We start from the raw sequence: 144,179 nt of genomic DNA on the forward strand, positions 1-144,179 counted from the left end.
AAGACTATCTCCCATGCCTCCTCTAGATCATCCAGATGGTCATTTGTGAACTTTAAACAGGCCTGGGGTGAGCAAGGGGACCTTGAATGGTCTGCAGAATTTTAATCCATGACAATGTAGTGTGTTACTAATGGTAATGTTTGAGACTGTGGTCCCAGCTCTCTTCAAATCATTGACCAGGTCCTCCACTGTAGTTCTGGGCTGATTTCTGACCTTTCTCAGATACATCCTAACCTCACTAGGTGAGATATTGCATGGAGCCCCAGACCGAAAAAGATTGACAATCGTCTTGTGTTTGTTCCATTTTCTAACTGTGCCAACAGTTGTTGCCTTCTAACCAAGCTGCTTGCCTATTGTCCTGTAGCCCATCCCAGCCTTGTGCAGGTCTACAATGTTGTCCCTGGTGTTCTTAGACAGCTCATTGGTCTTGGCTATGGTGGAGAGGTTGAAATGTGATTGATTGAGTGTGTGGACAGGTGTCTTGTTTTCACGTAACAAGTTCAAACAGATGCAATTATTACAAGTAATGAGTGCAAAGTAGGTGGGCTTCTTAAAGAAAAACTAGCAGGACTGTGAAACCCAAAAATCTTGCTGGTTAGTAGGTGATCAAATACTTATTTAAAGCAATAAAATGCAATTTAATTATTTAAAAATCATAAAATGTGATTTTTTGGTTATTGTTTTTAGATTCTGTCTCTCACAGTTGAAGAGACAGAAGTCAGCTGTCAACTTTATTATGGCTGGTTATAAAGAATAGGTGGTCCCCACGTGGTGTTTTAAAATTATTTAAATAAATAATAAAAAGAAGCTTGGGGTCCCTCCATTATTGATAACTGGCTAAGCTAAAGCAGACAGATGGGGGCTGATATACTCAGGCCGGGAATTGGCCATAGATTTTGGCACCCCAGCAGAAAAGCAAGGCAGCCCGCAGCCACCCCGGAAAAGTCACATTTTTTAGATGTGCCAATTTTGTCACATTACCCAGATCTTCCCAGTATCCCTGGTGCAATTACAAGTTGGCTAATGGTTTTGAGGCTTGTGTCAGGTGTTTTATGGCTGCTGACATAATGCCCCCAGGTTAATAATGGAGAGGTACCCAGACCAAACTTTTTTTTTAGATGTTAGGCCAAAACCGCTGGACTCGAACATCCATGTTCATCCATGCCCATCACTACTGCTTACCCAAAAGAGAAATTACTGTTGATTTGCGCATTAAGCACTGACAACAACCAGAGGCTAGCATCTCTGATGACATTATTGGAGGTGGAGTGGCCACATTGACAGGAGGTGCCACCCACATGAGATCACCTAAGTGGATCTGGGTTACAAGACCCATCAGCCACCAAGAGGAGATGCAGTCAGCAATACCAATCAATGATGTGTCAACACTTACTGTATGCATACCAGAAAGCACTGCATTAAGCCAAATCTATTCATAGCAGTTCTGCGAACCCCATAGATCTAACTGAGTATGAACTCTAGCACATTTCCAAAGGGAATTACAGTATATGCAGTAACTTGCGAAAGTATTAACCTCTTTGGATTTTTACCTATTTTGTTACATTACAACCTGTGTTTAAAAAGTTTTGTGATTGGATTTTTGTGAGATGCATCAGCAAAAAATACTCAAAGTTGATGAAGGGAGAAAAATATAGGAAGTTCACCTGTGCGCAAAGTGTCACATGTTCTGTCAGTAAATAAACACCTTTTCTGAAAGGCCACAGAGGCAGCACTATTAACCCTAGAACGCATGCCCATAGAAATCTACACATTCACGCACCTGGGGCCTTTTAGGCCTGTTTACAATTATCATGGAATAACTCAAATAAAATACTTTTCAAAGTTTATTGCAAAGTAAGGATGCATTCCCACTAGCGCAGGGGTCCGCCAGGATGGGATTCCGTAATGGATCTGACCTCCTGGTGACCCCAGCTAAGGCTGGCGGATGCATACCTGGGGCCTCGCAGGCCTGCCAGGTTACTTGTTTTCTATTTTCTGTAAAAGTACTTTAGTTAGAATTTTGAAACTCTAGGTATTCCTCAGGTATATAGTTGTTAGTAATTTCCAGTTGTTCATATATTTTTATGTTATAGGCATTTCTGTATAACAACCTTTTTTTGGGACTACCCCATATTCACGCACCTGGGGCATTTTAGGCCTGTGTGCAAATAACACGTAATAACTCAAATAAAAATACTTTTAAAAATGTATTTTACAATTGCAAGGTAAGGATGCATTCCAACTAGCGCTGGGGTCTGCCAGGAGGGGATCCGTAATGGATCTGACCTCCTGGTGACCCCAGCTAATGCTGGCGGAATCTGTTGTGAATTCTGTTGTCAAGCTCCCTCCTGTGGTCATGAATGGTACTTCGGCTGGTTCTGTCCATGGGCTTCCTCTGGTGGTTGTGAGTGGGGCTGTGGCTTCTGAGTTTCCTTCCACAGGTGACGAGGTTAATTCGTTAGCTGGCTGCTCTATTTAACTCCATTTAGATCATTGCTCCATGCCACCTGTCAATGTTCCAGTATTGGTTTAGTTCGCTCCTGGATCGTTCTTGTGACCTGTCTTCCCAGCAGAAGCTAAGTTCCTGCTTGTTTTTCTTTTGTTTGCTATTTTTCTGTCCAGCTTGCTATTTTGATTTTTGTCTTGCTTGCTGGAAGCTCTGGGACGCAGAGGGAGCGCCTCCGCACTGTGGTCTTTTTGTAGTTTTTGTGCTGACCGCAAAGTTACCTTTCCTATCCTCTGTCTGTTCAGTAAGTCGGGCCTCACTTTGCTAAATCTATTTCATCTCTGTGTTTGTAATTTTCATCTTTACTCACAGTCATTATATGTGGGGGGCTGCCTTTTCCTTTGGGGAATTTCTCTGAGGCAAGGTAGGCTTTATTTTTCTATCTTTAGGGCTAGCTAGTTCCTTAGGCTGTGACGAGTTGCATAAGGAGCGTTAGGAGCAATCCACGGCTATTTCTAGTGTGTGTGATAGGATTAGGGATTGTGGTCAGCAGAGTTCCCACGTCTCAGAGCTCGTCCTGTATTATTAGTAACTATCAGGTCATTCCGTGTGCTCTTAACCACCAGGTCCATTATTGTCCTAACCACCAGGTCATAACAGTACAGTTGGCCAAAAGTATTAATGCATCTCAATAGAGGGATAAGAGAAGTTCTGAGACCATTTTTTTTTCTTTGCAGTGTGTTTTGTCTCTTTTCCCCTTTACCTCTGGGTGGTTCAGGATACAGGTGTAGATATGGACATTCGAGGTCTCTCCTCTTGTATGGATAATCTCACTGCAAGGGTACAAAACATTCAAGATTTTGTGGTTCAGAATCCAATGTTTGAGCCTAGGATTCCAATTCCTGATTTGTTTTTTGGGGATAGATCTAAGTTTCTGAATTTCAAAAATAATTGTAAATTGTTTCTTGCTTTGAAACCTCGCTCCTCAGGTGACCCTGTTCAACAAGTGAAAATCATTATTTCTTTGTTACGTGGCGACCCTCAAGACTGGGCATTTTCCCTTGTGCCAGGAGATCCGGCATTGCGTGATGTTGATGCGTTTTTTCTGGCGCTTGGATTGCTTTATGATGAACCAAATTCAGTGGATCAGGCAGAGAAAATCTTGCTGGCTCTGTGTCAGGGTCAGGATGAGGTAGAGATATATTGTCAGAAGTTTAGGAAGTGGTCTGTACTCACTCAGTGGAATGAATGTGCCCTGGCAGCAATTTTCAGAAAGGGTCTCTCTGAAGCCCTTAAGGATGTCATGGTGGGATTTCCCATGCCTGCTGGTCTGAATGAGTCTATGTCTTTGGCCATTCAGATCGATCGACGCTTGCGTGAGCGTAAAGCTGTGCACCATTTGGCGATATTATCTGAACATAGACCTGAGCCTATGCAATGTGATAGGACTTTGACCAGAGCTGAACGGCAAGAACACAGACGTCGGAATGGGCTGTGTTTTTACTGTGGTGATTCCACTCATGCTATCTCCGATTGTCCTAAGCGCACTAAGCGTTTCGCTAGGTCTGCCACCATTGGTACGGTACAGTCGAAATTTCTTTCGTCCGTTACTCTTATTTGCTCTTTGTCATCCTATTCTGTTATGGCATTTGTGGATTCAGGCGCTGCCCTGAATTTGATGGACTTGGAGTTTGCTAGGCGCTGTGGTTTTTTCTTGGAGCCCTTGCAGTATCCTATTCCATTGAGAGGAATTGATGCTACGCCTTTGGCCAAGAATAAGCCTCAGTACTGGACCCAATTGACCATGTGCTTGGCTCCTGCACATCAGGAGGATATTCGCTTTTTGGTGTTGCATAATCTGCATGATGTGGTCGTTTTGGGGTTGCCATGGCTACAGGTCCATAATCCAGTATTGGATTGGAAATCTATGTCTGTGTCCAGCTGGGGTTGTCAGGGGGTACATGGTGATGTTCCATTTTTGTCTATTTTGTCATCCACCCCTTCTGAAGTCCCGGAGTTTTTGTCGGATTACCGGGATGTATTTGATGAGCCCAAATCCGGTGCCATACCTCCTCATAGGGATTGCGATTGTGCTATCAATTTGATTCCTGGTAGTAAGTTTCCTAAGGGCCGACTGTTCAATTTATCTGTGCCAGAACACGCCGCTATGCGGAAGTATATAAAGGAATCCTTGGAGAAGGGTAATATTCGCCCGTCGTCGTCACCATTGGGAGCAGGGTTCTTTTTTGTGGCCAAGAAGGATGGTTCTTTGAGACCTTGTATTGATTACCGCCTTCTTAATAAGATCACAGTCAAATTTCAGTACCCTTTGCCGCTGCTGTCTGATTTATTTGCTTGGATTAAGGGGGCTAGTTGGTTCACCAAGATAGATCTTCGTGGTGCGTATAATCTTGTGCGTATTAAACAGGGCAATGAATGGAAAACAGCATTTAATACGCCCGAGGGCCATTTTGAGTACCTGGTTATGCCATTCGGGCTTTCCAATGCTCCATCAGTATTTCAGTCCTTTATGCATGACATCTTCCGAGAGTACCTGGATAAATTCCTGATTGCATATTTGGATGATATTTTGGTCTTCTCGGATGATTGGGAGTCTCACGTGAAGCAGGTCAGATTGGTGTTCCAGGTCCTTCGTGCAAATTCTTTGTTTGTGAAGGGGTCAAAGTGTCTCTTTTGAGTTCAGAAGGTTTCATTTTTGGGTTTCATTTTTTCCCCTTCTACTATCGAGATGGACCCTGTTAAAGTCCAGGCCATTTATGACTGGACTCAGCCGACATCTGTGAAGAGTCTGCAAAAGTTCCTGGGCTTTGCTAATTTTTATCGTCGCTTCATCAGTATTTTTCTAGTGTTGCTAAACTGTTGACTGATTTGACCAAGAAGGGTGCTGATGTGGTCAATTGGTCTTCTGCTGCTGTGGAAGCTTTTCAGGAGTTGAAGCGTCGTTTTTCTTCTGCCCCTGTGTTGTGTCAGCCAGATGTTTCGCTCCCGTTTCAGGTTGAGGTTGATGCTTCTGAGATTGGAGCAGGGGCTGTTTTGTCACAAAGAAGTTCTGATGGCTCGGTGATGAAACCATGTGCCTTCTTTTCTAGAAAATTTTCGCCTGCTGAGCGCAATTATGATGTTGGCAGTCGAGAGTTGTTGGCCATGAAGTGGGCATTCGAGGAGTGGCGTCATTGGCTTGAAGGAGCCAAGCATCGCGTGGTGGTCTTGACATATCACAAGAATTTGACTTATCTCGAGTCTGCCAAACGGTTGAATCCTAGACAGGCTCGTTGGTCGCTATTTTTCTCCCGTTTTGATTTTGTGGTTTCGTACCTTCCGGGCTCTAAGAATGTGAAGGCTGATGCCCTGTCAAGGAGTTTTGTGCCCGACTTTCCGGGTGTTCCTGAGCCGGCGGGTATTCTCAAAGAGGGGGTAATTTTGTCTGCCATCTCCCCTGATTTGCGGCGGGTGCTGCAAAAATTTCAGGCTGATAGACCTGACCGTTGCCCAGCGGAGAAACTGTTTGTCCCTGATAAATAGACTAGTAGAGTTACCTCTGAGGTTCATTGTTCGGTGTTGGCTGGTCATCCTGGAATCTTTGGTACCAGAGATTTGGTGGCTAGATCCTTTTGGTGGCCGTCTTTGTCGCGGGATGTGCATTCTTTTGTGCAGTCCTGTGAGACTTGTGCTCGCGCTAAGCCCTGCTGTTCTCGTGCCAGTGGGTTGCTTTTGCCCTTGCCGGTCCCGAAGAGGCCCTGGACGCATATTTCTATGGATTTTATTTCAGATCTCCCTGTCTCTCAAAAGATGTCGGTCATTTGGGTGGTTTGTGATCGCTTCTCTAAGATGGTCCATTTGGTACCCTTGTCTAAATTGCCTTCCTCCTCTGATTTGGTGCCATTGTTTTTCCAGCATGTGGTTCGTTTGCATGGCATTCCGGAGAACATCGTTTCGGACAGAGGTTCCCAGTTTGTTTCGAGGTTTTGGCGATCCTTTTGTGCTAGGATGGGCATTGATTTGTCTTTTTCCTCGGCTTTCCATCCCCAGACAAATGGCCAAACCGAACGAACTAATCAGACTTTGGAAACATATCTGAGATGCTTTGTTTCTGCTGATCAGGATGATTGGGTGTCCTTTTTGCCTTTGGCTGAGTTCGCCCTTAATAATCGGGCCAGCTCGGCTACTTTGGTTTCGCCGTTTTTCTGCAATTCTGGTTTCCATCCTCGTTTCTCTTCAGGGCAGATTGAGTCTTCGGACTGTCCTGGTGTAGATACTGTGGTGGATAGGTTGCAGCAGATTTGGACTCATGTGGTGGACAATTTGACATTGTCCCAGGAGAAGGCTCAACGTTTCGCTAACCGCCGGTGCTCTGTGGGACCCCGACTTCGTGTTGGGGATTTGGTTTGGTTGTCGTCTCATTATGTTCCTATGAAGGTTTTCTCTCCTAAGTTTAAGCCTCGTTTCATTGGACCCTTCCAGCTTCTTTTGCCATCCATAATGTATTCCATAGGTCGTTGTTGCAGAGATATGTGGCGCCTGTGGTTCCATCCGTTGATCCTCCTGCCCCGGTGTTGGTTGAGGGGGAGTTGGAGTATGTGGTGGAGAAGATTTTGGATTCTCGTATTTCGAGACGGAAACTCCAGTACCTGGTCAAGTGGAAGGGTTATGGTCAGGAAGATAATTCCTGGGTCTTTGCCTCTGATGTTCATGCTGCCGATCTGGCTCGTGCCTTTCATTTGGCTCGTCCTGGTCGGCCTGGGGGCTCTGGTGAGGGGTCGGTGACCCCTCCTCAAGGGGGGGGGGTACTGTTGTGAATTCTGTTGTCAAGCTCCCTCCTGTGGTCATGAATGGTACTTCGGCTGGTTCTGTCCATGGGCTTCCTCTGGTGGTTGTGAGTGGGGCTGCTGCTTCTGAGTTTCCTTCCACAGGTGACAAGGTTAATTCGTTAGCTGGCTGCTCTATTTAACTCCATTTAGATCATTGCTCCATGCCACCTGTCAATGTTCCAGTGTTGGTTTAGTTCGCTCCTGGATCGTTCTTGTGACCTGTCTTCCCAGCAGAAGCTAAGTTCCTGCTTGTTTTTCTTTTGTTTGCTATTTTTCTGTCCAGCTTGCTATTTTGATTTTTGTCTTGCTTGCTGGAAGCTCTGGGACGCAGAGGGAGCGCCTCCGTACCGTGAGTCGGTGCGGAGGGTCTTTTTGCGCCCTCTGCGTGGTCTTTTTGTAGTGTTTGTGCTGACCGCAAAGTTACCTTTCCTATCCTCTGTCTGTTCAGTAAGTCGGGCCTCACTTTGCTAAATCTATTTCATCTCTGTGTTTGTAATTTTCATCTTTACTCACAGTCATTATATGTGGGGGGCTGCCTTTTCCTTTGGGGAATTTCTCTGAGGCAAGGTAGGCTTTATTTTTCTATCTTTAGGGCTAGCTAGTTCCTTAGGCTGTGACGAGTTGCATAGGGAGCGTTAGGAGCAATCCACGGCTATTTCTAGTGTGTGTGATAGGATTAGGGATTGCAGTCAGCAGAGTCCCCACGTCTCAGAGCTCGTCCTGTATTATTAGTAACTATCAGGTCATTCCGTGTGCTCTTAACCACCAGGTCCATTATTGTCCTAACCACCAGGTCATAACAGGAATCCCGCCATTCTGGCAGCCTTAGCTGGAGTTACCAGGAGGTCAGATCCATTATGGATCCCCTTCTGGCGAACCCCAGCGCTACTGGGAACACAGCCTAAGATGTGTATATTTCAAAACATAATTATGTGCATAAAACAACAAAAAAATAATTAAATGGGCACGCCAAATATAGGCATTCTATATGCAATTTTGTTATGAAAACATTTTTTGGTTGTAGCAAACTTGGTGCAGGAATATTTATTTGTAACTTTACATATTCCCCCAACAATTGTCGCATATTATTTTTTCGGCTGAATTTTTCTTGCATACATTTTGTCCGCAAGTAGAACAGAAACGCTTCGATTTTCTTTCCTTCTTTGCTGGACAAATATAGCAGCGCTTTCTTTTTTTTTCTCTTTGCTCTGGATGTTCCAGAAAGCGTATTCCACATCGGATCATTGCCTCCGTAAATTGCCTTGATAAGCGTATCATGCTGCTTCTCTCCATCATAGTAGGCATCAAAAGTTCATAACAAAGTTCTGTCAAAAATAGACGTCTCTTGTCTTTCCTGTTGGCATGGAATTCTGGATTAGTTTGACAATAAACAATGTAGCTATTGAGGGCTGACACATCAAGGATATTGGAAAAAAGGGCAACAGGCCAACGTTTAGTCTGCCTTTTGCACGAATACTCTCCAATCATTTCGTCCATCTTGTTGACACCTTTTTTTGTCTTATTATAATGCAGTATGATCTCAGGTTTTTTTTTCTGTCATTGGTGTCAATACTTCCATCATGATGCATTGTACTCAGTAATATCACGGATTTTTCTTTCTTGGCTTTATAAAACACCATTGTTGCTTGATTGCAGAAACCGAATACACTCTCGTAGTTTGTTCGCTGTGCATTGTGCTTCATGATTGGAGGAATTTCGCGGCGGTTTGGCCTCATAGTACCAACAAGTGTAAGTTGCTTTTGAAGCAAAAAGTTGGCCATTTCAAAATTGGTAAAGTAATTATGCATTGTAATATTTTTTCCTGAATTGAAAATTGGTAGAGCAAGTGTTTTTACTATGTCGGAACATAGGTCTTTCTGGACTGGAGCATCAGCTTGCTGAATCGCACATCCAGATAATTTTTATGCCTTACTTAGCTGGCTTACTGGGCATATACTGAATGAATTTGCAACGTCCCCTAAAGGCAAGAAGTTGCTCGTCCACTGTCACATTATCAATGGAATGGTAAAGCTTTGTACAGTTCTTGATAAAAAGATTCCAGATATAGCTAAAAGGGGCTAATTTATCGGTTGCCAACCTCACAGGGCGAGTTCTCTTTTCATCAAAACGAAGGCATCTCCGAATACCCTCAAATCTATTGATGGACATAGTAGCTTTGTAGTGTGGATCTACAAATGGGTTCTGAAATAACTCTCTGATTGGAACGTCGTATGATTTTGTCGACCCTGCCAGAAGAGTAAGGCCAATATAAGCATATAGTTCCTCTTTAGTTATATTTTTCCATGTTTTTTTTTCTTCCTGACGCGATACGTTTTCCTTCTACGTTAGTACACAAAACTATCTCATCTGCAATATCATCCGAAACAAATTTACAGAAAACATCTCTTTTGGACATGAATTGAGGAATTCCGACAGCTCCTTGAGCAACTCTAACAATGTTATGTGATGGGGTACGTGCAGGAGCCGCAGCAGTACTGTTTCAAAAAATATTTGTTTTAGATGTTCTATTTGAACGTTCTGCTGGATCAACTACTTCTTCATCATCTGAAGAATCGCTGGATGATGAAGTTGATACATTAGCTGGTGACATGTACTCTTCATCAGACAAAGACATTTCACTTTTTCACTTTCTTCATCACTAGAGTTGAGCGACCTTGACCTTTTTAGAGTCGAGCCGGGTTTCGCGAAACCCGACTATCTCAAAAGTCGGGTCGAGTGAAATCGGCCGATTATGACGTAAAGTCGGGATCGACCGAAACACGAAACCCAATGCAAGTCAATGGGGCAGCATAGTCGGCAGTGAGTGGGGGGCAGGAAAACACCTAGAGTGCCCATTTTAATGTCAAAACCATCCATTCTTCTTAATGAAGCTTGTCAAGCGTAATTTACCTTATAATAATTGGAAGGCATTTGAAATTGGGGTTCATTTGGCTAAAGTTGTGGTGGGTAGGGCTGGTTCAAGTAATTAGTGGGCCCAGGAAATCTGGACCACGTCACGGCAGTGGAGCAGGGAGAGGTAAGTATTTCAACTTTGCAAGTGCTGTGAACCTGAGCAAGCAGGGGGGGCCCACTCGTTGGCATTGGCACTGGCACAGGGCTCCTCAAAGTACAGCGGGGGCGCCTCCCACCGGCAGCAACACTTTTGCGTACCATGAGAGGCCCTGTGCCAGTGACGTCGCCAACTAGTATTCCTCCCCCCACCTGATGAAGGAACCTGCACTTTCATCTGCACCTTCCTGTTTGTCCCCGTGTAAGGTGGTATGGTATGCGGGAAGGGGGACCTGACTTTCAGCAGGGTCACAATCTTGCAGTGTAGCGTGCACGGGAAATGTTGCGTTATGGGTCAATGTACCAGCAGACTCATCTATCACTGGCTGGGCAATGGGCAGGATGAGGAGGAAACAGATATAGGCCCAAAGAATAAAGTGGGCTAAATGCAGTTCAAAATTGGTAACACAGGACTAATCAGGGGGCATTGCAGTGGAGGACAACTGGAATGAGAGGCTGACACAGAGAGTAGGCCCAAATCAGTAAGTAGTCGAAATGCAGTTCAAAATTGGCAACAGTAGTAAACAGGCGGCACAGCTTTGTTCAGTGGAGGAGAACAGCAAGGAGTGGCAGACACCGATAGTAGGCCCCAACCCAACTAGTAGGCCAAATGCAGTCTAACATTAACAACTACTTAACGAGCGCCTGAAAACGGAATTTCAGGACAGGAAACCAGGAGAACAGCAAGGAGCGGCAGACACCGATAGTAGGCCCCAAACCAACTAGTACGCCAAATGCAGTTGTTCCGTTTAACCACAATTTAATGAGAGCCTGAAGATAGAAGTTCAGGAAAGGCAACCTGGAGAACACCTTGGAGTGGAACACACCATCTCTCTACACCCCATACCCAATTTGTAGGTCTAATGCAGCGTAGTTTCCAACAACTACTAAACGAGAGCATGATGATCGAAGCATTGGCGAGGAAACCTGGGGAACACCTTGGAGTGGAACACGCCATCTCTCTACACCCCATACCCAATTTGTAGGCCTAATGCAGCATAGTTTCCAACAACTACTAAACGAGAGCATGATGATCGAAGCATTGGCGAGGAAACCTGGGGAACACCTTGGAGTGGAACACACCATCTCTCTACAGTGGAACACACCATCTCTCTACACCCCATACCCAATTTGTAGGCCTAATGCAGCGTAGTTTCCAACAAATACTAAACGAGAGCCGGAAGATCGAAGCTCAGGAAAGGCAACCTGGAGAACACCTTGGAGTGGAACACACCATCTCTCTACACCCCATACCCAATTTGTAGGCCCAATGCAGCGTAGTTTCCCACAACTACTAAACGAGAGCCGGAAGATCGAAGCAATGGAGAGGAAACCTGGGGAACACCTTGGAGTGTAACACACCATCTCTCTACACCCCATACCCAATTTGTAGGCCTAATGCAGCGTAGTTTCCAACAACTACTAAACGAGAGCATGAAGATCGAAGCAATGGAGAGGAAACCTGGGGAACACCTTGGAGTGGAACACACCATCTCTCTACACCCCATACCCAATTTGTAGGCCTAATGCAGCGTAGTTTCCAACAACTACTAAACGAGAGCATGATGATCGAAGCATTGGCGAGGAAACCTGGGGAACACCTTGGAGTGGAACACACCATCTCTCTACAGTGGAACACACCACCTCTCTACACCCCATACCCAATTTGTAGGCCTAATGCAGCGTAGTTTCCAACAACTACTAAACGAGAGCCGGAAGATCGAAGCAATGGAGAGGAAACCTGGGGAACACCTTGGAGTGTAACACACCATCTCTCTACACCCCATACCCAATTTGTAGGCCTAATGCAGCGTAGTTTCCAACAACTACTAAACGAGAGCCGGAAGATCGAAGCAATGGAGAGGAAACCTGGGGAACACCTTGGAGTGTAACACACCATCTCTCTACACCCCATACCCAATTTGTAGGCCTAATGCAGCGTAGTTTCCAACAACTACTAAACGAGAGCATGAAGATCGAAGCAATGGAGAGGAAACCTGGGGAACACCTTGGAGTGGAACACACCATCTCTCTACACCCCATACCCAATTTGTAGGCCTAATGCAGCGTAGTTTCCAACATCTACTAAACGAGAGCATGATGATCGAAGCATTGGCGAGGAAACCTGGGGAACACTTTGGAGTGGAACACACCATCTCTCTACAGTGGAACACACCATCTCTCTACACCCCATACCCAATTTGTAGGCCTAATGCAGCGTAGTTTCCAACAACTACTAAACGAGAGCCGGAAGATCGAAGCTCAGGAAAGGCAACCTGGGGAAGACCTTGGAGTGTAACGCACCATCTCTCTACACCCCATACCCAATTTGTAGGCCCAATGCAGCGTAGTTTCCAACAACTACTAAACGAGAGCCGGAAGATCGAAGCTCAGGAAAGGCAACCTGGGGAACACCTTGGAGTGTAACAAACCCTCTCTCTACACCACGGAAGGGCTGATTCTTAGGAAGGAAGGCTGTCGGAAAGAAGCAGGGCGCGTCCGAGGGTGATTATATTCTTATTAGGTATATACTCACCCTCGGACGCGCCCTGCTTCTTTATTTGTAATGAATGTTTATTTGCAATGTGGTTTTGACTTACTCTATTTTTTTGGTAAATAATGATTTTATTATTTTCATTGTTTTGCATCTTCTTGGCAATAATATAAAGAAGACGCGACAGGACAACACTCGGTGGATGCCATATCTGTGTTTAAAATTGAAAAAACCTTTCAGTTAACTACTTGCAGGAGAAAGTTATTGTAGCTGGTGGCCATTTTTAGTACTGTACCAGATTTTTGTTGTATGTGTTTGTTTTTAATGTTAAAATGTCTGCATTTGATATCTCTCCAGTATTTTCTTTTTTATAAGCAAAATACTTATTTTTATATTTTCTGATGTTGGTTCCAGGGGTACACGGGCAGCAGTGGTGTGGTCAGTGGAGGCCTAGTGGAAGGAGTGACCACAGACAGGCATCGAAGGCTTAAAATAATAACACATGGCTGTAGGCAATTTTAAATTGGTTCCAGGGGTACACGGGCAGCAGTGGTGTGGTCAGTGGAGGCCTAGTGGAAGGAGTGACCGCAGACAGGCATCAAAGGCCTAAAATAATAACACATGGCTGTAGGCAATTTTAAATTGGTTCCAGGGGTACACGGGCAGCAGTGGTGTGGTCAGTGGAGGCCTAGTGGAAGGAGTGACCGCAGACAGGCATCGAAGGCCTAAAATAATAACACATGGCTGTAGGCAATTTTAAATTGGTTCCAGGGGTACACGGGCAGCAGTGGTGTAGTCAGTGGAGGCCTAGTGGAAGGAGTGACCGCAGACAGGCATCGAAGGCCTAAAATAATAACACATGGCTGTAGGCAATTTTAAATTGGTTCCAGGGGTACACGGGCAGCAGTGGTGTGGTCAGTGGAGGCCTAGTGGAAGGAATGACCGCAGACAGGCATCGAAGGTCTAAAATAATAACACATGGCTGTAGGCAATTTTAAATTGGTTCCAGGGGTACACGGGCAGCAGTGGTGTGGTCAGTGGAGGCCTAGTGGAAGGAGTGACCGCAGACAGGCATCGAAGGCCTAAAATAATAACACATGGCTGTAGGCAATTTTAAATTGGTTCCAGGGGTACACGGGCAGCAGTGGTGTGGTCAGTGGAGGCCTAGTGGAAGGAGTGACCGCAGACAGGCATCGAAGGCCTAAAATAATAACACATGGCTGTAGGCAATTTTAAATTGGTTCCAGGGGTACACGGGCAGCAGTGGTGTGGTCAGTGGAGGCCTAGTGGAAGGAGTGACCGCAGACAGGCATCGAAGGCCTAAAATAATAACACATTGCTGTAGGCAATTTTAAATTGGTTCCAGGGGTACACGGGCAGCAGTGGTGTGGTCAGTGGAGGCCTAGTGGAAGGAGTGACCGCAGACAGGCATCGAAGGCCTAAAATAATAACACATGGCTGTAGGCAATTTTAAATTGGTTCCAGGGGTACACGGGCAGCAGTGGTGTGGTCAGTGGAGGCCTAGTGGAAGGAGGGACCGCAGACAGGCTTCGAAGCCCTAACAAAATAAATTGGGCTGGCTGTAGGCAATTTTAAATTGGTTCCAGGTGTACACGGGCAGCAGTGGTGTGGTCAGTGGAGGCCTAGTGGAAGGAGTGACCACAGACAGGCATCGAAGGCCTAACATAACAAAAATGTCAATACAATGGTATTGTCAGTGGCAGGCATTGAAGGATGTCAGCGCATAGACTAAACATTGGTGGAGCTGTGAGATAATTTTGCAAGTGGTAGAGCACTGTTTGAGCTGGGGGGGGGGAACTGTCTTGTGGCCGGCGGTACAGGCCCAGGGCCCCTCATATTACAACGGTGTGTCTGACGTTGGGTGCGCACCACCACCGCCAGAGACACTTTATTGTACTAGGAGGGACCGAGTGGCAGTGCCGTCGACCAAAAGTGGGCTCACCCACCTCTTCAGACAAACTGCACTCTCACGAGTGCTGTCGCCAAGTGTCGATACCACGGCCCCGTGTGGGGAGTTTGGCCATTTAGTGAGGTGTAAACATGTCGTATGCTGGACAATCAGGTGCAGAAAATTACGAGATTGGAAAAGGCATTCAGAATAGTCCACAGGCAAGACCTTTTCATAGGAAAGCTAGGTGTCAGCCGGGCAAGGTGGGGCAAAAGATTTCGAAATCCAGTTGTGGTTCATTTTAATGAAGGTTAGATCATCTACATTTTGGGTAGCCAGACGAGTCCTTTTTTCTGTTAGTATTGAACCTGCAGCACTGAATACTCTTTCTGATAGGACACTAGCTGCCGGGCAAGCAAGCTCCTGCAATGCATATTCTGCCAATTCTGGCCAGGTGTCTAATTTTGATGCCCAGTAATCAAATGGGAATGACGGTTGAGGGAGAACATCGATAAGGGATGAAAAATAGTTTGTAACCATACTGGACAAATGTTGTCTCCTGTCACTTTGAATTGATGCTGCAGTACCTGTCCTGTCTGCGGTCATAGCAAAATCACTCCACAACCTGGTCAGAAAACCCCTCTGGCCAATGCCACTTCTCATTTCTGCCCCTCTAACTCCTCTGGTCTGCTGGCCCCTGCAGCTCGTGTGAGAACGATCACGGGCGCTGTGTGCAGGGAATGCCAGAAGCAAACGGTCAACAAGAGTTGATTGTTTGGTTGCTAATATTAGTTCCAAGTTCTCATGTGGCATTATATTTTGCAATTTGCCTTTATAACGAGGATCAAGGAGGCAGGCCAACCAGTAATCGTCATCATTCATCATTTTAGTTATGCGTGTGTCCCTTTTGAGGATACGTAAGGCATAATCCGCCATGTGGGCCAAAGTTCCAGTTCTCAAATCTGCGGTTGTGCTTGGTTGAGGGGCAGTTTCAGGCAAATCCACGTCACTTGTGTCCCTCAAAAAACCAGAACCCGGCCTTGCCGCGCCACCAATTTCCAGTGGCCCCGGAAAAACTTCCTCATTAAAAATATAATCATCCCCATCATCCTCCTCGTCCTCTTCCTCCTCTTCGCCCGCTACCTCGTCCTGTACACTGCCCTGGCCAGACAATGGCTGACTGTCATCAAGGCTTTCCTCTTCCTCAGCTGCAGACGCCTGATCCTTTATGTGCGTCAAACTTTGCATCAGCAGACGCATTAGGGGGATGCTCATGCTTATTATGGCGTTGTCTGCACTAACCAGCCGTGTGCATTCCTCAAAACACTGAAGGACTTGACACATGTCTTGAATCTTCGACCACTGCACACCTGACAACTCCATGTCTGCCATCCTACTGCCTGCCCGTGTATGTGTATCCTCCCACAAAAACATAACAGCCCGCCTCTGTTCACACAGTCTCTGAAGCATGTGCAGTGTTGAGTTCCACCTTGTTGCAACGTCTATGATTAGGCGATGCTGGGGAAGGTTCAAAGAACGCTGATAGGTCTGCATACAGCTGGAGTGTACGGGCGAACGGCGGATATGTGAGCAAAGTCCACGCACTTTGAGGAGCAGGTCGGATAACCCCGGATAACTTTTCAGGAAGCACTGCACCACCAGGTTTAAGGTGTGAGCCAGGCAAGGAATGTGTTTCAGTTGGGAAAGGGAGATGGCAGCCATGAAATTCCTTCCGTTATCACTCACTACCTTGCCTGCCTCAAGATCTACAGTGCCCAGCCACGACTGCGTTTCTTTCTGCAAGAACTCGGACAGAACTTCCGCGGTGTGTCTGTTGTCGCCCAAACACTTCATAGCCAATACAGCCTGCTGACGTTTGCCAGTAGCTGCCCCATAATGGGAGACCTGGTGTGCAACAGTGGCAGCTGCGGATGGAGTGGTTGTGCGACTGCGGTCTGTGGACGAGCTCTCGCTTCTGCAGGAGGACGAAGAGGAGGAGGAGGGGGTGCAAACGGCTACAGCCAATTGTTTCCTAGACCGTGGGCTAGGCAGAACTGTCCCAAACTTGCTGTCCCCTGTGGACCCTGCATCCACCACATTTACCCAGTGTGCCGTGATGGACACGTAACGTCCCTGGCCATGCCTACTGGTCCATGCATCTGTTGTCAGGTGCACCTTTGTGCTCACAGATTGCCTGAGTGCATGGACGATGCGCTCTTTAACATGCTGGTGGAGGGCTGGGATGGCTTTTCTGGAAAAAAAGTGTCGACTGGGTAGCTCGTAGCGTGGTACAGCGTAGTCCATCAGGGCTTTGAAAGCTTCGCTTTCAACTAACCGGTAGGGCATCATCTCTAACGAGATTAGTCTAGCTATGTGTGCGTTCAAACCCTGTGTACGCGGATGCGAGGCTAAGTACTTCCTTTTTCTAACCATAGTCTCATGTAGGGTGAGCTGGACTGGAGAGCTGGAGATCGTGGAACTAGCGGGGGTGCCGGTGGACATGGCAGACTGAGAGACGGTGGGAGATGGTATTGTTGCCGCCGGTGCCCTAGATGCAGTGTTTCCTACTACGAAACTGGTGATTCCCTGACCCTGACTGCTTTGGCCTGGCAAAGAAACCTGCACAGATACTGCAGGTGGTGCGGAAAATGGTGGCCCTACACTGCCGGAAGGGATGTTGCGTTGCTGACTAGCTTCATTGGCCGAGGGTGCTACAACCTTAAGGGACGTTTGGTAGTTAGTCCAGGCTTGCAAATGCATGGTGGTTAAATGTCTATGCATGCAACTTGTATTGAGACTTTTCAGATTCTGTCCTCTGCTTAAGGTAGTTGAACATTTTTGACAGATGACTTTGCGCTGATCAATTGGATGTTGTTTAAAAAAATGCCAGACTGCACTCTTTCTAGCATTGGATACCTTTTCAGGCATTGCAGACTGAGCTTTAACCGGATGGCCACGCTGTCCTCCAACAGGTTTTGGCTTTGCCACGCGTTTTGGGCAAGATACGGGCCCGGCAGATGGAACCTGTTGCGATGTTGATGCCTGCTGCGGCCCCTCCTCCTCCGCTTCAGAACTGCTGCCGCCTGCACCCTGTTCCCCCAATGGCTGCCAATCGGGGTCAAGAACTGGGTCATCTATTACCTCTTCTTGTAGCTCGTGTGCAACTTCGTCTGTGTCACCGTGTCGGTCGGTGGTATAGCGTTCGTGATGGGGCAACATAGTCTCATCAGGGTCTGATTCTTGATCATTACCCTGCGAGGACAATGTTGTGGTCTGAGTCAAAGGACCAGCATAGTAGTCTGGCTGTGGCTGTGCATCAGTGCACTCCATGTCAGATTCAACTTGTAATGGGCATGGACTGTTAACTGCTTCACTTTCTAAGCCAGGGACGGTATGTGTAAAGAGCTCCATGGAGTAACCCATTGTGTCGCCTGCTGCATTCTTCTCTGTTGTTGTTTTTGCTGAAGAGGACAATGAACGCCCCCGGCCACGACCTCTTCCACCATACTTCCTCATTGTTTTAAAAACGTAAACAAACTAACGGTATTTGTTGCTGTCACACAAATTACACGGTGAGCTATAACTTCAGTATGATTTAGCTACCCCTTTACAGGTGAGTGAGACCACAACGAAAATCAGGCACAATGTTACACACTCTGTTGTTGGTGGCAACAAATGAGAGAGATGACACACACGCAGGACTGTCACTGAAGCACAAATGTAAATATTAATCTCCCACTGATTTGATTTTTTTTTTTTTTTAAGGGAGACTTTAGGAAAAAAAAATAGAATAAAATGATTTTTTCAGGAAGAATTTAGAAACCAAATAAAATAAAATGATTTTTTCAGGGAGAATTTAGAAAACAAATAAAACAAAAAAAGCCTTTCTATGGCCCACTGAGTGAGAGATGACGCACACAGGAGTCAGGAGTGGCACACAAGCCCAGAGGCCAATATTTATCTCCCACTGATTGATGTAGTGATTTTTTCAGGTAGATTTTGGAACCCAAATCAAGCTAAAAAAATAATAGGCTTTCTATGGCCCACAATTGGAGAGAGAGAGAGAGATGGCACACCCTCATAGAGTCAAGACTGGCACACAAGCAGAAAGGGCAATATTAATCTCCTACTGATTTTTTTTTTTGTTTTTTTTTTCAGGGAGACTTTAGGAAAAAAAAAATAGAATAAAATGATTTTTTCAGGAAGAATTTAGAAACCAAATAAAATAAAATGATTTTTTCAGGGAGAATTTAGAAAACAAATAAAACAAAAAAAGGCTTTCTATGGCCCACTGAGTGAGAGATGACGCACACAGGAGTCAGGAGTGGCACACAAGCCCAGAGGCCAATATTTATCTCCCACTGATTGATGTAGTGATTTTTTCAGGTAGATTTTGGAACCCAAATCAAGCTAAAAAAATAATAGGCTTTCTATGGCCCACAATTGGAGAGAGAGAGAGAGATGGCACACCCAGGAGTCAAGACTGGCACACAAGCAGAAAGGGCAATATTAATCTCCCACTGATTTGTTTTTTTTTTTTTTTTCAGGGAGACTTTAGGAAAAAAAAATAGAATAAAATGATTTTTTCAGGAAGAATTTAGAAACCAAATAAAATAAAATGATTTTTTCAGGGAGAATTTAGAAAACAAATAAAACAAAAAAAGGCTTTCTATGGCCCACTGAGTGAGAGATGACGCACACAGGAGTCAGGAGTGGCACACAAGCCCAGAGGCCAATATTTATCTCCCACTGATTGATGTAGTGATTTTTTCAGGTAGATTTTGGAACCCAAATCAAGCTAAAAAAATAATAGGCTTTCTATGGCCCACAATTGGAGAGAGAGAGAGAGATGGCACACCCAGGAGTCAAGACTGGCACACAAGCAGAAAGGGCAATATTAATCTCCGACTGATTTGTTTTTTTTTTGTTTTTTTTTTCAGCGAGACTTTAGGAAAAAAAAATAATAGAATAAAATGATTTTTTCAGGAAGAATTTAGAAACCAAATAAAATAAAATGATTTTTTCAGGGAGAATTTAGAAAACAAATAAAACAAAAAAAGGCTTTCTATGGCCCACTGAGTGAGAGATGACGCACACAGGAGTCAGGAGTGGCACACAAGCCCAGAGGCCAATATTTATCTCCCACTTTTTTTTTTTTGTTCCAGGGAAAATTTATAAACCCAATAAAAAAAATAATAAATAGGCTTTCTATGGCCCACTATCTGAGAGACAGAGAGAGATGGCACGCTTAGGACTGGCACACAAGCCCAAAGGCCAATATTAATCTCCCTTTTTTTTTAAGGGAGAATTTATAAAACCAAAAAAAAAAAAATAAATAGGCTTTCTATGGCCCACTATTTGTGAGAGAGATGGCACGCTCAGGACTGGCACACAAGCCCAGAGGCCAATATTAATCTCCCACTTTTTTTTTTTTGGTTCCAGGGAAAATTTATAAACCCAATAAAAAAAAAAAAATAGGCTTTCTATGGCCCACTATCTGAGAGAGAGAGATGGCACGCTTAGGACTGGCACACAAGCCCAAAGGCCAATATTAATCTCCCACTGATTGATTTATTGATTTTTTCAGGTAGAATTTAGAACCCAAATAAAGCAAAAAAAAAAAAAAAGGGCTTTCTATGGCCCACTGAGTGAGTGATGATGCACACAGGAGTCAGGAGTGGCACACAAGCCCTGAGGCCAATATTTTTCTCCCATTGATTGATGTAGTGATTTTTTCAGGTAGATTTTAGAACCAAAATCAAGCAAAAAAATAAATAGGCTTTCTATGGCCCACTGAGTGAGTGATGATGCACACAGGAGTCAAGAGTGGCACACAAGCCCTGAGGCCAATATTTTTCTCCCACTGATTGATGTAGTGATTTTTTCAGGTAGATTTTATAACCCAAATCAAGCAAAAAAATAAATAGGCTTTCTATGGCCCACTGAGTGAGAGATGACACAGACAGGGATGGCACTCTAGCAGAAATGTCAATCTTAATCTCCCACAAAAAAAAAAAAAACAGGGAGTGTCCTTCAATTACTATCTCCCTGCAGTAATCTCAGCCAGGTATGGCAGGCAGCAATAAGGAGTGGACTGATGCACAAATTAAATAAAAAGTGTGTACAAACAAAAAAGATAGCTGTGCAGAAAGGAAGGAACAAGAGGATTTGTGCTTTGAAAAAAGCAGTTGGTTTGCACAGCGGCGTACACACAGCAATGCAGCTATCAGGGAGCCTTCTAGGGCAGCCCAATGAGCTACAGCGCTGAGGGGAAAAAAAAAAAAAATGTAGCTTCCACTGTCCCTGCACACCGAAGGTGGTGTTGGGCAGTGGAAATCGCTACAGCACAAGCGGTTTGGTGGTTAATGGACCCTGCCTAACGCTATCCCTGCTTCTGACGAAGCGGCAGCAACCTCTCCCTAAGCTCAGATCAGCAGCAGTAACATGGCGGTCGGCGGGAACTCCCCTTTATAGCCCCTGTGACGCCGCAGACAGCAAGCCAATCACTGCAATGCCCTTCTCTAAGATGGTGGGGACCAGGACCTATGTCATCACGCTGCCCACACTCTGCGTTTACCTTCATTGGCTGAGAAATGGCGCTTTTCGCGTCATTGAAACGCGACTTTGGCGCGAAAGTCGCGTACCGCATGGCCGACCCCGCACAGGGGTCGGATCGGGTTTCATGAAACCCGACTTTGCCAAAAGTCGGCGACTTTTGAAAATGAACGACCCGTTTCGCTCAACCCTATTCATCACTATTGAAAACAATCTCCTGGATTTCATGGTCAGTCAATCCCCTGGAAGTAGACTTTGCCATTGTAATGTTAGATGCCAGTAAACTAAAAAGAAAAAAAAAATATTACAATCAGGCTTGTGCACTGTAAACAGTATGTGATGAGACTCTTTGTTAGGGTCCCTGCACACCAAGCTATATAAAGCTGGTAAAGTGCAGCCCCCTCCTCTTACCTTCAACAGATCACTTTCTTGTAGTGCGGTAGAAGCCTCTGGTTTTGAAGCTCAGAAAGTTTCTATTTCCAGACAAAAGAAAGCTGACTTCTTCCTCCAAAGTCTCTCCAGCAATTAGGACAAAAAGACCTGCGATGAGGTCAGAGACACATGACTTTGTGAGGGAGCCTCCCTTCCAAGATCACATGACCATGTTGTCATGCAGAATCCACACTCTTCCCATCAATAGCAGAGTCATAAAAGTTCTTCCCCAGCAACAATACAGACAAAAAGACTGAGTATCACATGTAAACCTAGTACAGGCCTAAAAGGCCCCAGGTGCGTGAATATGGGGTAGTCCCAAAAAAAGGTTGTTATACCGAAATGTCTGTAACATAAAAATACATGAATAACTGGAAATTACTAACAACTATATACCTGAGGATTACCTAGATTTTCAAAACTCTAACTAAAGTACTTTTACAGAAAATAGAAAACAAGTAACCTGGCAGGCCTGCGAGGCCCCAGGTATGCGTTCTAGGGTTAAATAAAAGGCACCACTGTTGTGAATTCTGCTTTTGGGCTCCCTCCGGTGGTTATAGAGGGTAATGCAGTTGTGCCTGGACTGCAGGATTGGACAGGTGTATCTGCTAATTGCAAAGCTGACTGGGGTATATAGCTTTGCAGGACTCTTTAGTCCCTGCCAGTTGTCCATTGTTCCTTTGGAAGTGTTGGTCCTGCCTGGCCTCTCCTGCTTGCTGCCAATTCAGCAAAGTTAAGTGTTTGCTTCATTTTGTTTTAGACACACTGCTGTGTGTTTATTTTCTGTACTATCTTGTTTCTATTTTGTTCCTGCTAGACTGTGCCTGATGTTTTTCTCAGTCTAGTTGGATTCGCTGGAGTCGCAGATATACTCTCCACATCTTTAGTTAGGTTTTCTGCTGTGGATATTTTGTAGTGTTTTATGCTGACCGCATAGTATCCTGTACTTTCCTTTCCTTTCTAGGTAGAAGTGACCTCCTTTGCTTATCCCTGTTTTCAGTCTGCGTGTGTCTTTTCCTCTCCCCATGGCTACTTCTAGTTGCGGTGATAGGATCAGGGTTTGCGGTCAGTATAGTTACCACTGCTCCAGTGAAGGTCATTTCATGCTGCTCCAAGGCCACCTGATCATAACACACCACTAACCAAAGAATACCATGATGACCGAGGAGATCTCCAAACAAGTCATGACTTATGAACAAAGATAATAATAATCTTTATTTTTACATAGCGTTAACATATTCTGCAGCGCTTTACAGTTTGCACACATTATCATCGCTGTCCTCGATGGAGCTCACAATCTAAATTCCCTATCTGTATGTCTTTGGAATGTAGGAGGAAAATGGAGAACCCGGAGGAAACCCACACAAACACGGAGAGAACATACAAACTCTTTGCAGATGTTGTCCTTGGTGGGGTTTGACTCCAGCGCTGCAAGGCTGCAGTGCTAACCACTGCACCACCGTGCTGCCCAGTTAGGTTATAAAAAATTATCCCAATCCCTAATGATCCCACGAAGCACTATCAAAACCTTTATCTTCAAACGGAAAGAACATGGTAATGCAACAAATCTGACAAAAGAGGGCTGCCCACCACAACTTTCAGCCCAGGAAAGAGGGCATTAATCAGAGAGTCAGCACAGAAACCAAAGTAAGCACCGAAGGAGAAGCAGAGTTCCCAAACAGAGACTGGAGTATCTGTGAATACTACCACAATAAGTCATACACATCAAAGAGGTGACCTTTATGGAAGGGTGGATAGAAAAAAAGTCTTTACTTATTAACAAAAATTGTTAGGCTCATTTTGAGATTGACAAAAGACATATGGGAGACTCACAAAATGTATGGAGGAAGGTGCTGTGGTCAGATGAGCCCAAAATTCTAATTTTTGGCCCACAAGGTAAATGCTATGTCTGTCACCAAGCCAACACAGTTCATCACCCCAAGAACACCATCCCCACAGTTAAACATGGTGGTGGCAGCATCATTCTATGTGCATGCTTTTTAGTGGCTAGGACAGGGAAAATTGTCCATGTTGATGGGAAGATGGATGGTATGAAATACAGGGATATTCTTGAGCAAAACCTGTTTCAGTCTGTCAGTGATTTGAGGCTGGAATAGATGTTCACCTTTCAACAAGACAGTTACATAGTTACATAGGTTGAGAAAAGGTCCATGAAGTTCAAACTTTCTCCATCATTTACACATTTTGTCACTAAATTAACTATAACTCACAATGTTATGTTAATATAAGGATCCAAAACATACGAGTGGTTTAATTGGAAAAATGTAAATGTTTTGGAGAGGCCTAGTCAAAGCCCAGTCCTTAATCCAATTGAGAATCTGTAATCAGACTTGAAGATTTGTGGTCACCAGAGGAAACCATCTAACTTGAAAGAGTTGGACCATTTTTGCCTTGAGAAATGGCAAAATGTGAAAAGCTCATAGAGACTTTTTCTAAGGGACTTTCAGCTATAAATGCCTAAAAAAGAAGGTTGTACAAAGTACTGACTTTAGGGGGGTGGACACAATCTGAAGTTTTCAGTTATTTTATCTTATTTGTTGTAAGAAAAAACAAACGTTCATAGTTGTAGGAATATTCTTAACATGCACTGAGGCAAACCCTAAAAAAGTGAAATTCCAGGTTGTGAGGTAGCAAAACACTTGAGGTGAATACTTTCACAAGCTACTGTACATTATAGAAAGATTATCAACATTGCAGCACATCAGGACTCGTGTAAGTAGCATATAGATAAGAAAGTGCAATGAGTGCATATCTATATATATAATTGCCTAAGGGTTTTTCCGTCTGTCTGTCTGTCTGTCTGTCTGTCTGTCCTGGAAATCCCGGCTCTCTGATTGGTCGAGGCCGCTAGGCCTCGACCAATCAGAGACGGGCACAGCATCGACGTAGAAATCCCGCGTCTCTGATTGGTCGAGGCCGCCAGGCCTCGACCAATCAGCAACGGGCACAGTGACGATGATGTCATAAAGGACGTAGAAATCTCACGTTTCTGATTCAGCAACGGGCACAGTGACGATGATGTCATAAAGGACGTAGAAATCTCACGTTTCTGATTCAGCAACGGGCACAGTGACGATGATGTCATAAAGGACGTAGAAATCTCACGTTTCTGATTCAGCGACAGGCACAGTATCGACGTAGATGTCATAATGGTTGCCATGGCGACGACGATGTCATAAAGGTTGCCTCGACCAATCAGCGACAGGCACAGTCTGCCGCGAATTCTGGAATCATCATTGTCCATATACTACGGGGACGTGCATATTCTAGAATACCCGATGCATTAGAATCGGGCCACAATCTAGTAAATAAAATAATAATGTAAGATAATTCAGACTACAGACAAAGCCAAGGGCAAACAGTGCATGTAAATTTCAAAAATGCATGTAGACTTAATTGATGCATGGCTGAGGCTATTAGTAGTGCCTGTAGAGCAAGGTGGCATGGGATGGTAGTCATGGGCGAGTCCACTAGGTCACAGTTAGTGAGCACCCTGGCCTTGCAGAGCAATAGACATTAATAACTACAAACAGGGGAGGGGATATGGAGCAACCGAGGGTCTCTGCCACCTCCTTACACCTGTAGTAAAGTGAAATAAGTGCATGCTGATGTCAATAAGAGTATGGCAGAATTCCTGAAAAAACCTGTGGTGTATGAAATGTGAAGTCATAATAAATGAGGATGAGCGAACATGCTTGGTGATACTCGGTTATCACTCACGTAACTAGGTGCTCGATTAAACTCACTACTCAGTGAGCATTGGGCGTTGTTCTATGTAAAACTCAGATCCCTGCCTCGCATGTTTGATTCCTGTTACACAGCGAATAAACATGTGGGGATTGCCTGCACATCACTGTATTGTCGTAGCCATCTTGATTGTGGCATTACTGTGATTGGCTGGCCATGTGACATCATCAAGGGTTATAAAAGAACAGGTGCTGCCAGGCTCGGCACACTGATGCCATTATATAACTCTGTGACACTTTGTATTGGTTGGACAGAATGCTTGTCCAGGCCTGTGTGTGTGCACAGTGTTAGGTGTCGAGTTCCCGCCTCTGCACAGGGGGAATCCCAAACCATCTCTGCTGCGGTCTCCAGCCGCAGTGGAGTCTGCTCAGCGGAGACGTCGGTCCCAGCATATTGCTCAGTCTCACTCTGTGCATAAGGTTACTGCTGCTTTTCCTGCTTCTGCCATTGAAGCCAGTGCTGGGCAGTGGCGACCAGACGCTTTTGGGACTGAGTCCTGCTTTTTCTCTTATGTGCATGCCCAGGGTGAGATCTCCCATGGAGATCGAGGGTCACATGCTCAGTTGCTGCAGCGGTTCCCATTGGTCCTCCAGGAAGGTCCTGAAGGTGCTAAACTTCTGTGGCAGCTTTCCATTGGTCCTTTATTGGAAGATCCTATACATGCTGCAGCTATATAAGCTTCGCATGACCACATGGCCATGCGCTAGTGTACAATTGTAATCGTGTGTTTGTTGATGAGTGCAAGTCGTTCCTTAAAAAACCCATCCCTTGTGTATGACTGTTCGCGTAAGGTGTATGGCTGCAATCTAGCGCCCGGCTGAACTCACAGCGTTAACACACAAAACAGCAACTACTGCTGTGACCGCCAGTACGGTGCCATGCAGCATTGGAGCGCTTCTTTAACCCAAGTCAGGGTGGTTAGTGGCGTCCACCAGTACGGCACAGTTCGCACTCTCGTGCTATTGATTTATTAGTTTTGTTACGTGTGGTACTGCGGCCCTGTGACTAGTGTTGAGCATTCCGATACCGCAAGTATCGGGTATCGGCCGATACTTGCTGTATCGGAATTCCGATACCGAGATCCGATACTTTTGTGGTATCGGATATCGGTATCGGATACATAGAGATGTGTAAAATAAAGAATTAAAATAAAAAATATTGATATATTTACCTCTCCGGCGGCCCCTGGACTCAGCGCGGGTAACCGGCAGGCTTCGTTGTTCAAAATCAGCGCTTTTAGGACCTGAGAATCACGTCCCGGCTTCTGATTGGTCGCGGGCCGCCCATGTGACCGCCACGCGACCAATCACAAGCCGCGACGTCACCGCATGCTATTAACGCGCTCATTTTTGAAAAATGAGCGCGTTAATGACTTTCAAAGACGTAGCGGCTTGTGATTGGTCGCGTGGCCGCGACCAATCACAAGCCGCGACGTCACCGCAAGCTATTAACGCGCTCATTTTTAAAAATGAGCGCGTTAATGGCTTTCAAAGACGTAGCGGCTTGTGATTGGTCGCGTGGCCGCGACCAATCACAAGCCGCGACGTCACCGCAAGCTATTAACGCGCTCATTTTTAAAAATGAGCGCGTTAATGACTTTCAAAGACGTAGCGGCTTGTGATTGGTCGCGGCCACGCGACCAATCACAAGCCGCTACGTCTTTGAAAGTCATTAACGCGCTCATTTTTAAAAATGAGCGCGTTAATAGCTTGCGGTGACGTCGCGGCTTGTGATTGGTCGCGTGGCGGTCACATGGGCGGCCCGCGACCAATCAGAAGCCGGGACGTGATTCTCAGGTCCTAAAAGCGCTGATTTTGAACAAAGAAGCCTGCCGGTTACCCGCGCTGAGTTCAGGGGCCGCCGGAGAGGTAAATATATCAATGTTTTTTATTTTAATTCTTTATTTTACACATCCCTATGGATCCCAGGGCCTGAAGGAGAGTTTCCTCTCCTTCAGACCCTGGGAACCATGAGAATACCTTCCGATACTTGATGTCCCATTGACTTGTATTGGTATCGGATATCGGTATCGGCGATATCCGATATTTTTCGGGTATCGGCCGATACTATCCGATACCGATACTTTCAAGTATCGGACGGTATCGCTCAACACTACCTGTGACGCAACAGGGTTCGCTTCCTTCACACAAGTTAACCCGTGTGTGTATTCACAGCAGGCAGCAGGTTCCATCTCTGCACGGTGGACCCCGGGCTGCGAACGCACCTTATTCTATCTTATTATTTGGTGCGTTTCACTAGCCCTAACACACAGTATAACAAATCAGTGTCCTGTAGTGTTGATACTTGTGCTGAAGCTGAACTATCACACTAACAGCTGTCCTAAGGGCTAATCATTTGAGTTGCTGTTTGTATCACATACATTCTGCATTGAGTCTAGGCAGGGAAAGAGAGTTGCAGGAGCAAAAACAGTGGTAGAATACAGGTCTGTACACAGGGATGAGGGCTGTACAGTCCCTTGCAAAAATTTGAATATATTGTGTAATCCACTAAGTATTTTGTGCTTTTGGGTTATATAAAGCTCCAAAAAAGTGTTGACATTTTTTCGTACATTAAATTACTCACTCCTAGAGTGTTCCATGGGCTGGGGTACATTTTTGTAATATCCATCATGATAAAAAAATTAAAAAAAATGTTGCTAGGCTAAATTTCTCACCATAGAGTATTTCATAGTCGGGAGTACATTACTATGATATATATCACTCAAAAAAAGCATTCAAAAATATTTCTGGGTTTAATTTTTCAGCCATACAGCATTCTGTGGTCTGGGGTACATTTATGTGATATCTAACACTACAAAAAAAGTTTTACCCCTTTACCCAATGTGGTTTGCACGTTAATGACCAGGCCAATTTTTGCAATTCTGACCATTGTCATTCTATGAGATAATAACTCTGGAACTCTACAATGGATCCTGTTTTTTCTTGATATATTATACTTTATGAGAGTGGCAAAATTTCTTTGATATGATTTGCGTTTATCTGTGAAAAAAATAGAAATTTGGAAATAAGTTTGAAAATTTCACAATTTTCCAATTTTGAGTTTGGATACCCTTACATCACAGAGATATGTCACACAAAATACTTAATAAGTAACATTTCCCACATCTACTTTACATCAGCATCATTTTGGAACCAAAATATTTTTTCTTAGGAAGTTAAAAGGGTTAAAAGTTAACCACCGATTTCTCATTTTTGCAACAAAATTTACAAAACCATATTTTAGGGAGAACATCACATTTGAAGTCCCTTTGAGGGGTCTATATGATAGAAAATACCGAAAGGTTGCACCATTCTAAAACAACACCCCTCAAGGTGCTCAAAACCACATTCAAGAAGTTTATTAACCCTTCAGGTGCTACACAGAAGTTTTAGAAAGTGGAAAAAAATAAACATTTAAATTTTTTCCCCCCAAAGTGACCCTGTTTTGGAAACTAGCCACTAAACATGCTGGGCTTCTTAACCAATCACAGTAATGCTGCAGGGTTATGACATTACTGTGATTGGCTGGCCGCTCGGCGTCATAGGGTCTATTGAAGCCCTGCCGCCATTTTGCACACATTACATTCGGAGACTGCATTCTACATGCATAGGGAGAGATCTCTCAGCTGTTAGGGAGAGTTTTTAGGCCTCTTGATAACACAAAACCCCTTTTCAGGGCTACCTGCAGTGTATACTAGGTCAATGTATTGTAGGGAGAGAGAGATACTCGAGCAGGGACAGTTTAAAGGAGCTTGTCACTAGCTCCATAATACCACCAAAAAAGAGCTCCATTCATAGCTGAAGACACACAACAAAGTCAGCTTACAGGGAGAGAGAGATTTTGTATTAGGTAGGGAGAGGATAAAGTGTTCTTCCAGTGTCAATCTTAACCCCTTCATGACCCAGCCTATTTTGACCTTAAAGACCTTGCCGTTTTTTTGCAATTCTGACCAGTGTCCCTTTATGAGGTAATAACTCAGGAACGCTTCAACGGATCCTAGCGGTTCTGAGATTGTTTTTTCGTGACATATTGGGCTTCATGTTAGTGGTAAATTTAGGTCAATAAATTCTGCATTTATTTGTGATAAAAACGGAAATTTGGCGAAAATTTAGAAAATTTCGCAATTTTCACATTTTGAATTTTTATTCTGTTAAACCAGAGAGTTATGTGACATAAAATAGTTAAAAAATAACATTTCCCATATGTATACTTTACATCAGCACAATTTTGGAAACAAATTTTTTTTTTGCTAGGAAGTTATAAGGGTTAAAATTTGACCAGCGATTTCTCATTTTTGCAACGAAATTTACAAAACCATTTTTTTTAGGGACCACCTCACATTTGAAGTCAGTTTGAGGGGTCTATATGGCTGAAAATACCCAAAAGTGACACCATTCTAAAAAATGCACCCCTCAAGGTACTCAAAAACACATTCAAGAAGTTTATTAACCCTTCAGGTACTTCACAGCAGCAGAAGTAACATGGAAGGAAAAAATTAACATTTAACTTTTTATTCACAAAAATGATATTTTAGCAACAATTTTTTTATTTTCCCAATGGTAAAAGGAGAAACTGAACCACGAAAGTTGTTGTCCAATTTGTCCTGAGTACACTGATATCTCATATGTTGGGGTAAACCACTGTTTGGGCGCACGGCAGGGCTTGGAAGGGAAGGAGCGCCATTTGACTTTTTGAATGAAAAATTGGCTGCACTCTTTAGCGGACACCATGTCACGTTTGGAGAGCCCCCGTGTGCCTAAAAATTGGAGCTCCCCCACAAGTGACCCCATTTTGGAAACTAGACGCCCCAAGGAACTTATCTAGATGCATAGTGAGCACTTTGAACCCCCAGGTGCTTCACAAATTGATCCGTAAAAATGAAAAAGTACTTTTTTTCACAAAAAAATTCTTTTAGCCTCAATTTTTTCATTTTCACATGGGCAACAGGATAAAATGGATCCTAAAATTTGTTGGGCAATTTCTCCTGAGTACACCGATACCTCACATGTGGGGGTAAACCACTGTTTGGGCACATGGTAAGGCTCGGAAGGGAAGGAGCGCCATTTGACTTTTTGAATGAAAAATTATCTCCATCGTTAGCGGACACCATGTCGCGTTTGGAGAGCCTCTGTGTGCCTAAACATTGGAGCTTCCCCACAAGTGACCCCATTTTGGAAACTAGACCCCCCAAGGAACTTATCTAGATGCCTAGTGAGCACTTTAATCCCACAAGTGCTTCACAAATTGATCTGTAAAAATGAAAAAGTACTTTTTTTTCACCCAAAAAAAATTTTTGCCTCAATTTTTTCATTTTCACATGGGCAATAGGATAAAATGGATCATAAAATTTGTTGGGCAATTTCTCCCGAGTACGCCGATACCTCATATGTGGGGGTAAACCACTGTTTGGGCACACGGCATGGCTCGGAAGGGAAGGCGCGCCATTTGACTTTTTGAATGGAAAATGAGCTCCAATTGTTAGCGGACACCATGTCGCGTTTGGAGAGCCCCTGTGTGTCTAAACATTGGAGCTCCCCCATAAGTGACCCCATTTTGGAATCTAGACCCCCCAAGGAACTTATCTAGATGCATATTGAGCACTTTAAACCCCCAGGTGCTTCACAGAAGTTTATAACGCAGAGCCATGAAAATAAAAAATAATTTTTCTTTCCTCAAAAATGATTTTTTAGCCTGGAATTTCCTATTTTGCCAAGGGTAATATGAGAAATTGGACCCCAAATGTTCTTGTCCAGTTTGTCCTGAGTACGCTGATACCCCATATGTGGGGGTAAACCACTGTTTGGGCGCACGGCAGGGCTCTGAAGGGAAGGCACGCCATTTGGCTTTTTAAATGGAAAATTAGCTCCAATCATTAGCGGACACCATGTCACGTTTGGAGAGCCCCTGTATGCCTAAACATTGGAGATCCCCCAGAAGTGACCCAAATTTGGAAACTAGACCCCCCAAGGAACTTATCTAGATGCATATTGAGCACTTTAAACCCCCAAGTGCTTCACAGAAGTTTATAACGCAGAGCCATGAAAATAAAAAATAATAATTATTTTCTCAAAAATGATCTTTTAGCCTGCAATTTTTTATTTTCCCAAGGGTAACAGGAGAAATTTGACCCCAAAAGTTGTTGTCCAGTTTCTCCTGAGTACGCTGATACCCCATATGTGGGGGTAAACCACTGTTTGGGCACATGCCAGGGCTCGGAAGTGAAGTAGTGACGTTTTGAAATGTAGACTTTGATGGAATGCTCTGTGGCCGTCACGTTGCGTTTGCAGAGCCCCTGATGTGGCTAAAAAGTAGAAACCCCCACAAGTGACCCCATTTTGGAAACTAGACCCCGAAAGGAACTTATCTAGATGTGTGGTGAGGACTTTGAACCCCTAAGAGCTTCACAGAAGTTTATAACGCAGAGCCATGAGAATAAAAAAAAAAATATTTTCTCAAAAATGATCTTTTAGCCTGCAATTTTTTATTTTCCCAACGGTAACAGGAGAAATTTCACCGCAAAAGTTGTTGACCCGTTTCTCCTGAGTACGTTGATACCCCCTATGTGGGGGTAAACCACTGTTTGGGCACACGTCGGGGCTCAGAAGGGAAGTAGTAACTTTTGAAATGCAGACTTTGATGGAATGGTCTGCGGGCGTCACGTTGCGTTTGCAGAGCCCCTGGTATGCCTAAACAGTAGAAACCCCCCACAAGTGACCCCATTTTAGAAACTAGACCCCCCAAGGAACTTATCTAGATGTGTGGTGAGCACTTTGAACCACCAAGTGCTTCACAGAAGTTTATAATACAGAGCCGTGAAAATAATAAATACGTTTTCTTTCCTCAAAAATAATTATTTAGCCCAGAATTTTTTATTTTCCCAAGGGTTACAGGAGAAATTGGACCCCAAAAGTTGTTGTCCAGTTTCTCCTGAGTACGCTGATACCCCATGTGTGGGGGTAAACCACTGTTTGGGCACACGTCGGGGCTCAGAAGAGAAGTAGTGACTTTTGAAATGCAGACTTTGATGGAATGGTCTGCGGGCGTCACGTTGCGTTTGCAGAGCCCCTGGTGTGCCTAAACAGTAGAAACCCCCCACAAGTGACCCCATTTTAGAAACTAGACCCCCCAAGGAACTTATCTAGATATGTGGTGAGCACTTTGAACCCCCAAGTGCTTCACAGACTTTTACAACGCAGAGCCGTGAAAATAAAAAAATCATTTTTCTTTCCTCAAAAATGATGTTTTAGCAAGCATTTTTTTTTTTCACAAGGGTAACAGGAGAAATTGGACCCCAGTAATTGTTGCACAGTTTGTCCTGAGTATGCTGGTACCCCATATGTGGGGGTAAACCACTGTTTGGGCACACGTCGGGGCTCGGAAGTGAGGGAGCACCATTTGACTTTTTGAATACAAGATTGGCTGGAATCAATGGTGGCGCCATGTTGCGTTTGGAGACCCCTGATGTGCCTAAACAGTGGAAACCCCTCAATTCTACCTCCAACACTAACCCCCCCACACCCCTAACTCTAATCCCAACTGTAGCCATAACCCTAATCACAATCCTAACCCCAACACACCCCTAACCACAACCCTAACCCCAACACACCCCTAACCCTAACCACAACCCTAATTCCAACCCTAACACTAAGGCTATGTGCCCACGTTGCGGATTCGTGTGAGATTTTTCAGCATCATTTTTGAAAAATACGCGGGTAAAAGGCACTACGTTTTACCTGCGGATTTACCATGGATGTCCAGTGTTTTTTGTGCGGATTTCACCTGCGGATTCCTATTGAGGAACAGGTGTAAAACGCTGCGGAATCCGCACAAAGAATTGACATGCTGCAGAAAATACAACGCAGCGTTTCCGCGCGGTATTTTCCGCACCATGGGCACAGCGGATTTGGTTTTCCATAGGTTTACTTGGTACTGTAAACCTGATGGAAAACTGCTACGAATCCGCAGCGGCCAATCCGCTGCAGATCCACAGCCAAATCCGCACCGTGTGCACATGGCCTAATTCTAAAGGTATGTGCACACGCTGCGGAAAACGCTGCGGATCCGCAGCAGTTTCCCATGAGTTTACAGTTCAATGTAAACCTATGGGAAACAAAAATCGCTGTACACATGCTGCAGAAAAACTGCACGGAAACGCAGCGGTTTACATTCCGCAGCATGTCACTTCTTTGTGCGGATTCCGCAGCGGTTTTACAACTGCTCCAGAAGAAAATCGCAGTTGTAAAACCGCAGTGAAATGCGCAGAAAAAATGCGGTAAATCCGCCATAAATCCACAGCGGTTTAGCACTGCGGATTTATGAAATCCGCAGTGGAAAAATCCGCAGAGGACCAGAATACGTGTGCACATACCAAAACCCTAACCCTAGCCCTAACCCTAACTCTACCCCTAACCCTACCCCTACCCCTAACCCTACCCCTACCCCTAACCCTACCCCTAACCCTAACCCTACCCCTAACCCTAGCCCTAACCCTAACCATATTCTAACATTAGTGGAAAAAAAAAATTCTTTATTTTTTTATTGTCCCTACCTATGGGGGTGACAAAGGGGGGGGGTCATTTATTATTTTTTTTTATTTTGATCACTGAGATAGATTATATCTCAGTGATCAAAATGCACTTTGAACGAATCTGCCGGCCGGCAGATTCGGTGGGCGCACTGCGCATGCGCCCGCCATTTTGGAAGATGGCGGCACCCAGGGAGAAGACAGACGGACCCCGGCAGCATCGGTAAGTATGATGGGGTGCGGGGGGAGCACGGGGGGGGATCGGATCATGGGGGTGGTGGATCGGAACGCGGGAGGGGTGGAACGGAGCACCGGAGGGGTGGAATGGAGCACCGGGAGGGTGGAACGGAGCACGGGGGTGGGGGGGGGTGTAACGGAGCACGGGGGGTGGAACGGAGCACGGGGGGTGGATCGGAGTGCAGGGGGGGTGATTGGAGCACGGGGGGGTGATTGGAGCACGCGGGTGAGCGGACAAGAGCACGGGGGGAGCGGAGCACAGGACGGAGGGGAGCGGGGCAGTGTACCGGGCAGATCGGAGGGCTGGGGGGGGCGATCGGTGGGTTTGGGTGGGGGCACATTAGTATTTCCAGCCATGGCCGATGATACTGCAGCATCGGCCATGGCTGGATTGTAATATTTTACCCGTTATAATAGGTGAAATATTACAAATCGCTCTGATTTGGGCGAACTGAAGACCGCGCTCACGAGGTAGATTTTAGGTTTTTTATTGAAGCCTACGCGTTTCAAGAGCTTTCTTACTCTCTTCTTCAGGGCATATAATACATAGCACAGTACAGGGTGTATTTATACATAAGACAAAAGGAAGGGGAGGGGCACCAAGGCACTTATACTATAATACAAAAGGCAAGATTTAAAACATATATATGGTACATAAAATCTTGGCAAATAACTTTTTATAAATTAATAACATTAATTCTTAATTGACATTTAATATTTAAATAAAATAAAAATAAAAAAATTAAAAAAAATAAAAAATACAAAAAAAAAAAAAATACAAAAAAAACAAAAAAACAAACAAGTCAAAGAATATCTGACATTACATTTAGCCCTTCAGGCTCAAGGGAATTCAAAGTGTATATCCAAAAAAGCTCTTTCTTATTAAGTGATTGTATGCGATTAAAAACATGTGCAGGAACGTGATCAATGGGGTGAACTCGAAATAGTGAAGGATTGCAATTATGTGAAATACTGAAGTGTTTGGAAAGACCATGTTTAAGGTAACCTATTTTGATATTATGTCGATGAGAATTCATGCGGAGGTGAAGTGGTTGTATTGTCCTACCAACATATATCTTGTTGCATGGACAAGTGCATATACACTTTGAATTCCCTTGAGCCTGAAGGGCTAAATGTAATGTCAGATATTCTTTGACTTGTTTTTTTTTTTTTTTTTTTTTTATTTAAATATTAAATGTCAATTAAGAATTAATGTTATTAATTTATAAAAAGTTATTTGCCAAGATTTTATGTACCATATATACAGGTCCTTCTCAAAAAATTAGCATATAGTGTTAAATTTCATTATTTACCATAATGTAATGATTACAATTAAACTTTCATATATTATAGATTCATTATCCACCAACTGAAATTTGTCAGGTCTTTTATTGTTTTAATACTGATGATTTTGGCATACAACTCCTGATAACCCAAAAAACCTGTCTCAATAAATTAGCATATCAAGAAAAGGTTCTCTAAACGACCTATTACCCTAATCTTCTGAATCAACTAATTAACTCTAAACACATGCAAAAGATACCTGAGGCTTTTATAAACTCCCTGCCTGGTTCATTACTCAAAACCCCCATCATGGGTAAGACTAGCGACCTGACAGATGTCAAGAAGGCCATCATTGACACCCTCAAGCAAGAGGGTAAGACCCAGAAAGAAATTTCTCAACAAATAGGCTGTTCCCAGAGTGCTGTATCAAGGCACCTCAATGGTAAGTCTGTTGGAAGGAAACAATGTGGCAGAAAACGCTGTACAACGAGAAGAGGAGACCGGACCCTGAGGAAGATTGTGGAGAAGGACCGATTCCAGACCTTGGGGAACCTGAGGAAGCAGTGGACTGAGTCTGGTGTGGAAACATCCAGAGCCACCGTGCACAGGCGTGTGCAGGAAATGGGCTACAGGTGCCGCATTCCCCAGGTAAAGCCACTTTTGAGCTACAGAGAAGCAGCACTGGACTGTTGCTAAGTGGTCCCAAGTACTTTTTTCTGATGAAAGCAAATTTTGCATGTCATTCGGAAATCAAGGTGCCAGAGTCTGGAGGAAGACTGGGGAGAAGGAAATGCCAAAATGCCTGAAGTCCAGTGTCAAGTACCCACAGTCAGTGATGGTGTGGGGTGCCATGTCAGCTGCTGGTGTTGGTCCACTGTGTTTCATCAAGGGCAGGGTCAATGCAGCTAGCTATCAGGAGATTTTGGAGCACTTCATGCTTCCATCGGCTGAAATGCTTTATGGAGATGAAGATTTCATTTTTCAGCACGACCTGGCACCTGCTCACAGTGCCAAAACCACTGGTAAATGGTTTACTGACCATGGTATTACTGTGCTCATTTGGCCTGCCAACTCTCCTGACCTGAACCCCATAGAGAATCTGTGGGATATTGTGAAGAGAAAGTTGAGAGACACAAGACCCAACACTCTGGATGAGCTTAAGGCCGCTATTGAAGCATCCTGGGCCTCCATAACATCTCAGCAGTGTCACAGGCTGATTGCCTCCATGCCACGCCGCATTGAAGCAGTCATTTCTGCCAAAGGATTCCCGACCAAGTATTGAGTGCATAACTGAACATTATTATTTGTTGTTTTTTTTGTTTGTTATTAAAAAACACTTTTATTTGATTGGATGGGTGAAATATGCTAATTTATTGAGACAGGTTTTTTGGGTTATCAGGAGTTGTATGCCAAAATCATCAGTATTAAAACAATAAAAGACCTGACAAATTTCAGTTGGTGGATAATGAATCTATAATATATGAAAGTTTAATTGTAATCATTACATTATGGTAAATAATGAAATTTAACACTATATGCTAATTTTTTGAGAAGGACCTGTATGTTTTAAATCTTGCCTTTTGTATTATAGTATAAGTGCCTTGGTGCCCCTCCCCTTCCTTTTGTCTTATGTATAAATGCACCCTGTACTGTGCTATGTATTAAATGCCCTGAGGAAGAGAGTAAGAAAGCTCTTGAAACGCGTAGGCTTCAATAAAAAACCTAAAATCTACCTCTTGAGCGCGGTCTTCAGTTCGCCCAAGACTACTACCCTCAATATCCTTTTGGATTTTTGTGGAGACCTGCTGCTACGGTTATGCCTTCATGGGAGTTGTGACTTTTGGTTCACAACTGAAATAGGTGAGCACATTTCCCGCAAAGGATTGTATTCTTTCAAATATAGTGAGACACATTGGGGGCGCCTTGTGTTTTTTTTCTTTAAATCGCTCTGATTGGCAGTTTCACTTTCAACAGCCAATCAGAGCGATCGTAGCCACGGGGGGGGGTGAAGCCACCCCCCCCTGGGCTAAACTACCACTCCCCCTGTCCCTGCAGATCGGGTGAAATGGGAGTTAACCCTTTCACCCGATCTGCAGGGGCGCGATCTTTCCATGACGCCACATAGGCGTCATGGGTCGGATTGGCACCGACTTTCATGACGCCTACGTGGCGTCATGGGTCGGGAAGGGGTTAAAACAGCTTGTTAGAGACAAAGCAATATTTTTCCAGCACACAGAGTACTAGCATTTAGCGCTGACTTTTTTTTAACCCTTTCACTCCTGGAGCTCTTTTCGCTTTTTATTTTTCGTTTTCGCTCCCCTATTTTCAGAGCCATAACTTTTTTATTTTTCCGTCAATATGGCCATATGGGGGCTTATTTTTTGCGGGACGAGTTGTACTTTTGAACGATTTCATTGACTCTACCATGTTGTGTAACAGAAAACTGGAAAATAATTCCAAGTGCGATGAAATTGCAAAAAAAGTGCAATCCTACACTTGTTTTTTGTTTGGCTTTTTTGATAGGTTCACTAAATGCTAAAACTGACTTGCCATTATGATTTTCTAGCTCATTACGAGTTCATAGACACAAAACATGTCTAGGTTTGCTTTTCTCTAAGTGGTAAAAACAAATTCCAAAATTTGCTAAAAAAAAAAAAAAAAAATTGCGCAATTTTCCAATAACGGTTGCGTCTCCATTTTTCGTTATCTGGGGTCGTATTTTTTGCATGCCGAGCTGACATTTTTAATTATACCCTTTTGGTGCAAATACGTTCTTTTGATCGCCTGTTATTGCATTTTTTTTTTAACCATTCAAATTTTTATTGAATAAAAAAGGTTTACAATAACAAGTAAGAGAAAGGGGAAGGGGTACAGAGGGAAGGTTATCACCATTTACAATTTACAAAAGGTACGCAAAGACAATTTACTACAGAGGCATGAATGAATACAGTGTTATAAAAACGATGCCAAACACTAGACAACCCACTTAACTGGGAGGAGGAGGAAGGAGTGAGTCAGGCGATGACACAAAAGAAGATGAGATCCAAGGGTCCCACCATGCAAAAACCTTATTTTTTTTAGAGAGACAATCAGCTGTGATTGATTCGTAGCTATAATGTATATTAACCCTCGCAATTAGTTCAGCTATAGAAGGAACTATAGGGGATTTCCAATATTTTGTAATACAGTGCCTTGCTGCAACAAGGATGTTAGAGATTATGGGCTGAAGGGGGCGAGGGAAATTCAAAAGGGAGATACCCAGTACTGCAAGAGGACCAGTTAAAACGAAGGGGAGATGGGTAACCTCTGCTAAAATGGACTCGACCTGACGCCAGAACATCTGGATACAAGGGCATTCCCACCAGACACCGGGGAGAAGAAGAGAGGTGAAATTTAGCTAATTTGACAGGTGTAAAGTACCACTGACGATGAATTTTTTTAATCTGCTCAAGGTGACCAAGACATGAGGAAAATTTGGAAGGATGCATCATAGCGAAATACCAGTCCTCAAGGGGAGCCTCAAATGAGAGAGCAGCCTCCCAAGAAGACATAAAAGGGAGTTTATCTGCTATATCATGGGACAGAAGAGCTTTGTAGATAATTGAAATACCATGAGGAATCAGGGTATTTGGCCTGAAGAATCTCTGAGCTGGAGTTTCCTCTCCCGAAGGGGAAGCGGGCGCCCCGAACAAGCCACAGCGCCTCAAAAGACTGCACAGCTGAAAATATTGAAAGAAGCACCCGCTAGGTAAGGAATAGCGGGCAGCCAGATCCGAGAATGGAATCAACCCATCGGCATTGAATAAGTCACTCTCCCGGAGCACCCTCCAGGCAGACAGAGACAATCCATCAATAGCACATTCCAGGGCCTGAAGAGATACATAATGATATAGAAATGGGAGGTGAGTAGGGCATAATTCTGACCAGATTTTGGTAGTAGAGTGTATCGATCTAAGAAAAGGGCTACATGAGGTAGGGCGGAGCAAGCAAAGTTCCAACAATATCTTGAGGGACCTTCTGCTGGCATAGTGTGACTCAATATTAAACCACATAAGTGAGGAACCTCCCTCCCACCAAAACTTGAGGGGTTCTAGGAGGGCAGCTCTATGATATAGTTGAACCTTAGGGGCGCCAAGACCGCCCCTCGAAGATGGGAGTGACATTAATAAATGTTTAATTTTATGAGGCTTGTTATTCCAAATGAATAGGTCAATTATTGATTGGAATGCTGAGAAATACCCAGAGGGAACAACTAGAGGGAGACACCTAAAAAGATAAATAAGTTTAGGGAGAATTAGCATTTTAGAAGTTTGAATTCTAGCCATCCAGGATAGGTGGAAATTAGAGAATTGATCTATATCTTTTTTGATTTCTGAGAGGGTTGTGTCACAGTTAACATGGACGATACTTTTAAGGTGAGTTATTTGTATACCTAGGTAAGTAGGGGAGACCAAACAAAAGGGTACTTAGTTTGGATATGTCGTTGAAGGGGGGTTGGGAGGAACAGAGGGAAGACTATGGATTTGGATAAGTTTAATTTATAATCGGAGGCTTCAGCGAATTGAGCAAGAATATTGGAAACCGCATTCAGTGAGTCAAGAGGAGCGGTGCAGGTTAACACTACATCGTCAGCATATAGACCGATTTTGTGTTCGAGATCTCCCACCAACACCCCCTTTATGTCAGGGCATTGTCTCACAACAGCAGCGAGAGGTTCCATGATCAGGGCAAAGATGATGGGGGAGAGAGGGCAACCTTGGCGAGTGCCATTAGAGATAGGGAAGGTGTGGGATTTGAAACCAGCTGAGCGGACAGAGGCACACGGGTTAGAGCAAAGGGCCATAATAGCTTTAGAAATTTGGCCAGATAGGCCGAATCTTTGGAGGGTAAGATCAATGTAACCCCAGTGCACTCTGTCAAGTGCTTTCTCTGCATCGAGAGACAGAAATACACTGGGGAGGTTCCCCCTCTCCACCACATCCAGCAGGTCAATCAAACGCCTCGTGCCATCTCTAGTTTGTCTACCCGGAACAAACCAAACCTGATCCGGATGAACGAGAGAGGGAAGGATCGCCATTAGTCTATTAGCCCAGATCTTAGCATAAATTTTGACACCGCAATTTAAAAGAGCGATGGGGCGAAAATTTCCAGGGGAAGTAATAGGTTTCCCTGGTTTGGGGAGGGTTGCAATAGAGGTTTCCAAGCCTTCACTTCTAATATCACCGACAGATAGCCAGTGATTAAATAGGCGTAAAAGATAGGGGGACTGAATAGGGAGAAACTGAGAATAATATGAAAAAGAAAATCCATCTGGACCCGGGGCAGATTGTTTTTTGGCCTCTCTAGTGATTTGAGTTATTTCAGAAACCTCGATCGGGGCATTAAGGAAGGATAATTGCTCTGGATTAACCGAGGGGGGGTTTGCTTTATCCAAAAAGGTGACTATGGAGGCCTGGGTTGGTTGAGGGGTATTTACATCTGAGTTAAGGTTGTATAATGAGGAGTAGTATGACGCAAACTCCTCAGCTATATGGATCGGGTTATAAATGCGTGTACCATCTGATTTTAGTAAGTAATGAATTTTGGATTGTGTCTCTTTTTTTTAACGTGCCTAGCAAGCAACGCGCCCGCTCGATCACCCATTGAGTAAAATTTAGCTTTGGATTTCCTGAGTGCATTCTCTGCTTTACTGAGAAGTAACTGGCGGAGATGAAGGCGAGCCGCGGAGAGGTCAGAAAGTAATTGTGGAGAGGGGAATAATTTTTGTTGGGCCTCGAGTCGGGCTACCGAATCCAGGGCAGATTGGAGATTCATGTCGTATTTCCGCTTGGCTAAGGCAGCCATTTTAATAAAGTGGCCTCGAATCACTGTCTTGTGAGCAAACCAGAGAGAGTCATCGTGTATCTCCGCAGAATCATTGATAGAGAAAAACTCCTTTAGGGAGCCCTCTATTAGCTGAGAATTCGATTCTTCAGTTAAGAGGTGCTCATTGAGGCGCCATTGCAAAGGAGGTCTGATTGCAAAAGGGTCACTCAGGGAGATAGACAGGCATGTGGTCAGACCAGGTAATGTTACCTATATCCGCAGAGATGCAATGGGGGAGAGCCACGTCATCCAGCAGGACATAGTCGATTCTACTGTAAGAACCCTGTCTAGGTGACCAAAATGTGTAATCACGTTCATTGCAATGGAAATATCTCCAGACATCATGGAGATTGGAGGAGCTAATGAGTTGAGCTGATTCACCCCTGGACAGAGAGGAAGTCAAGCAATCTAAATTTTTAGACAGGGGAATGTTGAAATCTCCTGTGATCAGTTTATAGCCATGTTGGAGACTACTTAGCGTCTGGAAAAAGGTATTCAAAAATTTAATTTGGCCAAAATTTGAGGCATAAATGGAGACAATAGTATAGGGGGTATTATTGATTAAGCAGAGTACAATAAGGAATCTACCCATGGGATCAGCCACAGAAGTAATCAATTGAAAAGAGTTTGCTTTACTAAAAAAAATAGCGACCCCAGCCTTTTTGGTTTTGTCGTTTGCAAAAAAATGATGTGGGTATAGGCCCAAGTGCATTCTAACATTGTCACGTTCTACCAAGTGAGTCTCCTGTATACATATAATATCATGGTGAGCTTTAGAAAGTTGGCGCCAAACCAGCGATCTTTTCCCAGGAGAGTTAAGACCATTAAATTTAATAGAATAAAGTGAAATACTCATCATTAACGTTAAGAGAACTGCAACTTCTCCTGGATCTATCTGCCGCATTTGATACTGTGGATCACCAGCTCCTTCTCACTATGCTCCGCTCCATAGGCCTCAAGGACACAGCCCTCTCCTGGTTCTCCTCCTACCTCTCTGACCGCTCCTTCACTGTATCTTTTGCCGGCTCCTCTTCCTCTCCTCGTCCCCTTACTATCGGGGTTCCGCAGGGCTCAGTCCTGGGCCCCCTCCTCTTCTCTCTATACACTGCTCCTATTGGACAAACAATCAGCAGATTTGGGTTCCAGTACCATCTCTATTCTGACGACACCCAATTATACACTTCTTCCCCTGACATCACCCCCACTCTAATTCAAAATACCAAGGATTGTCTGTCTGCTGTCTCTAACATCATGTCCTCCCTCTATCTGAAACTAAATCTCTCCAAAACTGAACTACTTGTGTTTCTCCCTTCTACTAACCTCACTCTACCCAACATCAAAATTACCCTGGAGGGTTCAACCATAACTCCCAAGCAGCATGCCCGCTGTCTTGGGGTCATATTTGACACCGAACTTTCCTTTACTCCCTATATCCGATCACTCATTCGCTCCTGTCACCTGCATCTTAAAAACATCTCCAGAATCCGACCTTTTCTCACCTTTGAAACTGCTAAAACTCTTACTGTCGCTCTTATTCATTCTCGTCTGGACTACTGCAACTCTCTTCTGATCGGTCTCTCTCTTTCTAAACTTTCTCCTCTCCAATCCATCTTGAATGCGGCAGCCAGGGTCATATTTCTGTCCAGCCGCTTCACCGATGCCTCCATCTTGGCCAGTCATTACACTGGCTACCCATTCGCTACAGGGTCCAGTATAAACTCATCTCTCTCACCCACAAAGCTCTCCACAGTTCTGCACCGCCTTATATCTCCTCTCTCATCTCTGTCTATCGCCGTACACGTGCCCTCCGTTCTACAAATGACCTAAGACTAACATCCCCCGTAATCCGAACCTCGCACTTCCGTCTCCAAGACTTCTCTCGTGTTGTGCCAGCTCTCTGGAATGCACTTCCCCAGACGATCAGACTGATACCTAGCCCTGACCTATTCAAGCGCGCATTAAAAACCCATCTCTTCAAACAAGCCTACCACATCAACTACTCAGTAAACTAACTTTGTCCTGTTCCCTCCTTCCAAATATTATCTGCATGTGAATCTGCACCCTACTATTCATTTGTCTCCACACCCTCCATGCACACGGTAACTGCACTTGATACTTGACTATTGCACTTAAACACACGGGCTGATGACCGGATCATGCAGCTTTATATGAAAATCTCTATTTATTATAATTGCCAGACCTGAAATAACAAGCAATTTTCACCTATTGTGTCCCCCCATTTCCTTGTAGATTGTAAGCTTGCGAGCAGGGACCTCACCCCTAATGTCACTGTTTAAATTTTTTGTCGTAACTTTTACTGAATTTATTGTCTGTACATGTCCCCACTTAATTGTAAAGTGCTGCAGAATATGTTGGCGAAATATAAATAAAAATTATTATTATTATTATTATTATTAACTAGGGTCATGCACTATGAGAAACTGTAACTTCCTGCAACAAGAAAGCGCATCAACAAATACTACCAGCAAGTAGAATGGTTGGGGAGAAGAAGGAAAGAAGGGAGGGGAAAAGGGAAGGGAAAACAGGGCAAACATCAGTAAAACATTAACATGGAAGTTGGGCAATGCGCTGGGGAGGGACCCAACAAGAGGTCCAAACTCAGCAAAAAAAGAAAAAATTTAAGAGGAAAAAGAAAAGCAAAAGCAAAACAAAAGTTTTGCGGGAAGAAGGAGAAAAATCCAGCTAGGAACCGATAAAGTTGTAACTTCAGGCGACCTTCCAGTCTGGAACGATCCGACGTCTTCCAGGTTTAGAGCCTCTGGGCCTAGGAGAAGCTGAGGACGAAGGAGGAGAGCCGGGAGCTTTCAGCCCCCATTGGGTTAGGGTCTTCGCTGCTTGTGAAGGGGTCAGACACGTTGTAACCGAGCCATCCTTGCGGATGCAGAGCTTGGTGGGAAATCCCCAGCGATATAGGATACCTTTTTCTCTCAGGACTGTGGTATAGGGCAAGAAGGCTCTGCGTAGAGCTAGAGTACCAAGCGACAGATCAGGAAAGACAGAGATGTTTGCAAAGCGTTCAGGTAATGTCGGTTTGCCTCTCAGAGCCTGCAGAAATTCTTCTTTCATGACAAAGAAATGAATACGTGCTACTACATCTTTAGGAACAGAGGGTCCCAGTCCTGAGGGTTTGGGGATCCGATGGATGCGGTCAATTATAATGCCCTCCTTAACAGCATTTGGGAGGACTGCAAGAATGAAATCTTGTAAAAAGGATCTAGGGTCTTCTGAGCCAACTGCTTCCTCAATGCCTCTGAGTTTTAAATTATTCCTCCTGGATCTGTCCTCCAGGTCCAGGGTCTTAGAATGGGTCTTAGTGGCAAGTGAGTATAAGTCCTCATGAGCGTCCCATAACTCATTATGTGAGGCTACAAGCTCAGACATCTTCTGTTCAAGATGATCTGTACGGCTCCCTAGTTCCTCCACCTCCCCTTTAAGATCTGCCAGCATGGAGCGCATATCTTCCTGCAGGGAAGTTCGGAGTTCTCCCAGCATGTCCCTTATCAGGGATGCTGTGATCGGGATGTCCGTGAGATCCGCAGCAGTTGCGCTCGAGGAGGATGAGTGTGAGCCTCGGCGCGCTGAGTGGGAGGCCCAGGGAGACAGCGGCGCCATCTTGGATTTCTGGTGCGGCTGAGGGGAGGCAGCGAAAAAATCAACAATACGCCTGGTGGGGTCTCGGTCAGGCCACGCCCCCTCTGTTATTGCATTTTAAGGCAATGTCGCAGAGACAAAAAAAAACCCTAATTTTGCAGTTTTAATTTTTTTTCTCGCTGCGCCATTTAGCAATCAGGTTAATCCTTTTTTTTCTTGATAGATCGAGCGATTCTGAACACGGCTATACTAAATATGTGTAGGTTTGTTTTTTTATTGTTTTATTTTGATTGGGGAGAAAGGGGGGTGAACTTTTATATATTTTTTAATTTTTTTATATTTTCGAAACACAGAAGCATGCACTACTCTATTGCCTCCACTAAATAGAGGTGATGCACAGATCACCTCCATGCAGCAGAATTTCAGGCTTGCTATGAGCGCCGTCCACAGGGTGGCGCTCATAGCAATCTGCCATTAACAACCATAGAGGTCTCAAGGAGACCTCTGGTTGTGATTGCAATGCACCGATGACCCCCGTTCATATGACGGAGGTCAGTAGTGCGAGCACTACAAGCAGGGAGCGCTTGTTAAATGCCACTGTCAGAGTTTGACTGAGGCATTTAACTAGTTAATGGGTGCGTGCAGATCGCGATTCTGCTTGCGCCCATTGCGTGCACATGTGAGCTGTTGAAAACAGCTGACATGTCACGGCTTTGAGGTGGGCTTTCCGCCTGAGCCCACCTCAAAGCGGGGGACACTGCCAGCTGACGTACTATTCCGTCAGTTGGCAAAAAGGGGTTAAAACACCCGTCTATTTTTCCTGCTGTTTTGGGGGTCAGAGCCTGGCTTCTGCTTTTCACATTAGTCAACTTAAAAAGGCATTAAGTGCCCTAAGCAAAGCAGTAATCCAAACATTTCCTACTGCCTGCTACCAAGCACGCAGCAGGCCATTTTCCCTGCTGTTTTGAGGTTTAGAGTCTTGCTTCTGCTGTACACATTAGTCCACGTAAAAAGGCGTTAAGTTCCCTACGCAAAGCAGTAATCCCAACATTTCCTACTGCCTGCTACCAACCACGCACCAAGCCATTTTCCCTGCTGTTTTTGGGGTCACAGCCTGCCTTCTGCGGTCTACATTAGTCCACTTAACTTCTGTCAGGATTTCCGCCTCTTCATATTCCATTTCCTATCTCCTCTACTCCTGCTCCTTATCCTCTGCTGAAGCACCTTCCCATCACTACTAAGCTGGGACCTGTGTAGCAGCACATTGGCAAAGCGGCAACACACTCTGCTGAAGCAGATCTGGTTAAATAATAAACCACACACTGCAGCAGAGCTGTGGCAAGCTTTAAAACAACAGACTGATCAGTGGCTCAAACCACTTCAACTCCAACTTGGTCTTGTCTTCTGTGATAATGGGCGCAACCTGGTGGCGGCTATAAAGGTCATCAACCTGGTACACATGTCATGCATGGCTCACATGCTGAACCTGGTTGTTCAGAAAATTCTGAAAAGTTACCCTGCCTTGCCGTACCTACTTTAAAAGGTGCGCTGTATTAATGCCCATTTCTGCCACTTTTGTTGATCTTACAGCGCTGCAAACGCGCTTGAATTTGCCAAGTCACTGACTCATTTGCGACCCACCCATGCGGTGGAACTCAACCTATCATATGTTGTCAAGGGTTAGGGAGCAGCAGAGGGCAGTAGCTGAATACCAGCTTCAACATGTCCGTCAGACTGAGAGTCAACCACCACACATAACAACTGTCGAGTGGGTGTGGATTGCATACATTTGTGAGGTTCTTGAGAACTATGAGTACTGCACCAAGCTTGTGAGCGGTAATCAGACTTTTATTAGTGTAACCATCTCTCTGATGTGTCTCTTGAAACAATCACTGCATAATCTCAAAGACTAAGCTTCGAGTGGCCAGCATGTTGGTATCAAGACAGATTTCGCAATGGGTGATACTACCCAGCCCAGCCAATATTCTGAAGCAACACTGGGTGATGGGTAGAAAAATAAGGAAGATGAGGAGGGAGAGGACTTGTTTTTATGTGCTACGATGGGACTCCTAATGCTACACAGGGGACACCCAACCCAAGTTTTATGTTTGTGCAGCCTGGATGGGCTGGAGAGGAGGAGATGGAGAAGGAGGAGGAGGCGAGTCAGCATGAGGAAAGGATGGTACTGTTCCTACTGTTGGGAACACAGAACATTTGACTTTTTGCAGCTTGGCTCACATGGCACAGTTCATGTGTAAGTGTCTGTGGCAAGACCCTTGCATGATACACACTTTATCTAACAGTCAATACTGGTTGGCCACCTTTCTCGATCCATGGTACAAGGAGAAATTTCCTTCTCTACTTTTGGAGTCACCAATGAGTTTTACAATGGAATCTTTCAAGAGGGCTGTTTTAGATCAGTTGATAAAAACATCACCCTCAGACAATGCAGGTGGCAGAGGTAACGGCTGTTTTCAACACCAAGGGACAATGGGGAGCAACACGAACACCAGGTCCAACAGAGATGAGGGGAAAATGTGCACAAATTGGGCAATTTTTACTAAGCCAGCACAACAGGAAGGGCTATCTGTGCCTGTAGCAATGCCAAGGAGGGAGAAGTTGCAGAACCTGGTCAAGGATTACTTAAGTGACTAAAACATGCTGATTTATGCTACTGCTGTTAACGTCCACCCCATCCGTAAAAACCTATTTCCTTCCTACGTCAACCATGACTCAGCCCATAGAGCTAATTTTTACAAACCCTATGCACATTGTGCAGTGGACAAACCAGGACAGTATTCCTACTCCAGCCTAACTACCATTTGTGATTGGAGGCCCTTGGGATGGAGGCTTCCTGAATCAACCATGACTCAGCCCATAGGGATAATTTTTACAAACCCTATGCATATTGTGCAGTGGCAAATCTTGAATGTAGAGTGGTCCTACCAAACTAATATTTGTCATAGGAGGCCCTTGTGACAGGTTGTCCCACGTTGTGACAGAGATAGGGCATATTCAAAAGAAATCTAGGTTTGGTAGTTGTTCTTGTGTAAAACTGGCGTAATACTGCAACAAACTAATTCCCAGAAACCATATCTGAGCCAGAAATATAGGCATATTCTCCAGCCTCTTCCCATTCTGTTTCATCACTTTCCCATCCATTTCAGCCTTTTCCTCTGGCCCTGGAGACTCCTTTGTAGGGTCTAGCAGAAAATTACTCACATTTCCCATTAACTTGCATTGTACTCGCTATTCGGAAAAAGTACTTGTTATGGGTATAGTGATTACGAATATTATGGTACTCGCTCATCACTAGTGAATATTCATTTTCCATTTTCATATGCTTGATTTGCCAGTGTGCAACAATAAATTTGTCAGGGGATTACAGCAACCCACAAGGCCATGTACAAGGCCATGTACAGAAATAACAGCTACATATCTAGAAAGGGCTGCCCAAGCCCTATTTCAAGATACTCTTAATATTCTTAACAAAAATCACTTGAAAGATTTATTTTCAGGCACCTCTTCATCAAAACATTTTTGACAAAATTCTCTGTGTATTAGTTTGAAAATTTGCAAAATTTTTTGCAGAACTGCAAGGTAAAAATAAAATAGTGACTTCACTTCAGTTTCTCCTAACACAAACAAAATAGGCACAGTTGAAGTGAGATAGGGCATGGCGGGGTGCAATGCCACAGCTAGTCTAATTCATGACAAGTTGTGGTATTCCCTATGCCATAAATTTTGCTCATGTCAGCAACTGGAGTAAGATATCTGGCCTGGCACACATCACCCTTCAGATGATCAAGAATATTTTGTTTCTCCATAGGTGTTTATGAGAAAAAAACCTCAACATTACACTTTCTCCACTTGACATTCAGTGTGTATACTTCACACAGGTGCACAGGATAATCTCCTAATATAAAATGCAGAAAATGCCATGTGAAAATGAAAATGTAATTTTTACCACAAAGTGAGTATAGCAAAAGCAAACCCTTTAAAACAATGGCAGAATTGTTGCTTTGTTTCTTTCCGAAGGACCTGTCACATCTTGCATTTTGCAAAAAACCTATTAATTCGAATGGACAGTGCTTACTGCATCATTTCCCATGGTGTTGCTCTGCTAGGTTTCCACACAGATTCTAACTAACCACTGGGGGTTTCAACTTAACGTTTCTTCATGGAAGATAAACCATTTAAGCTCTATGGCTATATGAGGTGTTGGAGCTTCAACAGCTATAAAGATAAATTAAGTCATTAATCAGATCAGTATTACCAAATAAAGTTGTGGCATTTAACCGAATATACTGTATAGCAAGTTAATCAAACCCTGTTGTAGAATACAATAATGCCACACTTAACATACAGTAGCTAAAGACACAGATGTACATAGAAATTTTGGGGACCCATAGCAGAAGTCCTAATTATCCCCCCCCCACCACCAAAATATATAAATGAATAAATAAAAAGTGTAATTATATTCTTTTAAGTTTTAAGTGGTGGAGACTTTTAACTTTTTTTATTCATTTTGTGTATAAGTTTATATAAAAAATTTTTTAAATAATTTGTTCCCCAACAGTTAGGGCAGTCCAACACGTCCAGATAATTCCGGTACCGGAAAAATCGGTACCGGAATTATCCGTGTCCGTGTGCCCGTTCGTGTGCCCGATTACAGTCATGAATATGCGGCTCCACCTCCCATAGGGGTGGAGCCTCATATTCATCACTGTAAATGAGCGGCCCACGTGACTGCTCATACAGTAGAAGGTGCAGCCAGGACAGGAAGCAGCGCCAGCGAGGGAGCCGGGTGAGTATTTTAAGAACAGCGGGTGGGCGCACAGGGGGGTTGGAGGGGGGTGGGGACATGGACCTTTATTTTAAACACGAGAAACAACAAAAAAAAGGAATATTCAAATCTTCTTTACAGCAAACGCTGCTGCACAAAAGATATGAATCGCGGCTTCAGCACCAGATGCATGGGACAGCACTAAACTTTAGCACTGTCTCCTGCACGGCAGACGGACTGCACACGGACAACGTCCGTGTGCGGTACGTGTTTTACACGGACCCATTGACTTTAATAGGTCCGTGTAATCCATGCGCTCCCACGAACACTGACATGTCTCCGTGTTTGGCACACGGAGACACGGTCCGCAAAAAATCAATGACATCTGCACAGATGCATTGATTTAAATGTCACCTCACGTACCGGAGCCACTGACGTGTGAAACCAGCAGAGCTAATCTAAGTATGCTAGGATCAAGCAGCTCTGCTATGCTTATGAGACCCAGCGTGATCACCGGGTCCTACAGGTGCATCAATATAGAATTCTGAAGTGGTAATTAACTGCTTTTGTCTTCTTCCCAGACTCACCTGCTGTGTCTTGTATCTAGCCACTTGATCTATTGCTGCTAGATTGCAGGAGTATAAACCCCACATCATAAAATCATAAAATTACAAAAGGTTAACCCCTTAGTGACAGAGCCAATTTGGTACTTAATGACCGAGCCAATTTTTACAATTCTGACCACTGTCATTTTATGAGGTTATAACTCTGGAAAGCTTTAACAGATCCCACTGATTCAGAAATTATTTTTTCCTGACATATTGTACTTCATGTTATTGGTAACATTTCTTCGATATTACTTGCGATTATTTATGAAAAAAATGGAAATATGGCGAAAATTTTTAAAAGTTTGCAATTTTCAAACTTTGTATTTTTATGCCCTTAAATCAGAGAGATATGTCACACAAAAGAGTTAATAAGTAACATTTACCACATGTCTACTTTACATCATCACAATTTTTGAACCAACATTTTTTTTTGTTAGGGAGTTATAAGGGTTAAAATTGACCAGCAATTTCTCATTTTTACAACACCATTTTTTTAGGGACCACATCACATTTGAAGTCATTTTGAGGGGTCTATATGATAGAAAATAACCAAGTGTGACACCATTCTAAAAACTGCACCCCTCTAGGTGCTCAAAACCACATTCAAGAAGTTTATTAACCCTTTACGTGCTTCACAGGAACTGAGAAAATGTGGAAGGAAAAAATGAACATTTAACTTTTTTTTGCAAACATTTTATTTCAGAACCATTTTTTTTTATTTTCACAAGTATAAAAACAGAACTTTAACCATAAATTTTGTTGTGCAATTTCTCCTGAATATGCTGATACCCCATATGTGGGGGTAAACCACTGTTTGGGCGCACCGCAGAGCTTGGAAGAGAAGGAGTGCCGTTTTACATTTTCTATGTAGAATTGGCTGGAATTGAGATCGGACGCCATGTCTTGTTTGGAGAGCCCCTGATGTGCCTAAACAGTGGAAACCCCCCAAAAATGACACCATTATGGAAGCTAGACCCCTTAAGGAACTTACCTAGATGTGTGGTGAGCACTTTAAACCCCCAGGTGCTTGACAGAAGTTTATAATGTAGAGCCGTGAAAATAGAAAATCACATTTTTTCTACAAAAATGATCTTTTTGCCCCAAAATTTTTATTTTCTCAAGGGTAACAGGAGAAATTAGACCACAAAAGTTGCTGTGCAATTTCTCCTGAGTACATTGATACCCCATATGTGGGGGTAAACCACTGTTTGGGTGCACCGCAGAGCTTTTCAATGTAGAATTGGCTGGAATTTAGATGGGACGCCATGTCGCGTTTGGAGAGCCTCTGATGTACCTAAACAGAGGAAAACCCCCACAAGTGACACCATTGTGGGAAGTAGACCCCTAAAGGACCTTATCTAGATGTGTGGTGAGCACTTTAAACCCCCAGGTGCTTGACAGAAGTTTATAACGTAGAGCAGTGAAAATAAAAAATCTCATTTTTTCTACAAAAATGATCTTTTTGCCCCTAAAGTTTTATTTTCACAAGGGTAACAGGAGAAATTAGACCACAATAGTTGTTGTGCAATTTCTCCTGAGTATGTCGATAGGCGCACTGTTTAGGCGCACCGCAGAGCAAGTGCTTCACAGAAATTTATAAAGTAGAGTCGTGAAAATAAAAAATCCTTTTTCTTTTCCTCAAAAATGATTTTTTTAGCGCGCAATTTTTTATTTGAGACATTGGACCCCAAAATCTGTTGAACAGTTTGTCTTGAGTATGCTGGTATCCCATGTGTGGGGGGACCACTGTTTGGGTGCATGGCAGAGCTCGGAAGGGAAGGCGCGCCGTTTTGGAATGCAGACTTTGATAGAATGGTCTGCGGGCGTTATGTTGCGTTTGCAGAGCCCCTGATGTACCTAAACAGTAAAACCCCCCATAAGTGACCCAATTTTGGAAACTAGACCCCCCAAGGAACTTACCTAGATGTGTGGTGAGAACTTTGAATGCCCAAGTGCTTCACAGAAGTTTATAATGCAGTCATGAAAATAAAAAATATTTTTTCTCCACAAAAAAGATTTTTTAGCCCACAAGTTTTTATTTTCACAAGGGTAACAGGAGAAATTGGACCCCAAAAGTTGTTGTCCAATGTATCGTGAGTACGCTGATGCCCCATATGTGGGAGTAAACCACTGTTTGGGCGCACGGCAGAGCTCAAAAGAGAGGGAGCACCATTTGACTTTTTGAGCGCAAAATTGGCTGTCGTGTTTGGAGACCCCCTGATTTACCTAAACAGTGGAAAACCCCCAATTCTAACTCCAACCCTAATCCCAACACACCCCTAACCCTAATCCCAACCCAATCCATAATCCTAATCACAACCCTGACGATAATCACAACCCTAACCCCAAAACAACCCTAATCTCAACCTTAACCATAACTCTAATCAAAACCCTAAATCCAACACACCCCTAAACCTAATCTCAACCCTAACCTCAAACCTAACCCTAATCCCAATACACCCCTAACCCTAACCCCAACCCTAACCTTAACCCTAATCCCAAACCTAACCCTAGACCCAAATGTAACCCTAATACCAACCCTAATCCAAACCCTAACCCTAATCCCAACTCTAACCCTAACTTTAGCCGCAACCGTAGCCCTAACTTTAGCCCCAACCCTAGCCCTAGCTTTAGCCCCAACCCCAACCCTAACCCTATCCCTAACCCTAACTTTAGCCCCAACCCTAACCCTAGCCCTAATCCTAACTTTAGCCCCAACCCTAACCCTAGCCCTAACCCGAACTTTAGCCACAACCATAACCCTAAATTTAGCCCCATCCCTAACCCTAACTTTAGCCCCAACCCTAATCCTAGCCCTACCTTTAGCCCCAACCCTAACCATAGCCCTAACCCTAGCCCTAAGGCTACTTTCACACTTGCATCATGTGGCATCTGTCGCAATCTGTCGTTTTGGACAAAAAAACAGATCCTGCAAATTTGCCCACAGGATGCGTTTTTTGCCCATAGGCTTGTATTGCTGATGGATCGCGACAGATGGCCACACGTCGCGCCTGTCATGCACTGGATCCATTGTGTTTTGGTGGACCGTCGTCACAAAAAAACAGTTCAATATAACTTTTTTTGTACGTCGCGTCTGCCATATCCAACCGCGCATGCGTGGCCGTAACTCTGTCCCTTCCTCCCCAGGACACAGACTGGGCAGCGGATGCATTGAAAAACTGCATCCGCTGCCACATTGTGCACAATTTTCACACCGTGCGTCGGTACATTGGGCCGATGCATTGCGACGGCCCGTACTGATGCAAGTGTGAAAGAAGCCTAACCTTAGCCCTGACCCTAGCCCTAACCCTAAATTTAGCCCCAACCCTAACCCTAAATTTAGCCCCAACCCTAACCCTAACCCTAAATTTAGCCCCAACTCCTCTAACTGCCGGCCGGCAGATCATGGTGGGCGCACTGCACATGCGCCTGCCATTTTCTTGCTGGATGAAGAAGCCGGCAGGCAGGAGGGGACGCAGGAGGACCGAGGGACACCGGTAAGAATAACAGGGCCCCCAAATCCCCCTTTTTCTCTGTCCTCTGATATGCGATCACATCAGAGGACAGAGAATGACAGATCGTTTTTTTTTTTTTGTGGCCACCGGTAAATAGTTAATTACCAGCGATCGCAAAACAAGGGTCAGTAAAAACCAACCCCGATCATGTTCTTTGGGGTCTCGGCTACCCCTGCCAGCCGAGATCCCAAAGATCTTCCGGGTGCCGGCCGGTGGGCACACTGCGCATGTGGCCACCATTTTTTGGACAAAACAAGATGGCGGCACCCATCAGGAGCCACGAGGAGCAGCGGGGGAGACAGGTGAGTATCGGGGGGCTATCGGGGACCCCATTTCTCTGTCCTCTGATGTGCGACCCGCAGGTTGGTAAAAAAAACCCCGAATCATGTTCTCTGGGGTCTCGGCTACCCCCGGCAACCGAGACACCAGAGAAAATCCGACTCTAGGGGGCGCTATTCACTTTTTCCACAGCTAACGGCACTGTGGTTTAAGTACCCTTAACTGCTGCCGTTAAAAGGTGCATCGGCGGTCGCTAAGGGGTTAAAGCCCAGGACCAACTGCCATAAATTTACCGCACTTGATCTTTGTGAGATTACAGTTATATGAAAAAGTTTGCACACCCTTATTAATCTTAAACTTAATGTTTTATAAAACTGTTTTTTTTGCAACAGCTATTTCAGTTTCATATATCTAATAACTGTTGGACACAGTAATGTTTCTGCCTTGAAATGAGGTTTATTGTACTAACAGAAAATGTGCAATCTGCATTCAAACAAAATTTGACAGGTACATAAGTATGGGCACTCCACCAGAAAAGTGACATTAATATTTAGTAGATCCTCCTTTTGCAAAAATAACAGCCTCTAGTCGCTTCCTGTAGCTTTAATGAGTTCCTGGATCCTGGATGAAGGTTTTTGACCATTCCTCTTTACAAAACAATTCCAGTTCAGTTAAGTTTGATGGTCGCCGAACATGGACAGCCCACAAATGATCCCACAGATGTTCAATGATATTCAGGTCTGGGGACTGGGATGGCCATTCCAGAACAGTTTAATTGTTCCTCTGCATGAATGCCTGAGTAGATTTGGAGCGGTGTTTTGGATCATTGTCTTGCTGAAAGATCCATCCCCTGCGTAACTTCTACTTTGTCACTGATTCATGAACATTGTTGTCAAGAATCTGTTGATACTGAGAGGAATCCATGCGTCCCTCAACTTTATCAAGATTCCCAGTGCCGGCATTGGCCACACAGCCCCAAAGCATGATGGAACCTCCACCAAATTTTACTGTGGGTAGCAAGTGTTTTTCTTGGAATGCTGTGTTTTTTGGCCGCCATGCATAACGCCTTTTTGTATGACCAAACAACTCAATCAAGGATTCATCAGTCCACAAGACCTTCTTCCAAAAAGAAATTGGCTTCTCCAAATGTGCTTTTGCATACCTCAGCCGACTGTTTGTGGCGTGCTTGCAGAAATGGCTTCTTTCGCATCACTCTCCCATACAGTTTCTCCTTGTGCAAAGTGCATTGTATAGATGACCGATGCACAGTGACACCATCTGCAGCAAGTTGATGCTGCAGTTCTCTGAAGGTGGTCTGAGGATTGTCCTTGACTGATCTCACCATTCTTCTTCTCTGCCTTTCTGATGTTTTTCTTGGCCTGCCACTTCTGGCCTTAACAAGAACTGTACCTGTGTTCTTCCATTTCCTTACTATTTTCCTCACAGTGGAAATTGACAGGTTAAATCTCTGAGACAGCTTTTTGTATCCTTCCCCTGAACAACTATGTTGAATAATCTTTGTTTTCAGATCATTAGACAGTTGTTTTGAGAAGTCCATGATGCCACTCTTCAGAGGAGATTCAAACAGGAGAACAACTTGCAAGTGGCCACTTTAAGTAGCTTTTCTAATGATTGCATACACCTGGCTATGAAGTTCAAAGCTCAATGATGTTAGAAAACCACAAAAAGTGCTTTAGTAGGTCAGTAAAAAGTAGGTAGGAGTATTTAAAACAAGAAAATGATAAGGGTGCCCATACTTATGCACCTGTCAAATTTTGTTTGAAAGCAGATTGCACATTTTCTGTTAGTACAATAAACCTCATTTCAAGCCAGAAACATTACTGTGTCCAACAGTTATTAGATATATGAAACTGAAATAGCTGTTGCAAAAAAAAACAGTTTTTATAAAACATTAAGTTTAAGATTAATAGGGGTGCGCAAACTTTTTCATATAACTGTAATTCTCCATACAGAATGGAACCCATGTAAAGCTGTGTGCAGAATAATGGGCCGCATATCACGCTCCATATAAAATAATGGGCTCCATATAATGCTGCATACAGAATAATGGGCCCAATATAATGCTGAATGGACCCCATATAATGCTGCATACAGAATAATGGGCCCCATGCATGTACGATAGAGAATAATGGGCCTCATACAGAATAATGGAACCCCGTATAATGCTCCCTACAGTATAATGGGTCCTAAGTAATGCTCAATACAGAATGGCCCCCATGTAATGCTCCATTGGGAATGATGGGCCTCATATAATGCTCCATAATGAACAATGGACCCCATAAAATGTTATATACAGAATAGTGGGCCCAATATAATGCTCCATAAAGATTTGACCCAATATAACACTGCATACAGAATAATGGTCCCCTTGTAATGCTCCATACAGAATATTGGTCCCGGTATAATGCTCCAAACAGAATAACAGGCATCATAGAATGCTCCATACAGCAAAATGGGTCCCATGTAATGCTGATCCATACAGATTGGCCCCATATAATGCTGAGTACAGAATAATGGGCTCCATATAACGCTGAATACAGAATAATGAGCCCCATATAATGCTGCAGACAGAATAATGAGCCCCATATAATGCTGCAGACAGGATAATGGGCTCCATGTAATGCTCCATATAGAATAATGAGCTCCATATAACGATATAACGATACCGACTTCTTCCTGTACCACTGTTTGAAGAAGTTGTCTTCCAGAAACTGGCAGTAGGTCTGGAAGTTGAGCTTCACTCCATCCTCAACACGAAAAGGTCCCACAAGTTCATCTTTGATGATACCAGCCCATGCCAGTACCCCACCTCCACCTTGCTGGCGTCTGAGTCGGAGTGGAGCTCTCTGCCCTTTACTGATCCAGCCTCTGGCCCATCAAGAGTCACTCTCATTTCATCAGTCCATAAAACCTTTGAAAAGTCAGTCTTAAGATATTTCTTTGCCCAGTCTTGACGTTTTATCTTATGTTTCTTGTTGAAAGGTGGTTGTTTTTCAGCCTTCCTTACCTTGGCCATGTCCCTGCGTATCGCACACCATGTGCTTTTTTTGTTACTCCAGTAACGTTGCAGCTCTGAAATATGACACAACTTGTGGCAAATGGCATCTTGGCAGCTTCACGCTTGATATTCCTCAATTTATGGACAGTTATTTTGCGCCTTTTTTGCCCAACATGTTTCTTGCGACCCTGTTGGCTATTTGCCATGAAACACTTGATTGTTCAGTGATCACACTTTAAAAGTTTGGCAATTTCAAGACTGCTGCATCCCTCTGCAAGACATCTCACAGTTTTGGACTTTTCAGAACTCGTCAAATCTCTTTTCTGACCCATTTTGCAAAAGGAAAGGAAGTTGCCTAATAATTAAGCACACCTTATATAGGGTTTTGATGTCATTAGACAACACCCCTCCTCAGTACAGAGATGCACATCACCTGATTTACTTAAAGGGACACTGTCACCTGAATTTGGAGGGAACAATCTTCAGCCATGGAGGCGGGGTTTTTGGGTGTTTGATTCACCCTTTCCTTACCCGCTGGCTGCATGCTGGCTGCAATATTGGATTGAAGTTCATTCTCTGTCCTCCATTGTACACGCCTGCGCAAGGCAAGATTGCCTTGTGCAGGCATGTACTACGGAGGACAGAGAATGAACTTCAATCCAATATTGCAGCCAGCATGCAGCCAGCGGGTAAGGAAAGGGTGAATCAAACACCCAAAAACCCCGCCTCCATGGCTGAAGATTGTTCCCTCCAAATTCAGGTGACAGTGTCCCTTTAATTGGTAGTTGGCTCTCAAGCCTGAACAGCTTGGAGTAGGACAACATGTATAAAAAGTATCATGTGATCAAAATACAACTTGCCTAATAATTCTGCACACAGTGTAATGCTGCATACAGAATAATGGTCTCCATATAATTCCCCATGGAAAATAATGGGCCCCATATAATGCTCCATACAGTATAATGGGTCCCTTGTAATGATCCATACAGAATGGCCCCCATATAATGCTCCATAGAGAATTGGCCTCAAATAATGCTCGGTATATAATTGACCCCATATATTGCTCCATAGAGAATGAGTCCCATATAATGATCCAGATATTGGGCCCCATATAGTGCTCCATACAGGATGGGTCCCATATAATGCTCTATATAGAATGGACCCCATATAATGTTATGTAGAGAATGAGCCCCTTATAATGCTCCATATAGAATGGGCTCGCTGCACTACCCAGCACACAGGGCACGCTGTAGTGACATCATTGTGCCTCCTGCCCTGAGACGTCGGAAGACGTGGAAGAGACAGGACCTGTGGTATGAGGGGAGTTTTGCCAGTATTGGCCACCCCCAACTCATGGGCCCCATAGTGTGCCGTGTTCCCGATGGCGAGTGGGGCCCCCCGCTTGCTCAGAGCCCCTCCACTTGCCCAGTTATGCTGGTTGGTGACATCGGATTTGCTGCAGTAGCGATCAAAGTAGTTTATAGAGCCTATCAGTGCCTGACCACTGTAATCTCTTGGTGCTGATGGGTCACCATGGAAGAAAAGTCACTGCCGCTGTCATATGAATGTAACTAGCATGCACTGGGACCTGCAGGGCCTAATATATCACCTGTCAGTAAAGCACCGCAGCATTATTGCAGAATATTATATCAGATCAGATTATATTAATTTGGAACTCATTTGCTTCATGATTTTCACTGCAAAGAGATTTGCTGTCATATAATCTATTCCACATGAATGCTATGTGTGTAAAATAAAGGTTGAAAGTCTGCTCAGGACCACAACACATCTTTCATACAGTTACCCGGGGAGCCATTATCATAGATGTCTTCTATTAAGTACACATATAAAAAGTCTATTAACACAATTGCTATTATGGCGCCAGTACACGTTTATATGAATGCTTGCAGACCTTTGTCCTGTTCCATTTAATTGACTGCAAGTTGCTAACAACGGCAAATGGTTTGTAGATTATTAAAATCTTTTCTACGCCATGCTAAAAGATTCCGCGCAGGTTTTATAGCTTTGTTCAAAGCAACAGATATCTAACCTCTTTCAACTTCAACAGAACGGGCTATAAGTTTAAATGCGTCATTTAAGTAGTACACTAATGTCATGTCAAATGAATCACTAGAAAACATTAATGCTATTGCAACCCTATCAAACATGACCTTTAATTCTGCAAGGTCCCTTCAATTCTAAATGGATTGGTCATTTATCGATTCGTCCTTCATGCTAATGCAGTATTCTGTTTCACATACAAATTAGATGCCTATTAATTCTGGTAGATTGTGGCAGATCCAGGCTTACATGGATCAGCTGTCAAAAAATGCCCAATCATATTAAACGTATATAGAATACAAACAGTACGTAATCGGACACTAATCAGCATTGTTCCACAAGCAAACAACACTCAAAATGAAGTATTCATCCCTTTAGAATACAGAATATATTTAAAGTGGTTGTACAGCAGAAATAAAAAAAAGAAATAGTGCAACACTTTCCTATGGATGCTGATTGGTGATTCAATTAAAGCAAATAGGGCTACCCAGTAGTGATGAGTAAGTGTGCTCGTTACTCGAGTTTTCCGAGCATGCTCGGGTGTTCTCCGAGTATCTTGGGCATGCTTGTAGATTATGTTTGAGTCCCCGCAGCTGCATGATTTATGGCTGCTAAACAGCCTGAATACATTTGGGAATTCCCAAACAAATAGGCAATCCCCACACGTATTCAGGCTGTCTAGCAGCCGCAAATCATGCTTGGAAATCTCGAGTACCGAGCACATTCGCTCATCACTACTACCCAGCTAAGGTGTCACATTTTTTGTTGAGGAAAGGAGCCATGTTTTTCTAACCTCAATAAAATTAGTGAGGCACACTATCTGGAGGGGACCTGCCCTATGTGCTGATGACTATCACTATGAACATCAGATCCTATTGAGCTATGTAGCAATCATTAATGAGATGTGTATATACTCCGGATGAACCTCGGTTTGAGAGGGGAAACGCGTTGAGTTTTGTTTATTTATACATATATTGTGGCATATTGGACTATGACAGTTTGGGCATGTTGAATACAGGGTTGTTAATTGGTATGAAGCATTGTTTCTAGAGAATTGTATTTGGTTGGGTCCCCTTGGAGGTGGGGGGGCTGTGCATATAAATTACTAATCAGTTCCCTCTTTATGGGTTTCCTGAGGAACTAATTAAATATTGCACCTTAAAGTTATATTTATAACATTAGCAATTGGAAGCCCAATCTGTATTGCCATTGTAGGCCTTTATTTGGCTACATTTTCCTGCACTACAGCAACTTTTACATCTCTTTTTACGGTCAGCCTTGGGATAGCCGTCGAGGAGTGGGGGCGCCACATGTCATTAATATTCTAGGGTGCCAACCCCAGCTGTGAGGCAGGGTCAGGATATAGGGTCAGTGTTACCATACTTGGCCCCTATCATCTTACGTTTACCACATTGAATACATTGCTATTCCATCCCTTTCTTTTTCTACCCTCTGTCTCATAGGGACTTCAAGAATAGAAGGGACAGACAACGGTGAGCGGGGGCATCACAGTGCAGGTTGTAGGGTGCCAACCTCCGCTGTTAGGTAGGGTGTTAGTGAGTATCAGGCTATAGGGTCAGGCACCTCCTAAGGCCTTTCCTATCAGGTCTTTTATTAAGTCTTTTTGTTTTGGTGATGGTTTTGTGTACACCAGTTTTTTATAAATGAATAATAGGTAATTTATTAAATCTTGGGTTTTTTCTGTGAATTTGCTTTTCTGATGAATATTCCCAACGAATCAAATTTTACTGTGAATATGATTTATTAACCAGTTCATGACAGGGCCATTTATTCCTCTTACTGACAAGGCACATTTTGGGGTTTCAATGTATTTGCCCTTTTACCAGCTCTATATTTTTTTCTCACACGGGTATTCAATTGATTTTTGCCTCCTTTTTTTCCCAAAAGATGAGGATTCATTTTTGTAATTTTTTTTATATACCTTTTATTTGCTTGTGTCAAGAAAAAAACTAAAATAATGTATTTTTTATGTTGTTTTATGACCACAAAGGACAGCAAAAATACTTTAAAATTACATTCCTCTTACTGTCAAATTTTTTTTTATATGCAGGATTTTTTTTTGTAAAGACGAGGCAAGAAACAGCAATTTAGACTAGCAGTGTCTATTTTTTTAATTATGCTTTTTTATACTTTTTGTTTTGACATCTTTTTTTTTTCATTTTATACACTGTGCCCTCTCAAGATGTCATAAAAGAACTGGGGATTTTAGCATTTCAATATTTTCTTTTTACTTTCTGACTTTCTGACCGTGTACCTTGATGGAGGCTGGTATATTAGCCCCAGATACAAGGGAATTTTCAACCATTTGGATGTTTAGCAGCTCTGACTGAGTTTCCTATGGCTCAACAGCTCCATACATCTAGTGATCACATCTTCCAGTGATCTCCTAGGAGGAGACATGTTAAGTGTTTCCTAATCTATATACACAAGCAAAAGTTCAGCACTGTGTATACAGAGATAGAGAAGATAAACCTGGTAAAAGACCATGATTATCTTCCCTTGGATGTCTGGCTGTGTGTGACATCTGACTTCCAATTCCCACAGCTGCACAATCTTGCCAGAGCTGCATAGAATGCACTGACGTTATAGTCCAGGAATTGGAGTGGACTGCCTGAACATTTAAAGCCTATGTCAGACCACAATGAGTCAGGGCTGATGTTGTGCATGCCAGTTTTAATGAAGGGCTCACTGGAGTATGTGCTTAATTCATTAAGATGCCCATGCCAAATATTGAATTATTCTTATTGGTGAGCACCTCCGTTTACCTAGCCTGAAATGTTATTCCAGTCATGGACTAAAGTAGCATTTTTGGGATAAGATATAGGAAATATATATATCTTGGTACCATGTTAGGCAGCAGATAGAAAAAAATTTAGAACTGAGAGTCCTCAGTGGTTGATACCTTTTAATGGCTAACTGAAAAGATTGTAACAAATTGCAAGCTTTCGAGACAACTCAGGTCCCTTCATCAGGCAGGAAAGAGATATATATGTTGGTACCATGCCTGTTAAAAGGACCTGAGTAGCCTCGAAAGCTTGCAATTTGTTACCATCTTTTCAGTTAGCCATTAAAAGGTATCAACCACTGAGAACTCTCAACTCTAAATATTTTTCTGGGAGAAGATACACATGTTTGTTGAATTTCATGCATAGCCAAGCCTAGCCCTGCCATGGCTCTTCCAATGCTCTGCCCGTCTAGTCATAGCTGCTTCAAACTGGCCAAAAGTTTCAAAATTTTAGCTTAACTCTGCAGTGCACAAAAATTGTTATTATTATTATTTATTTATATAGCACCATTGATTCCATGGTGCTGTACATGAGTAGGGGTTGCATACAAATTACAGTAAACAGGCTAACAATAACAGACTCATACAGAGGGAAGAGGACCCTGGCCTTGCAGACTTACATTCTATAGTATGGTGGGGCAGGAGACAGTATGTTTGGGGGTTGCGGCTGGTGACGCGGTGGCTCTGGTAGTGGTGAGGAGGCAGCGGGGTCATTGCAAGCTGTAGGCGTTCTTGAAGAGGTTGGTTTTCATGTTCCGTCTGAAGGATCCGAATGTGGTTAATTGTCAGACGTGTTGGGGCAAAGAATTCCAGAAGATGGGGGAAATTCGGCAGAAGTCTTGGAGGCGATTAGGTGAGGAGCGAAAAAATGTGAAGGAGAGAAGGAGGTCTTGGGAGGACCGGAGATTACGTGAGGGAAGATATCGGGAGATTAGTTCAGAGATATATGGAGGAGACAGGCTTTGGATGGCTTTGTATGTCGGTATTAGTAATTTGAACTGGATACACTAAGGGAATGGGAGCCAGTGAAGAGATTTGCTGAGGGGAGAAGTGGAGGAATAGCGAGTCTGGCAGCAAAGTTAAGGATGGACTGGAGAGGTGCGAGAGTGTTAGCAGGGAGGCCACAGAAAAGGATGTTGCAGTAGTCGAGGCAGGAGATGATGAGGGCATGCACAAGCATTTTAGTAGATTGAGGGTTGAGGAATGGATGGATTTGGGAGATATTTTTGAGCTGGAGGCGACAGGAGGTGGAAAGTGCTAGGATGTGCGGTTTGAAGGACAGGGCAGAGTCAAGGGTTACTGCGAGGCAGGGGACTTCCGGTATGGAGGAAAGCGTGATGTCATTATTTGTGCTAGATTGATCAGGTAAAGAAGATCTGTAAGATGGATGAAAGATGATGAGTTCGGATTTGTCCACATTGAGTTTGAGGAAGTGAGAGGAGAAGAAGAAGGCTATGGCTGATAGATACTCCGGGATTCTGGACAGCAGAGAGGTGACGTCTGGGCCAGAAAGGTAGATCTGAGGGTCATCAGCATACAAGTGATAGTGGAATCCATGGGACTTTGTGAGTTGTCCAAGGCCAAGTGTATAGATTGAGAAGAGTAAGGGTCCTAGAACAGAGCCTTAGGGGACTCTAACAGACAGAGGGAGGGGTGAGGAAGTAGTGTGAGAGTGGGAGTCTCTGAATGTGCTGTTGGAAAGGTATGAGGAGATCCAGGATAGGGTAAGGTCTTCGATACCAAAGGAGGAGAGAATCTGTAGTAGAAGGCAGTGGTCTACTGTGTCGAAAGCAGAGGACAGGTCTAGAAGGAGGAGCATATAGTATTGTCCGTTATCTTTGGTAGTAATTTTGGTCAGGGCATTCTCAGTGGAATGCTGGGGACGGAAACAAACAAAAATATTGTGACTTTCCAAACTGTCTGTCAAACGCTTTTATGAATCATCCTGGTTGAGTAATATAAATGACTAGAGGTATTGAAACAGAGTGATGTGATAACACATTCTAGTAAAGATGAGCAAATTTATTTAAGTGGAATTGTATTCTTAATGAATCTTACAAATATTTGTATTCTATAGAGCAGAGGTCCCCAACTCCAGTCCTCAAGGCCCACCAACAGGTCAGGTTTTCAGGATTTCCTTAGTCTTGCCCAGGTAATAATTGCATCACCTGTGCAATGCAAAGGAAATCCTGAAAACATGACCTGTTGGTGGGCCTTGAGGACTGGAGTTGGGGACCTCTGCTATAGAGCATGGGTGTTTTGCAATTTGCTTAGTGAGTTAGTTGGCCACCATTTTACTGAACTGTAGAGGACTGGCAAAATTAAAAAAATAAATTAGTAATATCTCACTACTCACCTGTACCTGTATATTAGACTGTGGCTTTTTAATAGATTTGGCTCATATTTCATCAAGCTAACTATCTCGCACTGTTTTCCTCACCTGTACTGCAGCTTCTACAGCCAGCTACACAATCCTCTGCTTCTTTTTTTTTTTACTCTTCCACTGTCGCGTACATCTTCTTCAATCCTCTCAATTGTATACCAGAATGCCTGACATGCCTCTTGACATCATCATGTGCATCCCCTGAGGCACTGACTAGGCCTCAGGTGACATATGTTGTAATGTCATGATATCGCAATGTTCTTTGTGACAGTGAGGCGAAAAGTGACTTCAAAGGCCTACTCGGCACTGGTAAACCAGGTGTAGAGATAATTAAGCTAAAAAGATTGTGCGCAATGGGAAAAGAAGAAACGGAGTGACGTGAAGGACCAGATGACAAGTTGTGGGAGCAGTGGAACAGGTGAGAATAAGTAAGGAGAATATTTTTTATTTATTTTTTACATTTAATGTGCTCTGGGGTCTATCGAAAACCTCAGAGCACAATAAAGAATATTTAACTCATATCTAATAACTTCAATGGAAATTGAATTTCCCTAATAAATTTGCAATACATGCTGTGTTTGAATATTGGCAAATTCAATCTACATTCTAATATTCCATCAATCATTGTGCATCACATACTGGGATAATACAAACACATGCGGTGCCAATATGCAGTAACATAAACAAGTAATCAACATATAAAACGTAAGTTAATTCTATAGAAAAAAGAAAATAATGACTTTTGTTCAGGGAAAATATCTACAAATATTAGGTTGAATCAAATTACTATAAGACCTCAATTACATCACCGCATTTTCAATCCGAGTCCTGTCTTTGAAAAAAACGAACAGCACTTGGACCAATGCTATCCAATGGGGCAGTGCAGATGAGGGTATTTTTTCACTGACAAAATCTGTGTGTGATAAAAATGACAGCATGCACTAGTTTTTCAGTAAATTAGATGAGACTCGTCCTTTCAAGTCTAGGTGTGCTGTAGATGACTGACAGGCAAGATACTGGATGGTGTCTATATCTCTCCCAGAAAGTTAAGCTGGGCCAGATATCATAACCGGGTGGTACTGGTTGGAAAGCATCTTAGGTGCTGAGCCGGTTTATTTATGATAGTTCTGGGCCAGGTTTTATTGGAGTGATGAGGAAGATTTATTGGTGAGAGGTATCACTCCCCCTTGCTCTCCAGTATGAGTTTTGCTGAAGGCTGAGCAGAGAGAGGTTGTCTCATTACAGACACAGAAATGGCTGAAGCAAAATCTTCAGATTGTCACACAGCCTACAGACTGACATGGGGTGGTTCTGAGAAGGATATGCACAGCGGTTAAATGTGAGTTGCTGGAGAGCCAAGCCCCACACACATATCCCTGGTTATGTTAGTCAGAGGTATGGTGCGTTAGTTAGCGCCTAGCCGGGCAAGTCTTTACTGTTTTCTGGTTTCTTTACTGTTTGTTACTAGTGATGAGCGAATACAGGTCCTTCTCAAAAAATTAGCATATAGTGTTAAATTTCATTATTTACCATAATGTAATGATTACAATTAAACTTTCATATATTATAGATTCATTATCCACCAACTGAAATTTGTCAGGTCTTTTATTGTTTTAATACTGATGATTTTGGCATACAACTCCTGATAACCCAAAAAACCTGTCTCAATAAATTAGCATATTTCACCCATCCAATCAAATAAAAGTGTTTTTTAATAACAAACAAAAAAACCATCAAATAATAATGTTCAGTTATGCACTCAATACTTGGTCGGGAATCCTTTGGCAGAAATGACTGCTTCAATGCGGCGTGGCATGGAGGCAATCAGCCTGTGACACTGCTGAGATGTTATGGAGGCCCAGGATGCTTCAATAGCGGCCTTAAGCTCATCCAGAGTGTTGGGTCTTGCGTCTCTCAACTTTCTCTTCACAATATCCCACAGATTCTCTATGGGGTTCAGGTCAGGAGAGTTGGCAGGCCAATTGAGCACAGTAATACCATGGTCAGTAAACCATTTACCAGTGGTTTTGGCACTGTGAGCAGGTGCCAGGTCGTGCTGAAAAATGAAATCTTCATCTCCATAAAGCATTTCAGCCGATGGAAGCATGAAGTGCTCCAAAATCTCCTGATAGCTAGCTGCATTGACCCTGCCCTTGATGAAACACAGTGTACCAACACCAGCAGCTGACATGGCACCCCACACCATCACTGACTGTGGGTACTTGACACTGGACTTCAGGCATTTTGGCATTTCCTTCTCCCCAGTCTTCCTCCAGACTCTGGCACCTTGATTTCCGAATGACATGCAAAATTTGCTTTCATCAGAAAAAAGTACTTGGGGCCACTTAGCAACAGTCCAGTGCTGCTTCTCTGTAGCCCAGGTCAGGCGCCTCTGCCGCTGTTTATGGTTCAAAAGTGGCTTTACCTGGGGAATGCGGCACCTGTAGCCCATTTCCTGCACACGCCTGTGCACGGTGGCTCTGGATGTTTCCACACCAGACTCAGTCCACTGCTTCCTCAGGTTCCCCAAGGTCTGGAATCGGTCCTTCTCCACAATCTTCCTCAGGGTCCAGTCTCCTCTTCTTGTTGTACAGCGTTTTCTGCCACATTGTTTCCTTCCAACAGACTTACCATTGAGGTGCCTTGATACAGCACTCTGGGAACAGCCTATTTGTTGAGAAATTTCTTTCTGGGTCTTACCCTCTTGCTTGAGGGTGTCAATGATGGCCTGCTTGACATCTGTCAGGTCGCTAGTCTTACCCATGATGGGGGTTTTGAGTAATGAACCAGGCAGGGAGTTTATAAAAGCCTCAGGTATCTTTTGCATGTGTTTAGAGTTAATTAGTTGATTCAGAAGATTAGGGTAATAGGTCGTTTAGAGAACCTTTTCTTGATATGCTAATTTATTGAGACAGGTTTTTTGGGTTATCAGGAGTTGTATGCCAAAATCATCAGTATTAAAACAATAAAAGACCTGACAAATTTCAGTTGGTGGATAATGAATCTATAATATATGAAAGTTTAATTGTAATCATTACATTATGGTAAATAATGAAATTTAACACTATATGCTAATTTTTTGAGAAGGACCTGTATACTCATTACTCGAGATTTCTCGAGCACGCTCGGGGGCCCTCCGAGTATTTTTTAGTGCTCAGAGATTTAGTTTTTTGTGCCGCAGCTGAATGATTTACATCTATTAGCCAGCATAAGTACATGTGGGGATTCCCTAGCAACCAGGCCACCCCCACATGTACTTATGCTATGAACTAACAGATGTAAATGATTCAGCTGCAACAAGAAAAGCTAAATCTCCGAGCATCAAAATATTCCTGGAGGACCCCCGAGCATGCTCGAGAAATCTCGAGTAACGAGTATATTCGCTCATCACTATTTGTTACCTTGTGGATGAAAATAAAGCCCCACGTTTTCCTCATATGGACCATGTCTGCCTATGTCACTGATACAAAGCACCATTACAGTGCCCCAAAAAAACGGATGCAATATGGAGACACTGTGAAGCATCAGCTTTTCATAAATGCATTTTAATTCTGTAACATAGGAAACTATAAATGGTCTTGTAAACAATAGCTGCTGCCACAAAATACGGTAATCATTCCGCTTTCTTGGATGAAACTCTGAATGATTTTTTAATATACTTGTGTGAACCTATCCTAACTTGCACTTTATACTGTATATAGAATGTCAAACGGATTTTTGTTATAATTCAAATAATCTCTATTTGAGCATACTCAAGAACAGCAGATGGAGTTTTGCAGCAAGCATTACGTAAGATTATCAGCCTGTAAGCACTTTTAGGAATTTCTTTTAGTGGTCCATTTACTATAATTATTTCTGGAAATTCCAGGATGTAATAAAAGGACTTAATAGTGCTGAAACCATACTTACAAAATGTTCCATTTAGTCATAGAAAGAGATGATTATGATTCACTTTGCTTTGTCATCTCTGGCAATGTTGACCTGGATAAGGTAGAAGCATGCACTTATATGTGTATGTCTTTATAATTTTTCTATATGTTACATAATTATATAAAAGGGATACCTCACTTAAAGTTCTCAAAATTGTAGCTTGCACAGTTTTAATAAAGAAGTTCCAGTGAGGCAGATTTCCAAAAGGTGTTGTATTATACATGTGTTTAAGAGACAGTAAAAGATGTGTAAAAAAAACAAAGCAACTTTAGTGATTGTCCTGAATATATTGTTAGTTGGGTTTAAAAAAGAACTCGAGCATTAAACTCAACTTTTCTCATATTAAATAGTATCTATCACATGCTCTGAGCCTCTTAGCTCCAGTCATGGTGAAATTCTGGCCCTTTCTTGCATTTCTAGCATGCCTCTGGTATCTTTACTAGGAATTGGTTTCTGCTCAGAATCAACTTTTCTAGCAGACATGAGCCCTATGCTAAGTACCCCTGTAAGAGGTGCACTGAACTTACAAGACATTTCCCTTTTGAGGTGATGCAGAAGTGTAAAGTTCCCAAGAGCAGTAGTCATGTCCAAACTGCTGTCTAGTTTCGCACTGGCACTCTACAGGAAAACAATGTCCCAGTTCCAGTGTGCTGTCAGGTGTGGGATGCATCATACTCAGGTGTAGGCAACAGGCCTCCACTGTCTCCAGGCCTCCATCCTCAGGATACAATTCAGGTGACTGAAAGCTCATTGCAACAAGCAAATGTTTACTGGTCAGTTGAAGTTTATGCAATTGTATCAGGTGAGATTAGGAACAGCACTTGATGTTTCTTACTTCCTTAGTACAACACATCTTCATCTCTACCACTCATTTGTCCTGGACTGTCCATAATCCCACTGACTCCGTCAGTCTCCACAATTTTCTGTTGGCTTCAGCAGTGTTTCCAGGACCAGCCACCTGCCCTTCTTGCAATTCCACATCCACCAACCTCTGTATGTCAGAAGACCTGGCACTCTCCCTAGTCCCTTGACCAAGCCCTTTCTGTAGACATTGCAGGAAAGTCCACAAGGGATATCAGTAAAGTCTCCCATTGCCTCAAATGATTGATACATGTTGGTCTTGGAAGCCCACTGTACTTGATCTTGACCTTGTCACTGTATTTCTCTATCTAATCTACTAGCAGGAAGTGCCCACATTTTACTAACATTAATCCCCACCGACTGGGCCCATTCAATCCATTAATTACTGTATATCCCATCCTATAAACTAAACCTATTGTCCTTATCTTATGTCCTATGCCGTTGTTAAGCCACCTAACTATATGAACAGAACTCATACTATCCCAAGTCCAACACTGTGATAACCCTGCACTACGTATGTACTAGTCACATTATATATTAACACTTTACATTCTTATATGCTGTACATTACCATCATACAATATAAAAGACGCAAATCACTATTCCCATTACAATTAAAACTGCATGACACTGTACCCACAGCGAGATTGTTGTCTTCAGTGGTAGGAATGCAGCTGGACAGTCCATCACTGTTACAGAAGCACAAATGTGACTCGGTCTCTTTTAACAGAACTAGCAAAGAACATAATAGCTTAAACATTACTGCAGTCAATGTATTTTACTGTCCACAAAATTTAGGCCACGTTATAGCAGGAATAGAAGGATACACTTATAGGTTTATGCACCTCTTTGCTCTTCTTGCTGCACCATTTCTCTGACCCAATATTCGCTCCTATAATCCAGGTGACAAACTCCCCATCATAAATGTACACATGGGTGATATGTTATGATGGCCCTTCTCCTGGGATTAAAAAATGTCTTTTTACTTCAGCTGTCACCCTCTCTAAGCTGAATCTTCTCTGCATGATGATGTAGTCCTATATTTACAGGAGGACAAGGCTTCCTTTATCTTGTACAGCCACAGAAGTTGTTAGGAAATTATAAGGGTTAAAAGTTGACCAGCAATTTCATTTTTACAACACCATTTTTATAAGGGACCACATCACATTTGAAGTCACTTTGAGGGGTCTATATGATAGAAAATACCCAACGTGGCCCCATACTATAAACTGCACCCCTTAAGGTGCTCAAAACCACATTCAAGAAGTCTATTAACCCTCCCTGTGCTTCATAGTAATTTTTGAAATTTTTAAAAAAAAATGAACAATTAACTTTTTTCACAAAAAAATGACTTCAAATCCATTTTTATTATTTTACTAAGGGTAACAGGAGAAATTGGAACACAAGAGTTGTTGTGCAATTTGTGCTAAGTACGCTGATACCCCATATGTGCAGGTAAACCACTGATTGGGCGCATGGCAGAGCTCAGAAGGGAAGGAGCGCCGTTTGACTTTTTCAATGCAAAATTGGCTGGAATTAAGATCGGAAGCCATGTCGCGTTTGGAGAGCCCCTGATGTGCCTAAACTATGGAAACCCCCCACAAGTGACCCTATTTTGGAAATTAGACCCCCTAAGGATCTTATCTAGATGAGTGGTGAGCACTTTGAACCCCAAAGTGCTTCACAGACATTTATAACGTAGAGCCGTAAAAATAAAAAATCATATTTTTTCCACAGAAATAATTTTTTCGCCCCCAATTTTTCATTTTCCTAAGATTAACAGAAGAAATTGAACCTCAAGAGTTATTGTGCAATTTTTCCTGAGTATGCTGATACCCCATATGTGGGGGGTAAACCACTGTTTGGGCACATGGCACAGCTCAGAAGGGAAGGAGTGCCAGAATTTTATACCATTGGGTAGCCATGCGGAGAGACTCGGGAGGAACGGAGCACTATTTGCCTATTCAAGTGAATGGGTCTGTGCACATGTCAGAGTGTTTCCATGGACCTTGTGTATGTGGGCAAAACACACTGACATGTCCATTTTTTAATGTCAGCATGGGCCACAAAACATCCAGCACACGTGCATTCACATAGCACATATGGATGTCATCCATGTGACACACATTGGCGCTTGGGAAGAAGCGTTACAGTAAGCGCTGTTCCCCGGCGCCAGGTGCTGAACATCATTCTCCCCTACTTGAGCCGATTGCTAGCAGGGGAGAATGATGAGAGCCATGTTCAGCACCCAGCGCAAGGGAACAGCGCTTACTGTAACGCTTCTTACCTGGCACCCATCCTTGTGGTACTGATGTGGCACAGGCATGCCACATGTGTGCCACAAGTATTACACACACAGACACTGACATCTCTGGTACTGGAAATATCAGGATGTGTGAAAGAGGCGTTATAGCGTGTTTTTCTACTCAGCTGTCACATACTAAAAGACACTTTTTATTGCAAAAAATAGTTTTTGCGTCTCCACATTTTGAGAGCTATAATTTTTCCATATTTTGGCCCATGTAGTCATGTGAGGTCTTGTTTTTTGCTGTACAAGTTCACGTTCTTATTGGTACCATTCTTGGTCACATGACATTCTTTGATTGCTTTTTATTCAGATTTTTGGAAGACAGAATGATCAAAAGCCAGTAATTCGTTTAGGCTATGTGCACACATTATGGATTTGCTGCGGATGCGCAGCATTTTTTGCAGTGCAGAAACGCTGCAGATCCGCAATTGATTTACAGTACAATGTAAATCAATGAGAAAAAAAAAGCTGTGCACATGGTGTGGAAAATTCAGTGCGAAAACGCTGCGGATTAATAGAAGTAGCATGTCATTTTTTTGCGGATCTGCAGCGTTTTTGTACCATTCCATTATAGAAATCCGCAGGGGTAACAAACGCAGAAAATCCACACAAAATCTGCGGCAAAACCATACAAAAAACGCTGCGGATCCGCACAAAAATGCGAAAAATCCACAGCTGCTTTTTCTGACAAGACATGCAGAATCTGCACCAGAAATTCCTAAGCCTAACCCGCAACGTGTGCACATAGCCTTATAATGTTCCATGTGTGATAAAACTGATAAGGCAGTTTTATTCTTCGGGTTAATATGATTACAGCGATACCTCATTTATATCTTTTTTTATGTTTTGGCGCTTTTATACTTATATATATAATATATATATATATATATATATATATATATATGAACTATTTTATTTAAAAAATAATTATTTTTGCATTGCTTTATTCTGGGAGCTATAACTTTTTTATTTTTCCAGTGATGGAGCTGTATTGGGGCTTGTTTTTTGCAGGACAAGATGATGTTTCAGTGGTACCATATTTATTTATATCCGTCTTTTTCATTGCGTGTTATTCCACTTTTTTATGATGATAAACCATTGTTTTTTGTCTTTTTTTATGGGGTTCACTAAAGGGGTTTTATAGGTCGGGTCATTACGGACGCGGCAATGCAAAATATGTGTACTTCTATTGTTTAGATTTTTTTAAATTCAAATATTTATTTAGTGATAGAATAAATATTGATTTTTTTTTATTATTATTTTTCATTTAAAAAAAAATATTTGTACGATTATTTTTTTTTTTTTTACTTCATTCTAATTTTTGCACTGTGTCCCACTATGGGACACTCATTTTGTGCAGGTTGATCGCACATGGTGCTTCATATGGGGGTGACATGCTGCACATGGTGCTGCATATGGGGGTGACATGCTGCACATGGTGCTGCATATGGGGGTGACATGCTGCACATGGTGCTGCATATGGGGGTGACATGCTGCACATGGTGCTGCATATGGGGGTGACATGCTGCACATGGTGCTGCATATGGGGGTGACATGCTGCACATGGTGCTGCATATGGGGGTGACATGCTGCACATAGTGCTGCATATGGGGGTGACATGCTGCACATGGTGCTGCATATGGGGGTGACATGCTGCACATGGTGCTGCATATGGGGGTGACATGCTGCATATGGTGCTGCATATGGGGGTGACATGCTGCACATGGTGCTGCATATGGGGATGACATACAGCACATGGTGCTGGCTATGGAGAGTGTCATGCTACACATTGGGAGTCTATTGGTGCAACATGCTGCATTTGGAGAGGCTATAGGATCCTCATGCTGTACATAGGGAGGCTGTGTGGGGCTCATGCAGTATATAGGGAGGCTGTGTGGGGCTCATGCTGTATATTGGGAGGTTATGTGGGGCTCATGCAGTGTATATAGTGAGGCTGTGTGGAGCTCATGATGTATATAGGGAGGCTGTGTGGGGCTCATGTAGTGTATATAGGGAGGATGTGTGGGGCTCATGATGTATATAGGGAGGCTGTGTGGGGCTCATGCAGTGTATATGGGGAGGCTGTGTTGGGCTCATACTGTGTATATAGTGAGGCTGTGTGGGGCTCATGCAGTATATATTGGGAGGCTGTGTGGGGCTTATGCCGCATATGGAGGAGTGTTGTGAATTCTGTGATCAGGCTCCCTCCTGTGGTCATGAGTGGTACTGCGGCTTCTGAGTTTCCTTCCTCAGGTGATGAGGTTAAGTCGTTAGGTGCTGCTCTATTTAACTCCACCTAGTGCTTTGATCCTGGCCTCCAGTCAATGTTCTAGTATTGGTCTTGCTTCCTCCTGGATCGTTCCTGTAGCCTGTCTGCTCGGCATAAGCTAAGTTTTGCTTGTGTTACTTTTGTTGCTATATTTTCTGTCCAGCTTGCTTTATTGGTTTTTCTTGCTTGCTGGAAGCTCTGAGACGCAGAGGGAGCACCTCCGTACCGTTAGTCAGTGCGGAGGGTCTTTTTGCCCCTCTGCGTGGTTGTTTGTAGGTTTTTGTGTTGACCGCAAAGCTATCTTTCCTATCCTCGGTCTATTCAGTAAGTCGGGCCTCACTTTGCTAAATCTATTTAATCTCTGTGTTTGTGTTTTCATCTTACTCACAGTCATTATATGTGGGGGGCTGCCTTTTCCTTTGGGGAATTTCTCTGAGGCAAGGCAGGCTTATTTTTCTGTCTTCAGGCCTAGCTAGTTTCTCAGGCTGTGCCGAGTTGCATAGGGAGCGTTCGGCGCAATCCACGGCTACCTCTAGTCTGGTGTGATAGGATTAGGGATTGCGGTCAGCAGAGTTCCCACGTCTCAGAGCTTGTCCTATGTTTTTTGGTTATTGTCAGGTCACTTTGTGTGCTCTGAACTTCAAGGTCCATTGTGGTTCTGAATTACCTATTCATAACAGTACTGGAGGCCCAAAGTACTATGCTTCTCAATAGAGGGAAAAAAGAAGTTCTGAGACCATTTTTTTTTCTTTGCACTGTGTTTTGCCTTTTTTTTCCCCTAGACATTTGGGTGGTGATGGACACAGGTGTGGTGATGGACATTAAAGGTCTGTCTTCATGTGTGGATCTTCTCACTGCAAGAGTACAACATATTCAAGACTTTGTGGCTCAGAATTCTATGTTAGAACCAAGAATTCCTATTCCTGATTTGTTTTCTGGAGATAGAGCTAAATTTCTGAGTTTCAAAAATAATTGCAAACTGTTTCTGGTGTTGAAACCTCGCTCCTCTGGTGACCCAGTTCAACAAGTTAAGATCATTATTTCTTTATTACGTGGCGACCCTCAAGACTGGGCATTTTCCCTTGCGCCAGGAGATCCTGCATTATGTAATATTGATGCGTTTTTTCTGGCGCTCGGATTACTGTACGATGAACCTAATTCAGTGGATCAGGCAGAGAAAAATTTTCTGGCTCTGTGTCAGGGTCAGGATGAGATAGAGATTTATTGTTAGAAGTTTAGAAAGTGGTCTGTGCTCACTCAATGGAATGAATGTGCTTTGGCAGCAATCTTCAGAAAGGGTCTCTCTGAAGCCCTTAAGGATGTCATGGTGGGATTTCCTATGCCTGCTGGTCTGAATGAGTCTATGTCATTGGCCACTCAGATCGGTCGACGCTTGCGTGAGCGTAAATCTGTGCACCATTTGGCGGTATTATCTGAGCATAAACCTGAGCCTATGCAGTGCGATAGGACTTTGACCAGAGCTGAAAGGCAGGAACACAGACGTCAGAATGGGCTGTGTTTCTACTGTGGTGATTCCACTCATGCTATCTCCGATTGTCCTAAGCGCACTAAGCGGTTCGCTAAGTCTGCCACCATTTGTACGGTACAGTCGAAATTTCTTTTGTCCGTTACTTTGATCTGCTCTTTGTCTTCCTATTCTGTCATGGCATTTGTGGATTCAGGCGCTGCCCTGAATTTGATGGACTTGGAGTTTGCTAGGCGCTGTGGGTTTCTCTTGGAGCCCTTGCAGTGTCTTATTCCATTGAGAGGAATTGATGCTACGCCTTTGGCCAAGAATAAGCCTCAGTATTGGACCCAGCTGACCATGTGCATGGCTCCTGCGCACCAGGAGGATATTCGCTTTCTGGTGTTGCAAAATCTGCATGATGTTGTCGTGTTGGGGTTGCCATGGCTACAAGTCCATAACCCAGTATTAGATTGGAAATCAATGTCTGTGTCCAGCTGGGGTTGTCAGGGGGTACATGGTGATGTTCCATTTCTGTCTATCTCATCATCCACCCCTTCTGAGGTCCCAGAGTTCTTGTCTGATTACCGGGATGTATTCGATGAGCCCAAGTCCAATGCCCTACCTCCGCATAGGGATTGTGATTGTGCTATCGAGTTGATTCCTGGTAGTAAGTTTCCTAAGGGGCGACTGTTTAATTTATCTGTACCTGAGCACGCCGCTATGTGGAGTTACGTAAAAGAATCCTTGGAGAAGGGTCATATTCGGCCGTCGTCATCGCCATTGGGAGCAGGGTTCTTTTTTGTGGCCAAGAAGGATGGTTCGCTGAGACCTTGTATTGATTACCACCTTCTAAATAAAATCACGGTCAAATTTCAGTACCCCTTGCCGCTGCTATCTGATTTGTTTGCTCGGATTAAGGGGGCTAGTTGGTTCACCAAGATAGATCTTCGTGGTGCATATAATCTTGTGCGTATTAAACGGGGCGATGAATGGAAAACTGCATTTAATACGCCCGAGGGCCATTTTGTGTACCTAGTTATGCCATTCGGACTTGCCAATGCTCCATCAGTATTTCAGTCCTTTATGCATGACATCTTCCGAGAGTACCTGGATAAATTCCTGATTGTATACTTGGATGATATTTTGGTCTTCTCAGATGATTGGGAGTCTCATGTGAAGCAGGTCAGAATGGTGTTCCAGGTCCTGCGTGCTAATTCTTTGTTTGTGAAGGGATCTAAGTGTCTCTTTGGTGTTCAGAAGGTTTCATTTTTGGGGTTCATTTTTTCCCCTTCTACCATCAAGATGGACCCTGTTAAGGTCCAGGCCATTTATGATTGGACTCAGCCGACATCTCTGAAGCGTCTGCAAAAGTTCCTTGGTTTTGCTAATTTTTATCGTCGCTTCATCTGTAATTTTTCTAGTATTGCTAAACCATTGACCGATTTGACCAAGAAGGGTGCTGATGTGGTCAATTGGTCTTCTGCTGCTGTGGAAGCTTTTCAAGAGTTAAAGCGTCGCTTTTCTTCTGCCCCTGTGTTGTGTCAACCAGATGTTTCGCTTCCGTTCCAGGTTGAGGTTGATGCTTCTGAAATTGGAGCGGGGGCTGTTTTGTCGCAAAGAGGTGCTGATTGCTCGGTAATGAAGCCATGCGCCTTCTTTTCCAGGAAGTTTTCGCCTGCTGAGCGAAATTATGATGTTGGCAATCGAGAGTTGCTGGCCATGAAGTGGGCATTCGAGGAGTGGCGTCATTGGCTTGAAGGAGCTAAGCATCGCGTGGTGGTCTTGACTGATCACAAGAACTTGGCTTATCTCGAGTCTGCCAAACGGTTGAATCCTAGAAAGGCTCATTGGTCGCTGTTTTTTTCCCGTGTTGACTTTGTGGTTTCGTACCTTCCGGGCTCTAAAAATGTGAAGGCGGATGCCCTGTCTAGGAGTTTTGTACCCGACTCTCCGGGTTTGCCTGAACCGGCGGGTATTCTCAAAGAGGGAGTAATTGTGTCTGCCATCTCCCCTGATTTGCGGCGGGTGCTGCAAAAATTTCAGGCTAATAAACCTGATCGTTGCCCAGCAGAGAAACTGTTTGTCCCTGATAGGTGGACGAATAAAGTTATCTCTGAGGTTCATTGTTCGGTGTTGGCTGGTCATCCTGGAATCTTTGGTACCAGAGATTTGGTGGCTAGATCCTTTTGGTGGCCGTCCCTGTCGCGGGATGTGCGTTCTTTTGTGCAGTCCTGTGGGATTTGTGCTCGGGCTAAGCCCTGCTGTTCTCATGCCAGTGGGTTGCTTTTGCCCTTGCCGATGCCGAAGAGGCCTTGGACACATATCTCTATAGATTTTATTTCGTACATCCCCGTCTCTCAAAAAATGTCGGTCATTTGGGTAGTTTGTGATCGCTTCTCTAAGATGATCCATTTGGTACCCTTGTCTAAATTACCTTCCTCCTCTGATTTGGTGCCATTGTTCTTCCAGCATGTGGTTCGTTTACATGGCATTCCAGAGAACATCGTTTCTGACAGAGTTTCCCAGTTTGTTTCGAGGTTTTGGCGAGCCTTTTGTGCTAGGATGGGCATTGATTTGTCTTTTTCCTCGGCTTTCCATCCTCAGACAAATGGCCAGACTGAACGAACCAATCAGACCTTGGAAACATATCTGAGATGTTTTGTTTCTGCTGATCAGGATGATTGGGTGTCCTTTTTGCCGTTGGCTGAGTTCGCTCTTAATAATCGGGCCAGCTCGGCTACCTTGGTTTCACCGTTTTTCTGCAATTCTGGGTTCCATCCTCGTTTCTCTTCAGGGCAGGTTGAGTCTTCGGACTGTCCTGGTGTGGATACTGTGGTGGACAGGTTGCAGCGGATTTGGACTCATGTAGTGGACAATTTGACCTTGTCCCAGGAGAAGGCTCAACGTTTCGCTAATCGCAGACGCTGTGTGGGTCCCCGACTTCGTGTTGGGGATTTGGTTTGGTTGTCATCTCGTTATATTCCTATGAAGGTTTCCTCTCCTAAGTTTAAGCCTCGTTTCATTGGTCCGTATAGGATTTCTGAGGTTCTTAATCTTGTGTCTTTTCGTTTGACCCTTCCAGATTCTTTTTCCATCCATAACGTATTCCATAGGTCATTGTTGCGGAGATACGTGGTGCCTGTGGTTCCATCTGTTGAGCCTCCTGCCCCGGTTTTGGTGGAGGGGGAGTTGGAGTATATAGTGGAGAAGATTTTGGATTCTCGTGTTTCGAGACGGAAACTCCAGTATCTGGTTAAGTGGAAGGGTTATGGTCAGGAAGATAATTCCTGGGTCTTTGCCTCTGATGTCCATGCTGCCGATCTTGTTCGTGCCTTTCATATGGCTCATCCTGGTTGGCCTGGGGGCTCTGGTGAGGGTTCGGTGACTCCTCCTCAAGGGGGGGGTACTGTTGTGAATTCTGTGATCAGGCTCCCTCCTGTGGTCACGAGTGGTACTGCGGCTTCTGAGTTTCCTTCCTCAGGTAATGAAGTTAAGTCGTTAGGTGCTGCTCTATTTAACTCCACCTAGTGCTTTGATCCTGGTCGCCAGTCAATGTTCTAGTATTGGTCTTGCTTCCTCCTGGATCGTTCCTGTAGCCTGTCTGCTCGGCATAAGCTAAGTTTTGCTTGTGTTACTTTTGTTGCTATATTTTCTGTCCAGCTTGTTTATTGGTTTTTCTTGCTTGCTGGAAGCTCTGAGACGCAGAGGGAGCACCTCCGTACCGTTAGTCGGTGCGGAGGGTCTTTTTGCCCCTCTGCGTGGTTGTTTGTAGGTTTTTGTGTTGACCGCAAAGCTATCTTTCCTATCCTCGGTCTATTCAGTAAGTCGGGCCTCACTTTGCTAAATCTATTTCATCTCTGTGTTTGTGTTTTCATCTTACTCACAGTCATTATATGTTGGGGGCTGCCTTTTCCTTTGGGGAATTTCTCTGAGGCAAGGTAGGCTTATTTTTCTGTCTTCAGGCCTGGCTAGTTTCTCAGGCTGTGCCGAGTTGCATAGGGAGCGTTCGGCGCAATCCACGGCTACCTCTAGCGTGGTGTGATAGGATTAGGGATTGCGGTCAGCAGAGTTCCCACGTCTCAGAGCTTGTCCTATGTTTTTTGGTTATTGTCAGGTCACTTTGTGTGCTCTGAACTTCAAGGTCCATTGTGGTTCTGAATTACCTATTCATAGCAGAGGAGGCTATGTGGGTCTCATGCAGTGTATATAGTGAGGCTGTGTGGAGCTCATGCAGTATATATAGGGAGGCTGTGTGGGGTTCATGCAGTTTATAGGGAGGCTGTATGGCGCTCATTCCGTATACAGGGACGCTGTGTGGGGCTCATGCCGTATATATAGGGAGGCTGTGTGGGGTTCATGCAGTATATAGGGAGGCTGTGTGAGGCTCATGCAGTATATAGGGAGGCTGTGTGGGGTTCATGCAGTTTATAGGGAGGCTCTATGGTGCTCATTCCGTATACAGGGAGGCTGTGTGGGGCTCGTGCCGTATATATAGGGAGGCTGTGTGGGGTTCATGCAGTATATAGGGAGCCTGTGTGGAGCTCATGCAGTATATAGGGAGGCTGTGTGGAGCTCATGCTGTATATAAGGAGGCTGTGTGAGGTTCATGCAGTATACATAGGAATGTTGTGTGGGGCTCATGCCGCATATGGAGGAGGCTGTGTGGGGGCTAATTCCGTATACTGTATAAGGAGGCTGTATAGGTCTCATTTTGTATATAGGGAGGCTGTGTTGGGCTTAAGCAGTTTATATAGGGAGGCTGTGTGGGGCTCATGCAGTATATATGGGGAGGCTGTGTGGGGCTCATGCAGTATATATGGGGAGGCTGTGTGGAGCTCATGCAATGTATATAGGAAGGTTGTGTGGTGCTGATGCTGTATATTGGGAGGCTGTGTGGGGTTCATCCTGTATATTGGGAGGTTATGTGGGGTTCATGCAGTGTATATAGTGAGGCTGTGTGGGGCTCATGTAGTGTATATAGGGAGGCTGTGTGGGGCTCATGCAGTGTAAATAGTGAGGCTGTGTGGGGCTCATGCAGTATATAGGGAGGCTGTATGGTGCTCATTCTGTATATAGGGAGGCTGTGTGGGGCTCATGCCGTATTTATAGGAAGGCTGTGTGGGGTTCATGCAGTATTTATAGGGAGGCTGTGTGGGGCTTATGCAGTGTATATATGGAGGCTGTGTGGGGCTCATGCAATGTATATAGGGAGGCTGGGTGGGGTTCATGCAGTATATAGGGAGGCTGTGTGGGGCTTATGCAGTGTATATAGGGAGGCTGTGTGGGGCTTATGCAGTGTATATAGGGAGGCTGTGTGGGGCTTACGCAGTGTATATAGGGAGGTTGTGTGGAGCTCATGCAGTGTAAATAGGGAGGCCGTGTGAGGCTCATTCCATATATAAGGTGGCTGTTTGGAGCTCATTCCGTATATAGGGAGGCTGTGCATATAGGGAGGCTGTGTGGGGTTCATGCAGTTTATGTAGAGAGGCTGTGTGGAGCTCATGCAATGTATTGGGAGGCTGTGTGAGGCTGATGCAGTATATATAGGGAGGCTGTGTGGGGTTCATGCAGTTTATATAGGGAGGCTGTGTGGGGTTCATGCAGTGTATATAGGGAGGCTGTGCGGGGTTCATGCAGTTTATATAGGGAGGCTGTGTGGAGCTCATGCAGTGTATATAGGGAGGCTGTGTGGAGCTCATGCAGTGTATATAGGGAGGCTGTGTGGAGCTCATGCAGTGTATATAGGGAGGCTGTGTGGAGCTCATGCAGTTTATAGGGAGGCTGTGTGAGGCTCATGCTGTATATGGGGAGGCTGTGTGGGGTTCATGCAGTGTGTATATAGGAAAGCTGTGTGGACCCTTACATGGGCCAGATGTCATAAAAGACCCTCGGTGTGTTATTTGTATTTATACTCGCTGTATTCACTATGAAATCGATAACAGGTCACTTAGGAATCTGCTCAGTGCTGGTGGATACATCTTCAAGAGAAGGCAATATAAGACATTATTAAGGCATCAGTTCTTTATGGTTTCAGGTGCAATAACTTTTTATGTGCAATAATTTTTTGCAAATTTTACAGTTAAGGAATATCTATTGTCGGATCTTCAGCTAAAATATTGCAGTTCCTCAATTTGCGTTCTACACACATTGACCACTAGAGGAATAGAATGCTACTTTTCATGTTTTCCATGATCCGGACACTGTGTTAGCCATGGAAAATACTATTCAAACTTGATAGTGCATATGAATGTATGGCCATCATCAAGTCCAGCTCAATGTGAGCATCATTTATAATGGTCAAATAAGTCCCAATGAATCAGTTGTGGCGTAGACCACAGAATGCTGCAGCTGAATTCTAAATAAACCCCTTCATAGCAAATTTCATTGATTCTCATTAACTTACAAGGAACACCACAATGATGTGCCTTATCACAAAATACTTTTTCTGTGCTGTGTGTTATTAAACACACTGTTGATTACCAATAGTTAACTCATAGTAAGAAATGTTGAGGTCATTTTGAACATAACTAAGGTGGTGTTTGTGTTACAGAGCTTAAAAAAGGTTCAGTGCAGTGTTAGGTAGTCTCAGTGTTAGTTCCATCTTTGCCAGGTAATTGGGGGCTTTGCAGTATTGAGATCTGCATCCAATCAATTTGCAAATCAAAGTTTGGGAAAAAATACAGTTGAACTCACATGTATATACACACATGGTCAAAATTGTTGGTACCCCTCCTTTAATGACAGAAAACTTCACAATGGTCACAGAAACAACTTGACAAAATCTGACAAAAGTAGTAATAACTAAAAAAAATCTATGACAATAAAGAGATGAAAATTAGACATTGGTTTTCAACCATGCTTCCACAGAATTAAAAAAAATAAAATAAAACTCATGAGGCTTGGCCAGAAATGATGGTACCCCTGAAAATAATGTGACAAAAAGGGACATGTTAAATCATGGTGTGTCCACTAACTAGTATCACAGGCGTCTACAATCTTGGAATCAGGGAGTGGGCCTGTATACAGGGCTGCAGATACTCAATGTGATGTTTGGTGACATGGTGTGTATCACACTCAACATGGACCAGAGGAAGCAAAGGAAAGAATTGTCTCAAGAGATTAGAAAGAAAATTCTAGACAAATATAGTAAAGGAAAAAGTTATAAGACCATCTCCAAGAAGCTTGATGTTCCTGTTGCACATATTATTCAAAAATTTTAGATCCATGGAATGTAGCCAACCTCCCTGGACGTGGCCGCAGGAGAAAAATTGATGACAAATTAAAGAGATGGATAATACAAAAGAGCAGAGAAAAACTTCTAAACAGATTTAAAGGTGAACTTCGAGCTCAAGGAACATGAATGTCAGATCACACCATCCGTCGTTGTATGAGCCAAAGTGAACTAAATGGGAGCGGACAAAGGAGGACACCATTGTTGAAAAAAATTGCAAAAAAGACAGACAGAAATTTGCCAACCTACATGATGACAAGCCACAAAGCTTTTGGGAAAATGTCATATCGACAAATGAGACAAAAATGTTACTTTTTGGGAAGGCACATCAGCTATATGTTCACGGACAGAAAAATGAAGCATATCAAGAAAAGAACACTATCCCTACTGTGAAATATGGAGGAGGCTCTGTTATGTTCTGGGGCTGCTTTGCTGCATCTGGCACAGGGTTTCTAGAATCTGTGCAGGGTACAATGAAATCTCAAGACTATAAAGGGATTCTGGAGAGAAATGTGCTGCCTAGTGTCAGAAAGCTTGGTCTGAGTCGCAGGTCATGGGTCTTGCAACAGGATAATGACCCAAAACACACAGCTAGAAACACTCAAGAATGGCTAAGAGGAAAATATTGGACTATTCTGAAGTGGCCTTCTATGAGTCCTGACCTAAAATCTATTCAGCATCTTTGGAAACAGCTGAAACATGTCGTCTGGAAAAGGCAACCTTCAAATACAAGACAACTGCAGCAGTTTGCTCTTGAGGAGTGGGCCAAAATACCTGTCAAGAGGTGCAGAAGTCTCATTCACAGTTACAGGAATTGTTTGATTGTGGTGATTGCCTCAAAAGGTTGTGCAACAAAATATTAAGTTAAGGGTACCACCATTTCTGTCAAGGCCTATTTCATGAGTTTTAATTTTTTTTTTAATTCTGGGGAAGCATGGTTGAAAAACAATGTCTGACTTGTATCTGTTCATTATCATAGATTTTTAAGTTATTTATGTGACCATTACGGGTTTTTGTGTCATTAAACGAGGGGTATCAACAATTTTAACCACGTGTGTAGCTATGATGTATCTAATCTACTTTTAAGTTTCTGATTCATCAATGTCTAAGGTGCTCCATAATTTATTATAATGCAATTTAGTATTTTTTCTCATAATTAGACATTCAGAAATGCTGTAGGCAAAAAGAGAAAATACAATGAACAGGTTGCAAGTATCAGGAAACACAAACACAAACACGCATAAACACTTTTAATGCATTCAGTTTTGTTCCTGTTTAATTGTTTTCATTTTTAGTTTGAATAATAATGAACATCCTGAACATACATAAGTATAACAATCATATTCACATCCTCATCAAATGTTTGAGTCTTAATTGTATGCAAGGACACAGAATATATAGGCTTATGATATATATTATATATGTTGTTAACATAGCATTATCGAAATTGTGTCTATAAATTCATAATGTTGGAAAGTCTTCAAAGCACTCAAAAAAACAAACAGAAAGAAACAATAAAAGCTTAGCTTAGTATGCACTGCAGTTTGTGGTGCTTTAAACAAATTGCCTTATGGTTTATTTGCAAAAAGTTCTTGAAAGTTGTTGGAATAAAATCTAAACATCTGGTTTATTGAGCTCCTGGGGAAGGAATCCGGAATCTAATTTACTATGTCATTAAGCAGAAAGAAGTATGAATGTTCTATACCTGCTTTATTGTTGACAGTAGTAAGGTTGAAATGTATCTATTAGTCTTAGCAAAAATATACAATGTGTATAATGATTCATTGATTAATGATTAATTAAGCATTAAGATGAATAATTAAATCTCAAGTTTCTAGTTAAAACTAAGAAAATTAGCTTTTATTCACCTATCACAGGTCCATCTCTGCTGCTGCTTTGGTGATTGTTTACTGGTTGCACTGGTGACATCATGCTAAAAGCGTGCGTCACTGCTGCAGCCAATCACAATGCTTAGTGGCTATTGCTGTTTTACAAGAAATGTGAAAAAGAAAAACCCATTTTAACTGTCAATTTTATTCAGTTATCGATCTGTCTGTCGCTCTAAGAAAAATAGATTGAAAGTGGTACTCTAAAGAAAATGCAATGTTTCAGCTCCTCATTTGAAGCCTTTTTCAAGCATCTGTCTGTCTAGCTCACTTCCTGTGTTTAAAATGCCCAGAGTAATAAAAATATAATTTTTTTATGCTAAATTTTTTATTAAAAAATGAGAGTAAAATAAATAAAAATTATGATATGCTAACTTATTGGCCACACATTGGCATACATAGCAGAGATGGAAGAATTTAAAAGAGAGGAATTCAATTATCCTCAAATATTACATTAAAAAACACATTCTATAAAGAATGGAGATTTTTTTGCAATTGACTCTGTGCAAATTCAGCAAAATAATAGGTAGCTGCAGCCACATCTTGTTAAAAAAGAAAAAACATCTCACGACTCACCTCTACCCAGTGTCGAACTGCCAAGGGCCCACTAGTACTCTGCAAAGGACATTGACTTTGAGGGGGCCCACTTTTCACCTGCACACAAATCATACACTACTCTCATTCACAAATTTACCTATATATCTATATAAAAATAAACTGGCTAGAATTATGCCAATTACTGCCCTTACAGTGGGGTTGGGTGCCCAGATCTTCACAAGGGCCCACCGGGGGATTCCCCTGTTACCCTATGGGCCAGTCCGAGCCTGCCTCTACCCCACTGCTACCTGCCCACTCTCTGGTCTTCCATGGCACTGCATATCCAGCCCTCCTATTACTCAACTCAAGGCTGGGGCTTCCAGCTTTGAGCTCGCTTTGAAGTTTACTACTCTGGGAGTTAAATGCAATGAACTAAAGTGAACAATTGGCTGGGAATTTGGTGCAATGGAGGCACGGAGGATGGGGCAGTTGGCAGGGAGCAGCGGAGGTGCCAGGAGAGGTGAGTGGGGAGTTCAGTATAAGTTTTTTTATTTTTTACATCTTACATTTATTATGCTCTATGTTCTGGAGAAACTCAGGAGCAATGAAATTATGAAATATTCAGTTCTTCAATAATACCTTCTCAAATAAAATCTGTACAAACAGGCATATTTTGTTAGATCCGCTCATTTCTAACATATAACATAGATCTCAGATAAAGGATCAAAAAGTAATGTTTGTTTTGTTTTTTAAAAACAACTGGTGATATTGTGCTTTTGTTGAGCCAGGAGAAAAGGTAATGAGGGGCTCATATTAGGGGAACCTTTACTACTGCTATGATATTGCAAATCCTTCATTTACGAACCTTTATACTGTAAGTAGTGATGAGCGAATACATTTGGCACTATTTGTTACTAAGCAAGTAATTAGTTATTCGCCTCCGTATATTCGGAACTCTCCGTATATTCAGGTAAAACAACTGTAATTTGCAGCATTTGCCAAACCAAACTAAGAGGCAAGAACACTACAAACCTGAGCACCACCAGCATGCAAAAGCACAGGGCAGCCAAGCACCGCAGTAGGTGGGCGGAACGCCTGGGTACCAAATTTGTGTCTTAGGGTGAAACCACTGCCCCTTCCCCTGTGTTACGGCATTCCCAATCTGCTGGCCAAGAAGCAGGTGCTGATGCCTCCTGCCCACATCCAGCCATTGCACACACACAACAATCAGCAACCACGTCCACTACATTGTCCCAGTGTAGCTTTCAGATGTCTCTGCCCAAAACATTTACTAGAAAGCAGAAATGTCCAGCTACCCACCCGCAGGCTCAAATGTTAAACACCCACATTGCCAGATTGCTAGCACTTGAAATGTTGCAATGTGGAATGTGGAAACTGAGTCTTTCCATGACCTCTTGGTGATGGCAGCCCCACGGTACTCGATTCCCAGTTGACACTATTTTTCCTGGTGTGCCGTCCCCGCGTCACATAAGCACGTGTTACACCATATCAGCCGTCCTCTAGCCAATGCAGTCACGAGGAAGGTTAACCTAACCACAGACACGTTGACAAGTTCTTGTGGATTGTGATGATATATTTTCCTGATGGCACATTGGGTTAACCTTGTGTAGTTTGGGACAGAGACAGAGACTGGGACATCACAAATCTTACCCACAACAAGAATAGCAGGCCTAACTTCCATCAAGATTTCGGTCTCCTCATGTTCCAGTTTCTGTCTATCTTCCTCCAACTCATCCTCAGTGGAACTAGCAACCCCATCACTCCCGAGCTGGGAAATCTGCAGCATTGCCTTGGTGAAGCAGCAGCACGCTCTGCTGAAGCTCATCTATTTAGGTAAAAAAGCTCACAATGCAGCCGAGTTGTTGAAATGGATAAAAGAACTAACCAATCAATGGCTCTCCGTTGAACCTCCAACCAGGTCTTGTTGTGTGCGAGAATGGGTGTAACTTGGTGATGGCTTTAAAGCTCGGCAAGCTGGTACACGTTCCATACATGGCCTACATGCTGAACTTGCTTGTAGAACGGTTTTTTAAAACATTCTGTACCCTGACTTGCCTGACATACTTACCAAGGTATGCTGTGTCAACTCAAATTTGTGAAAGTTATCTCAGGCTTTCACCAGTCTAGCTTTGTTGCAGCAGCGTTTTAACCCCTTAACGACCAATGACAAATGTATCCATCATTGGATGCCTTCACCTGCTTGGTGCGAGCTCCAGTGGTGAGCCTGCACCTCTTTGGACACATGTCATCTGTTTTGAACATCTGACATGTGCCGCTAACAGCTGCGGGAGGATTTGCAATCCTCCCTCGGCTGTTAACCCATTAAATGCCGCTGTAAAATGCTGACAGCTGCATTTAACATTCATTTCCGGCAATCGTGCTGGAAATCCGCCCATCTTTGACCCCCATCATGGTTGTCACTGTATGATTGCTATGAGTGCCGCTCGGTGGTTGGCGCTCATAGCAAGCAAGGTATACTGCTACACACAGGTGATCTGATCGTCACCTGTATGTAGCAGAGCCGATCGGGTTATGGCAGCTTCTAGTCTCCCATGGAGACTATTGAAGCATGCCAAAAGTGAAAAAAGTTTTTAAAAATATAAAAAAATAAAAAATATAAAAATACATATATCACCCCTCTTTCGCTGCATTCAAAATAAAACAATAAAAAAATTAAACATACACATATTTGGTATTTCTGAGTTTAGAATCGCCAGATCTATCAATGAAAAAAGGATTAACCTGATAGCTAAATGGCGTAGCAAGAGAAAAAGTCAAAAAGCCAGAACTACTTTTTTTGGTCGCCGTGACATTGCATTAAAATGCAATAATGAGCGATCAAAAGATCGTATCTGCACCAAAATGGCATCATTAAAAATGTCAGCTTGGCATGCAAAAAATAAGCCCTCACCTTACCCAAGATCACGAAACATGGAGATGCTACGGGTATCGGAAAATGGTGCAATTTTTTTTTAAATTTGAATTTTTTTGTCACCACTTAGATAAAAAAGAACCTAGACATGTTTGGTGTCTATTAACTCTTAATGACCTGGAAAATCATAATTGCAGATCAGTTTTAGTATTTAGTGAACCTAGTAAAAAATTCAAAACAAAAAACAACTGTGGATTGCACTTTTTTTGCAATTTCACTGTACTTGGAATTTATTTCCCCGTTTACCAAGACAAGATATGTTAAAACCAATGGTGTCTTTCAAAAGTACAACTAATCACGCAAAAAACAAGCACTCATATGATCAAATTGACAAAAAATTTAAAAGTTATGGCTCTTGGAAGAAGGGGAGCAAAAAACGAAAGCGCAAAACCAAAAATACCTAGAGTCATGAATGGCTTAATTTGCCTCATCACTAATTGATTTGTGACCTGCCCACACACTGGAATTCGACCTTTCATATGTTGGCAAAGCTTACTGAGCAGCAGAGGGCAGTCTCTGAATTCCTGCTTCTCAGTGCCTGCCAAAGTAACACTCAGTCCCCCTCTCAGACCTACGTGATGTTCTTCAAAACTTTGAGTACTGCACCAAGATAGTGAGCATTGATGACGCTATTAGAAGCATAACCATCCCACTGCTCTGTCTATAAAAATGTTCGCTGCAGAAACTGAAATAGGAGGCTTTCAATACCGAGCATGTGACTATGAAGCAAGATTTTACAGTGGCTGATACCACACAGCCCAACCTCACACAGTATTCTCAGGCCACATTCGGTAATGGTGAGGAACAGGAGGAGGAGGATGAGGAGGAAGAAGAACAGGATTTTTTTCTCTGCTCTACAGAGGGTACTCCAAATCCCAGCTTCATGCCTGTCCAGCATGGATGGCCTGAAGAGGAGAATGAGGAGGAGGAGGCTATGCATCATGAGGAGGAGAGGATGGTTAGTGTTGTTTCTGGTGAGGAAACTGAATGTTTGCCTCAAGCAGAGTTCATGTCCAGATACATTTCCCAAGACCCTCGCATGAAAGACATTTTGTCCACCATGATATTCTGGCTGTGCACTTTTCTTGAGCCACAGTTCAAGGAGAAATTTGCTTCTCTAATGTCGGAGGCAGACGTGCCATTTTCAGTACATACATGCCAGAGGACCATAGTGGAAGATTTGCTCAAAAGATTACTCTCAGACAACGCTGATGGCAGAGGTATTAACTCTTTTTGTCCACAAGGATTATAGGGGAGAGCCACAAACACAGGGGGGAATGTCCACCAATTGGGCCATTTTGACATCAGCAAAGGCTATCTGTGTATGTAACAATGACGAGGAGGAGGAAGTTGAACAAGATGGTGAAGGACCTACTTAAGTGACCATATCAGCTACCTTCCTGATTTTTCATTGCCCTTTAACTATTTGTTTTCCAAGCTGCACACTTGGCCCAACCTCTCCTTGTACGCCTTGGAGGTGCTGCAATGCCATGCCACGAGTGTGTTGTCTGAGAGGGTTGTTAGTTCAGCAGTTGCAATCATAACAGATAGGCATACATGACTGTTAATAGAAAATGCAGACAGGCTGAGACTTCTAAAACTGAACAAGGACTGAATTCTCATGTCCCCATCATGGCATCTTTCAGCTGGTCTAAGAAAGACCCCTTGGCTAATTTTTTTAAACCTTTGTACATTGTGCAATGGTGAAACTAGTAGTCTCTATCTGTACCTCTTGTAATAACTGCAAAGTGTATTGTGATGTCCCCATCATGGTGTCTTTCAGCGTGTTTGATTCAGACACCTTGGGTACATTTTGGAAAACTTTGCACATTGTGCAATGATGAGACTTGTACTTCACTTCTCTGCCTATTGTAATAACTAGGGTTGAGCGACTTTTACTTTTATAGTAAAATCGGCCGATCCTATAGAAAAGTCGGGGTCGGGGTCGGCCGAAACACAAAACCCAATGCAGTGCATTGGGTTTCTAATGGTTCCCAGTGTCTGAAGGAGAGGAAACTCTCCTTCAGGCCCTGGGATCCATATTTAAGTGTAAAATAAAGAATTAAAATAAAAAATATTGCTATACTCACCCTCTGACGCGCCCTGGTACTAACCGGCAGCCTTCCTTCCTTAGAATCAGTGCGTGAAATACCTTAGATGACGTCGCGGCTTGTGATTGGTCGTGCGACCGCCCATGTGACCGCTCACGCGACCAATCAGAAGCCGCAACGTCACCGAAGGTCCTTCAAGTGCTGATTCTTAGGAAGTAAGGCTGCCGGTTAGTACCAGGGCGCATCAGAGAGTGAGTATAGCAATATTTTTTATTTTAATTCTTTATTTTACACTTAAATATGGATTCCGATACCAATTTCCGATATTGCAAACATATCGGAACTCGGTATCGGAATTCCGATACCAGATTCAGAAGATCGCCGACCTCATGGCCGACCCCACACAGGGGTCGGGTCGGGTTTCATGAAACCCGACTTTGCCAAAAGTCGGCGACTTCTGAAAATGGCCGACCCGTTTCGCTCAACTCTAGTAATAACTGCAAAATGTATTGTGAGGTCCCCTTCACGGTCTCTTTCAGAGAGTATAATAAAGGCCCCCTGGGGTAATTTTTGGAAAACTTTGTACATTGTGCAATGGTCAAATTTCTACTCTCAGTCTCTATATATTCAATTATTATACTTTTTTATTGTGTTGCCCTTCTCACGGTCTCTTTAAGCGTATATCTTGTAGCCCGATGTTGTTTTTGGGTCCGCACTTGGACATTTTTGAACATAAATGCATTAATATGCTCCAAACAATTCTTCAGGTTTCAGCCTTACACAGAACAATAATATGAGTAATGAAACATGCTCTATATATATGTTGCTAGTTCTAAAATCTTACCCACACATTCTTTTATAAAAGGAAATTTGGCATAATACCTTTTTAGCATACGCCATATGCTGCTCATATACACAGCACCCCAGTAGGTGGACGGAATGCCTTGGTATAAAATATGTGTCTGATGGTGATACCACTGGCCCTTCCCCTGTGTCATTTCATTCCCACTCTGCTGTCCAGAAAGGAGGCTGAAAATAGTCGGCAAACACGTCCAGTTTTTTGTCCCAGCGAAGTGTTCAGTTCTCCCTTGTCAGCATATATGTCTGTACACAAATTGTTAGTTAGATAGAGCATACATATTCTTTAGCAATTTAGATTGTCTTGCGCTGGACAAAGACCATTGCTGACTTTTCCAGGCTCCTAAATGAGACTTGTGTCTCTTTATTAAACTATTGATTCCCTTACATTTTCTAAATTTGGGTCCTTACAAAAAATTGGTAGTGGTGCATTGACCAGATTCTGAATATTTTAAGCACCTCTAAGAGACTGGGATAATACACTCCACAGACCTCTTCAGGCCACAGCCTTACACATATTGGAACATGGTCATTGTCACAATAAGGCCTTTATTTGAGCTCTGTAGCACTGCCTGTCACCTGAGTAATACACTCCATAGATCTCAACACTCTATGGGACATATCCTGTAATTCCTCCATTGTTGCTCAAAGCCATGCAAAAGATACATTCTGCATGGTTGGGTAGTTCCCGGAAGAAGAGCCAATGCCACTCCTGTCTCTTTTCCTTGAGGAGGCTGCTTCCTAGTAAAATGAGGCTTGTACATGTTCCTGACATGGGTTTCAGGCCTGACAGACTGACCAAAATACAGGCCCTCACTTACATATGCTGTATTCTGAATTTAATTCTAATGCTTTTGATGTCTGGTAGAATCCAATTTACTAACATTGATCATACAGCTTACCCAACTCCTGTATGATATTCACCTTACAGCAGCTTCACCCACTATGACAGAGGTTCCATTGGGATCCGGTGGCAAAAATGAGCTGTGGACCTTACAAAACACAGGTTTCAAAGCACCTGGTGGCCCTCTGAAAATTAAAAAAAATTAAAAATTGTAGCCAGCTCACCCAGTCTGTCATCTTAAGGAGATCCGCTCACTGCCTGGAAGCCGCACGGAGTTGAAATGGGAGAGGCACAATCATGATGCAATAGCCACAGGAAACAACAAATAATTCCAGCCGATCTGCCCTTTCTTTGATCCCCCTGTGTACATCAAGGATTTCTGCAAAATGGATTATTTTAAAGATGAAATAATAAAATGGATTTTGACTGCCAAGTAGGATAGATCCACTGGAATTATTTATTGTTTTCTGAAAATTAAAAGTGAGGGTCACATAATGACATGGCGCTGGTCATTGTGGTGGTGGTGGGCAAAGCCCAAAATTCAAATGGCCATGTTTGTAATTGCATTGTAAAAGGGATGGGGAATATGTATTCCACTATCAGGCTAACAATTTGGCATGAGGGAGGGACCTCCCAAAAGTAGGAGTGAGAGCTCTCCTAAATGTATGATACAGGGCGATCTGAGGGCCCTTACCTAACTCAGGTTTCATGGTACCAGCTGGCACTCTGCAAATTGTCAGCGAGGGCCACATAATGACATGGCTGTGGACATGTTGATGGTGTCAGGCAAAGCCCAAAATTCAAATGGGCATGTTTAAAATGGCATTGTAAAGTGATAGTGAATATGTATTCCACTATCTTGCTAATTGGTGTGAGGGAGGGTTCTCCCAAATGTAGGAGTAACAGCCCTCACAAATGTTAAAGTAAAAAATAAAGCCAAAATGCTCCATGTGAACATATGCTAATGTGGGTATATTTTTTTTTTTCATTTTTGTTTTGCGTTATATACAAATAAGTATGAAGGAAATAATGTTTTTTAGCAGTTTTCCCTTTTAAAAAATTTTGAGTTTGGTCTGATAGGTCTTTTTAAAAATCAGTAAAACCGACGCAATAGTTTGATAGTTTGACATCATTATTCCCAGACACCATGTGTGAGTCAAAAAGGCATGCAGGCATCTTCTCTATGCTGTTCCCATCCTTTTCAGCTTTTTTCTCATGCCCCCAGACCAGTTTGTCAGGTCCAGCAGAAAAATATTTGGCTTTCCCATTGAATTGCATTGGATTTGTTATTCGGAATGAATAAACGAATAATAGAACATTTTTGTGTCAATTTTCCTGAATCCGAATGTTTCACTATTCGATCATCACTAACCGTAAGTATAAATGTAACCAAACATTGCAGGCTTAAGGTTTAAATTAAGTAAGCTATATGGTGCACAAATAAGTTTTAATAAAGAGATTTTCCTCTTCTTGGACAACCCCCTTCTCATTCCTCATGTTTGGCTCCGTTAAAATAAAAACACCTATACTTGCCTCCCATGCCAGTGCTGTTCTGGCAGTGTCGACCCTGGCATTCCTGGGACTCACATGAGATTTCTATGCATCCAATCAGTGCTGATGTCACTGTCCCCACCTACCATGAAATCAAACATCTAGAAGAAGAGAGCAGCCGCAGCCATGGCTTCTTGTTGATGTTCAATACATCCAAAGGCAAGGATAGTGATGGTGGCGCTGATTGGGCACAGGGCTCCTGTGAGATAACCTCACAAGATCTCCAGGAGCATGAATGCCAACAATGATGGAACAGCGCCGTCACTGGAAGTAAGTATAAATGCTTTTATGTTAATGGGGGGCAAACATGAGGAATGAGAAGAGATTGTCCTAGTAGGGAACAACCTCTTTCAGCCAGCAGGGATTCTATATGCAGCTACAGACAGTGGTTAAATTTACTTTAAAGAGGACCTGACTGCTGATACATGATGCAAAATCTGTGGGCAGCATACAGTGGGGAAAAAGTATTTAGTCAGCCACCAATTGTGCAAGTTATCCCACTTAAAAAGATGAGAGAGGCCTGTACTTGACATCAAAGGTAGATCACAACTTAGATCACAACTATGAGATTCAAAATGAGAAAACAAATCCAGAAAATCACCTTTTCTGATTTGGCAAGATTTATTTTGCAAATTATAGTGGAAAATAAGTATTTGGTCACCTAAAAACATGCAAGGTTTTTGGCTTTCACAGACCTGTAACTTCTTCTTTAAGAGGCTCCTCTTTCCTCCACTCATTACCTGTAGTAATGGCACCTGTTTGAACTTGTTATCAGTATAAAAGACATCTGTCCATAACCTCAACAGTAAAGGTACCGTCACACTTAGCGACGCTGCAGCGATACCGACAACGATCCGGATCGCTGCAGCGTCGCTGTTTGGTCGCTGAAGAGCTGTCACACAGACAGCTCTCCAGCGACCAATGATCCCGAGGTCCCCGGTAACCAGGGTAAACATCGGGTAACTAAGCGCAGGGCCGCGCTTAGTAACCCGATGTTTACCCTGGTTACCAGCGTAAAAAAACAAACAGTACATACTTACATTCAGCTGTCTGTCCCTTGCCGTCTGGTTCCTGCACTGACTGCTGGCCGTAAAGTGAAAGTGAAAGCACAGCACAGCGGTGAGTCACACAGCGGTGACTCACCGCTGTGGCTGTGCTCTGCTTTCACTTTACGGCAAGCAGTCAGTGCAGGAACCAGACGGCAAGGGACAGACAGCTGAATGTAAGTATGTACTGTTTGTTTTTTTACGCTGGTAACCAGGGTAAACAGCGGGTTACTAAGCGCGGCCCTGCGCTTAGTTACCCGATGTTTACCCTGGTTACCAGTGAAGACATCGCTGAATCGGTGTCACACACGCCGATTCAGCGATGTCTACGGGGAGTCCAGCGACGAAATAAAGTTCTGGACTTTCTTCCCCGACCAGCGATCTCCCAGCAGGGGCCTGATCGCTGCTGCCTGTCACACTGGACGATATCGCTAGTGAGGACGCAGCAACGTCACGGATCGCTAGCGATATCGTCTAGTGTGACAGTACCTTAACATTTCAATCTCCACTATGGTGAAGACCAAAGAACTGTCAAAGGACACCAAAAACAAAACTGTAGCCCTGTGCCTGGCTGGGAAGACTGAATCTGCAATAGGCGACCAGTAGTGATGAGCGAGTATACTCGTTGCTCATGTTTTCTCGAGAACACTCGGGTGATCTACGAGTATTTGTTAGTGCTTGGAGATTTAGTTTTCATCACCTCAGCTGCATGATTTACAACTACTAGCCAGGCTGAGTACATGTGGGGGTTGCATGGTTGCTAGGGAATCACCACAAGTATTCAAGCTGGCTAACAGCTGTAAATCATTCAGCTGCAGTGATGAAAACTTAATCTCCAAACACTAACAAATACTCAGAGATCACCCGAGCGTGCGCGGGAAAACCCGAGCAACGAGTACACTCGCTCATCAATCGTAACCAGCTTGGTGTGATGAAATCAACTGTGGGAGCAATAATAAGAAAATAGAAGATATACAAACCACTGATAATCTACCTCGATCTGTGGCTCCACGCAGAGCTCACCCCGTGGGGTCAAAATGATCGCAAGAATAGCAAACAAACAAAAATCCCAGAACCACACGGGAAGACCTAGTGAATGACCTGCATAGAACTTGATCACCATAACAAAGGCTACCATTAGTAACCCACTGCGCCACCAGACATTTCAGGTCTTGCAGTGCCAGACGTGTCCCCCTTCTTAAGCCAGTACATGTCCAGGCCCGACTGAAGTTTGCTAGAGAGCAGAAGAGTATTAAAGAATGTCATATGGCCTGACGAAACCAAAGTAGAACTGTTTGGTAGAAACAAACTCGTCGTGTTTGGAGGAAACAGAATGCTGAGTTGCATCCAAAGAACACCATACCTACTGTGAAGCTTTGGTAGCAACATTATGCTTTGGGGATGTTTGTCTGCAAAGGGACCAGAAGACTGATCCATGTACATGAAAGAGTGAATGGGGCCAAGTATCATCAGATTTTGAATGCAAACCTCCTTCCATCAGCAAGGACATGAAAGATGAAATTGTGGATGGGTCTTTCACCATGAAAATAATCTCAAGCACACCACCAGGACAACGAAGGAGTGGCTTTGTAAGAAGCAAATGAAGGTCCAGGAGTGGCCTAGCCAGTCTGCAGTTCTCAACCCTATAGAAAACCTTTGGAGGGAGTTGAAAGTCCTTGTTGCCCAGTGACAGGCCCAAAACATCACTGCTCTAGAGGAGATCTGCAAGGAGGAATTGGCCAATATACCACCAACAGTGTGTGCCAACCTTGTGAAGACTTACAGAGAACGTTTGACCTCTGTCATTGGCAACAAAGAATGTATAACAAAATATTGAGATGAATTTTTTTAATGACCAAGTAATTATTTTCCACCTTAATTTGCAAAATAAATCTTGCCAAACCAGACAAGGTGATTTTCTGGATTTGTTTTTTTCCTTTTGACTCTCATAGTTGTGGTCTATCTATGATGTCAATTACAGGCCTCTCTCATCTTTTTAAGTTTGAGAACTTTCACAATTGGTGGCTGAATAAATACTTTTTTCCCCACTGTATATCAGGCACTGGCTGTATGAATTCAGTCATATATGTTTCAGATTAAAAATAATTTAATAACTGCCAGAGACCCAGCCACTTTGCAGAATAGTCAGGCATGTGGGTCCCAGTCAAAATCTTTCCTCCCTCTGCCCTGAAATGACAGGTTTCAACTTACACTAGCACATAGGCAGAGACCTGTCAATCAAGAGCAGTGGGTGGAGAGAAACCGCTGTGGCCAGCTTGCCTTTGCATCTTTTAAAGTATGTTTTGATCTTAAACACCGTGGAGTTTAATAGTCAATGATTCCTGACTGAGTTCATGCAGCCAGTGTATGATATATGCTGCCTGTAAATTGGGCAGCATGCACAAGCAGTCAGATTCACTTTACACCAAAAGTTAAGCCACATTCATAAGAATGTACTCTTTCTTGGCACAGTGAAAATTACCTTTTTACGCAGCTTGTCCACATTGAGGAAGGGTGAAAAAGCTAAGTGCTCACACAATAATTTACTTTGGTCAGTGTGTTGTCCATGTCTGTGCCTGAGAGCAAATTTATACTAATTTGGTCATGTTTGCAAATTTCACAATAAATTAAGATCATCTTGATTGTGAGTTGAAGGAATAAATATGACCTCACACGCATTACACTGCTAAGTACAAGTTACATATTGTGATCTTTTGCTCTAGCCTTAGCCCATTTTACCACTTTCACCAAACTTTGCAGACATTGCAGGAAGATTCCTGATTTAGAAGGTAAGAATTGTAATTGTTTTTTGAAAAAAAATCTAAATAGTGAATTATGGTTTATACTAGATAAAACTTTTACACTGCTCCCTTGTCTAATGTTAACATGTCCGGTAGCTAAGATTGTATATATTTTTTTTGCCCCAGAAATGTCTAAAAGTTAATCTATGTGTGTTGTTATCCTTGAGCGCTGATAATATAACTAGAAGAGGAGTTGATTAAAAGCAACAAGCTGTGTGTGTACGGACTGCAGCAAACGGCAAGACCTTAAACTGACCTACAAACTTGTTATATGTAAGTTTGTCCAATGAAAAGGTGACATCAGGCTGGAGCTCAGTCAGTTTATCCACCATGATGGGCTAGAAGCCAGAGGGATTAGTAAAAAGCCTGTGGAATTGCTGCATGCTGAGTAATTAATGGCATTGACTCTTATTCATAAATGGCTAAAATTGTAAAATGCTTGTTGTTAAACATCTTCTTCTCAAGAGCAGAAGGATTTTTAATTAAATAGTTTACAGCTTGTTAATGGACACTTCTGGAGTGGCTAGTTTCCTAGGCAAGGAGCAACTGCTTGCTAGCTGTTTGTTATCCCAGATTCAGAGCCCCTACACTTTGATTCTACAGTGACAAAGCTGCCTCTGCTAGCAGCATTGGAGAGCTTGCCGTTTAGACCAGCAGCTCCGCTATGTCCTAGCTTAAACTCTCAATCTTTAGGAGTGCACCCCTGGAAACATGAAGACAGAAATCAGAGGAGTGGTGTGCTCCCAAAAAATAAACACGAGACCAATCATGTCGTGTACTTTTGGGTAGTCCACAAATGAAAGGTGCAACAATGTCTCCAAATAGCAAACTAAGCTAAAAAAGATAAGCACTGCCTTTTAGATAATTGGGTTGAGATAGTTTTATAGTCAAATGATAACTTTGTGGACTCTGATTGTTAGGTGGGCTTAATACATTTAAGATCGGGAGCTCTAAGAGATGTCCAACTAGAGGAATATCAACATGATTTAGGCTGTAGTAGATCTGGATCCCGAGGTAGGCCCCTAACAGGGGATGTGTGGGCCAAATATAATGGAAACAATGTAGCTCCCAAACATCTTTATTTCCACAATATTGCATCTTACTACTGACCACAATCCTTTAATAATTTATAGTGTTTTACTCCTTTTACAGGCAATGGTTTGCGCCTAAAATGAACATTTGATTTCTAGTAAGATAAGCCTCTTTGCAAGGTATCATTTTAAGCTACTTTTGTGTCTTCTGAGAAAAAATTATCCAGGCTAGATGGTATGGAATGGTACATGAATTTCAGTTGATTTTGTGTGTTTGTACCTAAGAGCAGTGTTAGACTGGTTATAATTTAATTTCCACCCTTTCATATCAACTTTCCTCCTATTTTTTCAGTTTGGTCTTAACCTTTATCTTTTATTTTATTTGTTGTTTAGTTGCCCAGTTATGTCCCTTCTGAACTTGTTTAATCTAGAAATAAACAGATAATTATATATACAGTATATGTATATATATATAGTCTATAAATAAATATGTACATTATATGGTATATTTATTTAGTTTACTTTTATTTCTAGATTACATGTCTAAAATACATATAGTGATGTTGTCTACGATATTACAAATTTTATGTTTTCTGTTAATTTAGGCAGACAACTTTAACTGAAGTCAATGCACCAGCTGTAATTTTGAATTTTATTATTCCAAAGAGAGAAAACAAGTTTAGGGCAATTGTTAATGCATTTACATGCTTTGCTACATGGTGTCTAACAGAGTTAACATATGCCTGCAGTTTTTGCTCTGACTTTTGATATAATCAAATAGATTGATGAGTGTATTAAAAGAATGGACAGTGTGTACTGTGGCAGTTCCCCTGGAAGAAATGTTAAAACTTTTGCTTCCTGCTGAATAAATGGCAGCAATCAGCAGTTTAGGGTCGCTAACTCCTACTAAGAACATAAAACTGCACAAGGTTCAGGATATTCTTTGAATGTAATTAACTAATATACTCTCATTCATCATGCATCAGATGAAATCTTTACACTATGCAAACCATAAATGAGAACACCATTATATTTTTCATTGTGATTTCCTCATATATTTAATTGTCACTACAGATACCTGACTTCAATGATATTTATGATTCTATCTGAAACCATAAGAAAAATGTAGCATATTATTAACGCCTAGTAAAATATTTCTCAATTCTATCCTCTCCATTACAAATTATATGCACATTTTAAAAAATGGATTCAAGCAAATGGTTTACAAATTGTTTGAATGTAATATTATAATATGGAGTTGAGGGTCAGACTGTTAAAAAATGTACATGCTCAATTAGTTAAAAAAAAGAACGGGGATGAGTGTCAAATTAAAAATGCATTATTTGAGTTAATGAAAATATATTAATTTAATTGTATTAAAAGAACTTGGAAAATCACTTAAAATCAATACTAAAATCTTCAAAGAAATTAGCATACGGGCATAATAAATCTGCAAAATGTGTATTTTGATGTTTATCATCTTGCAGGATTCAGATGTATGGATTTCTGTCACCGTACTGCAACATAGAGAGCCTTGGGTTCTCAATGGTCATCTGGTGCTCACCCAGGGCTAAAAAGTTAATAGACAGTTATGTATAAGTATTCAGATTAAAAGAACTCTTGAATTGTTAAGAATATATCTTTATTTAGTGTGCATTTTGTGCTTTATGAATGCCATTTGCCCCTCTGTTTGTCAACACCACAATTAATGATAATGGAAAAAGTTAGTGCCTGAAGTCAGCTTTCAAATGTACACAGAGCATGAAGAAAATAATATGTAAAAAAAAATACAAATTTTTAAACTTGCCATACCAATCACCTGCCCCAGACCATTTGCTTCTCATCATCAACCATTTGTTCCGCTTTACATCTTCAGATCGGTCCGGTAAATGCTGAAATAGCTTCTTCAGAGCTTGAAGTCCCAGCCTAGTGTGAGAGGCCTGGGAGCGCACAAAAGGTCACAATGTCATGACCTGTGTAACAACCTTGTGCACACATGCGCAGTTTTGTGACTTCAGCTGTTGTGGTGGTGATAGTAAGATGCGAATTATGGTGAAGAGTGGAGAGGTTGGCAAGGTGAGCGGTAAGGTGAGTAGAAGAATTATTTTTTTATTTTTAAAATGGCAAAGCATCTGTATTTTGCCAAATGTGGAATTTTATAACAATTGCCCACTTCTAACTATAACTACAGCTCTGGCAAAAATTAAGAGACCACTGCAAAATGTTATTATTATTGTTATTATTTATTATTATAGCGCCATTTATTCCATGGCGCTTTACATGTGAGGAGGGGTATACATAATAAAAACAGGTACAATAATCTTGAACAATACAAGTCACAACTGGTACAGGAGGAGAGAGGACCCTGCCCGCGAGGGCTCACAATCTACAAGGGATGGGTGAGGATACAGTAGGTGAGGATAGAGCTGGTAGTGCAGTGGTTTGGTCGATCGGTGACTACTGCAGGTTGTATGCTTTCCGGAAGAGGTAGGTCTTCAGTTTCTTTTTGAAGGTTTTGATGGTAGGTGAGAGTCTGATATGTTGTGGTAGAGAGTTCCAGAGTAAGGGTGATGCGCGAGAGAAATCTTGTATACAATTGTGGGAAGAGGAGATAAGAGGGGAGTAGAGAAGGAGATCCTGTGAGGATCGGAGGTTGCGTGCAGGAAAGTACCAGGAGACGATTTCACAGATGTACGGAGGAGACAGGTTGTGGATGGCTTTGTATGTCAGGGTTAGGCTTTTGTACTGGAGTCTCTGGGTAATGGGGAGCCAGTGAAGGGATTGACAGAGGGGAGAGGCCGGGGAAAAGCGGGGGGACAGGTGGATTAGTCGGGCAGCAGAGTTTAGAATAGAATGGAGGGGTGCAAGAGAGTTCGAGGGGAGGCCACAGAGCAGGAGGTTACAGTAGTTGAGGCGGGAGATGATGAGGGCATGGACTAGGGTTTTGCAGATTCTAGATTTAGGAATGTACGGATACGTGAAATATTTTTGAGTTGAAGGTCGCAGGAAGTGGAAAGGGCTTAGATATGCGGTTTGAAGGAGAGATCAGTGTCAAGGATTACCCTGAGACGGCGAGCTTGTGGGACTGGGGAGAGTGGGCAGCTGTTTACTGTAATGGATAGGTTCGTTTGGGGGGTCATGTGAGATGGGGGAAAGACAATGAATTCTGTTTTGTCCATGTTAAGTTTTAGAAATCTAGCTGAGAAGAAGGATGAAATAGTGGACAGACATTGAGGGATTATGGTTAGTAGGGAGGTGATATCTGGTCCAGAGATGTAGATCTGTGTGTCATCAGCATAGAGATGATACTGAAAACCGTGAGATTCTATGAGCTGTCCCAGGCCAAAAGTATAAATGGAGAAGAGCAGGGGCCCTAGAACTAAACCATGCGGGACTCCGACAGATAGGGGCGAGGTGAGGAGGTGGTGTGTGAATGGGAGACGCTGAATGTTCGGTCAGTTAGGTATGACGAGATCCAGGATAGGGCCAAGTCTGTGATGCCAAGGGATGAGAGGGTCTGTAGTAATAGGGAATAATCCACTGTATCAAAGGCAGGTCCAGGAGGAGAAGGATAGAGTAGTGTCGCTTGCTCTTGGCAGTTAATAGGTTATTGGTTACCTTGGCTAGGGCAATTTCAAGTGGAGTGGTGTGACCGGAAGCCTGATTGTAAGTGGTCGAAAAGGGAGCAGGAAGATAGATGGGAGGACAGTTTAAGATGGACGTGTTGTTCCAGTAGTTTTGAGGCATAGGGGAGAAGTGATATAGAGCGATAGTTTGATACAGAGGATGGATCAAGAGAGGGCTTTTTGAGGATAGGTGTGATTGAGGCATGTTTAAAGCTTGAGGGGAAAACACCAGTTGTTAGAGATAGGTTGAAGAGATGGGTTAAAGTTGGGATGAAGACTGTGGCGAGGTTTGGGATGAAGTGGAAAGGGATCGGGTCAAGTGCACAGGTGGTGAGATGCGATCTTGAGAGTAGAGTGGAGAGTCGATATTCTGTAATAGTAGAGAAGTTGGTTTTGGAGGTGGAGGGCTGGGTAGTTGGGAGGAAGGGCTCTGGGGGTTGTCGACTAAAACTGTGTCTGATGTTCTCAATCTTCTGCTTGAAAAATGACCAAAGTCTTCAGCTGAGATGAGTGGGGAGGGAGGAGGTGCTGGGGGACAGAGGAGAGAGTTGAAGGTGTTGAATAACTGTTTAGGGTAGTGAGACAGGTAGGATATGAGAGATGAGAAGTAGGTTTGTTTAGCTGTGGCGAGTGTGTTCTTGAAATTTTTGAGGGACTGTCTGAATGCGATAAAGTGCTTGTTGGAGTGGGAACTTTTCCATCTCCGCTCTGCAGCCCTGGAAGCTCGCCTCAGTTCTTTGGTCAGGCTGGTGTGCCAGGGCTGTCTGTTGATTTTGCGAGCTTTGGTATGTGTGAGAGGCAGGGCCGGCTCCAGGTTTTTGTGGGCCCCGCGCAACCACGATTCATGATGCACAGATACAGAGGAGAAATATAGATATACTACACAGGGCCTAGCATTCCCCCTCATCCTTCACATAGGCAGATCTGCACACACAAAATACGCAGACATGCACACACACACACACACAATACGCAGACATGTACACATACAATACGTAAACATACATACAGTAAGCAGACATGCACAAACATACAATAAGCAGACATGCACACACATACAGTACTCAGACATGCGCACACACAAATTACGCAGACATAGACACATACAGTACTCAGACATACACACACAGTACGTAGACATGCACACACATACAGTACGTAGACATGCACACACACACACAGTACGCAGACATGCACAAACATACAATAAGTAGACATGCACACATACAGTATGAAGACATGCACACACACACAGTACACAGACATGCACACACACAGTACGCAGACATGCACACACATACTGTACGCAGACATGCACACACACAGTACGCAGACATGCACACACACAGTACGCAGACATGCACACACACAGTACGCAGACATGCACACACACAGGATGCAGACATGCACACACAGGATGCAGACATACACACACAGTATGCAGACATGCACAAACACACAGTATGCAGACATGCACACACACACAGTATGCAGACATGCACACACAGTACACAGACATACACACACAGTACGCAGACATACACACACAGTACGCAGACATGCACACACACAGTACTCAGACATGAACACACACAGTATGCAGACATGCACACACACAGTACTCAGACATGCACACACACAGTACTCAGACATGCACACACAGTACGCAGACATGCACACACACAGTACTCAGACATGCACACACAGTATGCAGAAATGCACACACACAATACGCGGACATGCACAGCACACACATACAGTAAAATACGCATATATACACATACAATACGCAGACATGCACACACACAACACGCAGATATGTACATACATATATTTGAAGACAACTACACAAAAATACATAAATATATACAGTCAGTATCCTTCAGTGGGAATTTACAATTTTCATAGTCATGAAAATACAGAACAATCTTTAAATGAGAAGGTGTGTCCAAACTTTTGGTCTGTACTGTATATATATATATATATATATATATACATCTATTCTATGTGTTTATATCTATTCTATCTATCCTATTCTAACTTGTCACTAATCTAATATATATATATTACAGGGGAGACTGTATATATATATATACAGGGGAGAATGACTGAAAGAAAAGAACAACATGGTGTCCCCCCTATATCGCAGCTGCCCAGAAAAGGTGCATCTATTAGATGCTCCAATTCTGGAGCTTTGCCCGGTTCTTCCCACTTGGCTTGTATTGTTGGCAAATGGGGTAATGAAGGGTTAATGTCACCTTCCTATTGTAAGGTGACAATAAGTCGGCTTAGTAATGGAGAAGTGTCAATAAGACACCTATACATTAGTAATCCTACAATAGTTAAAGGGTTAATTAGGCACACCACACAGTTAGAAAAAAGTATTTTAATGAAATAAAACCATATACACATTTTTTCCATCTTTATTACTCTGCCATTCCAAGTGAAGCCCTCGATTTCCTGGAAAAAAGTAAAAAAAATAAACCAACAATATACCATACCCGTCGGACGTACAGTCAGTCCCAAGCAGTAATCCATATCTAGGGGAATTTACAGTTTACAACCGGGAGTGCTGCTAATGCGACTGCTCTCAGCTGTAAAGTACTGGTGAATGAATGAAACGCTGGGAGCAGAGCTTTGGTGAATAGCGGTGACGTCACCGAAGCTGCGCTCCCTGGCTGCCTGAACTAAAGTGAACTCTTCAGTGTCTGAAAATGCGCCTTTTCTGGGCAGCTGCGGACTGCTTTTTTTAGGCTGAGGGGCCCATATCCATTGCTCTTTACCAGCCTGAGAATAGTAGCCCGTAACCCGTGAGTTTTGCCAGGTTTGTTGTAAAATATAAATGGACCCCACGTCGGGATTTTCTTTCATTCATTGTCCCCTGCTCGTGCTGCTGCTGCTGGAAGAGCAGGGGCGAATGGATGAAAGCCAGGTTCAGCACCACACGCAGTGGAATCGCAGCTTACAGTAGTGCTGCTTCCCCTGTGGCCATTCGCGCACATTGAGGGCAGTGTATACTGTTCTCCATGTGCACGTGTGTGGGACGTTTGGTGGGATATGTGTCTGGGTAAAAAAGGACATGTCTGCATGTTTTGCCCATGGACACACGGTCCGTCAAAACACGCTGACATCTGCATAGACCCATTTACGTGAGAAAACTGTTACTACACATAAAGGAGGCACTGACGTGTGAAACCGGTCTTAGAGTGTAAAATTTCCCCCTAAAAAATATTGATGCCCTGTACAAGTGTCCTAGAAAACAGTGCCCACATTTTTCCCCCAGAGTGTAAGTGTAAGTTTACAGGAGGCTTTTTTTGGTGTTTTTTTCACCAAACAAAACCTGATCTCTTGACAGTAAATAAGCAGTAGAAATAAAGCATGTTTTCTTTGGTTTTTCATTTGTTTTTTTTTTATGCATTTTTCCTTTGTTTTGGCTGAGGTTTTTGCATGCTAGATTTGTCTGTTGTGCATGCTGATAAAGTTTGGTGTTGAAAAAAGTCCTATCCTATAGAATCAGGTTTTGGCACAAAAAACACTGCAAAACCTGATACCTGCATTTTTGGTGCATTTTTTCAGCATTTTTCACCACCCATTCATTTCAATGGGTGAAAAACACTGAAAAAATGCTGATATAAGTGAGTTAACATGTTCTATTGTGGAAAAAAAACATGAAAAACACAAAATTCTGATTATAAAAAACCAAGCTGTGGGCGTGAGATTTCTGAAATCTAAAAGACTTTGTTGGTACTGTAAAACGCTGCTGAAAATTTGCATAAGACAACAAATAAAAAATGCTGCAAAAATGCCTAGTGTGAACTCAGCCTTATAAAGCCTCATGTGCCCTTATAACCATATTGCTTAACAACATTTAAAGGGAACCTGTCAGCCGGATGGTGCACATTAACCTACAGACATTGTCAGGTCGCATCGTTATACTGATTAAAATTATGTCTTGGTTGATTAAATCTGTCTTGTGTTTGTTGTGTTTGTTGTTTAATCTTTATTTTCAGTTTTTAGTTAATGAGATGCTTGTGCACCAGGGCGGCCTGTGGGGGGTCTTTATGTGGTGCTCTGATTAGATATTCATATTGCAGACTTCTGAGAGGTCACTGAACCCTCACTGACCTGCCCCCTAGTTTGTATGATGAATATTATATGGGGTTATGTCTCGGTGAGTGACAACAGTCTGAGTATGTATGCACAGATGAGACTACTATATGAGCACCCCAACAATAGTCTTCACACTATATGATGGCCCCCAAACAAGCTCCCATACTGTATTATGGCCTCTCACCTCAAGGTACTATTACACTAAATGACTTACCAACGATCATGACCAGCGATACGACCTGGCCGTGATCGTTGGTAAGTCGTTGTGTGGTCGCTGGGGAGCTGTCACACAGACAGCTCTCTCCAGCGACCAATGATCCGGGGAAAGACTTCGGTATCGTTGAAACAGTCTTCAACAATGCCGAAGTCCCCGGGTAACCAGGGTAAATATCGGGTTAATAAGCACAGGGCCGCGCTTAGTAACCTGATATTTACCCTGGTTACCATTGTAAAAGTAAAAAAAAAAAAAAACTACATACTCACATTCCGATGTCTGTCACGTTCCCCGCCGTCAGCTTCCTGCATTGACTGTGTCAGCGCAGGCCGTAAAGCAGAGCACGGCGTTGACATCACCGCTGTGCTCTGCTTTACGGCCGGCGCTGACAGTAAGTACAGGGAAGCTGACGGCGGGGGACGTGACAGACATCGAAATGTGAGTATGTAGTGCTTTTTTTTTACTTTTACAATGGTAACCAGGGTAAATATCGGGTTACTAAGCGCGGCCCTGTGCTTAGTAACCCGATATTTGCCCTGGTTACAAGTGAACACATCGCTGGATCGGCGTCACACACGCCGATCCAGTGATGACAGCAGGTGATCAGCGACCAAAAAAAGGTCCTGATCATTCCCCAATGACCAACGATCTCCCAGCAGGGGCCTGATCGTTGGTCGCTGTCACACATAACGAGATCGTTAGCGGGATCGTTGCTACGTCACAAAAAGCGTGACATTGCGACGATATCGTTAACGAAATCGTTATGTGTGAAGGTACCTTTAGTCCCCAAGTTATATATTGGCTCCCACATTAGCCCCAGTACTGTATGAAGGACCTTACAATAATCCCTACACTATCTGATGGCACCCATACTATGTGTGCCCCTCACAATAGCTCCTATGCTGCATAATGGTCTCCAAAACTTTAAAGGCCCCTCACAGTAGCCCCTAATATGTATGAGTCCCCTTCCTCACTATATTGGGTTTCTTTTCAATGTATCAATCACTCACAGTCACACAAAGTTTTTAAATTAAATACATCATATTATCACCTAATCCAGGATTCTGGTGAGTCTACAGAGTAGACCAACTGATTGATCTCAGCCATGGCAGGATGATACAATGGCCACCCATGCACTCACAGGATGTCAAAGTCTCGATGAGGCACGTTGATTTCACTGCACCAGGACTCTGGCCTTCCTGTGCGAGGCACCGGCTCCTCAGACATTGTATCATCCTGCCATAGCTGAGAGGGGTAATACAGGGAAAACATCTCTCCCTGCTTTTCCACAGAGCTTCACTCTATTGGCGTGCTGTGTGTGTACAGTTGTGTGCAGCCCAGCTCCCGATGTGCACTTCCGATCGCAGAGCCCGGGGTGACTGTACCCTCTGCTACCTCATAGCTACACTACTGAACTATTTTAATGGCTGCAGGTGACCTTGTTAAATCTTCATGTAAGCACCAATCCCCAGCGTCTAATTACACAGAGCTCTATTGGGTATTGGTCCTTTTTGTTTCCTACATGCCAATGGTGTATTTCTTTTGTTTGCAGTATATCAACCTTCTACTTATTTGGCTCTGGTTGATATACAGTTCAGAGTGGTCTTTTGTATATATTAAAGCATACCTTTACAGAAATGTAACTGAAAAATGTAATAAACAGCAATATATCAATTTATTTACATAATGCAAATTGCTATCAATAATAGGAATATATATCCAGATATTGGGATGTTTAAAGACAGGTGAGCTGGTTTAAAGGTATTGTACAGTAAAATAAATAATGTTTTTAGAAAAAAAAATTTCTTGGCTACAGGTGAACTTTCTAATTAGAACATCAGAATTGATTCTTGTATGTGGCTTCAACTTGTTAGAGCTCCCTTCTGCAAGTGTCAGTCCCCAGTGTCTCATTACACAGAGCACAGATGCTGGGAAACACCAGGCCAGAGTTCGAAGCCTAGTAGGTACTTGCCACCAAAAGAATAATACAAATAAATATTACAGAATAATATTTTTTTTCTGTCAAAGTTCTAACGGAGATGAATGAATGATATATTGAAAAATCACCAACAGATAACCATCATGAAAGTTATGAGTTTCTAATAGTTTCCGCAAGAGACCGGAATCGTACATATGAGGATATCCATAATCATAGTGCATTACAACTGGACTGGACTAATATATATATATATATATATATATACATATATATATATATATATATATATATATGTATATATATATATATATATATATATGTATATATATATATATATATATGTATATATATATATATATATATATATATATGGTAAATAGTTCTTTGCATAGTAGCATCCATTTGTAACACAGTTAGATGTTTAAAGATATGAACACATTTCGGGGGAAGTTTCTCTTCATTTAAATGTATGTGTTTTAGGCAAAAATATATTTATTTAAAGAAATATGAACTGTATGGCCTCTACAACTTCTTTTTATAACAGTACATAGGCCGACTGCAGGGTTTATATCTATTAGCTTTCAACTTCTAAATAGGATTATGAAAAAGATTTAATTTGAACCCATGTTTCAGGACCTACTATCTGCGGCCCTCACAAACTAGGTTTACTTTTAAAAAAAACAAAGCGAAGCCAGATGGAGAAAAACTTACTCTGCCTCATTACAGTAAAAAGCTTGAGATTTCTATCCGAGTTCCATTTTTCTTGGTTTCAGAAGGAAACATATGATGGACTCTTCAGCTTGGAATTAAACTTGATATGAAGACAGCCTAAAGGTACCTTCACACTCAGCAACTTTACAACGAGAACGACAATGATCCGTGACGTTGCAGCGTCCGGGATAGCGATCTCGTTGTGTTTGACACGCAGCAGCGATCTGGATCCCGCTGTGATATCGCTGGTCGGTGCTAGAAGTCCAGAACTTTATTTGGTCGTCAGGTCGGCGTGTATCGTCATGTTTGACATCAAAAGCAACGATGCCAGCAATGTTTTTACATGGAGCTAACAACCAGCCAGAACGATAAGTGAGTCGCCGTTACGTCACTGGATCGCTCCTGCATCGTTCTGGAGCTGCTGTGTTTGACGTCTCTACAGCGACCTAAACAGCGACGCTCCAGCGATCGGCTCGTTGTCTATATCGCTGCAGCGTCGCTGAGTGTGACGGTACCTTTAGAAGATTGTTCAAAAGACGGAAGATACAAGTTATAAACCCTACAGTCAGATGAGCTCACTGTCCGATTCTCTGATAACTAATTTTACATTCTTCTTTACTGTGATAAATAGATGCTGCTCAAGCCATAGCGTCTCTAAATTTTAATAACATCTTTAAAAATAATTTTCATCCCAAAATACATGCATTTAAGTAAAAAAATAAATCAAAATTTAAATTTCAAACTATATATATTATATGTGATCAAATGAAGGACGAACAAATACAGCCAAAAAACAAAAACATAACATTTCCAAAAGCATTTTCAATGCTTAAAATAAAAAGTTTTAAAAAAGAAACATATTTGGTATCACTATGTCCAAAAAAAGTCAAATCTAAGAAAATATAGGCAACCTTAATATGCACAAACAAATTAGAAATAGCAAAATTGATTTTTTTTCAGTCATGACAATGCAACAAAATTGAAATAAGTAGTGATAAAAATGTGATATCTATCCCCAAATTATATAAATAAAAACAACTGCTCGCCCTGCAAAAAACACACCTCCACACAACTCCATCAGCCAAAAAAACAAAAACATTATGGGTCTAAGAAAAAGGTGACAAAAACAAGAAAATATTTTTTATGCATTTCCGAAAATCTTGGCGCAAGGTTATTTTTAAAGCACAATGAATGCATTAAAAACAAAACACAAAAACAATGTCAGAATTTTTTTTTCTCAATTTCAATGTATTTTGGGACTTTATTTCCCTGTTTTTCAGTACACTGTGGGGTAAAATGCATGGTATCATTCAAAAATACAACGTGTACTGCATAGCCAAGCCCTCGTACATAAATAGATATGGAGGAATAGTCGAAACGCAAAAACTAAAGTTGGCCTCAAAGGAAGGGTTAAAGGAGAAATAACTAAAGCCAAATGTTTAAAAGATATCTGGTATTCAGGACATTACCTTTTGCTTGGAAATATTAATAAATTCTAGTTATCTTTTTTGTATTTCTCCTCTTTGTTGCAGAAATATTAGCTTCTAAAATTTAGGGAGCAGAGTATGCTAACTTCCCCTTCAACCAGGGGGCATTCACAGAAATTATTCTGTGTAGGCATTTACCTCCCCCCCTTATGATTGTGCCAAAACATGAGAAGGCAGCACAATATGGAGGAAAAATGAGAGAAGGTCAGAATAGACTTTCTCATTGTGATCTGGCTAGATGCATCTAACCTTACCGATCTTCTCACTCCTGGAGCTCACTGTCATTCCAAGCTCTGGGACAGGAGGAGAGCTGCACTGTAATGTCATTATATATAGTGCTCTGGATCTATCGCTGATATCGGCAGGTAATGTATCAATACCTGGGGTAGTTCCCGAATATGGTATGTGACAAACTCTGCCTTCACGACCATCTTCATCACTGCTCCCTGTTGCAGCCCTCCTTTCATTTTATTGCTGCATTTTTTTCAATGGCAAAAATGCAAGTTTCTTTTCTAAACATATGACTTCATACCAGAAAATTGTAACAAAAACGGCATGTTTGAATTAGGTCTAAAGTTCCACATTTTCTTTAAAAGGTGATTATGCAAAAAATGGTTGAAAATCTAATTGAATAAAAAAAAATGAATGAGGAGGGAAAGAACGCTTTCTTCTTTCTGTCTTAAATTAAATTACATTTATTTTTTACAAACAAAAGTCTTCCTGAATATTTTTTTTAATTGTACTCTTTTTTAACAGCTCAGAAAATGAGCTTTACGTATTTAAGAGTCAAGTACATTTAAAAATTTGTTAGAAACATGTGTGTGTGCGTATGTGTGTGTCTATATATATATATATATATATAAATATTTTTTATATGATTATTTCAGTTACACAGAGCATAAATTAATTTCTTTAATTTGCAGATGCTTCTCTACAGAGATACAATAAATACAATACTTAAAGGAAATCTGTCAACTCCTTTGACCTTTCTAATCTATTAATAGGGCAATACAGGTTGTAGACTGCTGAACATATTCCTTCCTGTATGTCTCATATCAGATGCCTTGGTGTTGATAAATCATCTTTTTTTACTTTATTTAAATGACCTCTTTGAGGTTATGGGAAGGACGTTGCATGGATTGTAACTCTGCCTCCAGAGTTGATTTTACATGTAGGGGAAATTACCAGTGTGATGTGTAAATTTTACCAATGTGATATGTAATGGCTGCTCTCTGCTCTCCTGATCTCACTGCAGATCTGTGTATGATTACAACTGACACATCTGCAGGTTCCTCTCAGCTTCAGCTTCCATCTCAAAGGAAAACAGGGCTGCAATACAGCAGAGCTGAGAGAAAAGCAACTAATATGTTTAAAAGAAGACACATTTCAGTTCTCCTGTTCTGTGTTAGTTCCTTGTCTCACTGCTAACTCCTCCTTCATGTAAAATAAGCTCTGGAGGCAGAGTTACATTCCAGGCAACATCCTACCCACAACCTGGAAGAGGTCACTTAAATGAAGGGATAAAATATGATTTCTCAACAACAAGACATCTCATATGAAACATACAGACAGGTACGGACTGGGGTTGAAATTCAGCCCTGGCATTTGAAACCACACAGGCCCATGTTGTCCTTGTCCCCAAGAACCAGATGGGATATATTACTATTATTACCCTGGATGGAGGAAAGAAAGATTTACTACATGGCCAATATTTCAAATGATACCCATGGCATGCTGGGTAAGTGACGGAGTCAGTGACTTTGTGCTTCATCACAACTGTTAACAGTATGGGTGTCCTGAGAACATCGATTCTGTTAACAATGTAGCAGACAAAGCAGCCCACAACCAGACCGGCCCTTCTGGCATTTGACAGAATTGCCCAATGGCCAGTCCGGCCCTGCATACAGATATCACTCTCCCAACAGTCTATAACCTGTATGCCCATATTAATAGTTTAGATAGGTCAAATCTGGTGACAGATTCTCTTTAAACATTAAACATTTTTGGTAAACTAATACACTTGATGAATTAGCATAAAAAATGCAAAAATACCAAAAAACTGAATGGTTACCATAAGTTTATATAAAAACTTTATCTTAAATAAATTCATAATGATTTGGAGAGAGTTTACACATTTTGTATAGGATTTAAGAGCATTGAGGATGATATACATTATGCACAAAAATAAATTTTTACATCTGAAAAATTGATAAAATCTTCAAACTTTATTCCATAGTAATTAGAAAATTAAAGTTTCCACATGCTTGAGATCAGAAAACACTGTAACACTAAGGAGATGAAAAAGGTTAATATTTGTTAAAGGGAGATGTACTAAATTCGCAAATTTGGAGGGACAGGACGTTACATTATATGTCCAAATAGTAATATTTAATTCATGGTAGTCTCCCTCTAGTTACATTGGGGATAGTAGAACTTACCTTCTAAACAATATGCTGTTACTGAGCTGTCATCCTCTTGTAACTGTAGCGATCAGAGATATCTCTGGTTGTTGCTGATTAACCCATTGGATGCGGCATGTAAGGTGTCAGTCAGATGTAGAAGGAGCTCTGTAATGATATTACCTTTGTAATCCTATCAGCATCTGTGGCAGCCAAGCAGCCAAGAAAAAATATCGTACCAGCTCATCCTTCAATTGAAGCCATTAAAACTTTTATGCATATCTCATCCTTTGTGGAGGAATAGTGGAATATGGTTGGGTGTGGGCAATAGGGGTTTTTCTTATTTGATTGTTGTGAATTTTCTCAAATCTTTTATTTGTATCTATAAAAAAAATTGCTCAGCTTTCTAGAATCTTATTGGGCTAAGATGCAATAATACACACAATTTGTGGACCTTATTTGAAGAAAGCAAACTATTTGATATCTTGCTTTAATGCTTGGATTTTGGCTGTACCTTGACTAAGGCCAATTGCAGCTTATTAAAATAAACTATATCAAAACTACAAATTTCCCATTCGCATCTCGATACAGGAAAGATATATATCTTGGTACCGTGTTAGCCAGTTCGCATCTCTATACTATGCCCAATGCATTCTTCTGTTTGTTTGTTTTTTCGATTTATAAAGGTGCCATCAATTATAATGTACTTCTGATATAGATTTTTATCTGTTTTTTTTTTATAGTATTGGTTTTCATCACAAAGTGTGTTTTATTAAGAAGTAAATACACCAGTATCACACCGCAAAGATCATCAATCATTCAGCTTGGTTTAAAAAAGGTAATCATGCTTCAGATGACCCCTTTGTCAGAGACGGATCATTGTCATTACATCGAAGGAACTAAACATCTTCGTGTTTCTTGGGTATTAAAGCAAAAGAGAAAAGTAGTATTTCTTGCGTATTAAAGCTGAAAAGAAAAAAGAACCCAAAAATTCAGCATAGACTATTTTTTTTATTTGTTTTAAAAGAAAATGATTTCTGGAGATCGCTTCAATTTACGGTAATTGTTCAGATAAAAACTCTCTACTCAAAAAAATGAATACAGTGGTAAATAAATATTATTACATTTAGTTGTAAATTGTGAAATTAATATTCCATATAATCTAACGTAGTAGCAATTATCATGCTTTTTTCTGCTAAAACATTAAAGGTTTTTTTATCATGAAAATTGGCCCCTTTTGAAATTAAACTTGACTTGGCAATCAATCGATGGTAATCAGTCTGATTTTAGAACTCCCAAAAAGCCTCAGCCACAGATGTGGTGTCTATTACATGTAACAGACAATATTTTCGCTGGCCTTCCCTATCTATTAATCACTATGGAAAATAAAGGCATATGAACATTATTCAGAGAAGATTAGCAAACATACAGTATAATTATGAAACCATAAATGGATACTGATAGTAAATTAATCTACATGGTGGGCCATTGTTATGTGTGCACCTGTTTGGGCTATTTACAAATTGGATCCAAAATGGCCAACTACAAAATGGCCGCCATGGTCACCACCCATCTTGAAAAGTTTCTCCCCTCCCATATACTAATGTGCTACAAGCAGGAAGTTGATATCACCAACCATTCCCATTTTATTTAGGTGTATCCATATACATGGCCTACCCAGGTGTATCCATATACATGGCCCACCCTGTATAGTGTCTGAAGTATACACTAGATGAACCTTGTAAAAACCAACCAACTATTTGTTAGGGGTCGAGTTCCCGCTGCAGCACAGGGGGAATCTCGAGCCATGTCTACTGTGGTTTCCTATTCTGCATCAGCCGCAATGGAACCTGCTCAGCGGAGACCTCAGTCCCAGCATCTCGCTCAACCTGATACTGTGCAAAGGTTTACTGCTGCCTTTCCAGGCTCTGCTCTTTTAACCAGCACTGGTCAGTGGCAAGCAGGCTTTTCTGGGACTAAGTCCTGCTTTGCACACTCTGAGCATGCCCACGGGAGGACCTCTCATTGGAGGTCGGGGGTCACACCCTCAGGTCCTGTAGCAGCTCCAATTGGACCACTAGGAAGGTCCTTGTCTGCTGCAGCTATATAAGGTCCGCATGGCCGCATGGCCATGCGCTATCAACCTATGTTTTAAGCTTTGCTCTTTGGTGGTAATGTCTGCATGTGGTCAGGGTTGGCTTAAATAAGCCCCTAGATTACCGACATCTCCTGTGAGGAGTTGTTTGTGTGCTATGCTGTCTGCATGACCACTCTTTGCTTTGCTCAGTAAGGTAGCTGTGATCCTCTGTGAGGTTAGCAGGGCAAAGGGTTTTCATATCTTTGCGATTCTGTGAAGTTAACAGAGTTCGCTTATACCGCCATATAGTGCCGCCAACTACTTTGCAGCAGATATCTCTGCACGGTGGACCCCGGGCTGCGAATGCACCTTGTTGTTTCCTTCCCATACTTGGTGCGTTCCGCTAGCCCTAACACTGTATATGAGCGTGTCCTGGGTCTCCCAAGATGGCAAAAGTCAGAGGGACCAGGCATGTTAAATTTTTACATGCCTTATCCTTTACCCTCTCAGGAAATAAACTGACACTTTTGACTTGACATTGGCTTATTACATGTACAGGGTGGGCCATGTATATGGATACACCTAAATCAATTGTGAATAGTTGGTGAGATCAACTTCCTGTTTGTGACACATTAGAATATGGGAGAGCAAGAATTTTTCAAGACGGGTGGTGACCATGGCTGCCATTTTGTAGTCGGCCATTTTGGATTCAATTTTATAAATTGCCTTCGCAGGTGTATCCATATAAATGGCTCAACCTGTTCACTTAGCTGAGCAAAGCATGCATGTTCATAAGTGGTGTATGGGCACCTTGACAAGTTATGTTTTTTTATTTAAAAAGGGTGTTTACTAAGTGTCCTATGTTATTATCTTAATTACTTACAGCAGGTTATACATTAATTTTGCTTCTGTCTTAGGTTTTGTCTCTTAAAGACCAGTGTGAGCACACTCCTATTTTATATGCATGCCAACCTATACTCCAATTCACTTTTTCTGGTTAAGTTTCAGGTTTCTGCACATAGTTCTGGTAAGGGTGTGATCTACCTTTCTTTGAGCTGAACATTACATTTCTCATAGACTACAGGTCACCTGTTCTCACGATGGCAGTTGATGGAGGTGCATTTGACTAAATGTATCCATCTCCCCCTTTCAACTGAAAAGCAGTTCTTCAATGCATAGTGTTTAATAGGAAGGAGTCTGTGAGGAAGAGTGCAACAACCAGTAATACTTGAATTGTAATGAGTACCACAAAATCATATTAAAGACAACCAATTTTATGCTATAATACTTCTTTTTAATTTAGCAATTGCCCTCTGAAAATCAGGAAAATTATTTATTTATTTAATCATTTAATACAGTTTGTTATTAAATTGTAAACAATATATTAATAACAAATAATTGGCTTTGGAGTGCTGCCTACATTTTTTAATTTGTTTACTAGAAGTTTTGGTGATGACTTTGAGGGCTCTGACCCATCTTTGCATGAAAAGTGCCACTTTAATTTTTCTAAATGGAATATTAGGGTTAATTCTGTGCTGCAGGTATGGAAGGCTAAAGAGGAGAACAACGTCTAGGAATGCGGTATTGTTAGCACGTTTTGAAATTTCAAACTTCTTCGTTAGAACAAAACCACAGGGCACATGCTGTGTGTTTTTGTCCTGACAGAGAAGTTTGAAACTTTGAAATGTGTTGTCTGTTAAAACTGAATTCTTAGACATTTTTCTTCCCTTTATCCTTCCAAGCGGCAGTGCACAATTAACCCATTTATTCCATTTTGTTTTTCTCCAAGCTCTTTGTCTGCAGTAGCCTTGAGCTTTTTAGAGGTTGTGGGTTCACAAGCACCCTAGGTGAACACCACTGCCTTTCTTCTCTACTTAGTACTTTGGAATAACTTTAAGTACAATTGAGTTTTACCTGTTTCTTCAAATTGCGGTAATTTTTCTATCTCTAGATGGGAAGATAGAATAAAATCTCACTCTCTCTTTCTCTCTCTCCCTCTCTCTCTGTATATATATATATATATATATATATATATATATATATATTTACACTGCTCAAAAAAATAAAGGAAACACTAAAATCCAATATTCTAGATGTCACTGAATGAAATAGTCCAGTTGTAAATTTTTATTCATTACACAGTGGAATGTGTTGAGAGCAATAAAACCTAAAAGTTATCAACATAAATCACAACTAATATCTCACAGTGGTCTGGAGTTGGAATGATGCTCAAAATCAAAGTGGAAAATGAAGTTACAGGCTGATCCAACTTCAGAGGAAATGCCTCAAGACAAGGAAATGAGGCTCAGTAGTGTGTGTGGCCTCCATGTGCCTGTATGACCTCCCTACGATGCTTGGGCATGCTCCTGATGAGGCGGCAGATGATTTCCTGAGGGATCTCCTCCCAGACCTGGACTAAGGCATCCGCCAACTCTTGGACAGTCTGTGGTGCAATGTGACGTTGGTGGATGGTGCAAGAATGATGTCCCAGATGTGTTCAATCGGATTCAGGTCTTTGGAACGGGCAGGCCACTCCATAGCTTCAATGCCTTTATCTGGCGACCTTACTAACTATGTTACTTTTCGGCCTTACTAACTATGTTACTATATACAATTATTAGGTTCTGTAGAAGGACGTAGATCTGGGGATTTATTATGATGGAACATAGGCTGAACTAGATGGACAAATGTCTTTTTTCGGCCTTACTAACTATGTTACTATGTTACTATGTTTGCAGGAACTGCTGACACACTCCAGCCGCATGAGGTCTGGCATTGTCCTGAATTAGAATTAACCCAGGGCCAACTGCACCAGCATATGGTCTCACAAGGTGTCTGAGGATCTCATCTAGGTACCTAATAGCAGTCAGGCTACATCTGGCGAGCACATGGAGGGATGTGCGGCCCTCCAAAGAAATGCCACCCACACCATTACTGAACCACTGCCAAAACAGTCATGCTGAAGAATGTTGCAGGAAGCAGATCGCTCTCCACGGCGTCTTCAGACTCTGTCAAGTCTGTCACATGTGCTCAGTGTGAACCTGTTTTCATCTGTGAAGAGCACAGGGCGCTGTTATGAAAGGTAATTCAGTACCACAATGGACATAGAGGTCAGCGCACATACAGTGACCTGGCAATAACCCAAAAAACAAGAACGAGCTCTGAGACGTGGGAACTCTGTTGACCGCAATCCCTAATCCTCTCCAACCACACTAAAGGCAGCCGTGGATTGCGCCTAACGCTCCCTATGCAACTCGGCACGGCCTGAGAAACTAGCTAGCGTGAAGATAGAAAATAAGCCTACCTTGCCTCAGAGAAATACCCCGAAGGAAAAGGCAGCCCCCACATATAATGACTGTGAGTTAAGATGAAAAGACAAACGTAGAGATGAAATAGATTTAGCAAAGTGAGGCCCAACTTTCTGAACAGAGCGAGGATAGGAAAGGTAACTTTGCGGTCAACACAAAACCCTACCAAAACCACGCAAAGGGGGCAAAAAGACCCTCCGTACCGAACTAACGGCACGGAGGTACACCCTCTGCGTCCCAGAGCTTCCAGCAAGCAGAAAAAAACAAATTGACAAGCTGGACAGAAAAAAACAGCAAACAAATAGCAAAGAGGAACTTAGCTATGCAGAGCAGCAGGCCACAGGAACGATCCAGGAGGAAACAGGTCCAATACTAGAACATTGACTGGAGGCCACGATCAAAGCATTAGGTGGAGTTAAATAGAGCAGCACCTAACGACTTCACCACATCACCTGAGGAAGGAAACTCAGAAGCCGCAGTACCATTTTCCTCCACCAACGGAAGCTCACAGAGAGAATCAGCCGAAGTACCACTTGTGACCACAGGAGGGAGCTCTGCCACAGAATTCACAACAGGGCGCCAGTGGCGAATTTGCCAATCCTGGTGTTCTGTGGCAAATGCCAAGCGTCCTGCATGGTGTTAGGCTGTGAACAAAACCCCCATCTGTGGATGACGGGCACTCAGACCATCCTCATGGAGTTGGTTTATAACTGTTTGTGCAGACACGTGCACATTTGTGGCCTGCTGGAGGTCATTTTGCAGGGTTCTGGCTGTACTCCTCCTATTCCTACTTGCACAAAGCGGTCCTGTTGCTGGGTTGTTTCCCTCCTATGGCCCCCTCCACATCTCCTGGTGCACTGGCCTGTCTCCTGGTAGCGCATCCGGCCTCTGGACTCTTGTTATGATCAGGTAATTCAGTACCACAATGGACATAGAAGTCAGAGCACATACAGTGACCTGACAATAACCCAAAAACATAGAACGAGCTCTGAGACGTGGGAACTCTGCTGACCGCAATCCCTAATCCTCTCCAACCACACTAGAGGCAGCCGTGGATTGCGCCTAACGCTCCCTATGCAACTCAGCACAGCCTGAGCAACTAGCTAGCCTGAAGACAGAAAATAAGCCTACCTTGCCTCAGAGAAATACCCCAAAGGAAAAGGCAGCCCCCACATATAATGACTGTGAGTTAAGATGAAAAGACAAACGTAGAGATGAAATAGATTTAGCAAAGTGAGGCCCGACTTTCTGAACAGAGCGAGGATAGGAAAGGTAACTTTGCGGTCAACACAAAACCCTACAAACAACCACGCAAAGGGGGCAAAAAGACCCTCTGTACCGACTAACGGCACGGAGGTACACCCTCTGCGTCCCAGAGCTTCCAGCAAGCAAGAAAAACCAAACAAGCAAGCTGGACAGAAAAAAACAGCAAACAAAATAACAAAAGCGGAACCTAGCTATGCAGAGCAGCAGGCCACAGGAACGATCCAGGAGGAAGCAAGTCCAATACTAGAACATTGACTGGAGGCCAGGATCAAAGCACTAGGTGGAGTTAAATAGAGCAGCACCTAACGACTTCACCACATACCTGAGGAAGGAAACTCAGAAGCCGCAGTACCACTCTCCTCCACCAACGGAAGCTCATAGAGAGAATCAGCCGAAGTACCACTTGTGACCACAGGAGGGAGCTCTGCCACAGAATTCACAACAGACACTATGCCGAAAGTCACAGCAAACCTTCTTGCCACAGCTCACATTGATGTGCCATCCTGGATGAGTTGCACCACCTGAGCCACTTGTGTGGATTGTAGAGTCTGTCTCATGCTACCAAAAGTGTGATAGCACAACCAACAACCAAAACATCAGCCAGATATCATTGGCACCGAGATGTGGTCTGTGGTCCCCACCTGCAGAACCATCCCTTTATTGAGTGTGTCTTGATAATTGCCAATAATTTCCATCTGTTGTCAAGCCCATTTGCACAACAGCATGTGAAATTGATTGTTAAACAGTGTCGCTTCCTAAGTGGACAGTTTGATTTCACAGAAGTTTGATTTACTTGGAGTTATATTCTGTTGTTTAAGTGTTCCCTTTTTTTTTAGCAGTGTATGTATATGTATATATATATATATATATATATAATTTATATATATACACATACATATATCTACTATATAATTGTCTAAGGGTCACTTCCGTATTTCTGTCTGTCTGTCTATCTTTCTGTCTGTCTGTCATGGATATTCATTGGTCGCAGCCTCTGTCTGTCATGGAAATCCAAGTCGCTGATTGGTCGTGGCAAAACACCCCTGTGTGACAAACTTTTTAATATTCATGCTGCCTATTCAGCATCAATAGTAAAAAGATCTAATGTTAAAAATAATTACAAAAATAAAAAATCGTTATATACTCACCATCTGTCGGCCCCCGGGATCAGGAACCGGCCTTTCCCGCTCCTCGCGAAGCCCCGGTGACCGCTCCATGCATTGCGGTCTCGCGAGATGATGAGTCTGACGTAGCAGTCTCGCGAGACCGCTACGTCATCATCTCGCGAGACCGCAATGCACGCCTCAGACCGGAGCGCGCGAGGAGCATCGTTAACCGCTTCGATCCAGGGGCCAACGGAGGGTGAGTATATCACTATTTTTTATTTTAATTCTTCTTTTTGACAGGGATATGGTGCCCACATTGCTATATACTGGTGGGCTGTGCAATATATTACGTGGGCTGGGCAATATACTAAGTGGGCTGGGCAATATACTACGTGGGCTGGGCAATATACTACGTGGGCTGTGCTATATACTATGTGGGCTGTGCTACATACTACGTGGGCTGTGCAATGTATGCTGTGCAATGTACTGCGCAGGCTGTGCAATGTACTTCATGGGCTGTGCAATATAGTATGCGGGCTGTGCAATATAGTACGCGGGCTGTGCAATTTAGTAGGCGAGCTGTGCAATGTACTACGCGGGCTGTGCAATATACTGCGTGGGCTGTGCAATATACCCCGTGGGCTGTGCTATATACTACGTGGCTGTGCTATATACTACGTGGCTATACAATATACTACGTGGGCTGTGCAATATACTATGCGGGCTGAGCAATATACTACGTGGGCTGTGCAATATACCCCGTGGGCTGTGCTATATACTACGTGGCTATGCTATGTACTACGTGGCTGTGCTATATACTATGTGGCCGGCCGCGAACAATCAGTGACAGATGTCTCCATATAAATGGCCCATCCTGTTGAATAAAATTACAATGAACAGGCGATTTCATGCAAAATTTCTGTTTAATAATTTTTTTTTAAATTTTTAGCATATTATTTTATTCTAGTTTAATAATTACAAGACAAAATTGTGCTCATGCTTTTTGCGTATAATATAATGTGTAGAAATAAACATTTATATATATCTATAATATAACGCTGGGAGCGTCACTCTGTCCGAAGCCTCTATAGACTGCGCAAGCGCAAGCGCCGGCGCAGTCTGGGCCTCACAGAGCGACGCTCCCGGGAGATCGCGGTGTGCGTTCACACTGAACGCACACCGCGATCTCCACCGCAGAAGCAGGGACCGCCAGGAGCGTGAGTATCGGCCTATATTCACCTGTCCCCGTTCCATCGCTGAGCGGCGCCATCTTCCCGGTCTTCGGCCTGTGACCTTCAGTTCAGAGGGCGCGATGACGCGCTTAATGCGCGCCGGCGCCGCCCTCTGACTGAACAGTAACAGCCAGGAGACCGGGAAGATGGCGGCGCTCAGCGATGGAACGGGGACAGGTGAATATAGTAAGTGCTGGGGGGGCCTGAGCTGGCGGCGATACCGGCACCTGACCCCCACAGTGCGCCGGTGTCCCCGCCTGCTCAGGCCCCTCAGCACTCGGCGCCGAGCGGGTCAGAGGCAGTATGGGGACGCAGGATGGAGCAGCACATAACAGTATGGGGACGCAGGATGGAGCAGCACATAAGGATGGGGACGCAGGATGGAGCAGCACATAAGGATGGGGACGCAGGATGGAGCAGCGCATAAGGATGGGGATGCAGGATGGAGCAGCACATAAGGATGGGGACGCAGGATGGAGCAGCACATAAGGATGGGGACGCAGGATGGAGCAGCACATAAGGATGGGGACGCAGGATGGAGCAGCACATAAGGATGGGGACGCAGGATGAAGCAGCACATAAGGATGGGGACGCAGGATGGAGCAGCACATAACGATGGGGACGCAGGATGGAGCAGCACATAAGGATGGGGACGCAGGATTGAGCAGCACTGTATGGGGACGCAGGATGGAGCAGCACATAAGGATGGGGACGCAGGATGGAGCAGCACATAAGAATGGGGACACAGGATGCAGCAGCGCATAAGGATGGGGACGCAGGATGGAGCAGCACATAAGGATGGGGACGCAGGATGGAGCAGCACATAAGGATGGGGACGCAGGATGGAGCAGCACATAAGGATGGGGACGCAGGATGCAGCAGTACATAAGGATGGGGACGCAGGATGCAGCAGTACATAAGGATGGGGACGCAGGATGGAGCAGCACATAAGGATGGGGACGCAGGATGCAGCAGCACATAAAGATGGGGACGCAGGATGCAGCAGCACATAAGGATGGGGACGCAGTATGCAGCAGTACATAAGGATGGGGACGCAGGATGGAGCAGCACATAAGGATGGGGACGCAGGATGCAGCAGCACATAAGGATGGGGACGCAGGATGCAGCAGCACATAAGGATGGGGACGCAGGATGCAGCAGCACATAAGGATGGGGACGCAGGATGGAGCAGCACATAAGGATGGGGACGCAGGATGGGAGCAGCACATAAGGATGGGGACGCAGGATGCAGCAGCACATAAGGATGGGGACGCAGGATGCAGCAGCGCATAAGGATGGGGACGCAGGATGCAGCAGCACATAAGGATGGGGATGCAGGATGGAGCAGCGCATGACAGGATGGGGACGCAGGATGGAGCAGCACATGACAGGATGGAGACGCAGGATGGGAGCAGCGCATCACAGGATGGGGGCAGCGCATCACAGGATGGGGACGCAGGATGGGAGCAGCGCATGACAGGATGGGGACGCAGGATGGGAGCAGCGCATGACAGGAAGGGGAACGCAGGATGGAGCAGCACATGACAGGATAGGGACGCAGGATGGAGCAGCGCATGACAGGATGGGGACGCAGGATGGAGCAGCACATGACAGGATGGGGACGCAGGATGGAGCAGCGCATGACAGGATGGGGATGCAGGATGGAGCAGCACATACCAGGATGGAGACAATATACCAATATAAATGCTCGCCACCCGGGCGTAGAACGGGTTCAATAGCTAGTATATATATATATATATTTATATACTGTGTATATATATATGTATATATTTTTTTTAATTGCATACACCTTGATCATACACTGTGTGCATAATTATAAGGGAAGTTGTATTTTAGAGGATTATTTTTATTATTAATCAACAACTATGTTCTCAATCAACTCAAAAGACTCAGAAATATCAAAGCTTAATATTTTTGGAAGTTGGAGTGGGTTTTTTTTAGATTTGGCTATCTTAGGAGGATATCTGTTGTGCAGGTAACTATTACTGTGCAGAATTATTAGCAAACTTAATAAAAATCAAATATATTCCCATCTCACTTGTTTATTTTCACCAGGTAAACCAATATAACCGCCCACAATTTAGAAATAAACATTTCTTACATGCAAAAACAAAACCTCAAAAAATTAGTGACCAATATAGCCACCTTTCTTTATGATGACACTCAACAGCCTTCCATCCATAGATTCTGTCAGTTGCTTGATCTGTTTACAATCAACATTGCGTGCAGCAGCCACCACAGCCTCCCAGACACTGTTCCGAGAGGTGTACTGTTTTGCCTCAATGTAGATCTCACATTTTGTGAGGAACCACATGTTCTCTATGGGATTCAGATCAGGTGAACAAGGGGGCCATGTCATTATTTTTTCTTCTTTGAGACATTAACTGGCCAGCCACGCTGTGGAGTATTTGGAGGCATGTGATGGAGCATTGTCATGCATGAAAATCATGTTTTACTTGAATGATACCGACTTCTTCCTTTACCACTGCTTGAAGAAGTTGTCTTCTAGAAACTGGCAGTAGGTCTGGGAGTTGAGCTTCACTCCATCCTCAACCCGAAAGGTCCCACAAGTTCATCTTTGATGATACCAGCCCATACCAGTACCCCACCTCCACCTTGCTGGCGTCTGAGTCGGAGTGGAGCTCTCTGCCCTTTACTGATCCAGCCTCTGGCCCATCCATCTGGCCCATCAAGAGTCACTCTCATTTCATCAGTCCATAAAACCTTTGAAAAGTCAGTCTTAAGATATTTCTTGGCCCAGTCTTGATGTTTTATTTTATGTTTCTTGTTCAAAGGTGGTCATTTTTCAGCTTTCCTTACCTTGGCTATGTCCCTGAGTATCGCACACCATGTGCTTTTTGTTACTCCAGTAACGTTGCAGCTCTGAAATATGGCAAAACCGGTGGCAAATGGCATCTTGGCAGCTTCATACTTGATTTTCCTCAATTTATGGGCAGTTATTTTGCGCTTTTTTTGCCCAACACGCTTCTTGTGACCCTGTTTACTATTTACCATGAAACGCTTGACTGTTTGGTGATCACGCTTCAAAAGTTTGGCAATTTCAAGACTGCTGCATCCCTCTGCAAGACATTTCACAATTTTGGCCTTTTCAGAGCCCGTCAAACCTCTCTTTTGACCCATTTTGCCAAAGGAAAGGAAGTTGCCTAATAATTAAGCACACCTTATATAGGGTTTTGATGTCATTAGAAAACACCCCTCCTCATTACATAGATGCACATCACCTGATTTACTTAATTGGTAGTTGGCTCTCAATCCTGAACAGCTTGGAGTAGGACAACATATATAAAAAGTTTCATGTGATCAAAATACAACTTGCCTAATGATTCTGCACACAGCGTATTGAGGAGGTTTTGTTTTCCAGAAACAGTATGTTAGGGGTCGAGCTCCCGCCTCTGCACAGGGGGAATCTCAAGCCATCTCTGCTGTGGTCTCCCATTCTTCTCCTGCCGCAGTGGAGGCATTGGTCCCAGCATCTTGCTCAGTCTGACACTGTGCAACAGGTTACTGCTGCCTTTCCAGCTTCTGCCATTGTAGTTAGTGTTGGTCAGCGGCGAGCAGATGTCTTTGGGACTAAGTCCTACTTTTCCCCTTTTGAGCATTCCCAGGGTAAGATTTCTCATTGGAGATCAAGGGTCACATGCTCAGGTACTGCAGCAACTCCCATTGGTCCTCTAGGAAGGTCATGAAGTTGCTCAAGTTCTGTGGCAGCCTCCCATTGGTCCTTCTGGGAAGGTCCTGTAGTTGCTCCAGCTATAAAAGGTTTGCATGACCGCACGGCCATGCGCTAGTATCAATATAAGTTATGTGCTTTGCGCCAGTGTGGTTATGTGTGTATGTATTCAGGGACCCGGCTGAAATAAGCCACTAGAATACTGGCACCTCCTGTAAGGAAATTGTGTGTTGTGTATGTATTCAGGGACTCGGCTGAAATAAGCCACTAGAATACCGGCACCTCCGGTGAGGAAATTGTGTGTTGTGTATGTATTCAGGGACTCGGCTGAAATAAGCCACTAGAATACCGGCACCTCCAGTGAGGAGATTGTGTGTTTCCATGAGCACTGACTGCTATCAGCTTGGCAGTTAGCTTGTGCTCCTGTGAGTCTAAGGCCATGTTCACACAGTGCGTTTTTTACTGCAGAACCGCAGCGGTATTGCCGCTGCGGTTCCGCAGCAGTTTTCCATGCAGGGTACATAACAATGTAACCCTATGGAAAACAGTCACTGCTGTGCACATGGTCCGTAATTTCGTTTAAAAAGCCGCGCAGAATAGCTGCGGCAAAAAAGAAGGAGCATGTCACTTCTTTTTCCTGAACCGCAGCGGTTCTGCACCCATAGACCTCCATTGTGAGGTCAAAATCGCAGTAAAACCCGCAGATCAAAAATATATCTGCGGGTTTTACTGCGATTTGATGTGCAGAACCGCTGCAGCAGGAAGTGCGGGGGAGCGGGCGGAAGTGCGTGGGCGGAGTGTGGCTGCCCCCCCGGGCTCCGATCCCGCCCCCCCATGCTCCGATGCCCCCCCCGTGCTCTGATGCCCCCCCCAGTGCTCCGATGCCCCCCCGTGCCCTAATCTCCCCCCCTTATACTTACCCGGCGTCCCGGTGTCCGTCCGGCCGTCTTCTCCCTGGGCGCCGCCATCTTGCAAAATGGCGGGCGCATGCGCAGTGCGCCCGCCGAATCTGCCGGCCGGCAGATTCGCTCCAAAGTGCATTTTGATCACTGAGATATAACCTATCTCAGTGATCAAAATAAAAAAATAGTAAATGACACCCCCCCCACTTTGTCACCCCCATTGGTAGGGACAATAAAAAAATTAAGAATTTTTTTTTTTTTTTCACTAAGGTTAGAATAGGGGTAGGGGTAGGGTTAGGGGTAGGGTTAGGGTTAGGGGTAGGGTTAGGGGTAGGGTTAGGGTTAGGGGTAGGGGTAGGGTTAGGGGTAGGGTTAGGGTTAGGGGTAGGGTTAGGGTTAGGGTTAGGGGTAGGGTTAGGGGTAGGGTTAGGGGTAGGGTTAGGGGTAGGGTATTTTCAGCCATTTTAGCCCTAAAAAGCTTCCTAGGAAACACACAGTCTCTGCATAGAAAACTGCATAAAAAAAGGATAAAAAAACGCATCAAAAAACGCATCAAAAAACGCATAAAAAAAGGACAAAAAAAGGACCAAAAAAAGGACCTGCGTTTTCTGCCAAGAGCTGCAGTTTTTTAAAAAACTGTCCTGAAAAAAAAAGGATGGAAATCCTGAACGTGTGAACATACCCTAACAGGACGCAGTGCTTTATTTTCATGGCAACTCTTTGAAGTAACAGAGCTAGCTTATACCGCCAAATAGTGCCACCATTCACTAGCAGCAGGTTCCTCCTACACGGTGGACCCCAGGCTGCGAATGCACCAATAAGAAACATCCATATTTACTCGGTGCGTTCCGCTAGCCCTAACACACTGTGTCCTTGGCCTTAAGTATTCTCTCACCTGCCATTATACCATAAGCAGCACCAAAATATTGCCTTTTTCTGCATTAAGTTAAATAACTACCTCTGGTTGCTGCTGTTAGGGTAGGTTCAGGCTGTATATTACAGTGAATGCCTGTAGTGTATTTTACAAGCTCAGCAAATAAGTCTGCTCCGTATATCGATTCTCAACATGGGATGTACATACTTACAGATCTGTTAAATAACCATCCATTTTCTTCCGTTTGAAACTGTTTCAGTAAGCAAAAAACTGATCCTTTCCAAATTAAAGAAAAATAGATGGCTATTCAAAGGATCTGTGTTTCACAGACTTTAATCATAAAAAAGAACAGATCCATCTGAAATCTGTTTTTTTCAAGACCGACAAAAAAGCTGTGTCAAAACAATTTTTTTTGCCAATGAATTGCTGCTGTATCTGTTCTTATGGATCATTACTGTACATGTGAACATAGCCTTTGCCACAGTCCTTTGTAATATCATAGATATCACACAATGATAACTCTCAGAGTACAAATAATGTTGTAAAAGTTACCTGCAGCTTTACAGTAAATGACACAATACAGTGGCATGTAAAAGTTTGGACACCCCTGGTCAAAATTACTGTTAGACCGGGATCACACATGCGAGAAATACGGCAGAGTCTCGCATGTTAATACCCGGCATTGCTGCCGTCACTCAGGAGAGGAGCGTGCAGCCGCATAGCAATACATGCAGCCGCACGCTCCGCTCCTGAGTGACGGCGGCAATGCCGGGTATAACATGCGAGACTCGGCGGTATTTCTCGCATGTGTGATCCCGACCTTATTGTGAATAAGTTAAGCAAGTTGAAGATGAAATGACCTCTAAAAGGCATGAATTTAATGACGAATTTCCTTTGAATTTTAGACCAAAAATATATTTATATTTTCATATTTTACATTTTAAAAATTACAAAAAGAGTGCGTGTCCATAATACCGACACTTGACATGTCGCTTTTGACACTGGACACATATGACTTTCCGGTGGGTACGTGGAAGTGTCAGGATAATGTACCTGTAGGACATTGGGGGACTCGTACTCCCCATACATTCTATGATGGAACTATACCCATATATGTGGTAGAAATATTTCACTGTCCACACATGTGAGGCAAGAGAAAGGGAAAGAGAAAAAAGAAAAGGGAAAGAGAAAAAAAGGGGGAAAAAGGTTTTAATAATTGATTTTTTTTTTTTTTTTAATTTTCTCTTGCTTTGACCAGCACAAACATTGCAAAGCCACAGGTCCTTCTCAACATACTGTCATGCCATTGACATATTTCACTGACAGCTTTTTGTGATAAACATATTTTATGTTCCCATTTGGTTTTTTATATACTTAAACTTGTCTCTCTATTTTCCAGCATGCCACATAGTGATCTAATGTCTAGATGCTGATAATATTGCATCTTCACTGTGTATATGTGCTATATCCATATTGTGACTTTTTTGTTTTAAGTGCAAAGATATCTGCCCTTAATTGAACCCATTCTCCGACATGGCACCATCACATGACTTAATCAGCTGACCTCAGACATGTGACCATCACATGATGTGCGCCTCTACTTCCTTGTCACTGGGATGGACCCATACAAACCGGTAACTAATCAATTTGTTACTATTTAAACAGCACTATTCATTTTAACTTTATTTTTTATGAATGTGTGGCAAATAGAATAATTTTTAATGTCCCTTGAATAACTCTTTAAGGCATTTTCATTTAGTGTATTGTTGGAAATGTATTTAACATTTAGGGTTTCTTGGGTAGGTCGTTGAGGTAATGCTTTACTAGCAATTTTGTTCCTGAAAATCACAACTAGTCATGTACTGTATATTCTGTGGATGGAGGATGTAGCAAGGTTACTCTCACTGTTTCTCTTACTTGAAACATATTTTTAATAGGTTTTCTTAGCAATAATAGGTGAAGCCTCTGATATCCATCATCCCTAATGATATGTAGGATTTGTATTTGATAAATAGGGTTCATAGGGTGTAGAAAAGGGACATTGAGATGTTCTAGATTTCAAGAACATATGGCTACATGAAATACAATATTATGCATAAAAAACTGAGCTAGCAGTATTATTAATATGGTTTTATACATAGAGAATTCAACATTTACTGTATGGATCAAGCTAAGAAAATATACATCATCTATGTCATGGATTTCCATATAAAATGTACGCTAATGTCATAAATGTCCATTTCCTGGTTTAATAATTAATGTTTTCCTAAACTGCTTTAGCTCTGGATATTCTATTGTCAGCCATAAATTCTACAAGAATTCCAAAGCCTGCATATGTTTGATAGGAAAAACACAAATATTAATAGTTCTGGCCTGTTTAATATCCTTAGAGATGTGTACCACATCTTAGGTAAGTCCAGTGGGGACTTGAAAGAAACTGTAATAAGATCTCTAAAACATAAGGATAATTCTAAAAAGCTGAACCGTCCGTTGTAGGGATTTAGTAATATCATTAGCTCAGCTGTTTTCTTTATGTCTATATGTGGGAATGTTCATGATCTTAGATTATTTTAGCAACCAGGTCAATATATAGCCTGGAGACTAAGATCCATATTATGGATAATGTGAGTTGATCTGTTTTCTTCTTTTTAAAATTGAAATATTAAATTGTTCTAATTAATATTTACATTGTAACTCTCACCTTCATGTTCTGATGTGTCATTGGTAAGTCCATGAACTCTGTCCTACAGAGTATGTGGTTCCAATGCTTCCATATTGGCTTTAAGTTGCACAATGTTTCTATCTCAAAATTTTCGTGAAAGAGGTTTTATACAGAGTACATATAGGCAACTTGATTCTTCCCAAGCAGAATTTACATAGACTATTTTATGCAAATATGCTTATGGAAAAAAGAAGACGTAATCTCTAGTAACATCTATTAGAAGTAGAAATCCAAAATGTCAATATTGATTCTTTAATGAGCCTTGCTGCATGACTTAGATAAAAGCCAAAACATTTTTGTTTTTGTCCCTCAAAAGTGCAAAGTTTTTGGTCTGGCTTAAGGTACCTTCACACTCAGCGACGCTGCAGCGATACCGACAACGATGTCGATCGCTGCAGCGTTGCTGTTTGGTCGCTGGGGAGCTGTCACACAGACAGCTCTCCAGCGACCAACGATCCCGAGGTCCCCGGGTAACCAGGGTAAACATCGGGTTACTAAGCGCAGGGCCGCGCTTAGCAACCCGATGTTTACCCTGGTTACCAGCGTAAAAGTAAAAAAACAAACACTACATACTTACCTACCGCTGTCTGTCCCCGGTGCTCCGCTTCTCTGCACTCCTCCTGCACTGACTGTGAGCACAGCGGCCGGAAAGCAGAGCGGTGACATCACCGCTGTGCTTTCCAGCTGGCCGACGCTCACAGCCAGTGCAGGAGGAGTGCAGAGAAGCGGAGCACCGGGGACAGACAGCGGTAGGTAAGTATGTTGCAGAATCCGCAACATTTTTTCAAACTGAGTGTTTTTGGTTTTACCATTCTCTTTGGTGTCTTCAGGTTTCTTGGTGGTGTGTGAACATGTTCTTACAGACTTGTTCTCTGTGCAGGTAGCCCATGTGTTCCTGTTTCCATAATTGTTCTCTTGTGTCTACAAGACTGGGGAGTTCCACCACTCCTCTTGGGCTAGCTGCACAAAAGCTGTTCTACCCTGTATGCACACATGGATTTTTCCTCTCTGAACCCTGTTCACACAGGTAATGTACAGATGATCAGGTTTTTAAATACATCAGATAGGGATTGCATACATTAGTTAGGACTGCTCTGATATGGGTATACCGTGAAGATTGGTAGAGCAGCTTAGTATACATTTTTTGCAAAAAACGTATCAACCAAATACCCTGTTATTTACATCTTTTACTAGCACTTGCGGATTACTGCAAACATTTTTTCAAACTGAGTGTTTTTGGTTTTACCATTCTCTTTGGTGTCTTCAGGTTTCTTGGTGGTGTGTGAACATGTTCTTACAGACTTGTTCTCTGTGCAGGTAGCCCATGTATTCCTGTTTCCATAATTGTTCTCTTGTGTCTACAAGACTGGGGAGTTCCACCACTCCTCTTGGGCTAGCTGCACAAAAGCTGTTCTACCCTGTATGCACACATGGATTTTTCCTCTCTGAACCCTGTTCACACAGGTAATGTACAGATGATCAGGTTTTTAAATACATCAGATAGGGATTGCATACATTAGTTAGGACTGCTCTGATATGGGTATACCATGAAGATTGGTAGAGCAGCTTAGTATACATTTTTTGCAAAAAACGTATCAACCAAATACCCTGTTATTTACATCTTTTACTAGCACTTGCGGATTACTGCAAACATTTTTTCAAACTGAGTGTTTTTGGTTTTACCATTCTCTTTGGTGTCTTCAGGTTTCTTGGTGGTGTGTGAACATGTTCTTACAGACTTGTTCTCTGTGCAGGTAGCCCATGTGTTCCTGTTTCCATAATTGTTCTCTTGTGTCTACAAGACTGGGGAGTTCCACCACTCCTCTTGGGCTAGCTGCACAAAAGCTGTTCTACCCTGTATGCACACATGGATTTTTCCTCTCTGAACCCTGTTCACACAGGTAATGTACAGATGATCAGGTTTTTAAATACATCAGATAGGGATTGCATACATTAGTTAGGACTGCTCTGATATGGGTATACCGTGAAGATTGGTAGAGCAGCTTAGTATACATTTTTTGCAAAAAACGTATCAACCAAATACCCTGTTATTTACATCTTTTACTAGCACTTGCGGATTACTGCAAACATTTTTTCAAACTGAGTGTTTTTGGTTTTACCATTCTCTTTGGTGTCTTCAGTATTCATTAGTGTGTAGTTTCTCCTACTAATGAGTTGTGAGGTCCCCTGTTCCTGGTGTGGCCATTGTCCTGAACCCAAATTCCTGGTCCATGTGGGGCTAGTTCCTGAACCTGCACCCTTAGTCCTTGTGCGACCAGTGCCTGAACCTGCTAACTAAGTCCGTGTGCAACCAGTGCCTGAACCTTGTCCCCTTGTCCTTGTGCAGCCAGGGTCTAACCCTGCTCCCCTTGTCCATGAATTGTCAGGGCCTGAACCTGGTCCCATGGTCAGTGTATGGCCAAGACTAAACTTGGTCCGTCTGTGACCAGAGCCTGAAACCTCATCACATGGCCGATTTATGCCGAGTCTGCTAAAACCAGTCTCCCAGTCAGCCCAGTCTTAATGTAACCTAAATCCGTGTCAGCCATCATTCTGTAGAGGAGCCATAACTTATTAGTCTGAATGTAGCCCTAGTCCTTAAACAGTCAGTGAACCGGACCACTGAGTTTAGCAGCTGTAATATCGGGTACTACCCAGGAGTGGTACCTGGTGGCTACCTGCAGCCCAGGCTGTCATCAGGAGCTCCACTTAGATCTGCCTCTTACTAGGCAGACCCATCCCTTTGGCACATTGGGTCCACAAACCAAGAGAGCCATCTGGGGCCATAACACTCTTCAGACAGCAATATGACTTCAACTCTAGAGTCATCTATTTGATGTAAAAATCCTAAATGTCAATAGCAACCATTTAACAAGCTAAGCCAGCCAGAAACTTTATTTACAATTTATTCGAGAGATATTTATATTATGATCCCCAGAAGGGGCCTCTCGTCCAGCCAAATTATACCTCTTGGATTGCAATGATGAAGGTCAAGCCTGAAATATGTTTCTGCAAAATCCGTTTCTAGGTTGGCTTCAATACTAAGTCATGTTACAAGGCTCCTTAATCTGTCAATATTGACTTTTAGGAGTACTATTTTCTATAGGTGGCTTAAGAGTTCATGTCCTCTTCCTCTCTGAAGAGGATATGCAGTTTGATTCAAATTTCCCAGAGGAGCACTGCATGGCCTTTAAGACTCCTCACAATCATTTCACCATCCAAAAGTTACTCTATTGAATTGTATGAAATTTGCAGGTAAGGTCAATTCAAACAAATTGCATTTCAATTTGTCTGAATAGCCCAAAAATGTTACTTTCATTTTACAAATTACAGAAAACTGAAACATCCACAGTGTGGAAGAATACTGGAAAACTTTAGCTCCATGATATTGAGCAATAGACATTACATATGATGTTGTATTGTGTATGGTGCTCTGCACTATATTTTTTTAAATGTAGCACAATTGCTAACTAACAGTAATGCAATTTTTATCTCCAATTTTAAAAGTTTCCTAAAATTTGTCACTTTCCACTTATATTTATTAAGGAAGCAATTCATGCATCTGCGTTGGGGCCTTTTGAAAGAGGGTCTTCTATTTAAATTTGATCTCACCCCTAATATAAAGAATAATTTCCTTTGTTAGCGATAGTGGGTTGAAGGGCGCTACTATGTAAAATAAAACTTTCAAAAGAACAAGTTGGAGCGCCGCCAGATGCAGGGCCGCGGGTTACTCGGTACCGGTCCTCTCTTTCTCAGTACTGGAGTTGTCATGGTGGCTGGACCCAGTCCGTGACCCTGCTAAGGGGTGTCCAATAAAATGGATGATGAAAGTCGGCTAAGGTTTCGTGACGCCACCTGTGGTATTCGGTCAGGGTGACCAACGCTGCTTGGGGTCCACTGGGGTGATGTGATGGCAGCTAGATGGTATGCCTTCCCACAGGTGAGGCATGGATGTCTTCCTGGAGCAGAACAATATTGTATCATACAATTATTAGGTTCTGTAGAAGGACGTAGATCTGGGTACTTATTATGATGGAATATAGGCTGAACTGGATGGACAAATGTCTTTTTTCGGCCTTACTAACTATGTTACTATGTTACTATGTTACTATGTTACTATGTCCCCAGGGCTTCCCAGTAGTGTAGGTGGCGATGGTGTGAGGCACAGTCAATAACGAGGACACAGGGTTGCAGTCTCTTTACCTTTTACTAAAGGCTTCGGGATCCTCAATCCAGAGCACTGTCAACAGGGCTGTCTGAGACCGGCCGGTCCGAAGGCACATCCAGAGTTCCCTTTGCAGGTGGAAATCAGTGCCTACCACTAGCGCCTGTGTGTTGTAGTTCTTCCCTGCTGAGCATTCGGGATAGTCCTCACAACTTCTGTTCTTGTTCTTTCTAGTTCTCTCTCTCTCCGTCCCCCAAGTTTGTTATGGCTAGGACGCACCCGTTTGACAGGAAGGCTCGGAGCTATTCTGGGACCCTAGAGATGCCCCTCTCCACGCTTGCCCCCTATGTCTGCTTAGGTGATGTATGGTAGACAGCCAACCTATAATTAACTGTCCTGCGGTATTTTAAGTAAGGCATAAAGTCAGTTACTTCCTCGGTGTTCCGGTCACCGGCTACGCGCCTCAGTAGGATGTTGCCGTTCTCGGGGCACGACTCCTACTGGCTCTCCTTTGTGCTTGATCTTGTTTCTCACTTTCCACAATATCCTTCGCTTCGTTTCCTTTTTTTAGATGCTGCCGCAAGGTAGTGCAGGCGCGGTTCTGTAACTATCTATCCTTGTCACTAAGTCACTGCCAGGTTCCCACGCCTGACAGGGACCCCTCTGAATCTTCCCCGCAACACCCCCTGCCACGGGATGTTGCCTGGACAAAACCCAGTCAGCTTCTAACTTCCTATCCAACCCCCAGTTTTACCAAAGTGTGAGGAGTGGCCTAATAAATAGAACCTTTTGCTCCCCTTAGTGGCCGGAGTGTGAAGTGTAATGTGTGCTGGTGATACCTGGTCAGGTGAACTCCTTTAGTGCCATCAGACGTACCATCACTCCTCTTAGTGGCAGAGCGACATTACTGCAACAAACAGGTCTCTGGGGCGCTGCACTAGTATAGTAGTAAAACTTTACAACTTGTATATGGACCCCACTTTATTTTTTTTTCTTTGTGGATGGTGCAACATCTTAAGCATTTTTTGGGTGGTGTAAGGTGCAAATTAATATATGTGTAGTAACTGTTATTCAAAGTCTTTCTTCAATCAAACATTATTAAACTGTTGACCCTAAATCAACTAAAGAAAAATAATCTGAAGTGTCAGTGATGGTCCCAGGACTCGGACCCCATAAATCTGCACGCAATTAAAGTGCATGCTAAATATGAAAAGATAAGTTCAATGTTTAGTTTCTTTTTAAGAAGGTGCATTAAGACTATGTACAGATGGCATCGTACAGACACTGGTGTACCTGCATAGTTTAAGAAGCAGAAAACGCTTCAGGAAAATGCTAGCCATGTTTTTCCTGAAGCATATTCGATGTCGTGTTTTTGTCATTTTTGCCACTTGTGTCCTCTTTTTTTTAAAATTTATATGTAAAATAGTGATGCATTTCAAGAGGGAGCTACCAGATGAATGATCAGATCCCTTCTTTTAGCTGTTTCATGGCTTTTGAGGGATAAAGCAGTTACAAGTCGTTACAAAAGATGGAACATATGCACAGCAAGTCATTTTGACATTACTGTGCATATGTTCATTCTTTTTTATGTTTTTTAGTGCATTTCCAGGCAGGTTATAGGCGGAATGTGCCTGAAAAGACCCATTGTGCACATAGTGTCGCCTTAGGGAAAATCTGTGGTTAAAGTTTTGATAGGCATATCAGTGATTAGCTATTAATGAGACATCTGAAGTCAGCAGACACGATTATGGTGTCATCTACAGCTGTCCTTCTGTGCTCTATTTCATGGGTCATTAAAAAATGTCAGCTTCTTGAATGCACTTCCCTTGCACAACAGCAGATAATAGTTTATTTATAGATTATAAAAAACAATCAAGAATATGTTTTTTTTTTCTTTTTAAGAAGATATCGATGTTTCAACAGACAGGCATTTGTATTAGGCAACGTAAGGTATTACAAAATTGAAAAGTGCCAAAAAAGTGATGTTTTCACCTTTCTGGGTCAATAGGTCGCCCTTTTTATTTTACTTGCTATTTACTGCCTTTGTCAAGTGTTGTCCATCTCTAACAACAGAGACCGGAAAATGGATAATAGTAGGATGTGTTTGTGTCTCTGTACTTGCTTTATTGCTTGTTTAATTGCAAACAGGTATAATGGAGAAGAAATCTAAAACTCCGGCCATTGTACAATGGTAGAAGCTGTGCATGCCAATAAGTGGAACAAATGTTCCAGCACCTACTGTGCTGGCATAATAATGAAAAGTAAAGGGCAAATACAGAACAATCAAATATTAATATGTATTGAGAATTTTGTTGCTCATTTCTTATCTAAATGCAGTTTTTTCTTATGGAGAATGATTCAACAAGACCATGCTTTAACTCTGGCCATAGGAGAAATGACAAGTGCATTTTTAAAAACTGTTTATTTTGGGTTTTTCACATTACAATATGTAACAGTTAACGAGAATGAGATATATTATAACATTGTTATTACCGTAGAAAATCAATATGCTGTCATTTAAAAGTAATGATTAAGTTACTGAGGATATCTTGACGATGGCTTTCAAAATGATACGATTAGAGAACACGGCACTCAGTAAATATGAGGATTGGCGGTGCTCAAGTAGGGTGTCCACCCCGTAGATAACAGATGAATAAAACTTGGCACTCAATTTGAGAAGAAAAGCTTCTTAGTTTATTGATGCATCCAGACAAACAAAAGTGCTAAACGTTTTCGGTCCACACCGGACCTTCGTCAGAGCGTTTCTTTGACATTGACTGTATGAGGAAGCCAAAAAGCCTGGATGAGCGTTAGCAAGAACAGAAAATCCAAGAGCTGCAGTATGCTGGAGGATCACAATGGAGAGTGCAGCGTCATGAAAAGGCACAGAGCCTGAGGGGAGTAGCGGCGCTGGATCCTAAGCGCTCAGTGGAGCAGGGCAGAGAGGAGCAACGTTTTATTCATCGGCTTTCAAAATGATGCCATGAGTTCTCTTTGATGGGTTAGACAGTCCGTCACCCTCTGATTGAGACCGAGGAAAGGACTTGGGAGTATCATCTGTCCCTGTCGGCATCAGGCCGGCGTCACACACAGCGTAAAACAATACGGTCCATATATTACGGCCGTAATACGCTGAAAAGTCCCCAAAATAGTGGTCCGTAGCTCCTCCGTAGGCAGAGTCTGTCAGCGTTTTTTGCGCATGGCATTCTCCATATGTAATCCGTATAGCATCCGTACTGCGTGTTTTTCTCGCAGGCTTGCAAAACCAACATACCGCTATAGAAGGGATCCATGTGTCACAAAAAAAAAATATATATATATGTACTGTCTATATATATATATATATATATATATATATATATATATATATATATATATGAAAAAAAAACAAATCAGCACTTCCAATGTGAACACGTGCAAGCTGCAAACTGCAACAAACAGATAAAAAAGACCACAGCAGCACATGTACATGAATCGGCCAATAGGTCAATGACCTATATTTACCTTCATTTGCGGTGAGGCGCCCTCTGCTGGTTGTCCCTAGATCATGGGAATTTTCCTAGAAAGCTCCCAGGCTCGAGTTCATATGAGGACAACCAGCAGAGGGCGCCTCTTATGAACTCGAGCCTGGGAGCTTTCTAGGAAAATTCCCACGATCTAGGGACAACCAGCAGAGGGCACCTCACTGCAAATGAAGCTAAATATAGGTCATTGACCTACTTTACCTTCATTCCCCGGGGTTTTGCAGCCACGAACAACATTGCATTAGCAAAGCTCGTGGCTGCAAAATATTTTAACCCCTTCAGATGGATTTACATCGTTAGACTTTACAAATCTGCGGAAGGTAAGGATATTGTTGATTTATTATGTTATTTTTGTTACAGAACGAGGGTCTTCAGTGATTGGACTGGGCGTTCAATAAAATATTACAACAACCTTTGTTTTTATTTCATTAAAATAATTTTTAGTAATGTGTTTGTGTATTTTTTTAACCCTTTACTAGTATTGGATTAATAATGGATAGGTGTCATAATTGATGCCTCTCCATTATTAATCTGGCTTAATGTCACCTTACAATAGCAAGGTGGCATTAACCCTTCATTATCCCATATCCCACCGCTACACGGGAATGGGAAGAGAGTGGCCAAGTGCCAGAATAGGCGCATCTTCCAGATGTGCCTTTTCTGGGGTGGCTGGGGGCAGATGTTTTTAGCCAGGTGGGGGGGGCAATAACCGTGGACCCTCTCCAGGCTATTAATATCTGCCCTCAGTCACTGGCTTTACTACTCTGGCGGAGAAAATTGCGCGGGAGCCCACGCCAATTTTTTCCGCCATTTAACCCTTTAATTTAGTAGATAGAACGGCCAAATTTTGCATATACACACTACTAACGTTAGTAGTGTGGAATATGCAAAAAAAAAGGTGATATGAGATGGTTTACTGTATGTAAACCAGGTCTCATATCATGTCGGGTTTAGGAAGGAGATAGCAAAAGTCGGTAATTGAATGGGCAGCACGGTGGCGCAGTGGTTAGCACTGCAGCCTTGCAGCGCTGGAGTCCTGGGTTCTAATCCCACCCAGGACAACATCTGCAAAGAGTTTGTATGTTCTCTCCGTGTTTGCGTGGGTTTCCTCCGGGCACTCCGGTTTCCTCCCACATTCCAAAGACATACTGATAGGGATTCTAGATTGTGAGCCCCAACGGGGACAGTGATGATAATGTGTGCAAACTGTAAAGCGCTGCGGAATATGTTAGCGCTATATAAAAATAAAGATTATTATTATTATTAACGCTATCTAGCGCTGGAAGAAATATTAAAATATACATATATATATATATATGTGTCTCACTGACATATATATATACATATATATATATACCTATTCTATGTGTACACATTTATTCTACCTATTCTACTGTAAGCTGTCAGTGTGATTTTACTGTACACCGCAATGAATTACCGCCTTTTCTCTCTAACAGCGCTGCGTATTTCTCGCAAGTCACACTGCTAGTCCGTGTGTAATCCGTATTTTTGGGGCTTCCATAGACTTTCATTGGCGTATTTCTTGCGCAGTACGGTGACAAACGCAGCATGCTGCGATTTTCTACGGCCGTAGAAAGCCGTATAATACGGATCAGTAAAATACGGCAGATAGGAGCAGGGGCATAGAGAATAATTGTGCCATTTGTTTTGCGAGTTTCACGGACGTATTTTCTGCGCTCATACGTCCGTAAAACTCGCAAGTGTGACGGTGGCCTCATACTGCTGTCCTCCAGGTCTCATGTTGTGAGCAGAGCCATTACCATGTGCGCTGCTGCTATGTCCATCTGCAGAAAGGCATCCAGAGGTCCAGAAACTGGGATACCGAGTGTAGGTGGCGGAAGCTTCATCTGTAGACATTGCGATGCATTTCTGAACATCTTTTAGGGTAGTAGGCAGGCTTCTTTGTGAAAACACAACAATCATAGGTCATAAGGAGGCGCAGCTCGGCGCCACACGTCTTTCTCCTTCAGCTTCCGGGAACGCCTGACAGGAACATTTTATATACATTTAATTTACCTATTGAAATGATTTTTCTGAGCAGTAATGATTTACTTTTACAGATTATTATTCAGAATACTGTTGGCTAATAGTATAGCGTGCCTACACAATTTACATAGCATGGTTGCTTATTCCAAGAGAATACCATAGCCATTCTATGGTGATAGCCCCGAATACCACAGTCAGCTATGCCATTAATGTAGCGCAGCAACTGTTGTGTTGGCGGCTACTACATACATTTTTAAAACACACTGGTAGCAAATAGCAGTTAATAATGTATTAGAAATTAGTGTTCCCTGCTGCTTATTGTGTAAGAATAGTGCATAAATGTAAAATTCTCAATAATTGAGTAAGATCTATATTTATTTCACATATGTGCAAGCCTGATATAGTCTGCATTACTTGCTGGCGTCGTGAAAGATGGAATGATTTTCTTACAGCCATAAGGAGCTTACACAGAACTCAGGTAAGCTTCTTTTCCACAAGTAAATATCGGAGTCAGCTAGGCAAATCTTTTCTGCAAAGATAGGCAACAAATATTTGTGTGCCAAGATTACTGTAAAGGTTACTGTAAAGACTGCAATCATATTAGCAGTTATATAACATTCTGCAGAAATATCAAATGATCACGTTTCTCAAGTATGTTCCAAATGGAGAGATCACAGATCAATTTCTTTTGACATATATGGATTAAGGGTAAAATAACTGTTTATCTAGCCAATTCAAATAAGTAGCCAGAAAGATATATAAAAATGGAAAAACTAGATCAGCACCAAAAACACAGGGGTGAAAAGCATCCCTTGCATGATCGAAACCATCCAGAATAGGAAATAAAATTGGAGGCAGCAGACAAAAATTTAGTGCAAAAAAAAGTGCTTTTTGATAGCCCATTGTAGTTACATTTTGTTTGAAGGATGTCAATCTTTCTGAAGCAGTTTGCAAAAACAAGCAAATGCCTTCTATTTAAATGTGAGACACTTGTGATAATGGTTATACAGTACAAAATTGATAAAATGGATACACAGTACAAGTGCAATCATAATAAAAACATACCATGTGCATGCGAATGCTTATATCAAAATAACTGCAATAAAAGATCAAATGTCACAGTGTACAGAGAAAGTGCATAGCATTTAATTGCTCAAATGAATTGCAGATGAAAATATAACAATTAAATACATAGCAGATGACTCACACCTTGCATCCATTGCATAAAGATCTGCAAATTTGGAATTCAAATTAACTGACTGCACATGACAAGGTTTGATTCATCAAAAACAAGAAGAGAAAAGGTCCCAGATAGAGATGAGAGAGCACTAAATGTTCGGGTGCCTGTTGCTTTAACAAAGCAATTCCTAATACTCGTATGCTAGTTTCAAATAACAGTATAATGGGAGTCAATGGAAAGCCAAACTATTTTCCTGCAGACACTACAAAGAGGTCTGGGGGGAAGTAAAAATGTTCAAATGAATGGAAAAAAGTGCAGAGTGGAAGCATCTCTGACTCCCAGATCACTGGTGAAAACAATGGGGTCACACTTTTACTCCACTTTAAGGACTGACAAACAATAAAACATTCCAAACCAACGAGAATTTGCATTTTACAGGAAAAAAAATGTTAACCATGTTTTCCTGTATAATGACTTTTATATAAGACAACATTTAAAAAGGATGTAAAAAATATATATTTTAAGTAAACCAAAACTGTTTTTTTTATTAAAAAATAAGAAATTTCAGTTTTATTTATAAAAGAAGCAAGGACTACCCAAAAATAAGGGGCTCAGATGCACCCTGTATTAGACATAAACAAGGGCCTAATACACATTTTGTTCAAATTGTCATGTATTGGTACTCCTAGAATCATAAAGGCTCTGCACTTTTGATAGTTATATACCAAGGAAATGTACTCCAGACCATAAAATAGTCTATGGGTAAGCAATATAATACCGATAAATTTATAGACAAGTTTTTGAAGCTTAACCCCTTTCTGACATGGGACGTATTATCCCGTCGAGGTGGGGTGGGCCCCTATGACCATGGACGGGATAGTACGTCCAGCGCGATCGGCGGCGCTCACGGGGGGAGCGACGCCGATCGCGGCCGGGTGTCAGCTGCCTATCGCAGCTGACATCCGGCACTATGTGCCAGGAGCGGTCACGGACCACCCCCGGCACATTAACCCCTGGCACACCGTGATCAAAGATGATCGCGATGTGCCGGCGGTGCAGGGAAGCATCGCGCAGAGATGGGGCTCCCTGCGGGCTTCCTTGAGCCCCTCGCAGCAACGCGATCACACTCACCTCCCTCCCTGCTCGAGCCCCGGATCCAAGATGGCCGCGGATCCGGGTCCTGCAGGGAGGGAGGTGGCTTCACAGAAGCCTGCTCAGAGCAGGCACTGTGAAGCAGCCTGCACTGCTATCAGATCGGTGATCTGACAGAGTGCTGTGCACACTGTCAGATCACCGATCTGTGATGTCCCCCCCTGGGACAAAGTAAAAAAGTTAAAAAAAAATTTTTCAAATGTGTAAAAAAAATTTAAAAAAATATTCCAAAATAATGAAAAAAAAAAAAAAAATATTCCCATAAATATATTTCTTTATCTAAATTAAAAAAAAAAAAAAAAAAGTACACATATTTAGTATTGCCGCGTCCGTAATGGCCGACCTATAAAACTGGCCCACTAGTTAACCCCTTCAGTAAACACCGTAAGGAAAAAAAAAAAAACGAGGCAAAAAACAACGCTTTATTATCATACCGCCGAACAAAAAGTGGAATAACACGCGATCAAAAAGACAGATATAAATAACCATGGCACCGCTGAAAGCGTCATCTTGTCCCGCAAAAAACGAGCCGCCATTCAGCATCATCGGCAAAAAAATAAAAAAGTTATAGTCCTGAGAATAAAGCGATGCAAAAATAATAATTTTTTCTATAAAATAGTTGTCGTATAAAAGCGCCAAAACATAAAAAAATGATTTAAATGAGGTGTCGCTGTAATCGTACTGACCCGAAGAATAAAACTGCTTTATCAATTTTACCAAACGCTGAACGGTATAAACGCCTCCCCCAAAAGAAATTCATGAATAGCTGGTTTTTGGTCATTCTGCCTCACAAAAATCGGAATAAAAAGCCATCAAAAAATGTCACGTGCCCAAAAATGTTATCAATAAAAACGTCAACTCGTCCCGCAAAAAACAAGACCTCACATGACTCTGTGGTCCAAAATATGGAAAAATTATAGCTCTCAAAATGTGGTAACGCAAAAAATATTTTTTGCAATAAAAAGCGTCTTTCAGTGTGTGACGGCTGCCAATCATAAAAATCCGCTAAAAAACCCGCTATAAAAGTAAATCAAACCCCCCTTCATCACCCCCTTAGTTAGGGAAAAATTAAAAAAATGTATTTATTTCCATTTTCCCATTAGGGCTGGGGTTAGGGCTAGGGTTAGGGCTAGGGCTAGGGTTAGGGCTAGGGCTAGGGTTAGGGCTAGGGTTAGGGTTAGGGCTAGGGTTAGGGCTAGGGCTAGGGTTAGGGTTAGGGCTAGGGTTAGGGCTAGGGCTAGGGTTAGGGCTAGTGTTTTGGCTAGAGTTAGGGCTAGGGTTAGGGCTAGGGTTAGGGTTAGGGCTAGGGTTAGGGTTAGGGCTACGGTTAGGGCTACAGTTTGGGTTGGGGCTAAAGTTAGGGTTCGGGTTGGGGCTAAAGTTACAGTTAGGGTTTAGATTACATTTACAGTTGGGAATAGGGTTGGGATTAGGTTTAGGGGTGTGTCAGGGTTAGAGGTGTGGTTAGGGTTACTGTTGGGATTAAGGTTAGGGGCGTGTTTGGATTAGGGTTTCAGTTATAATTGTGGGGTTTCCACTGTTTAGGCACATCAGGGGCTCTCCAAACGCGACATTGCGTCCGATCTCAATTCCAGCCAATTCTGCGTTGAAAAAGTAAAACAGTGCTTCTTCCCTTCCGAGCTCTCCCGTGTGCCCAAACGGGTTTACCCCAACATATGGGGTATCAGCGTACTCAGGACAAATAGGACAACAACTTTTGTGGTCCAATTTCTCCTGTTACCCTTGGGAAAATACAAAACTGGGGGCTAAAAAATAATTTTTGTGGGAAAAAAAAAGATTTTTTTATTTTCACGGCTCTGCGTTATAAACTGCAGTGAAATACTTGGGGGTTCAAAGTTCTCACAACACATCTAGATTAGTTCCCTGGGGGGTCTAGTTTCCAATATGGGGTCACTTGTGGGGGGCTTCTACTGTTTAGGTACATTAGGGGTTCTGCAAACGCAATGTGACGCCTGCAGACCATTCCATCTAAGTCTGCATTCCAAATGGCGCTCCTTCCCTTCCGAGCTCTGCCATGCGCTCAAACGGTGGTTCCCCCCAACATATGGGGTATCAGCGTACTCAGGACAAATTGGACAACAACTTTTGGGGTCGAATTTCTCCTCTTACCCTCAGGAAAATACAAAACTGGGGGCTAAAAAATAATTTTGGGGGGAAAGATTTTTTTTTTAATTTTCACGGCTCTGCGGTACAAACAGTAGTGAAACACTTGGGGGTTCAACGCTATCACAGCACATCTAGATGAGTTCCTTAGGGAGTCTATTTTCCAAAATAGTGTCACTTGTGGGAGGTTTCTACTGTTTATGTACATTAGGGGCTCTGCAAATGCAATGTGACAC

This window comes from Ranitomeya imitator, chromosome 5 (genome assembly GCF_032444005.1).
Source record: "Ranitomeya imitator isolate aRanImi1 chromosome 5, aRanImi1.pri, whole genome shotgun sequence".
In the NCBI taxonomy this organism is placed as follows: domain Eukaryota; kingdom Metazoa; phylum Chordata; class Amphibia; order Anura; family Dendrobatidae; genus Ranitomeya; species Ranitomeya imitator.